General features: G+C 35.3%; 3 protein-coding genes across 5 annotated transcripts; 1 reads left to right on the top strand and 2 right to left on the bottom strand.

The window, feature by feature from the left end:
- Positions 1-7,494: 7,494 nt before the first annotated feature.
- Positions 7,495-33,910, bottom strand: LOC149796979 (uncharacterized). The gene is made up of 8 exons (XM_089960316.1): positions 33,704-33,910; positions 21,914-22,103; positions 19,935-20,038; positions 18,743-18,877; positions 15,620-15,799; positions 10,527-10,633; positions 8,624-8,753; positions 7,495-7,784 (listed from the first exon to the last, which is right to left on the bottom strand). Exons 1-8 carry the CDS (start codon positions 33,759-33,761, stop codon positions 7,744-7,746), a joined length of 945 nt encoding a protein of 314 aa, XP_089816442.1. The 5' UTR covers positions 33,762-33,910; the 3' UTR covers positions 7,495-7,743.
- A 4,241-nt stretch (positions 33,911-38,151) lies between these two features.
- On the bottom strand, positions 38,152-114,718 carry LOC149796978 (protein mono-ADP-ribosyltransferase PARP15-like). Of its 3 annotated transcripts, none has more exons than XM_089961665.1 (12): positions 114,597-114,718; positions 94,260-94,416; positions 91,383-91,459; positions 87,881-88,108; positions 86,592-86,813; positions 80,273-80,318; positions 78,702-78,776; positions 75,276-75,358; positions 73,046-73,297; positions 68,379-68,609; positions 56,748-57,420; positions 38,152-52,401 (listed from the first exon to the last, which is right to left on the bottom strand). In XM_089961665.1, the coding sequence occupies exons 2-12, from the start codon at positions 94,384-94,386 to the stop codon at positions 52,142-52,144; spliced, it is 2,274 nt and encodes a 757-aa protein (XP_089817791.1). In that variant the 5' UTR covers positions 94,387-94,416; positions 114,597-114,718; the 3' UTR covers positions 38,152-52,141. The 3 variants fall into 3 exon arrangements, with proteins under 3 accessions (XP_089817791.1, XP_089817790.1, XP_089817792.1); XM_089961664.1 differs by lacking the exon at positions 114,597-114,718 and adding an exon at positions 100,624-100,686; XM_089961666.1 differs by lacking the exons at positions 78,702-78,776; positions 114,597-114,718 and adding an exon at positions 100,624-100,686.
- Positions 114,719-133,699: 18,981 nt separating this feature from the next.
- On the top strand, positions 133,700-137,560 carry LOC149796977 (uncharacterized). The gene is made up of 2 exons (XM_089960315.1): positions 133,700-133,772; positions 136,940-137,560. The coding sequence occupies exon 2, from the start codon at positions 137,026-137,028 to the stop codon at positions 137,548-137,550; it is 525 nt and encodes a 174-aa protein (XP_089816441.1). The 5' UTR covers positions 133,700-133,772; positions 136,940-137,025; the 3' UTR covers positions 137,551-137,560.
- The last annotated feature ends 5,276 nt before the right edge of the window (positions 137,561-142,836 follow it).

Raw genomic sequence — 142,836 nt, 5'->3', positions numbered from 1 at the left:
GTGAAATTAGTTTTATCGGTATAGACAGAACAACTAAATGCATTTTTTTATAAATTCATAAATTTGGTGCTTTTATTGATAATAGAAAGTGTACCATTTAAATATTACGTTCAATTTCATTTTGTTTATATCATTCATTAACCTGTTATATTCTGCATGTGGGGGCTCTTGTTGTTCTATTTTATATCTCTGCTCAGGTCTCTGTTATTCATTCCATTAATTTCATGTTTTAATTTATTGTTTAATCTGACAATAACATACTTGTCGATCATCCTCTAGACAACGATACCAATCCAACACGTAACAATTACACTGTGATGAAAAAAAAATTATTTATAATTTATGCCGCGTTTACAAGATAACATGTTACGATAATTGGTCTCAGACCGATCAGTCTGTAAGAAACTTCATTATGACTTTCCTAAACATTATATTTCAAATTCTGTTAAATGGAGAATAGTACTGAAATATTGTTCTGTCTTTTACATTAAGATAAAAATCACCTGTCTTCCATGTTCCTAAGGCCATTTTGAAATTCTGACAGACTTATTTCTGGACGGTAGATTTATATCTGAAATCTGGGGATATGACTATGCCCCGGAAATTTAGAAAGGAGAAAATAGTTTTTTGCACAACAATTTTTAAACTTCTGCCAAATACTACTTCATTTCTGGTCAGATGAGAATATGGAGGATACCTGATTTTGTGAACTATTCCCTAAGTTCTGTAAAAATTGGATTAAGGTGATAAGATTAAGACTGGATTAAGCTGATTGGGTTCGATATCCAGCTCAATATTATGTCATGCTGAAAAAGTAAGATCATGCATGAATGTCAAATTTGGTTTCTAAGGTTAAATTGTTGTTGTTGTTATTGTAGGTTTTAACACCATTTTTCAGCACACGATAGGCTATACATGGCGGCCAGTATTAATGGTGGAGGAAGAACCCGGGAAATCCCCGGAAAGAACCACCGACCCTCGAGAAGCTACTGGCAAGCTTTCTCAGTACCCACATTGGCCGAATCCGAGACTCGAACCTACGCAGACAGAGGTGAGATGGCAGTGATCCGTAACGGACAGCGCTTTAGACCACTCGGCCATTCTGGGCCCCAACTCTAAGGTTAAAGGTTTCATATGGAGAGATCGACGTGTATGTTTGTACTCCCAGGATGTTTAGATATTGTATCATTTGATGCCACGTTGAGTAACCTAGCAGTCTTTTTACACACACACACAAACACACTCACACGCGCAAAGATACATACATGCATGCTTACATACATACATACATACATACATACATACATACATACATACATACATACATACATATTGTCATAGACTCAGGATTAGCCAGCTGTGCACCATAATAGGGTTGGGGTGGATTGTTACTACTGTATGTGAATTCTCCATATATAGAGATGTTTCTTTTAAGATATTAGTGTTGCATGTTTAGCTCATTGGACCTTGGGCAGTGCAGGAGCATGTAGTTGTGGCAAATTAGTTGCTTTTTGGTTACATGAATTTTTGCGTATAACCTCTCCCTATTTTTGGTAATGCGCCACTTCATAGGCATGTTCTCAAACTTCCTGCGGTCCACGGAGTCAAATTATACTGAATTACTAGTTGGGTAATCCCATATTTATTATGCCTGTAGGAAATCTCTGTCAATAAGTTTTAGCTATTATATTACACTTGGCTTGTCACGGTTTGACATTTTACTGTCTGCACCGTTTCTTGCACAAATTACATACTTGTGCTAACTCATTTAATACCAAATGTGTTTCTCCATCATGTGGTTGCTTCATGGGAACATCACGACACGTGTATTCAACATGAAGTTTCAGGTTGTTCGTGTTTCGCGGTAAACGAACTTTTCAAGATCGAGTCAAGTTCTTATAGACGCCATTTTTGTTCGTTCGTGACCCATGACCTCGATGGTTCGATATTACTGGTATGTCATTCATATACATTTACACTGAGATGAAGTCACGGTGAACTTAATGCCAAAAGTAATATCTGAAATATATGGACTTTATATAAAAACTGTTCGATTTATTGAGTAATGTAATTTGTTTTGTACATAGTTGCAAACTCCGTGGTAACCGCAATTATTTTAGTATCATTATACCCACAGGTGCTCGACGCAAGCTTGATGATGAGAAAAAAGCACAACAATCTGAGGGAAAAATCATACAGAGTGACGAAAATACCTTTGATTACCCCCATGACCCGTTATTTCTCAACATCAAGCTCGCGTCGAGCACCTGTGATTATACCCGGTCATTGGTTTGCCAGTTTATCCATTCGAGAACTTTTGTTCTGTTACTGAAAACTATATAGACAAATTAGGAAATAGAGTTTTTGTCTCAGAGTTTTGTACATACTAAGATATAAGATGTGAGAATGTTTTATATGTTTGAATATACTGAACCTTATTTATATGTGGTTGATATCGCAAGATTTGCGCTAGACTGAGGTTTGCCAGTTTACCACATCTGATTCGTTGACGGATTTGGAATGCCAATTCTGATTGTTTCAGTACTGTCACGTGGTATAAAACCGACGGTTATATATTGGAGTGGAAGATGGCGCTTGTTAGATAATTGCAGAGCGAGGTCAAATTCAAAACCAGAACTAATACATGTGAAGTCCAACACCCCTTTTAGCTAATAACATACATAAATTGCTAAATAATAATAATAATAATAATAATAATAATAATATAAGACTGACAAAGTGATAATAATACTCTGAATTATTTGGACATTAATTAGGTGGAAAGCTAGTAAAATACGCAATACTTTGAACCTTTGAACGTCCATGTTTTTAAAAATATGTAGAGGCAAGCATTTTGGAAAATTACGTAAGAAATGCTTGAGTAACTAAATTAATCTTCCATATTATCGTGCAATTATCTCCCACCACATTGGTAACCTGGGTTAAACGAATGCAAAGCAAATCTTCAACTCTCGTCTGTTGAGGTCATTCTATGATTTCCAATCATTATTTAATTTATTTAACATTGAAACAGACTGTTATGTGTTGAGACATTTTATTGAAATGATCCAGGAACAAGACATCAAAACTTAACGTCAGTATCTAGTTGTTACAATAGAAGAGTGCAAGCAACGAGTGTTTCCTTGCAGGAGTATATTTGTCTTATTCCAATGAATAGTATGTACTGGTGACAGATTTTCAGTTTTATAGTTGTGTTACTCTCATTATACATTTTTGTTGACTTTACTGATGATTGGAACTTCTTCAATGAACCCTCCCTAACAGACAGGAATTACAGTTCGCTTAATATATATATATATATATATATATATATATATATATATATATATATATATATATATATATATATATATATATATATATATATATAGTTATGTATATTTGATTTAATTATATCTTATTTAATTGTTTGTAAGTTTTAAAATCTTTTTATTTTATTTTTTAAACTTCATTATGTGTCAAAATAATGTTTGCTAGGAACTCATACTTTTCCCAGAAAATAGTTTGACCTTGACTGTTCATTTTAATAAACACCAAATGTTGACCGAGATCCTGACCTTGATTCAAAATTAGCAGCAGGCACGTAAATAAGTTCTACTTTTATTTTAAAATGATTGGTTATTGTCGTGGTCATGATTGGACTACATTGTTTATGATGTAAATAATATTATTTTTATTTCTTAGAATAAAATGATTTGTTTTCGTCAGGGTCATGTTAGGTGTACGTGATATAAACAGGATCAAGTGACCCCTGACTGAGATAGAGAAATATGTCCTAACGGATTTTTATGGTAGAAAGCCTTCCATCATTACAATATGAGTTATGCCTATGAATGACATGTCATCTAACCCTTAATATTTAGATATACGCTCTTGAACTATACAATCTTGCAAAATAATGTACTATTGAATCTGTTTACTTGTCTATTTAAATCATATAAATGTACATTTGTATGATCATTTTAATTCATCAGGGTTGACACCTGTAGATTCCAAATTCAGTCAGGTTGCTAAGACGCATACAAGTAAAAGAAACTATATGCAGCACTATTTTTGTAATCTCTCTCTCTCTCTCTCTCTCTCTCTCTCTCTCTCTCTGGAGTAGATTGACCATCCTTGTTTACGAATTTTTAAAAAAATTAGAATTTATTTCGAAAAATTCATGAAGGAAGGCACTTTTCTCTTTATACTTGGAGATCTTCTCTTTATCACCCAGTAAATAATGACCACAGTTATAACAACTGCAGAAAGGATTCCAATAGTAACGCCAATCGCCACAATCGCTCCTGCTGAAATCCCGCCTTCTGCACTCAATGTGGCCTTATCTGTATTCTCCTGGCTGTTGGAAGACTTGATGGTGTCTACATTCGTGGCTGTGGGGCTACTCGGTAGCTCAGTAGGTAGCGGTATCTGGGTAACCTTCAGAGGTAACGACTGGACGGTTACATTAGATGTATCATGAGGTAACGACTGGACGGTTACATTAGTTGTATCATGAGGTAAAGGCGGGACGGTTACATTTGTTTTATCATGCACATTTCCTGACATCGTGGTCTGGCCTCTTGTAGTCCAAACAGTCTCGTAGTTCGAATTGTCTTGGAAAAATAAAATTGGTAAAATGAATCATTCGCTCGCACACTTGTGTGTCGGAGTCCTTAGTCAAAAGCAAACTTTAGAAGATCTAATTTTGGTATCTTTAATGAATTAACGATGGTGTAATTAATCTGGCATTATTTGAATGACAAAGACTTGAAATAGACAAACCAAATTTTTGAACAAATTTGAAATAACAAACGACATTTCATTCTCGAACGTCTTAAATGAAAAAGTCAGTGAATGTTTCACTCTTTATTATTAGATACGGAAATTGCAAATGAAGTTCAGAAAAATTACTTAGGTTAAATTGTTGAAAATCTAGCGCATATGCAGTGTGTTAGGCACCACCAGATGGCGAAGGTATATGAACAACTCATGAAAGCATTAGACGATTGCTGAATATTCTGATGCGTGACTAGGTCGGTTTGTGTTCTCCATTGTACAGCTAAATATGTTTCTTGAGTAAACGATTTTATAAAATCAAACATCTGAACACTCAACCTACAATTACGTCTGCTTTGAACTGAATTACGCATTTCTTTCACAAAGATAATTTACGTGTGTGTCGATTTTCTATCAAATGGTCGCGGGTTCGATACCTGCCCAGGCAAACCCTAGGTCGGCTTCCTCCGAGTTCCCTTGGGAAAGGCACTTAATTTTCATATCCTAATCAATATATAGTCAATCATATGTTAAACGTGCCTTTAAAACCAAGAGCAGCAACAACAGTCGCAGTAGCTCCCAGCACTGGTTCCTAGTTTAGCTACAGCATGAGGAATATCTCACTAGCAAGTAAGTAGTTTGTCATAAATCAGCATGGAGAATCTCTAATCATGAATATATATGCTGTGATGTTGTTTACAGACCTTGTGACGTCAAGGACAGCCTCTAATGGCGATCAGTGATGATAGTTATAAGACGGTATTTTGCAGCGATTTAGTTTGTGGAGATATAAATTTGAAACATGCACAGTGGAGTGTGTGTGTGTGTGTGTGTGTGTGTGTGTGTGTGTGTGTGATTTAGATTTTAGCGTAGCTTTAACAATTGTTCAGTCATATCGCTACGATGTCTGCAGTGTGGCAGAAATGTAGCATGATGTCCCACCCAGTCACATTATCCTGGCACCAGGCCGACCAGTCCTAACACTAACCTCTTAATGCTGATAAGCGTCAAGCGAGGCTGCTGCTAGTACCATTTTTGCAAGTCTTTGGTATGACTCGGACGTGATCGAACCCACGACCTCCCGCATCCGAGGCGGACGCTCTAACCACTAGGCCACCGGAGCGGTGCACAGTGGAGAGAATGTTGGTTTACCTCTATGCTACTTTCATGTAATGTGGCTGACATTTCTTAGGATATTGTACTTATGGAAATTGTACATGATCTAAGCACACTGCTAACTAAAATGACTGCTCCCTTTTGCTCAAAAAATCACCCTGAATTAGTCTAAAGTACACTATCTTTAGCACCTGCTGGGCAATGCCAGTTTCTGAAAGTGCAATGAATGAATTATCAAATATATAAAATGTAAAAAATATTATCGGCTATTTTTTTATACTATTTACCTCTGAAGTTCTGGAAGTGAAAATGACCAAGTGGAGCTAGCAGGTTTTTTTTTTGAAGGACATTCTATATCTATATTACACACATCAATCATGCACCAAAATAAAAGGAATTAAAGGTTCCTTGAACAATACCGAAGATATTCAAAGTCTTTTTCAAATAGCTAGTATAACCAGTGAGGAATCGCGCGGAAATTCTTTTTGTTAAAAATTCTAACTGTGCAAAATACGAAACTGTAGAGCACCACCATACTTAACAAATTCCGGTGTTTTTCTAACCCGATCACTTGTATTTAGGCATTATGGGGTTGCGAACTGCAAGCAAGATTTACTTACCCCCGAAACTGAGGAGCTTTACAACCTGCAAAACTACGCACCTCCTAAAATAAAAATTTGACAACAAAAGTGCTCCAATAAGCATCGGAAATTTTACGCTTTGAAAAAAACAACCACATATTAACACACTGTTTTGAAATAATTACATTTAATTTAAAATTACTTCCAAGAGTCATATTAGACTGACTTCAGGAGTCATGAAAATTAACGAAGTAACGTGTTTGGGTTAATTTTTGTACTGTTAACAGATATACGTGACCTCAGAGTTGGTCGGCGTAGGGATAATATCCAAAATTGGATAGTAAATCGCCAGATAGCAGTTTCGCTTATTAAGCGGTTTGGATGCAGAGTGGACTGTATGTTGCGAATTTTTGTTTAACAAAATTAGTTTGATCATTTGTAACAAGTATTCCGAATGGCAGCTATCGATAAACATTTGAAGATTGACCTAGACGCTGAGAATGATATCATTCGGAACGTCTTAGTTCAGTCCATATTTTGTAAATAACCGAAGCGATCCTGATGGCATATATCTACATGCATTATAAGTATAAACCGTAGGGTTGATCACAGAGTTGGGAAAAGTAATATCGGTTCTTCCTTTAACTCCTTGTCCACTGGAGACGTTTTTCATTTTTGCCTGAAATGCGGGTAGGAAACGCATTTTCGGGGCTTACTTCTGAACGCATCCAAACACATCTGTTTCCGAGAGAATTTTATTTATCCATATGCTTACGTGCATATAATACATTGTTTCCAAAAGGTTACTTCACGCGCGAATGTGCTGAAGGGTAAAAATATTACCCTTTTCGCACTGGACCCACGATTTTCGACTCATATGCCCTTTCTACTCCTAATCTTATTCTACTTTTTTAAAGATGCACCTGTCCGTGAAGATTTATGACCTGGTCTGTTTTAGAGCTGAAGTCTAAAACTCTCAAATCCAGTTCCGAAACTGGTTATTTTCGGTTTTTCAAAATCGGGTCTCAAAATTTATATTTTTTCGGCTAGATTTAAACGTGGGGGTTTTTTTTGGCAGTATTTTTTAATATCAGCAGAAAGTCGACATTATTTGGTATCACTGTAAAACTACATATTTTTCTTTTCTTTTCTATGCAATACCGCCCGCTTTGGTATATTGTTAAAGACGTTGGCGTCACAGAGCTCCGAATTATGGTACAATATCATGGTGCGCGAAGGTGGCACCCGGGGCAAATGAGTTAACATGTCATCGCTTGTCTACTGCTGGCAGATACTTACAACAGGTAGCTGAAAATAGAAATTAAAAATGGTGTCAACAAATAATCTAAAACTATCAGACAAACAAAAACTATAAATATGTGGAGAGGATGACCAAGTTGAGAGGGAAGGGATGAGGAATGAAACAGGCAACGGAACTGAGGAGCAGTCTAAAAGTAGGTTTTTATAAACTGCTACCTGTCCGAGTGAGATTATTTTATGGAAAAGCCGTGATAAAGAAATTTTGATTGAATTCTCTACAGACAATAGGATATATTTGGCAACACAATAAATACAGCATAGAAATGGCTACAGGTAACTGATGAAATCATTCATGGGCTTAAATGAAAAATTGAATTTCACTGTTATCTAGCCAGAAGTACTAGAAGTCAATACCAACAAGGATTATATTGTCTTGCATCAGAACTGGAATACAAAAGTTTGCTTGTAACTAGTAGCACGATTTTAATGATTACAGAATGTAGTCAGTAGTTATTACAATTAAGCTTATTCCAGAGGCCATCCAAGACACAATTTAGTCAGAAATAACCACTGCCACTGCATCGACTTAAGGATTGCGAAGTAGCTGTAGAAGGCAAATATTTACAAGAAAGGCAATGACCGACTGATATGCTCACCTCGTGTTTATACGCAATGTAATTAGAAAGTGAGCAGCAAATAATTTAGATTAAATATACACTAAAATCAATTAACTCCTGCAATCTCTCTCTCTCTCTCTCTCTCTCTCTCTCTCTCTCTCTCTCTCTCTCTCTCTCTCTCATGTAATGAATGTTTACAAACATCTCAGCTTACTTCCATTTTGTTACTGAAATGAAACATCCTATAAGACATTATAAAGTTATAATGACCATTGATTTTCAGAGACAATTTTCCTCCGGTAGAATTGCCGTCCGAAGCTAGTGAGAATGTATCTGGTGATTGATTGGGTGAACAGTTTTTGTACACATAGGACGCACTTGTTCCATCAGATGATACAACCTAGGAACGAAACATAAATTTGTGATAGAACTTGAAGATTCTCCTGAAAATATCTCAATATATAGCCACTAAATGTTGTATCCCCAAATGTTTGAAGCTACAAGGTTACAATATAAATTGCATGCAAGCCAATAGTCATTAATTAATAATTATTAAAGTAAGAGCTTATATTGTTACTCAAACAAAAAACAAAGATACATTTTCTAGTAAAATTTGTCTGTGGTGAAACATTTTTTTATAACAAGATAGAAGAAAATGGTTTAAAAGAAAAGGAATGTCTAAGCAAGGTATAGCCGGTTCATTTCAAACATTCACATCGATTATTTGAGGTTACAAAAGTAACCAGTGTGTGTGTGTGTGTGTGTGTGTGTGTGTGTGTGTGTGTGTGTTACGTAACTAAATCATATTTAGTCTATCTATCGTCGTTATACACTCGTCTACCGACTTGTTAATGTCACAAAGTTCATTTTGGAACTGTTAAACGAAAATCACACAGAACAACGATTTTAAACTGTATAGTAAATAATGAAGATGAATTCAGAGTTTTGAGATACACGAGGAATCATTTTATAAGACTGTCAGATTTGTCCAACTCCACAGAGAACCTACAGTTTTTCACCGTTTTGTTTTGCTTTAAACGTATTTGACTGTCCTTTTATCAAACAATCTGGGATTGGACACGAATTCATCTTGGTGATTTCACAGAAAATTCAAAAAATTATCTGAAGTAATCATTAATATTAACAAAATAAGAAAACAAAAATAAAAGGAAATGAAACATCCGAGGACACCGAAATAACAAATACTTTTCTATGTTAACAAAAACCTGTATCAGGATATTTAGATATACTGATAAGACGTGTAATTTTTCATATGAAATCAAATTATATCCAAATTAAAATCCAGACTTTCTAGCAACTATTAAACTGACTTACTTTAAACCGACTATCACCTGGTCGGATAACCGGAACGGATTAAATAACGTTACAAGTACAAACAACACTGCTGTCACAAGTGAGAAGCTTACACGAATAATCACATCATGTGTATCACGAAAGTCGTCAATTGTGAAAAAGAAATCGCCAAACTACAAGAGTTAAAGAAAACAAAACTTCCCTAAATACCTAATTTTCTACATATGTTACAGTTAAAAAGTGTATATCACACACAGTTCGTTTTCCCTTTATATGGAACACGAACAGTTTTTTCAAGAAATCACATTTGATATCATCCACCCAAAATAAGTATACGTCCTTAATATCACATTTTGAAATCAACCACCCAAAATAAACACCTGTCCTTTATATCACATTTGAAATCATCCACTCAAAATAAGTACATGTCCTTTATATCACATTTTGAAATCAACCACCCAAAATAAACACCTGTCCGTTATATCAAATTTTGAAATCATCCACCCAAAATAAACACCTGTCCTTTATATAACATTGTGAAACCATCCACCCAAAATAAACACCTGTTCGTTAGAACACGATATGAATTCTTTTTGAGGCCGCTTAAGTTAGGGCTGTGATCAGTTTAAATCTATAATACTAATTCTCCCAATATATTTCTCCAGGGTTCTGATGAGTTTAATGATACTAGTGTATTTGTTTCTGGTGCTTTTCTTCACTTGATAAATGTTCTTCTATGAAACCCAGAATTCAGTTCGTGACGGGTTCTGAAACAGTATATTATTTTATAAACCACATTTTAAATGACACGATAGGTCTGAAAATAGCAAAATTTCTTTAATACACATAAAATACTTACAAAGCAGGCAAACCTGTAAGATGGTTCAGCAGGGTCAGGGTTGTACGTCATGACGTATATGTGTGACGCTTTTTGTAAGGTAGCCACGCAGCTTAGGTTTCCGGAAGCTGAAAATGAAAATCTGTGTGAACAGTATATATTTTGACATGAGTCGAGGAAAGATATCCTTCAAGGAAACTTAATTTAGTTCATAATAAAGGAATAACCCTTTTATGATTTATCCAAATGAAACGTTGTTTAGTTTTTTTTGCCTTGATCGCACAGAAAAGAAAGAGAAAACAGAGATGAAGAAAAAAATTAATAATAATAGAGCTTTTTAATCAAAGTCCCATCAAATCTGATTCTAATGCTAAAAGTCATATATGATATGATAATAGATAAAATTAAAGAAATGAAACTTTTATATAAATTAATTAAGTTGTAGACATTATTTATCTCAGTCGTGTTTTGTAATTGAGGTCCGATGATACAAACATCCACACACAGGTATGTATGTATGTATGTACGTATGTATGTATGTATGTATGTATGTATGTATGTATGTATGCATGCATGCATGCATGCATGTATGTATGTATGTATGTACGTGTGTGTGTTGGTCGACCATCGGGCTCGATGTAGTCAATCCTGCTCTGCTCTTCGCTGATGGATCCTCATGTGATGTGGCTGATGAGTCCGATACAAGATGCGCATGTCCTGGAGCAATGTGTGCACTGGAGGCATGGGTTGGTTCTTGACAATGAGGCCTTCCTGCTTTCCTTGGCGTCGGCGACTTTCATTTTGAGGTCACCCTCGAAGGTTTTGCACCCATTACTAACAGCTGCACGCCAGCCAGGTCTGTCATTCGCGCGGGACTCGAGGTTTGTCACAGATATCGAGCATCATCTCAGGCTGTCCTTGATGGAGTCTTTGAATATTTTCTTCGGGCGACCAATTTCTCTGTGTCCACTAGATAGAGCTCGATACAAAATATGACGTGACATTCGAGACTACTCCATACGGATGACATGACCCGTCCACCGGAGTTTGGCTCTCAAGACCATTGCTTCGATACTGGTTAAGCCTGTTCTATCCAGCACCTTAAGGTTTGTCACTGTCTTGCCATCTGACACCCATAATCCAGCGCAGGACTCTCGTGTGGAAGCGCTCAAGTTGATTTATGTGCTTCTTGTATGTTATCCAGGTCTCACATCTATATAGGAAGCTAGTTATCTCAACTACTTTAAATATCTGTATTTTGGTGGACAGTTTAATATTCCTGTGACTCAACACGCGAAAGCGGAGATGTCCTAATAATTGACTGACGCTGCTAATGCGCGCCGTTATCTCTTTGTCTAGCGATCCATCGGAAGATTTGATGCTTCCAAGGTACTTGAAGTGATCGACAGCAATCAGTTGGATGTCTTCGATAGACCAATCGGGGGGCGAGTTATGGTGCCTGGGTCAGGTTGGTGATAGTGAGTCCGAAGAGTCTCGAGGGTTCCGCGAAGCGAGTAACGTTGATATGGAGATCTGCTTCCGTGTGTGCCATGAGAGCACAGTCATCCGCTAAAAGAGATTAAAGAATAGGTTTTTACGTTGTTTTGGACAGGACATCAGTCGGCGAAAGTCGAAGAGAGCGCCATCCAGTCTGTACTTTATGTACACTCCTTTCTGGAGATCACGTGTAGCATGGTTGCAGGACACATGTACAAAATAAGTTGAATAATCCTGGGGCAAGAACGCAACCCTGCTTCATGCCGTTAGAAACGTTGAATGGGTTGGAGAGAACGAGTCCAGTCATGCTGTCGTGTTAAAGTCGAATCATCTTAATGAACACTCTAAGGATCATCTTAATGAACACTCTAGGGCAACCGCCTCGTGCTAAGATGACCCATAGTGCATCCCTGTTGACCGTATCGAATGCCTGTGTGAGGTCTAAGAAGACATCGTAGAAGTTAACGTTTTGTTCAATGCCCTTTTCCTGTATTTGTCTCACTGTGAAGATCATGTCGATCGCGCTCTGATCTGGTCTGAGGCCACATTGGGCCTCAGGCAGTATGGCTTCCGAGACATTACCGACCAGACGGTTGAGAAATACGCGCGCCATAATCATGCCTGCAATCGACAGGAGCAATATGCCTCGATAGTTTTCGTTGTCAGCTTTGTTCCATTGTTTTTGTATACGGTGACAATCATTGCGTCTTTGAACTCCTGTGGCATGGACTCCTCCTCCCAATTGCTGATCAGGATGATGTACAGTGCCTCAAGTACCTTAGGACCAGCTGCTTTGAAGTGTTCAACGGAGATTCCATCTGCGCCTGGTGCCTTGCCAGAGCTGATCTTTTTGATGACTAGCTCGACTTCTTCCGTGGTAGGGGGCAAGTCCAGGTCCGAGATAGTTGTCTTCGGGACAATTGCGTCTGACGCTGAATAATCTACGATGGAGGGCATTTTCAGTAGGTTGTAGAAGTGTTCCTTCCACATTTCGGTGATACTCTCTTTGTCCTCGAGCAGTGTGATCTCGTCAGAAGAGATTAGCGGGGTGCTGAAGGCTTTCGACAGTCCATAGACATCTTTCAAGGACCTGAAAAACTATGTCAAGTTGTTGGTGTATGCGTAATGATGGACTTCATCTGCTTTGCGGACCCACCAGCTATTTTGCATAATGCGGAGTTCTCTCTGGGCATTGCTAAGCAGATGTTTGAAGGGATCACGTTTTGAGACTGAGTCAACCTCGTTCTGCCATTCTATATAGGTCTCTCGCATTTGATGAAGAATGATGCTTATCACTTCTTTATTTTCGTCAAACCAGTCTTCGTGGACTTTTCTTTTGGGTCCTAGGATGACCTTCGCAGACTCACTCAACAAGTCCTTGAGCTGATTCCACTTTGAGGTTGGGTCATCAGTTGGAGGTCCGTGCGCAGTCAGTAGGTTTTCAATGTGAGCTCGATATTGCTCTCTCACCTGCGATTGGTTTAGCCCTGCAGTGTTGAACTTGATTCGCGTAAGCTTCGTCTTTTTGCGCTGTGGCGGAACAATGTTGAGATCAAAGATAGCCCTGACTAATCGGTGGTCCGTCCAGCACTCGGATCCCCTCAAGGCTCTTGTTATCCGTACATCGCGGACATCTCTGTTACGGACTATGATATAGTCGACCAGATGCCATATTTTTGGATCTGGGATGCATCCAAGTCGCCTTATACTTGCTTTTCTGACGGAAGAGTGTGTTCGAGATAGTCAGATTATTCTCTGCACACGTCGACAGTAGATGCAGTCTATTTGTGTTCATTTTTCCGATTGCATGCTGTCCCAATACTCCATTCCAGCTTTCGTAGTTGTGGCCCACTCTGACGTTAAATTCGCCAGGTACGGCGAGTTTGTAGCAAGCTGGGGTAGCTTTTACGAGGGTGTCATGCAATTATATAAATCCGTTTATTTATTTATTAAATACATGTACCCTTGCCTTTTTTGTGTACAAAGATAACCGAGGATGATTTATGTATATTGTACAATATTTCGAAATAGTGAGTTCGGTTCATCCTCTGAGAAATTCTTTCAATGGGAAAAACCGAATGCTTTCAGCGCAGGAACAATGTATGACGACTTCGTCCGAGTATAAATTCCGCAGCGTAAGATTAAATCTTCACATTACGTAACGTCTTGTCAGTGAGCAGTCTTCTTTAAGGAATTGCACGTCTTCAGCTGTAGAAGTATGTGAATTATTAATTTAATGTGTATAAGTTATAGCTATTATACTACCACGTTTATTTTTGTATGTTTGCTATGTAGCTTCGGTTTAACTAATGTAATTCAAATATTTTATATTCTTGTTTGTGACTTAACAAGGGATTTATATCAGCAATATAAAGCTGCATTTTTTAAGAAATGTTTAGTGCCATGGGATTCTTGTCGGGCACGGTTATGTTTACTTCTGAACCTGTTTGTTGTTTTGTAATTGTGCCGATAATGTAATCTGTATAACTTACCGTATATAACGTCATTACATTTTATCGTATATGCCTGGGGCATGCATAATACACGGTGTTAGATGTATTTTCAGCTGATCCGAGTGATCACAGAATAACCAGAGTGATCGGAGTGGTCGGACTGACCCGAGATACTGGAGCGATCCGAGTTTTTGGAGTGATCGGAGTCGACGTGATGCCAGCTACAGAGCTAACTATAGAAGGCGACCATAGCAGCTGAATCATAGCAGCCGTAGAGATGAATAAACAGTGTTGCTGGTCGAATAGCAGGTGATCGGGCGTTGCTGACCGAAATTGGTGGGCGCTGTTAATTGATCCAATATTTGAATCATATACACGCACATATTAATCATAATTAATTGCTCATTCAAGTCGTTCGTTATTAAACATTGTATTTGTATCACCATCAAAAGTGTTATGTTGTAGATCCGCAATCCCACCCGATTATCTTGTTACAGAGGGCATCGAGACTTTTGTAGAAGGACTCATTGTCTTCTTCGCTGCTGGTCAACGTGGGGGCATACGAACTGATGATGGTGATAAACTATGATTTGGAGAGGGGGACACGGAGTTGCATCAAGCGTTCGTTCACATGCGTAGGAACCACTGGGAATTGACGCAAAAGTGCACTACGAATGACAAAACCGACTCCGTGGATTCTTTATTCGTTTTCTGTTTTCCCCTTCCAGAAGAAGGTGTAGCCACCCTCGGGTTCGCAGACAGATCATACATCGTCTAGACTTGTCTCGCTAAGAGCAGCAATATCAATCTTATATAACCCAGCCCTCTGGCTATGAGAGCTGTTCTTCTCTGTGGCCTGGGTGTATTTTCTTTGTCCATGAGTGTGCGTACGTTCCATGTACCGAGAATGAGTTTGACTTGTTTATGCTTATGGTATCAACCGCATTTAGGGTTAACTGCCAACTGCGGTTATCCGGCTAGTTAGTCTATACGACAGGTAATTTTTTGGACACCGTTTCTAGTCTCTACCCTTACTAGGTTGAGCCGTGCTGACCTAAACTTGGCTGCTCAGTCGCCTGGGATGCTGCCGGACTTCTTTGCGACGTATGTATGTATGTATGTATGTATGTATGTATGCATGTATGTAATTTAACAATTACTTACTTGAATAAGCTATTTCTCTATTGCACTTTGTGTAGTTGAAGACCATAGTTTTCTTGTCACCACAAGTTTCCATCTGTCCCGCGGGACTACTGCAATAACTTCCACTTGTGTCGATAAAGGTGTATTCAAAGTTTCCTAGCAACTGGTCTGGCAATTCCTGCTTCGCGTCAGATTCACTGCCTGTGAAATAAAAATGGCTTCTTATTAAAAGATACAATTGTCAAGTATTTTTTCCTCTAGTTTTGTTTCAATTCATGAAAAATTGTCATAATGCGCTACACACATATATAAAACCGCGCTTCAACTTTCGTTGGCATAGGTCATGAACGTATAATTGTGTGAAATATAATTCAGACATTGGCATGCTTTATATTTCTTAAATGAAATCGTTTAACATCTAATATACTTCGTGCTTTAAATGTAATAACGGAAAAATACGCAAATAGATTTGTGATGATGTGATGTGTGATATTATCAGATTAAGCTGAGGTTTTCACGTGCAGCAAGGGAACGAATCGTAGGGAGCCTAAATTATTGAATGGAGGCATGAGAGTACCGCTAACTAAAATAAATTCTTTATGTTTTTGACTTTCATTCTTAGTCCAAATCTTTACTATATAAATGCAAAAACTTTCTCGACCGCATAAACAATATTTATTACAAATTATTAACAAGAGCGTGCACCGTTTGTGACTTCAAATTCAACTTTCTGACAATCTAATAGATGATACATTAAAAGCTTACTTTGTGGTAAATACTGATGATATTTATTTTAGTGGTTTATGCACGATTTTTCATAGAGGGAAGAGTAATGTTGTTGTTTAACTTGTATTATTGTTCTAAATTTAATGCGATTTAGATCATGAACAATGGCGGTATCGAAAGAGCAAGCGTGAACGAACGTGTCACAACCCTGGATCTCACCTTACTGGAAATCTGAACTTTCCCTTGGAAAAATTTGAGCCTGTCCCAAATACAATATCCCAAAATGGATATATATATATATATATATATATATATATATATATATATAGAGAGAGAGAGAGAGAGAGAGAGAGAGAGAGAGAGAGAGAGAGAGACAGACAGACAGACAGACAGACAGACAGATTTAAAAGAGTTAAAATGCAGATGTAGATGTAAGAGCAAAGAAGATATGTACATGTATATAGACAGATAAAAGGTTATGCAGAATATGCAGAAATTATTTTGGAAATAGAAAGACCTTAAGAGAGATAGAGAAAATTAAGGCAAGAATGTTTGTAATGATTTAATTATACCCAAAACTCAAAGGTTGAGTGAACATTTATCTTATCCGTTCACTTAACAATTATCATTTATTCACCTTCAAATTGGTGAGACATGTATGCATACAAATATTTGAGAATCCTACTATAGAAAATAATTTGAGAACACTTACTTTTGTCCATGTAATTGTTTGCTGAGCAGTATATATTGAGTCTCCTGTAATTATCTTTTAAACAGTATATCAGAAAAGCCACCGGTAAGAGCTATAATTTTCCTAAAATCAATCACGTTGTGAACGAAATCTTCCTGGTTGTTAATCGTTGGTGACGAATACCTGTTGTTTCCAAACACATATATGTCAAAGAACTCTCACGATTTGTATTTTTAGCAATTAACGCATACACCCCATAAAATCAGCAACATGACAACATATCAATCTTTAAAAAGCAATTGTTCAGAATCGGCAATCTGACAAACTGTCTAATTTAGGACTGGAAAGACAGCGAATCATTGAGCGTACAAATATCAATGTTTGCAATGTAGCTGATAGGTTAAAATATAAATATTTCGTCCTTATTTGTCACAACTTGCTTTAAATAGTAAATATTCACATTATCACGCCTGCGCTAGAAAATGTGAGACTGGCACAGACATTGACTACATGATGGAAATGACACGTACAGTAGATGAAAGAAACTGTAGCCAGGTATGAATAAGAGTGATGTGCCATAAATGATAAATACAGGTGTTGATATATGTACTGTAGTGAGTTCCAAGATATAAAACTTGCAGAACATTACTATTATGAACTAAACCCGAACTCTTGTCGATAAATAAGTTCACACAGAATTACTGTGTTTTACCAAGACTATCGACGTTAAATAAAATTTCCCTCATCTTGGATCCGTCTCTCAGCTTTATGAACTTTGAAAACTTCAGCTTGCCGCAATCGAATTTGAACTTGTATCGGAAGACGGATAAGTAGATTTGAAAATATATGAGTGAGAGAGACAGAAAGAAGGAGTAAAGAGTTAAATACTTTTACTTGACTGTACGATTAATTGTGAATGATTATAAAATGCTACCCTATAGTTGGTGGCGTATCACGAACATGCAGTATTTTTGTTAATATTACTAATCTTTTATGAGTTTCCTTTTACATTTGATATGATCCAGCCATTCTGCATGAATTCTTAGCGTCGCCTTTGTAAAGCTGAACGCCTACTTAATATGATGGCATTGAATGCATCCAGGACAGTAGACAAGCCGACAAAGAAATAAGTAAATGGGCCTTCTGTTTTATGGAACGCGGATTTCTTTTTAAGCAATTAAAATGCACCATATGTAGTTCATTGCCCCTCTGTAAAAAGAACAAGATCCGACTGTTCAACACAAATGTGAAGTCTGTCCTGCTCGGGGACCAAGGGGGTGATTAAAACAACCTCCAAGAAAGTGGAATCCCTTATGAACAGCTGCATTTTCCCCTTCGTCGACATATTCAATGGCCACAGACGATCTGCAAAGATCATTAAAACCGTGTGTGAAACCACCCTCCAGAGGCCTATTCACCAAGAGCACTCCAAAAGGAAATGGGGAAGCCGTGGATCGCGCATACCCTGCGAAAGCCGCCAAATAGTAACTATGCATGCCCTAGAATGGAACCCCCAACGCAAGAGAAAGGCAGACAGACCAAAGAAGACCTGACACAGTTAGGCAGAGGAATAGATCTAGGCTGCCAGAACAACGTGGGTTGAACTAACGGGAACAGCCCAGGACCAGGTCCGCTGGCAAGGTAGAGTCAAGGACCTAATCCCCCAAGGTGGCAGAGAAACATAAGAAAAAAACTATATCATATATTTTCATAGAAATATATCTTACCTTCTTTCAACAGAAGCTTAAACTCAGCAGCAAACCCAGGATCTACCTGCGTCTTGCAAATATCACCCTTTGTTAGCTTGTCCTCATTAGCGTCGGTTACAAAAATTCGCTCGTTGTTAGCATTGGTCTGGCGGCCTAGAAGTAAAAAATATATTGTACTATCTAATCTAATTTAAGCAGCCTACTCTCATTAGAAAGCCAATATTTGTCCACATACAAATATGGCGTTATAACGAGATTTGTCGGTACACGAGATTGAAATGAGATTTGATGATATACGAGGTTTAAACGAGATTTGCAATATAAGAGATTTAAAACTCATCCATCATTAACAACCTGGACATACAAACTGAAGATGGATGCATATATAGTCATTGTAAACAATGATAAATACAGAATACAAATCATTTCGTGTTAACAAGTTAAAAGCCAATAATAGCCAGTAACATTCAATCACTGACAGTTGCAAAAATGCAAAATATAAATAACGTGGAACATATTTTTTATTGAGGTAAATCGACATATGAACCCAGGCATTAAACAACATACTTATTCTAATCGTATTTCTTGTATATTTTATAAAGAATTTACATTATTCACAAAGTTGTTTTAGTGTACTAATATTTATATTTAAATCGTGTCTCAACAAAATTTACGTCGCTTGGCGGAGAGTCAAATTCCCAAATAAATTTTTGAAGACGCATACATTTGTATGGAAAAAATTAAATTTAACACACCTGAAATAACCTATGTTTTTTATCAGGCATGTGCAAGCGGCATCCAGATGGGCATCTGGTCTTGAAACTGTTTTATATACATGTAGTTACATTTACATCATACTGGCACATGTAAAATTTGGTCTGCCCCCCACCCCCTTGAAGGAAGTTGCACATACCTGGTGTAGATTATCAAGGCGTTTGCTCTTGATATTTAAAATGGTGATCTTTATAAGAAAATCAATAAAGTATAGCCAGAACCATTTTAAACAAAAGACAGATGAATGGTTGTACAAAATTAATGGATTAGCGAACAGTTAGGTACGTAGATTAAAGGGAAAAGTATGAAACTTGTGCAGATTCTGACAGTTACCAAAACTGTATCGATTTGGGTACTTTTTCAGTAAAGATTTGTGAACCTTACAGATTATCATCATCATGATCCTGTAACTTATATGCACGAAATCAACACTCACCGTACATCTGGTAGTAATAAAACGAATAATCAGAAATCCTGGTCAGGTTTAAACATAGGTAGACGTAGAAGTTTACGCCGAAGGCAATTATGAAATCCCTGGCTCTAAAATAAAGAATAATTTGAAAACATTAGTACAGGCCACACATAGAGACACATTAATGACCTGTTCATGTGCATATTAATATGTTATGGTTTTACGATTTTACATCAACATTTCTCAATCATTGATATAAATATGAAATTATACGATTTCTAAAAGAAATAATGGAGGAATATAGGTTTATTTAGTATATATATCAATAAATATTTCGCGTTTGAAGTGGAAACAATATATTGTCACGAGTTGCGAGACCACTCGTGACAATACTAACGTTTCTACTTCAGTCGTTAAATATTTCCTTATTTCTACTCAGAAAACGTAATTTTATTTTTGTTATATGTGGGGGGGGGGCTAAAATCTCCGATTTGAAAAGAGGTTGTTTCTCCATTCTGTGTAAATGAGATTAACGGCTATCGGTAAAAAGAAGTTCTAAATTTATACAATAATTTTATCCACCGACCTTTTACAAACTTAAATTGTATGTATAGTGCTTCAAATTGTATATTTTGTCAATGTAATTAATGTTTTCATGTAAAATTGAGGACCTTTATATTTTTTACCAACACAGTTCTAACGCTTACTGATACAGTGAACATGGCGAACAACGTTGCTGATGTGGAACGCTGCGACAGGCTTCAGGGTGTAACGCCATTTGAAGAACATATTCTAATGATTGTGAGCTTACTTGTAAGGATTTTGTCTACTGTTTTGGTTTATTTCTGCATTCAGGTGTGAAATTTTGTGTAATGGTTGGCTTGCATTTTTTTCAAAGACTCTGAGCCATAATTTCGTTTGTTACTTAATTTCAGTTTGCAATCGGCACTAATCAATGCCTGATTTCTCCATTGTTTTCAGACATGATTGTGATTGCGATGTTAAACATAATATTACAATGAGTTTGAGTTTGCTTGTGATTACTTTCGTTCGTTATTTATTTTTTATATTTTTTTTTTTTTTGGGGGGGGTCTTTTGTGGAGGGGTGTTTTTTTCTACATTCAAATGTAAACGTAAACATTTTGTGACCTTAGCAAGCTTGCAGTCTGACTCTGAAGCAGATCCTGTATCTGTATCCAGTTTTCGGTGGTTACTTAATTTCGGCTTGCGATCAACACTAATCAACGTTCGATTTATAAATCGTTTTCAAGCATGATTGTTAGCTGAGTTAAAGCTGCTACCTAAGAATTGTTTTAGTATATTTAATCACGACTGTTTCTAGAAATAAAAATATGTTCCATGTGTCGTATAGTAATGCAGGCACATGATAATGTATGGGTGACACATAGCAACAGGTCATGTAAGTTCAGTCACAGACAGTTTCTATTATTCACGCAGAAAATAATTATTTTAAAAAGTTGATACTGAGTCTACCATTTTGCTGTTTGGAGTTCGTTTCTAGACCGTTCTTGATGGCAGCTCATTGACTGCAAAAATATATACTAGAAGTTCTACAGCTGACACATTTTAAGATAATTGCATCAAAATTTTGGAAAAGGTAGGAGATAAGGAACAGAAGAAAACTGAAATAGGCTTAAATATGGAAATACATGGACATGTTTGAATAACAAACATACGGGCAGAAAAACGTAGTTCCAAAAGTGATATAATCACTGGCGATAAAGGTGATTTCACCAATATATTTTTTCTCCATGTGATATATTTCAATATCTAACAGTGAAATGTATATTAAAAGTGGTTATAATAACGTTTTATATGTACAGCTCTCAGTGTATTTTGAATACTGACCAAAAATTTGCATAATGAAAGTCCACTGTCGTATTGTTTGCTTCACATTTCAGAGCTATGTATTCCTTTATTTCATGAATAATATGTCACATGGATGAAGTATTTATAACACCATAACCAGAAATTGCACTCACTTTATGATGACTGTGCCCCCGTCATTTTTTCCCTGGAACCCGTCAACCAGCCAACAGTCCCAATTCTGCAGATCGGTGCCGTAAATGGTCAAGGACAGTCCACTTATATTTTCGGGACCGAAGGTCAGCAAACCCCGGTTACTATCCCACCATGTTCCAGAAAATATGCTTGGAAACGTGCATACCGAATCTGAAAATGTTTGTACACCATATAAAGCAAATAAATGCATATAAATGAAGAAACCATTTGATTATTTATTCTATGTTTAGGTGTATATACACTACTGCATAACGGGCCATTTTCGCGTTGATAGAATTTCGAACTTCCGACTCTACGTCGTTACTGTAGTTGTATAATTTCGCGACGCTCTCTCTCTCTCTCTCTCTCAACATTGTGGCTGCTTGTTTAGCTTTCAGAATTAACGACAATTAACTCTCTCTCTCTCTCCATTGGCTGTTTATTTAGCACTCAGAATTAAAGACAATCAACTCTCTCTCTCTCTCTCTCTCTCTCTCAACATTGTGGCTGCTTGTTTAGCTTTCAGAATTAACGACAATTAACTCTCTCTCTCTCCATTGGCTGTTTATTTAGCACTCAGAATTAAAGACAATCAACTCTCTCTCTCTCTCTCTCTCTCTCTCTCTCAACATTGTGGCTGTTTATTTAGCACTCAGAAATAAAGACAATTAACTCTCTCTCTCAACATTGTGGCTGTTTATTTAGCACTCAGAATTAAAGACATTATCTCTCTCTCTCTCTCTCTCTCTCTCTCTCTCTCTCTCTCTCTCTCTCTCAACATTGTGGCTGTTTATTTAGCACTCAGAATTAAAGACAATTAACTCTCTCTCTCTCTCTCTCTCTCTCTCTCTCTCTCTCTCTCTCTCAACATTGTGGCTGTTTATTTAGAACTCAGAATTAAAGACAATTAACTCTCTCTCTCTCTCTCTCTCTCAATCAATCAACATTGTGGCTGTTTATTTAGCACTCAGAATTAAAGACAATTAACCATCATTTGGAAAACACATTAACAGGGCTTTTTTACACACCAACTGATCAATATCCTTGATTCAGACAACAGCTGAAAACTTACTTAATTATAGATATCGGGAACGATAACAAAATAAAATGCAAAAAATTTAAAGAAAAAAAAATTGACCCACTAAATATACAGAATTTACAAATTAAAAACACATTCTTCGTTTTCTTAGTACGAGTCTCTTTCTTTACAAGTAAGTATAGCGAGATATACCATCGGCAAATATCCCGCAGAAAAATGGCGAAAGTTTGCTTAAAGAAACATTTTGACTTAAAAGAAGATCTCCAAATCTGAATTTAATCAGATTGCTGAAAGAATGGTTGGCTATTATTTTATAGTGATATTTACCTTCCCCCCCCCCCAAAAAAAAAAAAAAAAATTGATCTATTATGTTTCCAGTATTTTCTTCTGAAAGAAGTGTTTCTAACAATTTTTTTTCATAAAGTACTGTTTTATTCAGTGTACTGAAATTTTTTCTGTGACTAACAACATCTTTTTTAGAACCTACACTCAATATACTTGAGCTGGTTATGATGCTCTACGTCGAATTATCAGCATTTTTCACGACAATCCGCATTATTCAATTTGTATGTTTATATCTTCGTTAATATTTGCTCTTCAGTGGACATGGCTATGGACATTATGCGGTAGAGTTATTTCAAATTTCCATTAAAATACTCATTATGTTTTAATCTTTGACTGATCTCTAACACTACTATCGTAACGAGTTAATCGTTCGACATGTGTCACTTTCGTATGCTTAAGGAGCAGGAGTAATGCTCGAACTTTAGTGACGCTAACCCGTGTACATAAATAATCTGCGAACTACGCGACAGAAATTTATAGGAACAGCGGATATGGGGCTTAGGCTAATTTAAGCTTTAAGAAAAACAGGGTCTTTTGTGGTCAAGTGGCCTTTACAAATCCTTTACACTCTTTGTTGAGAAGTACAGTCAGTTATAGCAATGGCGCGTACAAAGCAAGCAAGGACAAAGTAGACTGAAAATCCTTGAAGCGAGGTAGAAAGGGACATTAGGTTTGTTCATACTAACATATATTTATAATTTAGATATTTGCATTTACCAAAACATTTCAATTACTCTGCACCGCTGCACATTATTAATCCCGGCTGGGTTTATATGTGACAGTGCAGAGTGAGTTGAATTCACTTAGTATTTGGAGCAACATTTTTGTTTGCACCTTATGTTAAATGTATTTTGCTTTATTGTAGTTTCACTATAAGATTTAGAGAAAAAGAAATAGGGGTTGACAGGCTCTAAATCACACAATCAAATAGAGAAGATTTTGATATCGCACTAATAGTATCGTGTAACCCACGCACATATTTCAAAACAAACAAAATGAAAAAAAAAGGAAAACAAAATGGATCCAGAAGGTCAAACTGAACCAGTCAGATCTAAGATCAGGCAGTATTTTCATACTGAGTATGAAGATAACAGGATGATAGTGAACCACCCGGCTGGGTGTCAAACCATAGACTTTGAAGGCGCCACCAACCCGCCACGACAAAGCGAAGTTTTGATGGCACTTCATCATATGGGGATGGACATAGGGAAGATTGACGCCCTACAAAACGGAGGACTCAATAAATTCGTGATCTATCCAAAAGGAGGAATACCGTTATTACAAGAGGGAGAAATAAGTGTAAAGGGGATGACAGCCCAAGTTTACAAAGCAGCCCCCTTTATAAGAACCATGGAGCCACGATTGACGGAAATCAACGTGATGGGACTTCCCATGGAGGTGGATAGCCAAGAATTGGTGGATAAAATCAAAAAGAAGACGGGAGTGAGCGTGGTCACACACAAAATGGCGACTGTGTGGGGCTTCGCCCCAATCAAGTCAGGAAATAGACTTCTGTATGTCAGCAGAGAAGATGCCAAGAAGATCCCGATCTTCTTCTATGTTTTGGGCTTCAGATTGAAAACATGGTACAGGGGGAGCGAACAAGATCGAGTATGCCCCCTGTGCCACCAAAAAGGTCATGGACCTAGAGATTGTCAAGGGGGAATGGAGAGACCCAAAAATCAAGAAGAAACCTATGCCAGTAAAGCATCAGAACAAGGGCAGAAAACCGCACCCCTGCAGCCAAAACAACAACAACAACAACAACAAATACAAAAGCAACAGGAAGAGATCCTCAATCTGATAAGACAGGTTAGAGAGGAAAAAGAAAAAGAAAGAGAAGAGGAAATACAAGTACTACCCGAGCTAGAGATCACAAAAATAGAGGGGCACAAGACTTTGGAGTGGGAGAACTACCTGAGCCCAAACAAAACGGCAAAAGCGAGTGTACAAATTGAAGAAGAGATAACGACACAAAATAGATTTAGTGTCCTAGAGAACATACAACTAGGAGATAGCCCACAGACAGACACCCCTTTGACATCGACGCCCATGCCCAAGAGAAAGAGGGCGAAAAGGAACTCGGAAGCTATATCACCACAGGAGAAGGCAATACAACGTAAGAAAAATAAACAGGGAAAGAAAACTATAGAGGCCGAAATAGAGAAAATACAAGAAGAAGAAGACTCAGAACTGGAAAGCGAGGGAGATGATATGGGACGAAATGAATCGGAACTGGAAACGGAAAATGACACGGAAATGGAGAAAGAGAACGTAATTACAACAACAACAACAGAATCGATACAAACCATGAATACAGAGTCAGAGAGTACAATCCAAACAACAGTGACAAGTGCAGGGGAAACTCAAAATAGTACAAATACATCAGAGGGGGGTGGGGAAACCAGTGCCCCTCCTACAGACATTTCACAAACAAGTTTATAACACAAGAATTATAATAATTTGTTAAATAATTTAGAATAATAAGGAAAAAGCGACACCCTGGAAGAGACAAGAATGGAAGGAAAAAACTTACAATTCTTGTCTATAAATATAAATGGTATAAATAGGGAAAAAATTTTTAAATTCCCTAAAGATCTAAATTATGATGTATTGTTAATACAAGAGACGCATAACGGTTTTAAAGACAATATAAAAATAATAATGGAAAGTTACCTAAATGGGATCATATTAATTAGTGATTACGAACACACAGATATTAAAGGAGGGGTGGCAGTTCTAATCAAAAATAAAAAAGGTTTGACATGGGAAAGAATAGAAGTAGATAAGATTTTTAACGGTAGGATGATACATATTACAATAGAGGATGTGCATATAATTAATGTATACATGCCAGCAAATAGGGAACAAAAAAAATATTCTTAGAGAATTTAAATAAATATATAGAGAAATATGCAACAGGGAATATAATTATAGGGGGCGATTTTAACTGGGTGGGAGAAAATATAGATAGGGAGGGGGATCTAGCGCCAAACGATATTAGGATCAAACCGGATATGGACTTTTTTATCAAAAAATATAAATTAACGGATGTGTACCGAGTACAAAATTTATTAAGGAAAGAATATACTTATAATTATAAAATAAATAAAGGAAGCCGCTTAGACAAATTTTACTGTAACAACTATGATGAAAATGTATACAAAGAATCGAGTATCACAAATTTTAAAATATCAGATCATAAACTTATTAATATGACTGTAATCTTTAAAAATAGAATAAAATGGGGGCACGGAAGATGGATGATAAATAATTCAATTTTAAAAGATACAGATTTTATACAAAGAGTAAAGAAAGAGATAGAAGATTTTAAGAATAAGGAATATGGTGATATAATATTAGAGTGGGAAAAACTTAAAGTCAAACTAAAAAAACTAGCGATTGAACACTGTAATTTAAAAAATAGGAAACTGAAAACAGAAAGAGAAGCGATCAGATACCAGCTACAAAAAACAAATGCTAAGGATATAGAGACCAATTTAAAAAACAGATTGGAAGAAATAAATAAAATAGAAAGTAGGGGTAGAGAAATTAGGGCAGGGAAATTTACGGGGATATATAAAAAAGCAGAGGGATTATATAAAAGAGAAGAGAAAAGAATGGGGGGAGATAAATTTATGGAGAGGGTAAAAATCAACACAACAACAACAACAACAATAATAGAAAAACAGAAAGTTATGGATCATATTAAAAACTATTATGCAACACTGTATACGTCTCAAAAAATATCAGAGAATGAAATTGATGATTACTTACAAGATATACCATGTGAAAAAATTAATGATAATTTTAAACAAATATGTGATGACTTTATATCACAAGAAGAAATTTTAGAAAGTATAAATGCAATGAATAAGGGAAAATCTCCAGGGGGAGATGGACTCTCTGCTGAATTCTATATGACATTTTGCAGAGAGCTGTTGCCCATTCTTGAATGGTTATATAACAATATATTTTTAAGAAATAATGAAATGTCGGAAACGATGAAAGAAGGGATCATCATTTTAATATATAAAGGCAAAGGGGATAGGGAAGAACTAAAAAATTGGAGGCCCATCTCCCTCCTTAATACAGATTACAAAATATTAAGTAGAATCCTAAGCAATAGGCTAAAAAAGGGGATAGGTGGAATAATAAATGTAAATCAAACATGTGGGCCCAAAAATAGGGACATACAAAATAACATATTAAGCATAACTGCAATTATAGAACATGTACAAAATAAGGGACAGAAAGCTGCTATGGTACTTTTTGATCAAGAAAAAGCTTTTGATAGAATAGAGCATAACTATATACAAAAAGTCCTGGAAAAATTTGGCTTCGGAGAACCTTTCCGGAAATGGACAAAAATTCTATATAATAACATTACTTCAAGAGTTCAAAATAACGGAGCCATGACAGAACAATTTGACATTAAAAGATCGGTGCGGCAAGGATGCCCACTATCAATGCTATTATACGTGATAGCAATTGAAATGCTCAGTATCAGTGTAAAACTAAACAAAGGAATTAAAGGTATAAATGTTCCAAATATCAAAGAGGAAGTGAAAATGTTACAACATGCAGATGATTGCACTAACTTTTTAGAGGACCCGAAATCCTTTGAGAACCTTATAAAGGAATATGAAAAATTTGGAAGAGCATCGGGGTCAAAAATAAATCATGATAAAACAGAAATTTTAGAGATAGGCAACTGGCGCGGTAGGCTTTCCAGCATACCAGCCCATATGTTTAAAGATACCGTTAAAGCACTTGGTGTGTACTTTGGCAAAAATGAAGAAAAGGAAAACTGTAAAAAAATGGAATGTGAGATAAAAAGAAATATCGATATCTGGGCACTTCTGCCGTTATGTTTAATGGAACGGGCACAGGTGGCCAAAACATATATGTATACAAATTTGAACTATATTATGAAGTCTACTAACATAAGTAACATAATTTTAAATAATATAGATAAACTTATAATTAAATATATATGGGATTTTAAATTACATTATGTTATAAAAGAAACATTATACAAGGCAAAAGAATCAGGGGGAATAGGGTTACCAAGCCCCATAATTTTAAAAGTTACCAATATATTAAATAGATTTAAACGACTGAGTGACGAACCTAAATTACCATGGGAGGGGATTTATATATATTGGTTTGGTTTTGTTTTGCGGAACAGGGAGGGAATATATAAAAATAACAAATTAATGAAACTTTTAGAAACACCTAGAAAATTTAAGAGTATAAGAGATCTATTAATGAAATATAGGGACACAAAAGAATTTTGGGACCAGGACGAAAAACTCTCATATAAATGGATTCGGAATGACATAACCAAAAATATACTAAGTAAAGTTGAACGAGAAAATTTATATGTGAACTGGAAAAAGGCATGGGGGCACTGGTCACAATTAGGATCTTTAAAAATACAAAGCCTCGCCTTCAAATACATGCATGATGCGTGGTTGACGGGAGAGGTTGCAGCGAGACGGCACATGGTCGGAGTACCGCCTAAATGTCCGCTGTGTAAAATAGGAATATACAATAAAAAACACGTTATGTTACACTGTAAGGAAACAGAAGGTGATAGGAATAAAATAATTGATGAAATTAACTTAAAGAGTAAATTTAAACCACAATGTATACTATATCTTGATGGTGACTTTAGTAAAGCAACTATATATAAAATTTCAAGTTTTATTGTTAATAATATTAAGAAATGTGGCCCAATTAAATTTTAACATAGGGAATACCTCAAGAGGGAAAGTACAGATAATGATGCCATGGGGCTATGTCACATGGCGCTACGCGAAGTGAACAGGCCCATGGCAGAATCTGGAAAGGAACCCCTCTTGTAAATAAATATATAAAAACTGAATCTCTATCCTTTCTATCACTAATATCTATAAAATTTTTTGGAATTGAAATTGAGTTTTTAAACTTAAATTTAAATTTTAAAAACTTACCTGAAAATTTTTTTTTTTTTTTTTTTTTTTTTTTTTTTTTTCCACTACGATTGAAACAATTTTGAGATATTTCTAATTAAAAGATAGACCTGCTCCACGGGGGAAAAGCATAATAATTAAAAAAAATGTGAACCCTTCATGGAGCTCAGTCTAATCTAACCAAGAAAGGTGATTTATCACATACATAAGAATCAATAAGATTCAAAAAATAAGGGGATATCACCTTTCTTCAAAATTCAAAACATATAAAAAGAACTTCCGTTATATAATATTACGGAATATAATAGGAAAACTCATGCACTACAAGAATCTGATCCAACAAGCTATCCCAACAAAAACATATTATAGCATACATAACCCATAGCACAAACATATAGCAAACATGGGATGTAGGAGACCCTAGCAAGGTCACAGAGGAAACGAAAAAGAGGAAGTTTAACCGAGAAGGATAATCAAAATCACTCTCGGAGATACTCCTCTATAGAAACACTAGGGATTGAAAAAATACCCGAACTCCTAATTTCACGTCACAAAAACGATGAAATAATACACAACAACATATCTGGGGGAATACAAAAACACATAAATAATTTATGTAATTAGGAATGGGGGGGCATCTGTCTGGTGCCCCAGAAAAAAAAAATTACAAATCCTTTACAGATCACTGACATCTCACACTGTCCGCGTAGGTACGAGTCTCTGCTCGGCCAAAAGGGGTGTGATAGAAAGATTGCCAGTAGCTTCCACGAAATATACTGGCCACCATGTATCATATGCTGAAAAATGTTGTTAAACCCACACAAATTTAACAAAATCCTCCACACTATCTTTATAGTCTACATAAATTCATAGTTTCCGTATAAAAACGCTCATAAATAGAGTCCAACTACAAACAACATAGACTCTAATCTGCCATCGCATAATGAGTCGGCAGATCAAAGTGTATGAAGTTTATTCTACCGATTACTACTAACATAGTTGGTTCTGCGCAGTTTGCAGTGGGACTCAACTTATACGCGACTATACACGGTACATGTACATGCCAGATTGTTCAATTTGATTACTGTATACCATCTGAACTTGAACATATGTATTGTCTTCTGTTTCTCTATACATGCTTTGCTTTAATTTATTTAAACTGTAAAGACCAATAATGATCCATTTTTAAGTTAATTCACCATCCTGACAAATTATTACAAAGGAAGGGTCAGTACCATTACAACGACATGGGCTCAATATGTCTTTCTTGGTAATCAGAATAGAAAACGTTTTATTTATTTCCTTTTGCTGTTTCTGTACATTACTCAATCAATAGCAGTGCTTAGTCAGAGCCTTTAAAACAGCGATCATTCGAGACAAAAGTGTTTCAAAAGAAAACGTTTCACCGATAAAGCATTTTTCACGTAAATACAATAGAACTGTCCACAATCAAAAGCTTGTGTTGAATGAATAAATACAATCAGTGAAATCTAATGCGTCAAAGGGAGCAGTATTTTTAACGAAAATCTTACTATAGAATATACATCTCAATCTCTTTTCGAGTCAACCTTAAAAAAAAAATTTTTAAAATCATCTAATACACATTATCCTGATTCAAGCAATCAACTTAACTTTATGGAACATTCCCCGGCTGATATTTCTTTCCATATAAAGTCATACACTTTGTCAAATGGGTAACTGGGTACTTTCTTTAACAGTCCAAAGTACATTTAGCAATATAAGTTTTAATAAAATCAATACAGGCATAACAAACGAACACAGGGTTTTAGAATGGCAACAACAAAGCTGCATTAAATAAATATTAGATTTAAAATAAATATTTGAAATTTAAAAGGACAGTTCTTCGGTTCATTATGTGAGTAAAGAATTATTTTGTAGAGCAAAATCAATAATCGGAGCTTTTCGTTTGATAAATATGTACTTTTTTAAATGTTGGTATCTTACATATAGACCTATCGTTGTATGAGATAAGTAATAGTGGCTAACTTGGACTAAAATAAACAAATCAACCTTATTTTCGAAATGAACGGGTTCACATTTAATAACAAAACAATAAATTTGAAATGTATGTCATTTCTTTTTATGAGCTACCAAACTGCGGCTCTTTGCCAACATTACAACAAAGTAATAATGTAGCGTATTAACGATGCCCTAATAGATTTGTATCTGATACTGTGTAAAATCTTAAAGAAATTCTCCTGTGCTTGAATCATTGGCCGTAACCTCTTGTCTCACATAATTTAATAATTAGACCATAACCTCGTGTCTCAAACCACCAATTAATTAGACCATAACCTCATATCTCACACCACTAATTAATTAGACCATAACCTCATATCTCACACCACTAATTAATTAGACCATAACCTCATGTCTCAGACCACTAATTAATTAGACCATGACCTCATGTCTCAGACCACTAATTAATTAGACCATAACCTCGGGTATCACACCATTTAATTAGACCAGGGGTCTCAAACTCAAACCTCTCCGAGGGCCGCATGAGGTCATTTTCGATGGCCCAAGGGCCGCACCACTTTTGAAATCCCTCTGACACCGTCATTTTGCGGGACACTGGAGAAGGCTTGGCGGGCCGCATGTTTGAGACCTCTGAATTAGACCATAGCCTCGTGTATCACACCATTTGTTAATCAGACCATAACCTTGACTTAATCTTGGTTAAGTATGCAAGGTTCCAATCTACTGGGATAGCGAAGAATAAGGTATCAACTTGACCATTGTAAGAATATTAAGTCTCCCAAGCAAACTTCAGTCTTTCAGCATATCATCGTCTTGAGGCATATCATCATCTTGAGACTTATTTACGGTCTCTATTTCATGTCTTTGCTAATCGACTGTATAAAACACTTCATGCATAACCCCTGCCCATCCTCCCACCCCATCATGAGAGTAGGGGGAGGAAGATATAACACTGTGTACGTTATAAAAGACTTTAGGAATTTTAGACTCAGATAAATATTGTCGGGGAATGGGGAGGTGAGATCAACGCCATTACCCGTGTGATCCGGTGTAAATCGTTTCCACATGAACACTGTTTGACCATCCATGGTACTCTTGCCACCAGTCCTTCCATACCTAACTCAATGGTGCCCACGCATAGGGGATTTCAGTTCCAAGCATGATTTTAGACTACATCTGTAAAACTGAAATGCTGCCCACTACTTGTTGGCCACCCCGTCCCGAAAATAATGCTGCGAGTGCCCCTGCATAACTCGAGAATCCCGTGGTCGACTTGGGAGAGGGAATACTAGTTTTATTACAAAGAAGAAAAAAAACATTTTTTATATTACAGGGACAGGATTTCTAAATACCCTGCCCAGACATTGAATCAATAAAGATCAGTTGCGCAGCAAAGATAAAAAGTACTACAAGCGCAATTGTCTCGAGTAAGATATTTTTGTAACCTTTTTTATTTAAAGATAAAATTTTAACTCTTTGTTGAAAGAAATACAATAGCAGTCTACTAACCTCTATCTTCTGTCCTAGTTTTACTTTAATATATATGTAGAGAGAGAGAGAGAGAGAGAGAGAGAGAGAGACAGACAGACAGACAGAGAGAGGTAAAGCAACCACAGCAGGTTGTCAAATTTGCAATCCAAGGATCGCAGGTTCGGTTCTATAACCTCCCAGGCTAGCCGGTGTCGGCTGCCTCTGTGTCCTTATGAAACGCTACTATCTCTCATTTTCTTAGCATGAAACAGTTAGGTCTTGGGAATCACTACTGTCTCCCATTTTCGTAGCTTGGTTTAGCAAATAATGTGTTAAAGGTGCCGTTAATATCAAACAATCAACGCAATAACAGTTAATGAACCCAGTTTGCAATATTACCAATATCACCCCACCCCACAAACATGGGTGTCTGCAATGGAGGGCGGAGAAGCCAGTTTCACCCATATAGGCCATATTTAGGCAAATTATATTGTCTAGTATATAAATAGCCCCATCGATTTTTGGTTTGCACCCACCCACCCACCCACTCTTTGGAATAATGGCTTTTCCATACCCTGAAGAAATTTCTGCGGACGCCTGTGCAATCTCTCTCTCTCTCTGTCTCTCTCTCATCGCACAAGCCAGAGGCCTTTGAAGTTATATTACTGTACTAAAATAATGTCAAAATATTTGGGGGGAAAAAAGGCTGTCACACGCGAAAGCATGATAGTACTAACATTTGGGTTTTTTTTGGTACAATTTACTCGAAGTTTTAAAAAAAAAAATCAATATTGAAGTAATTAGAAAAATCTCTAACTGATAGCACTATGGAATTATCAACGGACAGGTATCTGCAATGGTTGTAAAAATGTACCACGAACATGCGGGAGAAAAAAATTAAAGAAAATTAATTCAAAGTTTTATATTTTACAAATAATATGTAACGCAAAAACGTTTACCTGAATAAGGTAGCAAGGAAGATAAGATGAACATCGCACACAACCAATTCCAGCCCATGTCAATTTTATTTAACTTGAAATGTGTCACGTCTGTGCCTTGGTTTGTTTTGAAGAAACAGTTCCACTATCTCATTGAATACCGCTATGAATGATATACTTTTACTGTTAACGGATCAAAGAGCAATCATTTAGAGACATTATTCAAAGCCAGTCACGGTGAGAAACCCTGACGTGGATCAGGAGTAAGAGCGGTCAGCTGACCGTGATATCCAATATCACGGGAAATCGAGGCCAACTATTGTCGCTAGGGATTTTCGTTACTCTTATTTCTTAGTGAAGACTTTTCAAAACTACAGCACAACGATAGCAATAGTAACGAACACTAACACTACTAATGCTACTCTATACCAACAACAACGACAGAGAAGAAGGTTATGATCTATGACAAGGGTCGGCATCCTATTTTACACAGCGTGCCACTTTTTCTGTATTAATTACAAAATGAACGAGCGCGTGCCACAGTTAGAGAGTAACACTGTTAAAATCGAGATTTTTGGCTGCCATTTGCATGCCACACAAAACCTGATGGCGTGCCATTTTGTGTCACGTGTGCCGTAGGTTGTCTACCGCTGATCAATGATATCCTGATAGATTTTGTCTAGAACGAGCGGGTAAAGGTGGGACGATGAAAAAATTTAATAAAGGGTAAAATCATAAATCGTCATTGATATCTACACATATGTTGGCAAAGACTGCAGCAAAACAGGGTTCAGGGAAAAATCCCCGTGGCAAGTGAGTTACAAGAAATACTGACCCCTGTCATCACTCAACACTGTAAACTTATCTATTACACTTCATAACACACACACACACACACACACACACACACACACAAAAAAAAACACGTCACCCGATGCAAGCTTGATTCTTAAAAATGGGCCCAAACCATGGATGTATTAAGTTCCGAGTGAAGGCTGCTAGTTTAAAGCCATTCTAATATATAATTCCTTAGATAAATGTATAATAAGAGATAAGATTTGGAATTCAAGAAAATATATTTTTAACCCTATCCCACCATTTCTCAGTGTCTTTTTATATACTATTTTTATTAATCTTGGTGTTATAGTAATGTGGAGAAGTTACACATACCCAACAGTTTTTTAATATTAATTAATATTGGTGTCATTTTAATGTGTGGAAGTCACTCCAAACCAACATATTTTTTAATAGTAATTTTGTTGTCAATTTAATGTGGAGAAGTTACTCCTAACCATCAAAGTTTTTGTAATCTTTGTGTCCTTTTGATGTGCAGAGGTTACTCCTAACCAATGGACTTTTTAAAATTAATCTTGGTGTAATTTTAATGTGGAGAAGCTACTCCTAACAACATATTTTTTTTTAGCAATCTTGGTGTCATTTTAATGTGGTGAAGTTACACTTAACCAGTCAATTTATTAGTAATCTTGGTGCATTTTAAACTTGTGAAGTTACTCCTAACCAATAAATCTTTTTAGTAATTCTGGTGTCATTTTAATGAGACGTTTTCCTGTTTAGTGATCGCTCACACATCTTGTACAGTGTAGGATATAATATGGGGGTGGGGGATACATATGTGTAAAGTTAAGAACCAGAAAATGTAAAAATGGTGTGATTTTTCCATCTTGTCAAACGTTGTTACATTAATCACCGATCACAGGTATTTTTCAAACCTGTGCAGTTTAATGTATACGTCATCATGCCAGCAGAGTTTTTTTTTTACTTTTATCAGTAAGTAATTACTTTTCACATGAAAAGTATTTTTAATTTAACATTTTTAAAAGATTAATTCCAAGCATTCCTGCAAGTTTCATTAACGTTTGTAATCAGTAAGTAATTTTAGTCAATCCAATTTCTCACGGAACCTATGAAGCTCAAGATTCATGACTGGCCAACAGTTTTTGGAAGGTTGTTACATCATGGCACCGTAGGGCCCCCGAGTGGTCTAAAGCGCTTACCGTTACGGATCACTGCAATCTCACCTCTGTCTGCGTAGGTTCGTATTCTCGGGCTCAGCCAACGTGGATATATGAGAATGCTTGCCGGTAGCTTCTCATGGGTCGATGGTTCTTTCCCGGTTTCTTCCTCCACCATTAATACTGGCCGCCATGTACAGCGTATCTTGTGTTGAAAAGTGGCGTTAAACGCTATAACAACAACAAAAACAACAACATCATGGCACGAGTAAAATTAAGACCCAAAGCTTATGTCTCAATGTTATGTGCTTTCTTACTTCCTCTAATTTTTTTGTATGTAAAAATTAGAGGTGACTGGCAGATACACTTAAAATGCTTCTTTTGAATGTAAGTTTGCGCATTTTGCTTGTGAAAAGTAATTACATTTTTAAAGACATATCTGCTTTGTCTTTACTTTGCTTCACAACGTCTCAGTAAATCTGTGGTATTGAAAATTCAGGTAACCAGGAGTAAGCGTAGCACCGTCTGATGAGACAAAGTATCACAAAATGTGGACATTCTCAGTCTCTTAACATATCACAGGTCTCACTTATTAAGGGCCAACAAGTAGTAAAGTTTTTCTCTGCACAATTTTGACCTGGTTGGGAACAGAGGATGAGTAATTGTCCTGTGTAATGCGACATGAATCAAACCAACATGCATCAACAGCATTGAAGATGCTGGATGCTGCTGATGCAAGGGAGGAAAGTTCCTTGGTGTAGTTTTTGAATCACTGAACCATACAGAAAATCGTTAAAGAAATAAAATACCATGAAACAAAAACTGTCCGTTTGCCTGGCATGTGTGCATGTTCATGCGTGTGCGTTTATATTATGCTGTGTTGGCATAGAAGAAGAAAAGAAAGAATGAAAGAAAGAAAAACAGAAGGAAGAGAGACAAATGCTCTACACCATATCATGAATTCTGGTTGATGGACTCATTTATATTGGTTCTTGACACTGCTGTGCAAAGCACTTGCTAACAAAGAAGTCAGTTGAAGTTTCATCTAAATTGTTGTCAGGTGAGAAATAGCTTAGGCTATTCACTTTATATTCTCCTTGGGGGCAACGAATCACTAAATAATTATGGATAAATAATGGGGGCGGGGACAAAGAACAAACTTTGTTAAACATTTTCTATTCTGATTTTAATTCTTTTTTTCATCTGTACCATCACAGTCATATAAACTGAATTTGTATGCAATCTGAATGAAATAAAAAGCCTACTGTTTGCATGCAATAATTTTAATACAGTTCAAACCTAATAAGTGATGTCCTAATGCAAAAAGAGTCAGCTGAAAATCAGGAATTAAGAAGTTGCATCATTAATTACTGACTTTTGATTTAAACTGATACAACCATAAAAAGATTAGATATACCTAATACCTCTCCCATTAGCCTCACTTAATATCGCTTTTATGTAGTTAATAATACCTTGTATCAATAAGGTAAACAGATTTTGCACAAAACCCAATGTTTAGGTAAAAAGAATTACCGTTATTTTTATTGTATTTTCCCTGTTTACAAAATGCATGCCTCCACTTGCAATGATTCTATAAGCAGAGATATTTTAAACAGAACTTTAATAAATAGATGCAGAAATCCCCGCACCCCCAAGATATCAGTCTTTAATGCCAACCATGAAAAAAATCTACACTTTTTTTTTTATATCAATCTGTATATCCTCAGCAATCGTGTAAAACTGTAAACTGTAGTCAAATCAGTTCACTGGCTGAGTATGTATCAAGTTCGTGACAAGTTAGGAATTATACAATCTTCGCTGTGATTAACCCCATGAAGTCCTTGATATAATTATAAACCTATACTGGACCCCAGAAAACATGATTACATAAATAAAACGCTTTATTATAATGAATACCTCAGTTATAATGAACAATGTGTATGGATCCAACATTTATAATTTCCACAAAGTTTAAAGACATCATAATACTCGTTAAGTTCCTTATATATTTCCTTTGTTTTATACATTGTTTTAATGAAATCCAGTTCATTAGTTATATATTTACCTACCGAATTAACTTGCCTATGTTCCGAATTAAGCTGGACAAAAAATATTAAAAATAATAAGCATAGGTTATGTTGCATTTTCTGGAAATATTTCAAAATTTCATTGTTTCCAAGACATTTCCTGAAAATTGGTTACATCACAATGGCCTGGTTTGCCGTCCGACACAAAAGCCATGAGACTAAATGCAGTAAGCATTATATTTTCTGTTTAGGCTGCTTTCTAGTGAATACAAGTAATATTCATAAGTGATCGGCAGATCGGGAAAGATTAGATAAAAAAATATAAACTAATTCTGTATGGATGCAATATCAGCTAATTGATTAATTAGTGCAATGAAACATTATAATATGAGCCATTTCATATCCACTAGCAAGCACTGTCTTAGGATAAATCGATATAAGTGTAAACAAACATAGTGAATGAAAACTCTGAAAGTAAACTTTTTATTAACTATACAAAATTAAATTAACAGAATCAATAACAAATTTTATCCTCTCAATCAAACAGGATCAATATTTTCAATATTTAATCACAGAAAAGGATTGGTCCCCATTTAAAAAGCAATGAAATACAAAATTATAAAAAACTTTATCCATTCCATTAAACAGCATTAAAATGTACAATATCTAATCAAAGATTATGAATGTACCGGCATTTCAAAAAGAACTATAAAATATATGAACAAGAAAACATATCTGACAATAATTTTAAGAACTATTTTATTGAAAGTTGAAATGAATTTGTCAGATAGAGGATCGCAAAGGGGTAAGGATTTAATGTTGAATTTATGAAACAAGTTGAATCATGTCCAGTGTGTGCGAGCCTTGGCAATCAAAAGCTGGACATTATTTAACTTGTTTAAAAAATTTAATATTAAATCATTACCCATTTGAGAGTCTTGTATCACAGTTTTTGTTTCAGCAGAAATTATTAAGACAGAATGAACAAATAATTTTGTTCATTCTGACAGACACTGTACATTTCATTTGTTGTGCATAAAAAATAGTCCCAAAAAAGTTGAAATAGTAAAAGTAGATCATACATTTTCGCTAACTATAAATCAAAGAATAGGCATCCATCCAAATAAACAAAACATTTTACAAAAGACAAAATCATTTTTCAACAGAAAATGTCCAATACGTGTGAAGTCTAATTGTTTGATATGGTGTACAGTACTGGTCTGAGTTGGCCTACACAACACAGTGCCAGTGTTTAGCTTGAAATTTCACATCACAACTAAACATTACATTGTTGCAAATATTTTTTGTGGAAAGAAGATTACTGGATGCAGAAATACACATATTTACAGAAATGTATTTGTGACCAGATATTTGCAGTATTTGATTTGGAACATTAGACTGTATATTTTGAGCCGGACTTGCATCACATGTTTGCCATGTAAATATGAATAATGTGGTTGGATAAAGTTCTGTCAGTTGGGGAGACCGGTTTATGTCTACATTCTTCTGTGAACAAAGGTGAGTTTATTTACTTCAGTAAGTTCACATTTAAACCATTCTTGTAAACAGGATGGATTCAATGCTCCAGATATACCGCCCCTCCACCCCACCCCACCCACCGCTATCAACTGTAGTTTTACTTGTTGTTATTGTTCTCGTTTTGGGGTTATGATATGTTATACATGACGTAACAAACCCCTGTGATGGTAAATTTGCCATATTGAAACAGACGAGACCATTTTCTCAAATTCACTTTCATGAGTCCAGTTGATAAATGGTAGGCAAAAGTGTTCACTGAAAACAAAAAACTCCAGAAGGCAGGATTAAAAAGTATCAGCAAAGAGGATACTACATAATAATTTCATGGTCTTATTTGGACCAATCAGAATCTCATAAGTTATATGTTAACGTGTGGTATTATAAAAAATATGAAACTGCATATACTATAAGAAAAGTATACCGACTATATGATAAAATCTATTACTTATTACAGAATTTGACTTGACATTATCAAGATTCAACAAGAAACATCAAAGGATCTGTCACAAGTTTGTTTATTCTGATATGTTCTGTGCTTCTTCAAACAAAAGAATACACAAGTACATTTTTGTCTATATAGGAGTCCCTCATTATAATGAGTGAGCTGGTGCTGATATGAACGTTCATTATAATATGGCTTCTATACATGTCCCTCATTATAATGAATTATCTGGTGTTGATATGAACATTCATTATAATATGGCTTTTATACATGTCCCTCATTATAATGAATTATCTGGTGCTGATATGAATTGTTCATTATAAGGCTTTTATATGTCTCATTATAATGAGTGATCTGGTGCTGATATGAATTGTTCATTATAAGGCTTTTATATATGTCCCTCATTATAATGAATTATCTGGTGTTGATATGAATGTTCATTTTATTATGGCTTTCATATATGTACACCTTGAGGTTCAATGTGGCTGTTGATTATAGTAAGGAATTTGTAACATTCATGGTTTACTGTAATGTGTAAGTGCTGAAATAATTAACAAGGCTGGGACCTGAATTTCATTATCACTATCAAAACATTTCTGAAAAAATTTAACATAAACTGTATCAAACTACTGATAACAACCGCAATGGAAAAGTGACTTTGATATCTTGCTTCCCATTAAAATCACTTGACAAAAAACCTAGCAAAATCCTGAACTGGTGGTATATTCTGACTGTGACACGTTTTTTAATGTAAGACACTTTAAAATGAGGTACTACCATTGCTTTGAAAGTCAAGGGCGTCAACAAATGTTTCCTAAAAGTCTATGCAAATATTTCTGATTAGTATTGATACAGGTAATAGGTCAACATATAACTGGAAATACTGAATGACACACAACAATTATTTTGTGCCAAAGCTGCTGTGAAAGCAAAAATATATAATTAGAGGACTCAGTAAAGAAAATGTGATAAAATATTGCTTTATTCTTTTGACACACAAGAACACAAACATTGCTTTGTTCTATGGATACACAGAGCACACAAACATTACTTTATTCTATGGATACACAGAGCACACAAACATTACTTTATTCTATGAATACATAGAGCACACAAACATTGCTTCATTCTATGGATACATAGAGCATGCAGATAATGTGACAATGCTTTTGGAAAGCAAACTGCTGAACCATGACTGTCCAATCTCTCCTTTACCACTTTATGCAGACATTCTTTTTGTAAATCATTAAATTTCAAGGATATTCATAATGCAAAATAAGTACAAAAGATTCACAAAACAGACTAAGTATACAAAATGTTATCTCATAAGCTAAAAAAGTTCAAGACCCATTTATTTATTCTCATCATGTAAGTTTACTGATAATTACCATGGTAATTATATCTCACTTGGAAGACCATTCAGCTTGTTCAAGTTTGTTTTTCCTCATGCATTAAGCAGGTAAAATGTGTTTAATATCAAATAAGAAATACAAACATTACACAAATGATGTTTATAAGAATGATAAGCCATTCATAAACTGGATGCCAATCATCCAAACCATGTCATCATTCATAATTAAGGAATATTTTCTCAAGTCTAATATAATGCAGTAAAACCTTTCTCAATATTCTCTGACAAAAAGAACACTTGCTCACAACTGAGAGCCATTTATTAATCTGTTTTTAAATTTTACATACAAATTTACTTGTATATAAAAAAAACTGTCTATTTATGATAAAAGGAGACAAAGAGAGTATGATTTTTTGAAGCTTTGTTACCTGAAATTTGTCAAACTTCTGTAAGATAGGATATGGACTTACACAGGAGTGCTATTCCTACCATGTCATTCTTTATACAAAATTGGAATTGCTATTTTAAATGGAGACAAGCTAGAGGTTAAAATATGCATTTATATTCTTAATTATACTACAGTTTTTTATTTAATAAAAGGAGTTGTGGAAGTCAGACAATTAAAAGAAACACTCAACTAACACTCGATTCCTTTGATAAAAATCCCTAAGACTGTCTTGAAAGAAACTTGTAGTCTTCTTTTAGTGAGATTTATATTCTTAATACAACTGGTTCCTATATAGTGTTTTATAATCAAGATAAATTAGTGTCAGTGACCTTGATAATCTGTCTGCTTAAGATAAGAGACTGCTTAATGCAGGTAACCTTTAAGTAAGGGGTTTAATGGCACATCAGTACAATCCTGGCTATACAGTCCCAATTAAAGGCAAAGTTCCAAAAATTCAAAGGCAGATATTGCAAAAATCCTCAGGACTACTAACCCTTGAGAATAAACACTAACATGTGACCCGACAACAAAACATGACCTTGAATGGCCAATGTAAGTGCCAAGAGTTTGATTTTAATTTATACATCATATGATGAATGTTTGGTTCAAACTTAGTTATTATTAAAATGGCAACAAGACATACTGCAACAAAATCTGTATCAGGAAGAAAGACTTGACATGTATAATATAACTAGAACCAGGTCATGAATACTACACTTTAATTTCTATGAATTAAACTGATACATTATCAACACACAAAAGATTATAAGGGTATAAAATAATCATTACTAAAATAAGTAAAATATCCAAAATTAATTACTCAAATCTAGCAATTTACAGTTTTCTAAAGATGGTACACACACAACCATTAACATGACACATTAGATAACAATATTACAAGAAGAATCAGACTGCATATCTATTATAAGAAACATAATAATGAAAAAAAACATACAAAGTATATCAACATATATGTAAAATATTTATCACAGATGACACAGTAATTGTTTGAACAAGAGTCCCTCAAACAGACTGATGCTCTACTGAATCAAAAGAAAATAATCCAAAGCAAGTCCATCTCTTCTGTCCTTTGATTCTTTTTATCTGCTGAGTATTGAAACCATCTCTGATATTGTTTAGAAAAGACATCATACCAAATTAGGTAAAAGAGCTATTTTCTTACATGTCCTAGTTTACATGTTCACAATGTACCTTGAGCGCAGTACTAGTTCTGTCATGGCTTTTGACTCTGAACCTGATATTATGGATAGACCATCACTGAATTTGTCTCAGTGTCAAGGTATACCGACATATTTCGTTAAATCTATTACTGAACATATTTTTGGGGAAAAGACTGAAGTCATTAAAGTGGCATCATTCTGGGTTTTCTTCTTATACATCACAAATTTACTGGGTTTCATAAAAGTCCATTTATACTTGTTTGCCTTATCATGCTCACAAGCCAGTACAGCTGATAAACCTTTGACCTTATAATCAATATCAGAGCACTGACTCTCAATTTGTTTATTGAAAAAAAATCAAATACAAAGTCTGGTCAAAATTCACTGTGTTCATAAGCATAATGAAGTAAAACAAGGAAAAAAGGCCCTCTGACTAAACCCACAGTTCAATTATGTTTGTTTTTCAAATGTTCTTCATGTGTCAGATGACAAGCATCATTTTCATTCAGAACTAGTTACATACTGCAAGAAGTGTTTTCATGAAAACCCACATGAATACCATCATTCATGCAAGAGACAACAAGATTTTTAAGATGGACACTGTGGTGCCATGTTAAAGTTAAGATGAACACCATTTCGATCAGAACCAGCTACATATTTCTATGGTGTTGTAGTGAAACCTCCATGTTGATAAAACCATCTGCTTGGGAGAAGTAGCCACATAAAGGCCATCAAAGCTGCCATTTTGAAAGTTGGATCAGCATCATTTTCATATAGGAACAACCATATATCACAAGAAAGATGTGGCTTCCTTTCATTTTATTTTACATGCCAGTTAAGCTATCAATTAAGGAGAGTTAGCTGTTACAAGATTTTCAAATGTTGGGAGGTAACAAATGGCATCATTTTCATTTCAGACCTATATGCATTGAGAAGTGTTGTACCATAAACCCCATGCTGATACAACCTCCCCTTCAAGAGCAGTAGTAATAAGAGTTTTGAGATCACCACCATTGACTAGGACCAATTTTATATAGGGCCAACAAGATATATAAAGAAATGTTTTAATGAAAACCAGTGTCTATATGACCATCCTTTTAGGAGATACACATATAAAAAAATGTACAAGATGGCTACAATAGTGGTCATATTGGACATTAGATCAGCACCATTTTCCTCTATGGCCAAAAACACACCATAAACCTTTTTGTGAAAACTCTATGTCACTATAGCTATAAATTAAGGGATGTAGCAATATCAATGACAGCCATGGTGGTTATATCAGTTGTCTGATAAGTACCATTTTTATTTAGGATGAACTAGACATAGTAAGAAATCTTGTAGCAAAAAATCCAGTGGCAATATGAGCATCCTTTCTGATAGAGTAATGATAATAAAATTTTCTTACTGTATGTCAGATAGCACTATTTTGGACAAAGCAGACATCGTGAGAATTGTTTCAGTGAAAACCCCATTTGATATTATAGTCCATTCAGGAGGAGTACCAAATAATATTTTAAACATGGTTGCCATAATGACCACACCCAATATTTGAGGGGCACCATTTTCATTTAGGACCAACTAGACCTTGCAGTGAATGTGCATGCAATGTTTCATGGTAGTTTAGAAAGAGTAGTGATAACAAATGTGTGTGATGCTATGATGAGCACTGGACAACAGTCAATGAGACCATTACACACTGGACAACAGACAAGAGACCATTACACACTGGACAACAGTCAAAGAGACTATTACACACTGGACAACAGACAAGAGACCATTACACACTGGACAACAGTCAAAGAGACCATTACATATTGGACAACAGACAAGAGGCCATTACACAATTGACAACAGTCAAAGAGACCATCACACACTGGACAACAGTCAAAGAGACCATTACACACTGGACAACAGACAAGAGACCATTACACACTGGACAACAGTCAAAGAGACTATTACACACTGGACAACAGACAAGAGACCATTACACGCTGGACAACAGTCAAAGAGACCATTACACACTGGACAACAGACAAGAGACCATTACACACTGGACAACAGTCAAAGAGACCATTACACACTGGACAACAGTCAAAGAGACCATTACACACTGGACAACAGTCAAAGAGACCATTACACACTGGACAACAGTCAAAGAGACCATTACACACTGGTCAACTGTCAAAGAGACCATTACACACTGGACAACAGTCAAAGAGACCATTACACACTGGACAACAGACAAGAGACCATTACACACTGGACAACAGACAAGAGACCATTACACACTGGACAACAGACAAGAGGCCATTACACACTGGACAACAGACAAGAGACCATTACACACTGGACAACAGACAAGAGATCATTACACACTGGACAACAGACAAGAAGCCATTACACACTGGACAACAGACAAGAGACCATTACACACTGGACAACAGACAAGAGGCCATTACACACTGGACAATAGGCAAGAGACCATTACACAAGCTCTTCTGATATGACAAGAGTTTAACATTACCTCAGTTTACCAGCAAATCCAACCTTTAGTGAGGTAAATATTATTCACTGAAACTTTAACATTAAAAAAAATTCAATTTATATAAAAAGGAATACATGAAATGGTAATGAATTTGAAATATTTTGTACAAATACATTTCAGATAATTACACTCAGACAGCTATCAAGGATTTTTCTTAACAGGTTGAGAGACAATCAGTGGGATTTTAAAAATAAGTTTTCCCATTTAATTAACATCATGTATTATATATAATTTTTATAATGACCTGGCTAATATTTCTGAACAATCCACAATGCAGACAAAATAAGGAGACACTATAAAATAACAAAAAATATTTAAATATTTAATTTCATTACAAATACCATATATACTTGAGTCAAACTGCAAACAACACACTCTATTCTGCCATCACACAATGTGCCAGCAGACCAGGGTCTATGTTGTTTGCTTTACTACTAACAAATTGCACAGACCCATGTCTGTGAATACATTAAACAATGGTAGATCTGCAGAGGTTAAGCTAGACTTGATTTTTAGGGTGAAGTGACTTCTTCTTTTGGACAGAACAGCGAGAAATGAGAGTGAAACAGGGAGCAGTGGGAGCAAAGCAAGACACTATATATATATATATATATATATATATATATATATATATATATATATACACACACATATACATATATATACATACATACATGTTGTTTTCATTCTCTTATTTGAATATTTGAATTATGCCATCTATTTCCCAGAATGCATATTTGCATATAGCACTGGTCTTAAGCATTACTTTATTTTCAAGTAGAAAATTTTCTGATTTCTGTATATTATAAACACATTTGTTGCATGTTTAAAAACTATCATATTCATATTCAGTGTATTTTGGCAACATGACTTGAAAAGAGAACAACAGAAGCTATACACTGTAATGAATTTGAACTGATTAACTAGATTACAGTATTGTAATTGTATGTTAGTATAAATGCGTAATCAACTACCCTTAATCAAGAATATGTCCTTTTACTTTCTAAAAGTTATATGAATGGCAGTTTAAAAACCCTGTGCCATGTACATGAGAGCAAATGCACACGTCTTTCAGATGATACTATTCATCCTAATTTCTTTCTTGCCGATAAAACTTTATGGTAACTTTTCATAGATGACACAATGATATCAATAGAATAAACCCTTTTTATTCCAACCATATTGACACAGATAACATGCAAGTGCATGTATCTTTAGACAGAGGGGTTTTCTTACCGTAACCACTGAGGTTACAAAAGTCCATTGATAGCAATGCAAATATAAGGTTTTGTTATTTGTCTACGTACTTGGTGGAAGGTTATGTATTGATTAAAAAGTATTTGATTTGCTTTTTGTCTGATTTTCTTAGGTTTTAGTTGTTGTTTTTTTCCGTCATATTTTCACAAAAATGAGTAAACTCAGAATTCAACCTCGACTTTACAGCATCTCTCAAATTCCAAAACATAGCATTGTCCTGTATGTTTCTGATCTACATAATAGTATTTAAAGCTAAATCTTTAATAACGTAATTTAAGACTCTGTTTTCTATGAACTGTATAATTTCCTGAATATATTTGCCAAGAGGTTTATGAAAAGAGACAGTCTAATAAAGCGGTACCTCCCAGACATGGCATTGTCTGCCATTATTTTCCAATGACAGTATCACTTACAGTTCCAAACTGACTTTTATGAAGAATATAATGTACAAACAGAAGTTAAAATATTCACAAAACCAATTTTATTCTTAAAACACAAATTGCTATTTACATAAGTTTAAGTTTCGAAACACAAGTTTATATGTTTTTATCATCAAAGGATAAGCTCACTTGTGGAAATCGGACAGTAATAGTTGCTAACTTACTCGGGGAAAGGGTTAATGGTCAATCAGCTATCAAAATACATGCCTATGAATGTGCAAGAGTTTGTCAGCATAAATGATATCAACACCAACTATTTATGGCTTGAAGCCTACATTTCGATTTGATAAAAACTTTACCCTGGAACTAACTTAAACGAAGCGAGGGAGCATCTCAAAAAGGTTGGTCTTTCAATGTTCCTCTACAAAAAATTACAGGGCGAAGTCATTTTCACTTTCCTAGCAGAAGAAGGTGAAGTTTACATTTTTTAAGCAACTTAGTCGCCCACTTCACCTTGTAGCGTGACCCCTGATCTGGATCTGTGCAGTCTGTTGTTGTTGCTTTTGGGTTTAACGCCATTTCTCAGCAAAATAGGTTATACATGGCAGCCAGTATAACTGGTGAAGGAAGAACATGGGAAAAATCCTGGTGAAAACCACCAACCCATGGGAACTACTTGCAAGCTTTCTCACATAGCCACACTGGCCAAGCTTGAGACTCCAACTCATGCAGATAGAGGTGAGATGGCAGTGATCAGTAGAGGTTAGTGCTTTTTCAACTCAGCCAGCTGGGTCTCCCTCTGTTTGCAGTTGTACTCAACTACAAGCAAGTACATACAGTACACACCTTATGACTTCTTGTTATGATTGTGATCATTTATCCTTCAGGATATCTGGAGTTTCATTTTAAAGTTTGTTTTCTCTGGCTATGTTCAACACGATACTTGATTCATGTAACACATGATGCAAATACCAACTTGCTAAACTGAATTGGATCTCCTCAAGAAATCATAAACAAAATTCATGATAATAAAGTATAGTTGTAAATGAGCAGGAACTTGCATGACACCCTGCTTCTGTGGCATGAATCAGTGTCTTAAAAACAATCTTCAATAACCCTCAGAACTAGGTCATGGTGATTCATTTTTGGTAAATAATATACCTTTATTCCAAGCTGCACACATGGTGCATGTTTGGTGGTGAGTGGTGAAAAATGGACCAGATTTTGCAGCAAAGTTCAATAAATATTAAAAAGTAGGTCACAGTGATCCAGTTTTGTTATACAACATACCTGAATTCAAATTGCATCCATGCAATTTAAGTAAATCTTGGAAAGTAGACCATAGCAAACCACATTTGGTACATAACACATTAAACACAAGATGCACTCTCAGAGTAGGTTTGGTGGCAGACGGTGAACAATACAAACCCAGACATGACATATATTAATTCTGAAATGATCCTTGTAAAGTAGATCAATGCAAGCCAGTATTGGTGCACTCAAGTTCATCTTGAGATGCATCCATAGTACAAGTTTAATGTCTGTGTGTCACACAATAGTTACAGCCTGAACTGGGAGGAAACAAAATGCAAAGTTGGAGCTACAGACAACATCAATCCTATATATTACCCTATTCTCTAAGTACCAGATACACTTGCTTTTAAGTCAACTCCAACTGCTAACAACACATACCCTGTTTTGCTGGCATGTAAGGGTTTATATTATTTGTTTTACTGATTACTTCTAGCAAACTGTATATCGAATGTGGTTGCAAAAATAAATTAATCCTCCTTAATTTCTCTACAATCTTATTAAATGCTTTTAATTTCAATTATCACTTTTAAACTTTAAACTTGTCAAATTATAGTTTTACAGTCAGACATAAAAGAATCGTTACCAAGAACATTTGTGTCTTCCAAGAGACATGTTTCAAAACAACCAAAAGTAAGCTCATGATGACTGTTATGTTAGCACAAATGTCAAATGATGCAAGGGACATAACTCATTTTATTTGTGACACAAATGAAAATTACCCAGACCAAAGCAGAAGACCTATGTTTTTGATCCAGAAAATACCCAAGTGATAAGAGGTAGATTGTTTTCCCCAATTTGCGGAAAAAAAAAAAAAAAAACAGCACAACAAAATAGCATGCAACCAAAAATCCATTTCCTAAATATACCAAAGATTCTTGCTTATAAGTCAAACTGAAAACAACAAAGATCATGATACTTTTTCACTGTACTGGTATTTTGCTATTTAAGGAATGTATCAAAATTCATGAGTAATTTTGTTAAGAATTTAATCATATTAACAGCATGTTTTCATTTTTTAAGACACAATAATTAATAGAGTGGCTAGTAAATTGTAGGTTTCAGTGTCAACTCTTCTTACATTGATCAACAAGCTGTCTGATGTCAGCTCATTGTCTTTTCACAAGGTGTCAGTTATAGTGTAAGCTTAATAGTTTTCAATTACAACTTATGCAATAATTATGATACACCACATTGCAAATTCATCAACAATAAGGTACTAACCATTTAATTGGGGGGTGGGGGGTGGAAGTTATTTTCTTTTCTTGAATCTCAAGATAATTCCTTTCTTTCACAGACATAATGAATGTAATATATTGTTATCTGGCTGTAAATCAGAGCAAGATATTTTCTCCATCTACTGATATATAGAAATTTAAAAACCAGAATGTGTCAGGCATCTGCCCCATCACATCAAATTGTTGGTAATATCCTCTAAACTGAAATATTTGTTCGCTCCTTAATTTTTACTTCTTTAATTACCATAATATCATAATTTTCTTTTCTTCAGTAAAGTGAAACACCTCAACTCCGATAGCAAAAAAACAAAATGTGGGTTCTAAACTGCCATTAGCAAATACTGTTACAGGTTTATCAGTGAGGCAAAATGTCCCATGGTTACACAAGGTAGAAATAATATTTGAAATGCACTTACACAGATTATGGTCAACAATAGGCTAATTCAAAGTATTTTCACCTTAAAGAAAGGACAGATTTTAATTGCCAACTTTTAATAACTAAATGCTTATTGATAAGCCAATTAAGAAAAAATGTACTTATTTTCTAATATTCTGTAGAACATATTTTTTCTTTAAAATTTAATAACCAGGCTTCAATAAACCTGCAGCTTTAATTCTGATGATATGTTGCCATAGCAGACTGACAAAACAGTCTTCAAAAAGTCTGGTTCATTCAAATAATTTTCAAAGACAAATCGTTAAATATCTGTGTTTAAGTAGTCATGACTGTCATTTGTCTTCACTCAATTGTAGAATGACCAGCTAAGTGAACTATATTTACAGGATGAAATGTAGCCTGATTAGAAAGTCTGAATCTGTGCCAAAACCTGTATTGTAGAAGCTAGGGGAAACATTTAATATCTACTTGTACATCCACTTTTATTTAAAAATACATTTACATTTGCTATACCATCAGTAAACTGAAAATTAAAGTTCTTCCCACAGGTACTTGGTTTTAAGGGTTTCACTGTGTGTATGTATATATATATAGTGAGAGAGAAAGTGACAGACAGACGGACAGAGAAGATTAATGCCAGTCATCAAATGTATATGTATCTTATACTTTAGAAAACATTAATATTTTTTTAAAACTTCCCTTTATATATTTATCTTCTTTTATTCAATTGGAGGACAAAGGAATGTAAAAATATCATCATTCCTTATGACAACATTAACAAATACAAATTTCTGGTAAAGTATGTAAACATTTTTTTTAAAGGATGATCAGGTGATTATTCTGCTTTTATGAAAAATCATGAACATTTTTCATGTTACCCATTCTTTTCAAAAACATATATACAATACCATAAGATCTTTAAAACAATTTCTTTTTTCTTCTTAAGATGGTCTTCAAAGGCTTATATGACTAATATTTTAATTATTGTATATTCAAGTGCCTTTTTGGCTGCAATGAACTCTGAATTGTCTCCCTTGTCCATTATGCTGACAGCATCATGTTTTTACGTTCTAAACAATACTTGGAGAGTAAATGGTTGAGACAGAAGTAACTCTGTAGACTATTTACTCAACTGATTTGGTTAGTTTGAAGCATACATGTTTCATCATTTTACTCACTTTCATGTTATAGGAATATTTTAAGTTTAATAACATGCATATAATTCTATATCTCTCGTTCTTGTCTGTACGCACAAAAAATACAGCTATATACTGGTATATAATGAATGCAACTTATACCAGTATGTAATGAATATATGCTGGAAAATTAGGAATGTTATTTTCAAGACCATCTTTGTGTGACACTGTGATTGCTTACTACAATAAAGCAACTTTTGAAAAGTAGTATTACATGTTTATATTTAACTTATCAGTTACATTTTAATTGTAATATATTGGATTCACTGACTTTCTAGTCTTAAAGCAGCCCAAACAGTTGATAAATAGGCCCCTCCCTAAATTAATGCTGGCCAATGAAACTCTCTGCCCTTTTCAAGTCCAACTCAATTTGATGAGCTTGCAGACTAATCGCAAAAGTTAGGTTGTCAAAGATTGTGTTGAAGCATGTTGCTGTATCAGAATAAATAGGTGACAACTTTTCAGTTCAAAGTTATTTCCCTTGTCAACATTCTCTCTCCATTCATTCATGTACAATTACATGCCCTATCAACAAATTACACTGTGCATAGGTATTTACAAAATTAATGATAATAAAACTTCCTAAAAATCTACCTGTTATATAATTTCCCAAACTCTTATGTCACTCTTTACTGTTTTATCTGTCCATTCTATTTTCCATTGATCAATTCAAACCCTTCATATTTCCTCATCTGCATGCCTACATGTACTACCAGATAAATCTTTTTCAATAATGATCCTTACTGTCAAAAGTTCTTAATATTCTCAAGTATATAAAAAGAAAGTAAATGTACAATTTATTTGTAAAATAACTTTTATAAAATTTCAAGACAACATCCTGTTTTATTCTAGCTTATATTTTAACTCTTGCAGTGACATTATTTTGTCATATTTTAGACAACCCAAATATTCCATGGGAAAATTCAATTTTACAATCCACTTTGTTTAGCCTGTCAGGAATATCATAAAAATAATTCTACATTTTATAAGTCCATTTTGTAATATCTTGAAAAACAAAAATGTAAACTAATTTTTTTAAAGCATCATTACCTTACCATGATGCTCATTTTCATGCTATCGATGCAAAATTGGAGACTCCACACAACAGTGTATATGGTAACATCTAAAATTTAAATACAGGTAAATTCTTAGGATCACTAGTATGTCACTACTAACACCTTTGGTAAGTGACAACATACTCAGGGTAAGACTGATATCTCTCATAAATCAGGAACTCTCGAAAGATCCATATTCCATCACCAACAACACTGTCATATCGGTTCTCATGTCCACACTTGTCACTTTCACAGCCTGATTGCATACATGGAGCCTTTTTCAGCTTCGTAGCTTTGTTATATACGCCAATTTCACCCATGCTCACCCTGCACAGAAACATATGTTTTTCCTTTGTGTCCCTTTGCTGTCTTGGATCTGAAATATGAGGCATTCAAAACATCATCCAAATGTCTGGCACATTTTTCAAAAAAAACTATACTGAGATATGAACAGAACTAAGAACCTCAAACAGACCTCATTGGTAAATTTGTCAAAATGTCTGTGTAAGTTTGACCAATTTTCAATTAGGTGCAATGAAATATCATTACTGCCATTGTTAACTTGGAAAACTTGTATTTTGCACTTGAAAACTTTATTAAGTTGTGATCTGATGCAGTGAAGGCACCATTATGTTCAGCTAAACATTTGTAAAGTGCACTTAGACCTTATAAGCTTCAGTTTAGTTTTAAATATTCCAAGTTCCAAACCCCACTGAGATCTGTGACTATGATAAATATCTCAAACTGATGTAATCTTTGTTCTTTTTTTTTTAGATTTCACATGGCAGCAACAAATATACCATCCACTGTGTGCAAATATTCAATCAAGACAACCTGTCCATGAAACTTTTTCCTTTCCAGCTTTTTTTGAAAGCAATGTTGAAAGTCTGTATTTTTAGTGTATACAATTTACATTGGGATTAAAGTTTGTTTCTGATTTCAGAGTGGAGGGATTTTACTGCAAAAAGCTATGATATTAAAGAAGAAAAATATTTGGAATATCCCTCCCCCATCTGATCTTGTGGGGATACTGGAATAGTATGGAGTACGAGTACGAGTCTGGTTTTGAGTGCTCTCTCTCTCTCTCTCTCTCTCTCTCTCTCTCTCTCTATATATATATATATATATATATATATATATATATATATATATATATATATATATATATATATATATATACGTACATACAGTAGAACTTTGTTTATCCAGCACCGGATTAACAGTTAGTCTCTTTTAACCGTCAGGGCATTGTACGTAAAATATTAAAAACAGGTACATGTACATATGTAGATATTATCATTTTTTGATGACCCGGTCTATTGTATAATACTTTTAATGTACATAGCCTTTTATCTGTCTATTCTCATATCCATCATGGTTGCATTCCCACACCCTGACAGATAATGAAAGTTCTACTGTATTGGTTAGAAAATTAGAATTCATCCACTATTAAGAATCAAACCAAAGTCATTACAGGTTGTGGCACACATTACCTGGCATGCACGCACCAACCGTAAGACCCTGATCAAGTGCTTATTTCCAATAAAGAACTGAACCTAGATGTAGGTACATGTATTTTGTGCACAGCAAATACACTCACATGGCTTCAGAAGGTTTCATCTAGCCACCAGATAGACTTGAAAAAGCCATCAGTGTATATTACAGGAAGATGAATGATAATATGATACCAAAGATAGCATTGAAAAAGCCATCAGTGTATATTACAGGAAGATGAATGATAATATGATACCAAAGATAGCATTGAAAAAGCCATCAGTGTATATTACAGGAAGATGAATGATTATATGATACCAAAGATAGCATTGAAAAAGCCATCAGTGTATATTACAGGAAGATGAATGATTATATGATACCAAAGATAGCATTGAAAAAGCCATCAGTGTATATTACAGGAAGATGAATGATAATATGATACCAAAGGACATTCTTGTTTAGTGAAAACCCCTTCTATAGGACCATCTGATCAGGAAAGGTAACTATAATATTTTCAATATGGCTATTACATATAGCAGATCTGCTCAGCACCATTTTTATTTAGAACTAATGACATATCATTTTCATTTAGAACTAATGATATACCATTTTCATTTAGAACTTAACTGACATATCATTTTCATTTAGAACTAATGACATATCATTTTCATTTAGAACTAATGACATACCATTTTCATTTAGAACTTAAATGACATATCATTTTCATTTAGAACTAATGACATATCATTTTCATTTAGAACTAATGACATATCATAAGAAGTCTTTATGTGATAGCTCCATATTCATATGTATGTCAAGTCTGAAGAAGCAGCAATAACATGGGTATAAAATTGGAGCTCTGATAAGCACCATTTTCATCCAGGACCAACTAGATATGATTAGATGTCTTATTGAATATCTCAGCTGCAAACTTTTAAATTAGATTTAACTAGATAAGACCAAAAAATATTTTAGGGAAAAGCTCATGTTGATAGTCATCAATATACACCGCTCCCTCGATAACTTTTGCCCTGATAACTCGCGAAACTGCTTATAACATGGGGTCAAGCATGGATCCCACTTATTTTAAACCAGAAAACACCCCGAAAATTGATCCCTATTTGTTGAACTTGAAGAAAATTGCAATCAAAATCGGTATCGCTCATTTTATCATCAAAAAATGGTAGATAGAACCTGGAAATTTTAATCAGCACTATGAAATATCAAATTTAAAAATAGGTCATACAATTGTTTTTACATTTTCTTTCCAAATGACATTCCTAGTACACCACAATTAACGATATGTAAGGAAATTTTGATCAATGATAATGTAACTTACGCCGAGTGGAGGCAATACTTTAATAAATCAATACAAAATTAAATATAACAAAATTATCAATTGAAATTTGTGTTCTAGTTCTATCTTTTAGTTCCTTTTAAGTGTAATCGTCATAAATGCAATGTGTCATCTTGTAATTATATGTAAAATGCATCAATCTACCGTAACAGCTATGTTCGCAAGTGTTTCTCTGAGAACCTAATTAAGTGCCAACTGAGTTTTGATAACTGACTTGCAGAAGTATTTGTTGTATTGTTGCACTGAATTAAAAGCTGGCCTCCTTGTATTATCACATTAAGTATGTCTTCTGAATCAAAAAAAGAGGTGGAATTAAAAAAAAAGGTTAAAAGGCACGAAAACCCTACAAACTTAAAATCTAGTGGCCCTGGTCATATGTCGGGTGAACTCAATTCATTTGATTAATCGAACACTTATAAATGTTATTGTGTATGTAACATAAACTACCTTAAATTAACCGACTCTTTCATAACTGTAATCAAGGATAACAAGGCAGCCAAGCAAAATGAATACTTTGCAAAATAAACAGCTTGATTTCACAGATACGGACCACTGTGGGCAAGCGAGTTTCAGAGAATTCTTGAACTGGCACTTATATATCCTCAAGGATGATAAGAAGTTTTATTATTACTTCCAATGAAATCACAACATCGATGTTGTACTAACTGAACAATATAAAAATTGAGTTTTGACATAAATGATTGTGTCACGAAATAAATGTCGTGTGTTTTTCTAAACAAAGGAATCTTGTTTAGTGGTGTATCAACAGTTAGTCTAGTTCCCTGCTATGGGGACTCCCGATTTGGCAGGATACTATTAAACACCACTACAGGAACCAGACTCATAAAGAAAACAAAAAGCAGTGATGTAATACACAGATGTTTTTGAATACACGTGATGGTTGTTTACACCAGTTGGAACGAGCTTTCATATGTTGGACATTTTGAAAATAAATATTATTTAAACAGAATAAGAAACAACTTCATTAGAAAAAGCGCATTATTAGAAATTATTATCAATGTGATTGTAAAATGAGGATTCAGTCATTAAACAGCACAGTTGTCTAACGCCGCTCTCTCCCGGTTTCTCTATGTCAAAGCAATTATTTTTAAATTTTTGGAGGTCACTTGGTAACTTGTGCCTTGCTTATAGTGTAGTCTATGTTTGTGGACCCTGTTGTGCATGAGTTATCAAGGGAGAGGTGTAGTATGAATAGCAATAACAAGATTTTCAAGATACTGCCTTCGTGGCCATACTGGATTTCAGAACAGCACTGATTAGACACCATAATAGGTCTTACAGTGAAAACCCTGTGTCGATATGATCATCTGCCCAGAAGGAGTACTTAACAATAAGATTTTCAAGATGACACTATGGTGGCCACATTGGATACACAGGAGTTCAAATCCTTGCTTACAATTTACCCATCAGTCATTCATGTGCTATAAGAAAAATACAAGGACACTTCTCACTCTTCTTTCATAACATATTTTATAATCAACATTGATGTTTCAAGCTACACTTTGTTTAGTATAATTAATTTGGTACCAATGTTTATCTCAGGCATTCGACATTGTATGCCTTGATGAAGTCTTCTGATGAAAATCCAATGTTGATATGAGTAGTAATAACATTTTTAAGATGGCCACCATGGTGGCCATATTGGATGTCTGTGTATCACCATTTTCATCTAAAACCAACTAGACCATACAATGAAACTGTGGATAAATGTTTAAAGGAATCCTCCAAGTGATTTAGGTTGATTAGAGATAATACACTTGAAAAAATAATGTCAGATGGAAAAAAAAGTAGACAAAAGACTTTCCAAAAACAAACAGATTTCACTATACTTCTATCAAGGTATGAATTACCAGTGTATTGGTCAGCTTTGGTAGAACTCTCCGCAAAGTAGACACCTTGTCCAAACATAGCCTTATCACTGGCCATTCTGAAGTCTAGTCCTTGCTTGACGATAGCTTCAACATTTTCTGGCTTGGTACCATGAAACAGGTAAAACTCATTGATTTCTGGGTACAATTCCTTTTGTAGCATACTGGCGATCCCAATGGATGTTTGCACCTGTCCAGATTTGGCATTTGGGTGTTTCTCTAGAGGTTCAAACAGTCCTTTGACTCCAGCTTTGTGGAAGAGGGTCTGCTGGTATTGTGCATATTTTTCATATAGGTCAAGATTTTCCAGTCTTTGTACCTTTGTAACTTTAAGAGAGTTGTAATTAATAGCATCTAGACCGGCTGCATCTCGACCATGACCAATCTTTTTTGCATCCCATGTCTTCTGAATAACGTTCTCTACAACTTTGAAGGTGGCTGTGTCCACAGTAACCAGTTTATATGCTGGCTTGTCACCCTGTTTGATTCGCCAAGCTTTGACTGTCTTGCCTGATTTGAATTTTGTCCAATTGGTCGGAGTTGAGATCTCCTCTGTGTATTTCATCATGCAAAATTCCTGGGTGTTTCTGGCTGCTGGGGCAGCAGCAGGGATGGACACCTTATCTTCATGTGCTTTTGCCACCAACTCAAATGTCTGCATACAATACAAAGAAAAAAATATGAAATTTTTAAAGAAAAATTTGAAATTTGTTAATGTGCAATACTGCCTTATGGTGATAGTAATAACCTTTGCTGTTTTTAACTATTTTTTATGAACTTATTATTAAATATTCCATGAAATTCCAGTTAAGGCAGGGTGAGCCACAGTTGTGCTGTGGATAGCATGCCAAACTTGCAACTGAAAGGTACAGGTTTGAATCCTACCATTGGAACAGACTGTGTCAGATACTATGGTGTGTCCCTGGACAAGGCACCTTACTCCAATTGCTGTGTAACCTTGTGTTACTGTGTCATAAATCACCAAAACAAAACAAAACCAGTCAAACAACAAAAGAGATAAAGTACTCCTTAATTATAGTGCTATCCATGGGAGCCACAGAATATATTTACATTATAGTGAGACTGCCTTGTAATGAAGATGAAATACAAGATAAAAATAATATTATTATAATGTACATGTAATGTACAGAAATGGGCTCCATGACCATACCAAGTGTATAACAAAAATGGGGTTAAAATGAAGGACCTCACAGTGGAGTAGTGATGTATATCCATCTGACACTTAGCAACGTCACTCAATAAAGAATCAGTAATGCAAAGTTTTGTGATAAACACCAGCTTAAAGTCATATTCAACAAATTTATTAAACTCGCTGAATAATGTTATGACAAGTGTATTGTTCTATGGTATATTATATTATTTACTTTCTTGTACAGTTTATATCTAACAAACAATCAGACATGATCTTCTATTTATTACACTCGGGTTCTTCCTCCACCATTAATACTGGCCGCCATGCATAGCCTATTGTGTGCTTTAAACCCTACAACAACAACAACAACTATTTATTACACTTAAAAACAGAATGATTAGAAGAAAAAATAATAGAAACATTCCTTTTTGTGTTCTCTTGAAAGATTTTATTTTAAGTTATCCTTAGGTGACCCTAAAATAAAATGATACATGAACAATGTATGAGATGCTACTGTTATTAATGTTATATCTGCATCTTTACTGAGAACTCGTCTATCCTCTAACCCCACACAAAAATTACAAATAATCACATTGTAGGGAGTTACATCTTTTCTTACCAACTGTTTGTATACCCAGAATCTATATATTTGTCATGTCACATTGTAGTGAGTTACTTCTTGCTTACCAATTGTTTGTCTCTGTCTCATTGTAGTGACTTTATTTATTGCTTACCACTTGTTTATTTGTCTCTGTCACATTGTAGTGAGTTACTCATTACTTACAAATTGTTTGTCTTTGTCACACTGTAGTGAGTTACTTCTTGCTTACTAATTGTTTATTTGTCTGTCACATTGTAGTCACTTCTTGCTTACCAATTGTTTTTTGTCTGTCATATTGTAGTGAGTTACTTCTTGCTTACCATTTTATAATTTATACAGTGGTAGTAATCGACAACAATTACCATGTCCTAGTTAGAGACAGCTAAACTAATACAGTAGTAGCAATTAACAACAATTACCATGTCATAGTTAGTAGTAAGGGACAGCTTTACTAATACAGTGCAAGCTTACGATTGGCAAATATGTAAATAAAAACACTGACTTTCAGACATATATACATCTATTTCGTGTTCTTTGCTCTGATTTAAAATTCATTTAATTTCTACTTTAAATCAGATGACCATGGGAAACAATGGATAAGCAGACACCATGTAGATTCCAGAACATGCAAGGGGAGTTACTCTGATATATCATGATAATATTGAGGGAAAAAAACAATTTACAATGGCATATAATTGTTGTAATGTTGGGAAACTATATGCATATTTTGCACAAGGTATACATGAACTTGGAAAAAATAGATGCTACTTCCATGGCACTCATTCTGCCACCTGTACTGTCCAAAACAATCTTATCCATTCAAGAAATACATCTGTGACCACATGTGACAGGGAAAGTATCACCAGGATTGTCATTGAGCATGAAAGTACATATCGACCTCTGACTGTTTAAACAACAATTACCATTTCATAGTTATGGAAAACTATACTAATACTGTGGTAGTAATGGACAATGACCATGTCGTAGTGTTACAACTCAACGGGCACAAACCAAGTAAATGACAAAAAATGCAAAACCAAAATGTTTTGTAAAACGTAACAAACAATTTAATTATCAAGCTTATACATGAAAATGTGAGAGGAACTTACAATATTATGAAGTGAATTGAAACTAATCCTTATAAAGGTCTATGAAAGTCCTAAATGAATGAAAAGTTATGTATAAATTTCAAAACTGAAAATGTAATGGTCCTCTAAGAACCGTGATATCAAGATGGCCTTGTCCAGAATTCCTTTAAATAATTGAAAATGGTTCCAGAATAGTATTATAGTCCAAATGATGAGCACTTTCTGTTCCCACTGAACAGTCGAAAATGTTTTTCCTCTCAAAGAATATCTAAGTACAACATAAAAGAATTACAACATGAATACAGGAAACAAGAATGACTCCAAATTCAGAATGAAACTGATTGCTTAAATCTCTCCTTTAATACCCTGTCTGTAACTGAATTTCGCATTAAACCTGAGGTGAATCATTAAATTACTCATTTTGCATCAAATTGGCCTATCCGTGTAACCTAGCCCAACCAATGGGAAGTTACATAATTATTCTAGAAATGTCCAAACCCCAACCACCACTGAGAAATTAAGACATAGGTGCCAGTAAGTCTTATTATTAAGATCATTATTAATGATTATCAATATATATGTAAGCATCTATTTATAGATCCTATGAAACTACTGTGCTTTTAAGACACTCAGGTCATGTATGCAAAATTTAACCAAAGATATTCTGTACGATTTACAGCCATGAATAAAAATAATAAAATTTAGATATAATCATGTACCAGGAGTTACAAAAATATAGAAATATATAACGATAGTTAGAGAGAGCTTAATACTAATACAATGGTAGTAATGAAATGACAATTACCAAGTCATAAATATAGAGATCGATACTAATACAGTAGTAGTAAATGACAACAGTATCCATGTCACAGTTAAAGACAGCTATACTAATATAGTGGTAGTAATGAACTACAATTACCATGTCAGAGTATGTGAGGACTATACTATTACAGTGGTAGTAAACAACAGCAATTTACATGGTATAGTCCAAGATGGCTATACTAATATAGTGGTAATAATGGACTACAATTACCATGTCATAGGAGTTAGGGACAGTTATATTAAATCAGTGATAGTAATGGACTACAATTACCATGTCATAGGAGTTAGGGACAGTTATACTAAACCAGTGATAGTAATGGACTACAATTAGCATGTCATAGGAGTTTGGGACAGCTATACTAAATCAGTGATAGTAATGGACTACAATTACCATGTAATAGAGAAAGATATACTAATAATATGTCCCCCCCCCTTATAATGTCACCTCTTCTGCACTGAAAAACTGGCCTTATACATGCAGTAACCTCTCTTGAAGGGACAAAATGCTAACGATATATTATTTTGGTCTCCACAGACAAGGTTTAACAGTGCTAGAAAACATTTCTTTCCAATATTTAACACTTGTTCAGAAATAGGGCACATTAATTTTTAGCACTTGTTGAGTATTTACTCAAGATGCACACATTCTTCCAATTCTTGATTATGTGTTTAATAATATAGATATCAAAACTGTAATCATTAATTGATCACTAATCCACCCACCAGTCAATCAAACAAACAAATCACAAATCTCAATGGACAACCATTTAATTCACTGGAAAGGTGTGAACTATTATGTCACAACTGCACTTGAAGCTTGCTCCAGCTCTTGGGCCAAGTGGTTCAATTTTTAGGTGATAGTCACTGTATAACATATCTGAAAAATTCCGATGTAAAATAATCCTAACATTAACATTTCTTTTCAAATTTTCACCAGTTACCTTTCCATTTCCCCACTGGGTGCCTACCCATATGCTGGATGTTTTCCATATTAAGCTGATGGATACAGTCATACTCACATTCACGGGTAGGTGATTTATGGCGTGACAGTAACATGATTGGATATGTATTCTTGGAGAAGCATTATTTATCCAAACATTAAAAATCTCAATTAAATACTTTTGTTCCCAAATCACATTATGATTAGAAGAATTAGTAATAGGGGTATGGAATGTGTGGTGAGCATCAAATCTTTACCATGGTTACCCTTCAAGGTTGGCTGGATTCCATATATAAATGATAATGGTTACCCTTCAAGGGAGATAATCTGGCTAGAGTCATGATGGATGCCATAACAAGAAGCTAATACAACTAATGGTAAGTCACACCTAATTTCAATACACAGGTAATGAAAAATAAATTACATTTTCTTACCAAGATAAAAACCAAGCAATTCCAGTGAAAGCCCATGCCCATAAGGAGTTTGCATTCTTCTTAACTTGGTCTGGTTGTCAACCAGCCATTGAACCCACCAGGTCGTCATCTGATTTGCAGCAAATGAACTCCCCAGGCCAGTTCACATCTGTGATTCTTTATCTCAGATACAGAAGTTCAAGATTGACTGCGCATACCAGTCAAGGGCTTCAATGATATCTCAATCAAAAAGTTGCATTCAAAATGCATTCAACAAGGTTCCCATGCTTTTCTAAAGATAAATTTCCAGGTAATTTCCAGAGTTTTTCCAGGATGAAATTAATTTTTTCAAGGTTCACATATGACCATTACTGAATGGAATTAAAGTATATTTTAGATTACAAAACATGCATTTTATACATCTAAACATGTTTCTCTTTCAAGACTATCCAAAACATCTAAGTCCGAAAAGATGATCATGTACAAAACCACAAAATGTATCACACGAAACAAGTTTGATTATATTCCTATAAATCGGCATGTAAAGTCATTTAAATGTACAGAATAAAAATTCTAATTTTATTTTGCCGACTTGTTGCTAAGTGGGAACAACATAATGAACATAAATTAGTTTTGTTTCCTTTCAAACCTTTAATACTAAAGAATTGTATAGCAATATATATATGCATCTTATAGAAAGTAAACACTTCCTATTAAAGTATAAAAAAACAATAAACACAAATAATTAGAATCTTGTCTTGTAACAAAAAGAGTTGACCCTGAATTTATCTGTGCCAATAAAATCCCAAACAAGATTTTTCAAGCAACCTAATCTCCTTAAGATGATCTGGTTAAAAATCATCATTTAAATAAATTTTTCGAAAGGATTGATTTAACTTTTGACAAAAGACCTTCATAATTATATACTGTTGTATTAACAAGGACTGACTTTTCTGTAAAATCAACTTGTCTTGTTTTAATTCATTAAACCAGTCCCCAAACCTGTATTGATACAGATGCTCATATCGTTTTTAATATATAATACAAGAGACAACAATTTCTCATTTCAGTTCCAAGATTCAACAATTTGGACTACAAATTTGGCTTAAAATGAATAGCAGTCTGTTTTCTAATCCAGGTTTCCTCCAAATATTCCCACCCCATTTTTCATATTTGGACATTCTGGTTGGGGTGTGGGGTCATTGCAATTGCATATTGAAAATTTGGAATTTGCAGCCACTGTGCAGTAGCGACATATTGTAGTCACTTAACAGCAGGCCTAGAAAATTTAAACTTATGTTATATCGACTTATACCTGCATGAAATTGACAGGAAAATGATTATTTTCTCTGAAATGGCAAGTATTATAATTGTTATGTCCTTAATCCACTGACAGACTAGACAAAATTACAGCATAGATGAAACATGACCCAGTATGTGCCTTTTGCATTACTAGTCACATGACTTCACAAATCTCAAACAATGACATCGGAAGTCCAATAGTCATGTGATATAACAACAAACTCCTTTTTAATGTTGTTGTACAGAAATTCAATTATATTAAATGAAAGTCTGATACTTTTTGTAAAATACCAGCAATCTGGCCAATCTGATTTACCAAGCAGAGAGCACATGTCAACAGGGTAGTCACATGATACAAATATGGAGAAAAAAAATTGTTCTTTCGTTTTTTTATTTTTTATTACAACTAGTATATGACTTTCACTTTTTAAAAAATAAAACTTCTCTACAACACTGGAAAATGTGGGTTGTTAGATTTGTGTACTCATGCGACTAGCAATGCAAATCATGAGTACCAGGTCACATTTCGTCAACGCTGTAGTTTTATCTTGTCTTTCAGCAGATTAAAGACATAATGATTTTAATACTCACAATTTCTGAGAAAATAAGTGATTTTCATATCGATTTCATGCACGTATCACTCGATCTAACAATGTTTAAAGTTTGCTAGGCCATCTGATAAGCAGCTATGCTTTGCCACCACCATGTTAGCCTCTTGTGATGCTAGGCTGGTTTTCATACCTTCCATGTAAGGAAAGATACGGATATCGAGCTGACTTTGAAAATAAAAGTCTCTTACACAAATCTAATCCACTGAGCATTTGGATTGACTCAGCATATATGTTTATTGTAAGCACCCAAATGATCCGTACTGCACCCTCTGAATATTCTGGTTAGAATAAGTTAAATTTAACTCATGATCAGTTTAGTTACAATTCAATTATGTGATTGTTTCAGGCATCATCTGGTGACAGAAAATTCCTGGGTTTTTCTTGACTTTCATCAAATTCAAGGACTTTTCATGGTCAGGACAAAAATTATCATTTCTCCTCACTTTTTCCCAATTTCCTGGTGGTGTGGGAACCCTGATTTAAAAAAATGCAAGCTTCACAGAAATTATTTGAATATCATGCAAAGAAAGTATATGGGTCTGAAAGACTTCGAAGTATGCTAAGCATATCACCCTCTTGATGCCAAGATGCCAAAGCTTGATGAGTTATGCCTCCATATTAAATAACCTACTTGAATTGCCTCAGTAAAGCATGTAACAATACCTAATAAGTCCAAGTCTGCTAAAAATGAAGAAATCTGGCATCTAGACACAAGTTGTTCTCAGGCAATAGGGTGGCCAGTCACTGGTGATAATCAGGAGATCTGGAGAAGAAAATCTTTGTATCCTATCCCCTTTATTATACTACCTCTAAAACTGAGGGGTCTCCTGTCACCATCAAAACTGCACCTGTCGAATGGCATTCAACTACATCTCCTTTTGCCTATGATCAGTTCACCATTGTGGCTAAGATTGATGTGGCTGAATAGAAGATGGTGAGGAAATCTAGAGAGGCAGTTCTTGTGCTACCTGCATCCAAAAATCTTCACCTAATAAAAATTGCAAGAAGCCATCTGGGTGATGAACAGACCTGTTAATCACCTTGGCAACTTGAGCAGTAGACTCCCACTCATGTGCATAGCCCACTTTTTCATCAACTGAAAACATGTCTTGAGAGACATGATGAATGTAGAAATAGAAACTCCAGCAAAGCCAGCAAGTGTGACATTGTCTCCTGCATCAGTTTTGTCACAAAGCAACTCTATTATTGACTGACATGAGTGAAACATAGACATCTCTGATTTACAATGGTCCTCTGTACCGGGGTGGCATGACATAACTTTCACTGTGAGCATGATATAAGATGGGGATGGTCCATCATCACAACCCCCACCACCAACTAGTAACCAACAATGTCTTGGGATGAAGACTCAGTGTCAGCGTACTTTGACTTTGCCTGTACCTCCTTGCTTTTCAAACTTTTGCACATTACTATGGATGGCATTCCCTCCTACAACTTAGCAAATAATGAATAGCAAAACTGAAGAACCCTTACCATCTATACTTGCTAATAAGTCAAGCCAAACTGCAAGTAACAAAGATTCTGATCTGCCCTAGCATAGTGTACTTGCAGATCAGAATCTATGTTGTTTGTTATACTTATTACTTCTAACAAACTGCACAGATCATGATCTGCTGACACATTATGCAACAGCAGATCTGGGTCTGTGCAACTGCAGTCTGACTCAGCTTATAAGAGAGTATATATGGTACTACAAGCAAGGTACATGCAATGTGTCCTCACTGGGCTTAATTTTCTTGCACTTTGAGTATTTGGTTGACATTCTCTAACTCAAATTTAAAAAAATGGGAAATAACAACCTATAAGTGTTCACCAAAACAATAATATACGGATTAATAAACATTAGGGTGAAAACATTATTTGGTATGTGACACTTCCACTTAACTTAGCTGAAACACATATGCATCTCACCAATGAATCTTACACATTATATATGGTGCCACCATATGAAAGGAGAGAAAGAATGTACTGCCTAATCAGAGCTCACAATATCAACAAAGCTAACTTTTCTAGTATTTATATACATGAGATGACAAAACTGTTATGACATCATTATGATGAGTTCTCAATTATCATCCCAAAAAGTTATTAAGTGCACAATGTGAGTACTGCATAGGTGTCAACCCCTTGAGATGATAACCTGTAAGCCAGACCAATAAAAACCATTACAAAGACTATAAAAACCTTACACAAAAAAGTGTATTCATATATTATACAAGATCAACAGTTTGAAAATAACAAATGCTATACACAAAGTATTTTTTACATATATTTACATAATTATTTACATTTCTGAAACTTTATTTCATTCTTTTTACTTATAACACTATCATTTCACTACTTTGGCTGAGCAAAGAAGCTTTTCATGGATGCTCCCTTCTTCATTTCAAAATTTCTTTTATGCAGTTTTGTCCTGAACTGTTCCTCCAGATCATATATGTCCGACACCACAACTTTAATGTCTGTACTGCACATTTTACAAAAAGCATGGGAAGATTCTAACTTGGATACATCTACAATGCCAGGGAAGACTTTAATCCAATCAGCCCAAAACCTGCCACAACCTTGGTCAGTGTCTTCAAGCTTCTGTTTCTCTGAGTTAGGCTCAGCCATTTGATGGATGGAATATTTCAACTATATGAAATATATATATATATATAAAATTAACAAATTTAGATTTTACATGTGATAGAGGAAGATCTCCTAATTACAAGTGTGTTATGAATTTATATTTTCCCCCATAAACCACAAGATATTACGCCAGGAGTTATCCAAAAACTGAAATCTAAAAATTAAAAAAATCGACAAAGTAGCAGTCCAGAAGTTTATACCTCGCAAGCTGTTGATCATTTCTATTAAAATTGCGTATCTGGTGTTTGAAAAGTTATGAATTTGTTACATGGTGTGCCAATTTTGGTCAAAAACTTGATATAAATTGACAGTGTTACATATCTTCAAGCCAAAAGAATGACGTCCTCAGTATCTGTACTATGGCAATGCATCTTCCTGTTTGCATTACATATCTGACAAACTTAATTCAAAACTATGACAGCACGATAAAATGACGGTGCTAAATTCAGCAGACTATTTAATTTTAATTAGTATATTGTTCAAAATTTTAATAAATTGACTTTCTCTCCAAAGAAAAAAGTTGGACAAATTACGATTACACCAACATGACTGCCACACTAAGTAAATTATGAAAATTGATGTCAACTTTATGCATTTGATAGTAATAAGTATAAATAATAAAATAATAATGTATAAAATAAGAAAACATACTTACTACACAGGTGGTTAGTCAATATTAGAAATCCGAGTGAGCGTCTAATTTCAGAGCGATAAATGACAATATCTTCAACACAGGAGCTCAACCATGAATGAAACTTGTTTCATTATCAAAGGAAAAGCACGATTTTGAGTATGATTTGATTGGTTGTGTCCGGCCACCCTGATCTCATTGAATTCTTGTTCTAAAAAAATTATGCCCAGAGTCCCGGATGCACACAAACTGAGAAAAAAACGTTAATTCAATTTTGTATGAGTAAACTGTACAAAATGGTCGTAAGGCCATATACTGACAAAAATGGAAAAAAAAACATACAAATTACAGGTAAGCTGTACAAGTTGACACCTATGGTATTAAAACTGAATACAGGACATTAATCTATACAGAGGTTAAAATCAATAGAAAAACTTAAATTCTATTTTAATCATTGGGGCAGTGAGTACAGACACAGATCCACTCTGGTAATGAGACAGTTTTGGTGGATACATGCACCTAGAATAGTTACTGAACACTGTCATATCTGTGTGAATAGTCACAGCAACCTACTTTAGGTACTGCAGTATAGTTCTCCTCTGACTGCAAGACAATATCAAATTTTAACATAGGAAGAGACTTAAGAAGCAAATGCTAAAATCTATTAACAATGGCGACAAAGATTAGAATGTTTCCATAGCACATGGATGCCCCTGCCAATATGATGCAACTGAAGGGCAAAGTTTTGCAACAAAATAGGTAAATAACTAAATGAAATCTATGCGTGTGTGTGTGATTTGGATTTTTAATGTAGCTTTAACAAGTTTTTAGTCATATCGCTATGATGTCTGCAGTGTGACAGTTTATAGTGATGTCGAGCACTGGGGTATCATGACGCAGACATGTAGCATGATGTCCCACCCAGTCACATTATGCTGACACCAGGCCGACCAGTCCTAGCACTAACTTCTTAATGCTGAGCGCCAAGTGAGGCAGCTGTTAGTACCATTTTTGTAAGTCTTTGGTATGACTCAGCCAGGGATCAAACCCACAACCTCCTGCATCTGAGGTGGACACTCTAACCACTAGGCCAAGAAAAGAATGGAAATCAAACTTAACCTTTCTTAATGTGAAGCCTTGGGCCAAATGTGGCATTAATCCATTAAGTCTTTCAAAAGTTCCTCAGGAAACAAAATTCACAACAGTTGTGACATTACAAAACTAACATTTGATAATACCATAAGCCCCCTCAACTGATCTGGTACAGGCATAATATTTACTATAATGCAAGGTTACTTCAAAAGCTAAAGTGCATTTTACTGTAGAGACTAAGAGAAAAATCTCTGAGGTGGAACTATTATTTATAAAAATACGCAATTACTTGAAAGAATGGTACATACCTCTATGGTTGATTTTAGATTTGGATCCAGGTTATAAATGACAATTTTAACTTCTTTCACACTGCAACTTGGGTTTTTCTCACCAAACTCTTTAATACATCTGTACAGTGCCTGTGCAGATTGGATGGCACCAAAGCGAAGGTGACCCATTCCCAGGGTTGGAAAAGCAACAGAATTCATCCCAAGCTTACTTGCTTCTGTCAATGACTTTGTAATCACTCTACAAAGCAGCTGAAAGTAGGGCATAAACTAAAATTAACAATACACAAACCTACACTAGTGCGTTGCTCTGAGTTAACAGAAAGAATGAGTTTGATACATCCAAAGATTATGTTGAGGCAATCAGACACATATTGTGAGGCTGCATTAAGATGGGGCTTCCCCTCAACTTGGAACAAAGTACTAATCTCATCTTGTATTTATTATATGTCTTCTTTTTATTCACACATTTATAAAGAAAAAGTTCATTTATCCTTTGTAAAAATTTAATAAAGGCATTTAGAAATTTATGAAAGACCAAGTTGAAACCCACTGAAAAAAACTGACATGAGACATTTAACAACTGATACTATACATTGATGTCACTGATCTGTCTTGCATCACTGACATGGAGATTTATTCTTAAGCATTTGATTTTTACTATACTTGACTTAGGAATGGATTTCAAATGCAGTCAAAAGCGAGTGGATTCTTCTTTATTTCTTAAATGGAACATAGGCTTTGGTTTTCTAAGTGACCCTTTTCTTATCACATGCACTCCAAACAAATTTCAGGACAAATATACTAGACTAACATACCATAATGAAATATATTCAACTATACAAAAAAGTTCATTATTTTACACTACATTCAAAATCTGAACTTTTTTATGTCTTTGTTACAAAAATTACTGACACACTGAACTGTAAGGCAAATTTTTTTAAAGTTTTAAACTTTTTTGTTTTTTTAAAAAGAAAATTGAAACTTTGAGACAAGATGTTTTTTTAATCATTTGGAGATTTTTAAACAAGAACATTCTACACTCTAGTTTGCACCCCAGTTATGGAAAAGTCACAACATTATCAGAAGATGTAATTCTTCTAAATTTCATCCTGAGTCAATGAAGCTCTGCTCCCAATGATCCGTCTATAGTTATGTTGCAATGTTTATAAATATGATCCTCTGATATACTCAACGAATTTGGATTCCCAGTAATATTAAAAGACGGACTGAAAAGTCTTCAACTTATTCTCCCTCCATACAAAGTTGTGGAGGTTATATTTTGAAAGTCTAAAGTTTGAAGTGGATTTCTAGTTGTTGTTGGAATTTTTGATTATTTATATTGTGGAATGTCTGTTCCCTGTGTCTCATCAGTGCTACAGCTGGGAATGGGATCATCAGGTACACAGTTCAGAATTTTACAATGTTTCTGTTTTTAAATCAAAGCAGCTGCATAGTTATCATGGACTGTTCCAATTAAAAGTACCTGGTAATCAGGACTGTTCCATTTAAACATGTATGGTACTCATGGAAGGTTGTTTTATAAAAATTTATCACAAGGTACTCTGATTACCAAATTCATATGAAATATTTTTAAAAATTCTAAACTGTGCCATGGGTGACTGTTTCACATTGAAAGTGCCTTCCTTGAGTCCCAAGTATTTACTGGAACCATCTGTTCACATTTTAGGTTCATATAATTGAATACTTGTAGCAGGGTCAACACCTTCAATTAGAAATGCCCTATGTTTCGCTTTTCAGATTATGTGGTTTGTTTTTCTTCAACTGGTACCCAAGTTTTCACACACAGTTTTCATTCATGATTTCAATTTATTCACACTAGCAGGTTGGCATGTTAACCATAGACAATCATTAGTTCTGTTTTGACAAATTCCAAGGTACTAAAGTGGACAGGGATGCTCACAGATAAAAGCATTTGATTAGCACGAATTTTGTAAGCATAAAGACCTTTAATTAGCATGAGTGTTGTAACCATATAGGCCTTTGATTAGCATGAGTTTTGTAAGCATAGTCCAAGAACTTTAAGTAGAGTATTTTAAGCATAAAGGCTTTTGATTAGTATGAGTTTTGTAAGCACAGATAAAGGCCTTTAATTAGCACGAGTATTGCAAGCATAGAAAAAGACCTGTGACAAGCATGAGTTTTGTATGCATAGATAAAGACCTTTTATAAGCATGAGTCTTGTAACCATAAAATCCTTTGATTAACATGAGTTTTGTAACCATATATACAGGCCGTTGATTGGGCATTCCTCTGGACATTCTTTATCTGGAATTGCCTTTGATTAAAATGCCATATATGAATGCTGTAACTGTCCTTTGTTTTTACTGATCTTTCATTGAATTCTAAACAGAATGATAGGCATATATTTTATGATAACATCTCATTCTTTTGAGGTAAAATCTTACAGAATGCTTTTACATCTCTTTATCACTAAATAATTGGCATGGAAATCAAAAACTCTTGAGCCTAAGATATATTATCAACCAATGGCAAGACATGGCTTTTGTAATGCATTTTGTGATTGGCTGATGATAAATGTCCAGCTCAGACTCAAGGTATTGTGGTTAATTGATTGAAATTCAGTATGGAAATCAATTTAACAACTAATGACTGCACTTTGCAATAATGTCGGTCAATTGAATACCTAATGACTGCACTTTGCAAATAATGTCGGTCAATTGAATACCTAATGACTGCACTTTGCAAATAATGTTGGTCAATTGAATACCTGATGACTGCACTTTGCAAATAATGTCGGTCAATTGAATACCTAATGACTGCACTTTGCAAATAATGTCGGTCAATTGAATACCTAATGACTGCACTTTGCAAATAATGTCGGTCAATTGAATACCTAATGACTGCACTTTGCAAATAATGTCGGTCAACTGAATACCTAATGACTACACTTTGCAAATAATGTCGGTCAATTGAATACCTAATGACTGCACTTTGCAAATAATGTCGGTCAATTTAATACCTAATGACTGCACTTTGCAAATAATGTCGGTCAATTTAATACCTAATGACTGCACTTTGCAAATAATGTCAGTCAATTTAATACCTAATGACTGCACTTTGCATATAATGTCATATTTAGTCAAGATGTTGTTTGTCATATTTGGTTCATGCTGTATGTTATACTTTGTCAAGTTGCTGTATTGGGTCAAGATGTTGTTGTTAATTTTGATCAAGATGCTGTTGTCATATTTTGTCCAGACACTATGTGTTACGTGTGGTCAAGATCGTGCTTGTCATATCTGGTCAAGATGCTGTTGGTCATATTTTAATCTAAATTTCAGTCCTCTTTTATTCTGTGAAAATGTTGTTTAAAGGTTTCATAGCTTTTTCTATTGACAGCCATATTTATTGAAGAGTGAAATCATTCATGTAAACTTGAAGATTTGCAGCCAGAAATCTAGAAAATTTAGTTTTCAATATGTCTAGCAGTTTTTATGCAGTTTATAAAGAATTTTTATTTTATGTTAGTAAAAGTAGTCCATTCAATGGTCAATGGATATCTGTTGTACAAAACTGAAAGCTCTTGAAACATGGAGGATTTTTTAAAATGTCGTCAAAATTGTTTAGCAGATTTTGAGAAAAAGCTGTTGCAGGTTTTTGTAATATTTGCAGTAATGGCAGCCATATTGCTAGGATGCTCTGTGCATCCTAAATTTAAACTAAACTGGTTAATTGGTTTGGAGAAGTTATTTCTATGTTTCAATAAGATTTTTAATGCATGCTTACATTTGTGCTGGCCCATCAGCATACCTATGCGCACTTTTAAGATGAGTCAAACTGCAAACTGCACAGACCCAGATCTGTCATCACATAAAGCACCTGCAAATCTGAATCTATACAATTTGGTAGGATTAATCAGTAGAACAAACAAAAGAGACCCTGATCTGCTGAAGCATTATGTGATGGCAGATAAGGGACTATGTTGTTTGCAGTTAGACTTGACTTGTGAATGAGTACAGGTGGTATACATTTAAAGATAGCAGCACTAGGACGTATTTGGTCAAAACTGATCACAATTAGGAATGTGGTCCTTGAAGATAACTCTTTTAATGTTTGTCTATTTTTGTCCTAGTCATATTTACGGTAGCCATAACGACTGGAAGAACCATATCATTTGAACAAATCTGAAAAACCTCTGTGCCAGAAAACTGCCCTAGAATGTGTTCAAAACTGTTAGCAAAGTTTCTGAGAATAAGTTCTTTTAAGACTTTGCCTCTTTGAATTGCATCATTCCACTGGACCTGTTACCAAAATGTTCTTTGCTAACTTTTGCTGATATTGGTCAAGCAGTTTAAGATAATAAAATGGGATACTGGACAATAAATAGCAGGAATATGATGAAAAACTGAAGGGTTATAATAAAATAAACTCAAGGTAAGGGGAGCTAAAAGGCTACTGCTTCTATACAAGACTGCTTTAACTGTAAGTTTTTGTACTCTCCTAATCATGTCTGTAACACATTTGAAGACACATTCATTCAATACATACAATAACGAAGGCTAAATTTCATGTACAGTTACTGTAGCAATATCATGATTAATATATATATATATATATATATATATATAACGAAGTATACTTTTCAAATCATTTCTACAAAGTTAGCATGGATTGCAATGAAACAAGAAACAATTAATAATTACAGTTGCAGGCAATTCAGCTGCTGTGTTTGGTCTGTCACATCTTGGCACAGCTCCACAAATTATGTATTTTATGTTGTCACTGGCCAGGCTTCCTGGCCCACAGACAATCACATCTCCATGGTGTATCCCATTGGGACATTTTTTTGAGCATTCGGCTTGAAGTCCGGGTCCAGCTGCAGCTGCAACAGATTTACTCAGGCTTCCCTTGTTCAACTCTGTATTCCTGGTAATGGTAGTGACTACAACACTGCACTGCAAAATTAACAGGAATTTGATTTACACAGCTCAAAAACACACATTAAAAGTGTATCCCCAAATTATCATGTTTAAGGCCAGATAAAATAAAACATAAAAAGTGTTTGTGAAACACAGATACACCAATGCAATGTCTAACACTTACTTAAATGCAAAAGTATTAACCAGAGTGACAGACAAATGAATAAAAGGACTGATGTAAGAACAGATTAGGGTACACTGTATGCTCTACCACTGTTGGGCAGGGTACACTGTATGCCCTACCACTGTGGGGCAGGGTACACTCTATGCCCTACCACTGTGGGGCAGGGAACACTCTATGCTAAAATAGTCCTGATAAATTATTTTAATGATACGTGCTAACAAGGCATCATGTTTTATACTTTTCTATGTAATTATTCTAATCTTAGGACAGAGAATTTGCAGAGCTTGAACTCTCCGGTGGCCTGGTGGTTAAAGCATCCACCTCGAATGTGGAAGGTCGCAGGTTGAAACATAGCTGAGACATACTGCTTCTGATCTTAGGATAGAGATCTTGCAAGCTTAATGAGAGGCAATGCACACGAACCTATAACATTATGTTGCTATATTGTTTTTATTCTGAGTTAAGCAAACTCAATATTGTTTTACATTATTTACATAAATCACATGTAACAAAATTATTCTATATATAGTCATAAATGGAGTTACCACTCCTTACAAATAAGCAATTAAATGTGAAAGTGATTCAACAACTAAACAATAAACCCTGTGTGATAGAGATTTAAATGTAAGTCTGCTTTTAGAATAATGGATTAGGACAAAGCATTTCTCAAAATTAAAGAAATATGAATGCAAGTACTACTGAATCTTTTCTACCTGTCCACAATACAGCCATGTAAACAATAAATTCTACTAAGAAGGAATAAGCAAACAGGCAGATTTGAAATGTGAAACACGTTTTGTACCATTGGACACAGTAAAAGTCAGTTCATTTTCATTTGAGGAGAAATAGAGGAGTTATTGTCATTTGAAAAGGATATATTATAATTCAAAAATTTAAATGGACCAATAAACACTTTCATGAATTTGGTAGGACAGCAAAGTTTGATTCACATTATTCATGTTATTTTCAAATTACTGAACATCTATAGCCAATTAGAGAACCGCAAAAAATTTCATGTTGCCAATGTGTCATGTTGTTTTACTTACAACTGTATTAAAAGTAAAATATGAAAAAAAAAATCTAACATTTACTAAAAGTAATCTCATGAAGATTTGATCTTCCCACAATGCTCCCATTTCTTATTCCATAACATAATTGGACATATCCATTCGTGGATCATGTTCTGGTAAACTTTCAATCAAATTACAGGTTGCAGGTTTCTGAAGGTGACTCAACTGATTTCATACTCAGTGATTTAACAAAATACATGTGTATAAGATTTTCAACATTCATAATGGAAAGTGCTGTTCTACATAAGGCTGCCTCATGTTAGAAAAGGTGTACCTCCTTGGCTGCCTCAAGCTAGAAAAGGTGTACCTCATTGGCTGCCTCAAGTTAGAAAAGGTGTACCTCCTTGAAATTATACTGATTGCTTGCAGCAACATTATCTCTCTTATCAGCAAAACAGTTTTAATTAACTAAGTGCTCCCTGTTTAAATTTACTCAGGCCATGCTTAGGCAATACTTTTATTATTGTATTCTAGATCTAGAAGCTGCCATTATTAAAGCAGACCTAAACACTAAATGCAAAAATAAAATTGATCAGTTCAATAACTGTTTAAATCCTGTATTTCAATGGTGGCTAAGAGTTCAACAGCAGAGGTCACCAGAACATAATTTGTAATAGGATGCTGTCAAATCTTGCTATGGCATGGGAAACTGGAGAAGAATAATATTGCTCAAAAAAGACTTTACATGAAAGCCAGAATTACACATTGTTGTTAAAGTTTTTCTGCACAGAAGAAATCAGGGGGAGGGGGTCATGGTTACCTGGAACTTTGCCAGCCACCCAGTAGTCAGGGTAACAAGGATATTTCCTACGGTAACACTGGATATCTCTCTTGACGTGGTATCTGAAGACAGACATGTAAACAATTCTAGTGCTACACATCTTATTTTCATAAATTCTCCTGATGCAGTCTTCCTAAACTCTTTATCATACATTTGTAAATGTTCTTTATCACTTTATAGTTACAATGCTACAGGTGTTCTCAGGTTAACAAGCTTCATCTCACATAAATGTACACCCTACACTTTTATATAATTACAATGTTACCACTGTTCTTCTAATGCTTAAACAGGCTTCCTCATGACCTCAATGTACCCCCAATATATTTATACAATTACAAGGTTACCACTGTTCTTCTAAGGCTAACAGGCTTCCTCATGACTTCAATGTACCCCCAATATCTTTATACAATTATAAAGTTACCACTGTTCTCCTAATGCTAACACACCTCCTCAGGACCTCAATGTACCCCTAATATCTTTATACAATTACAACGTTACCAGTATTCTCATCATTCTAACAGCTCTCTGTCATCTCCTTGATGCATGCCGTAAATCTTTTCAGCCCCAATTAACCTTATTCATGTTGCCACTTCAAAGCTTTATTACAACTTTTATTGGTTCTACCTCACCACATGTCTAACTTTTTAAAGACTAATTTGACCATTTAAAATTAGGAATTGTAATTACACAAACATTTTCCCACATTTAATTCAGAACATACATTGTTTATGAATCCTACTGGAAAATTAAAATATTCAAAATTTGTTCTACATATAAATTTAAATTAAGAATAGGACTGTTTAATATCTATTTGGTAAGATATTTTGTCTTGCCCTATTCTCAGATACAAAACGTGAGACCTAGTAATGATGGTGGTGGTGGCATCTCAAGGTTACAGTTTTAGTACAAGCCCATAATGTTGAAAAAATGCAGGAGATAATATCTGTGTTCCATTCAACCTGTGTTTAGCATTATTCAGGTAGCAGGGTCTAGTTTCGTAAATTGGCCTCTGGCAAATTTCTTAACTTAAGGCTATGGTGTGACTTTTTCAGCTATTATTGTTTACTAATTAAAGATATGGATATATTTGTGAACTAGGTGTTTTGGGCTTGTGTTGTTCTTGAAATTGATGTCAGGCATGTACACCTTCCATAGCTACTCTGCATTATGCCAATAGTGAAATACCAATAGTCGGCTAGGAAGAAGAGCTAGCCTCCAATAGCAGTAAACACATGGGTTTGGGGCATGGAGAATATCTCAAAAATGGCTTGGATGACAACTATTTTCAGTTGCATCAGCCAGTTTAGTACACACTGTTTTGCACAACTGCCATCTAGGAAAAGGGCTTGTGTTTGCAATGTGAGCATCACATGGTGTCAAAAATGACCTTTGGACATGAAAATTGCAGGTAGAAATTTGGGGATGGGGTGCATAGATGTATGAAATAAACAATTATTTACCTTATGTATTCACACATAAGTTGAGTCCAACTGTAAACAATATAGTTCCTGATATGCCACTGCATAGTAAGCCAGCAGATGAGGGTCTATCTTGTTGTTCCACTCATTAACAAACTGCATAGATTCAGATATTCCAGAACAATATGAAATGACAGATCTGGATCTAAGCAGCTGACTCAACATGCAGGCAAGATTATATGGTAATCTCTGAGAGAAACACTGACACATTGCTGATGTCATTATGTCTAGGAGCTAATATATGTCAAAGGAAATTCTGCCTTTTTAAAAACAGCAATCCTTGTTTACAACAAATTTTCTGCTCTCAAATAAACTTTCAATGCTGTTTCACAACATAGCAATTCTGCTCTCATATCCTGACCTTGAGTCACACCAGTGCAACTGACGCACTGTTAGTCTCACTTCAGATATACCATATGTACTCACTTATAAGTCTAGTCATACTGCTAACAACACATATTCTTTTCTGCTGTAGCATAATGTGCCTGCAGATCAGGGTCTATGTTGATTTTGTTAATGCTGATTACACCTACCAACACACAGATCAGATCTTCTGGTGCATTATGTGACAGCAGATATGGGTCTGTGCAGTTTGCAGTTGGACTTGACTTATAAGTGAGTGGTAGCTGAAAATGAACCTCCCACACAAGTGCAAAGCATAGGCTCTGTTAGTCTCACTTCATATATGGGTGATAATGGATGTCATCTTGAATCTTGGATCGCATTTCTCTATCCCACACTGCTCATGTGATGGATTACATTGGTCTAACTTTGTATGTAGATGAAAATGGAAGTCACTGTGGTGTTATTTTTAGTGCCATGCCATATAAAAAAGATTTGCTCTAATTAAATAATAGTAAATGAATTCGGTAAGAAGTGTCTGATGTACAGTTTGTCTTATAAATACAATCTCTAGCTCTGTAGCCAAATATTACAAACTTGACACAGCTCAATAATATTTGCTAAGGATCAAGACCATGATACAAGTTTTATTTCATTATAGAAAAACCTGTCTTGAAAGACTTCTGCTTTGAGAGAGCACCTGTGATGAGAGACAAGAATGATTCTAAATGCATGGATTGATTTTTTTTGGACAGAACAGGTGGTCTTTCAAGATGGACTATATTTACTAATTGATAATTAATCAAATAATTAGATCATAAAATCTATAAAACGAACTGTATCCATATAACAGGTATGCCCCTGCAAGTGTGCAACAATATAAAGGGAAAAAGATTTAAATCAAATATGGACATAATTTGGTAAAAGACTGCCAGAAAATGGTTACAACTCAGAATGTCCAAGGTTTTTTTTAATTCTTTTAATACAAAGCTTCATATCAGATTCATTTTCAATGCATGAAGTCATTCAAATATTACTGAGCTAACAACACAAGGTGTGATGAATGGGATGGGATGGGACAGACAGATATGGGTAAGATAACAATATGTGAATGGGGTGGGACAGACAGATATGGGTAAGATAACAATATGTGAATGGGGTGGGACAGACAGATATGGGTAAGATAACAATATGTGAATGGGGTGGGACAGACAGATATGGGCAAGATAACAATATGTGAATGGGGTGGGACAGACAGATATGGGTAAGATAACAATATGTGAATGGGATGGGACAGACAGATGTGAGTAACAGTATGTAGATGGGATGGGACAGACAGATATGGGTAACAGTATGTAGATGGGATGGGACAGACAGATATGGGTAAGATAACAATATGTGAATGGGGTGGGACAGACAGATGTGTGTAACAGTATGGTTTTGTTTAAATTGCCATGGTAAAAGTGAGGCAAGGATAATAATACAGTGCAGGTTTTATCATGGGAAAATTACAGTAGGATGTAATGAACTGTTTTTGCCAGGTTGAGTTTGGACTGCAATATGGGAAAAATACAAGACCATGCACCTGCTTTTGACGACAAATTCTTCCGCATAGTTGATGCAAATTTATCATAGGTCCGAGTGAAATGTGTGTCTGTATCTACGCAAAAAAGGAAATAGCTCAAGTTTGATATATTTGCTTTCTTCATATTTTTCTCAAATCTTAGTAAGCATTATGTTTGTACAAAAGCTCATCAAAGTTGCCAAAGGCCATCAAATATTTCTACTGGTGATTCGATTAAATTAGAAGTACAAACTTGGCAATTAAATATTTTAAGATTTTGCTATCTGCAACATATTTTTGTCATGGGAAGTCACATAATGATGTATTTTGTATGTTTAAGTAATGATGAAAGGGACTTCATTTCTTACAAACATAAGGTGCAAATATGTACAACTTAGTATATAATAAATACAGTATATTTAGCATGGAATAAATACAGTATATTTAGCATGGAATAAATACAGTATATTTAGTCTGGAATAAACACAGTATATTTAATGTGGAATAAATACAGTATATTTAGTGTGGAATAAATACAGTATATTTGTGTGGAATAAATACAGTATATTTAGTCTGGAATAAACACAGTATATTTAATGTGGAATAAATACAGTATATTTAGTATGGAATAAATACAGTATATTTAGTGTGGACTAAATACAGTATATTTAGTATGGAAAACAAAATATTATATAATTTTTAAAGGAAAATTGCTGGAAAAAAAGAGGTATAATTACAGAAAACATAAGAGGCTAAAGCTTAAATAGGATAATTTTTGGAATGGAAAAATATCAAGAACAGAAACATATGTTCAAGAACACACTGAATAATCAAACATTCAGAAGCAATGTTTGATAACTACTTAGTAAATCAGAGAAATAACTAACAAGTACAGGTCCTTGAAATTAATGTCTTAGTTAATTTTACTTATCATTTGACATGCAACCTATTTTAAATACATATAATTTGATCTGCTTTGTGTACAAAATAAAAATCAGTATATAAATTCATTAAAAATTTGGCAATCATTTGGTCAATCTCAATCTTTCTGAGGCAATGTGACAGTTAAAATTGGTAGGTTAAATTGACTACTATGAAAACAACATGTCAGTTATCTTCGTGACCATGTACTGTAATATTACCTGTAATTTCTCACCCCAATTTTATCAAGAAGGCCTTGGAGAATGGGGATGAGGGTAGCACTGAATAATGGACAGTATTTAGAAACCAAAATTGTTGAGAATCACAGAGTGAGAAGGTCAAGCGTACATAATCATATCATCGATGTTAAAAAATATTGTTTTTGCACATCATTTAAGAATCATTAATAAAATGCAAAATATTCCAAATATGCACAAGAATCATTTCCATCTACTATACTGTTAATCATAACATTTTCCCAAAATCAAACAAAAACAATAACATTTTTTTATTTTTGTTCATCAAGGATCATATGCAAAACGGTAAATATTCAGTCAATTATGAAATATTTTTTTCTTCTAAATTTGCAAATAAGGATGCTGTATGTACACATTTTACACAATGTGCCAAGATATTCTACTTTATGACATGGAGAACATAAAGAGTCTTACCAAAGGCAATACGTGTGGGAGTCCTCATGCTGTAGAAAGCAAAGGCCTGAAAACAGAAAGTTATTTATTTAATATAAATAAATACAATCATGCAATCATGAACTAAAGCTTCAAAGTTAGAAACAAACTAAGCTGAAAAGAACAAAACTTTCCTTGAAAAACATCAGAGAGATATTTAAAGTCTAAAATTACTAAATTATACAGAATTAATTAAGAAATATTAAATATGTGTACAAACTTAATTTACATGACAATGACAAAACAAATAGAAAAAGGTATAATAAAGGTTTCATTAGAATGAATGCTAATGATTTAGAATAAATAGATATGTCATGAGAAAATATTCTAATGTTCTATATTATATAATGTCCATTTATTTATTTTTGTGAATACTAATTTTCATAGTTTTGGGAAAAATTATATTACCATTAGTACCTAATTTCATGGATTATGGAGAGGGTTCCCATCATCTATTGTAGCCAGTGTCAAAATGCATATTTTGCCAACACACTGTGGTTGCAAGTCGCATTCAGTAGGTGGTCACTCACAACAGTGAGTTTAAATAATAAAATCAATCTATGCATTATCAAAGTGAACGTAAATGACAGGTGGTCACTCATAGCATAGGTCGCTCAAGACAAGTTTTACTACTGTGTACTTGGATGTGTTATATCCTATATATAAAGAACACATACAGGATAATATTTTGCAGTTCTGATATTAAGTTTTCTTTTGTTTGTGTAGATATTTTGTATTTGGAGATAAGTATTCAAAAAGTTCTAATTGTGTTTGATGCTTTTTCCAAATGAGTTATCTTGTCTGGTAAGAATGACACCCTGCTTTTCTTTCATGTGCCCATATAGTCAAAACAAAACTGATATCAGACCCAAATTTGATGGCCTATGCACAGGAAAGGAATAACAGTTTTTGTTTCATAATGAAGCATGTACTGAAAGTGAATTAGCACACTCTACTTTCTAGTTCACAACTAGACATTTTGTAGACATTACCAGTGGCATGATAAAAGTGATCAATCAGTGAAATCTAAATCTCAGCCAGTAGAAATTAGATAAAAAATGCAGCAAGGGGCAGAGGAACTCAGTCTATAATTTTCATAATCAAAGCAGTTTCAAAGTCTGCTGGTCATCTATTCAATCTGTTTTTGAGTATGGATAAAACATACATTAGTTTACATTTCAACTTGAAATTATTTTTTTTGTGCTTAAAAAAGTAATTCAAAAATTCTATGTACACGAAAAAATGTTGACAATTTTTAAACTAATATGGTTTCAGAAAACAGTAGGGTCCAGATATTTCTTTTTTTGTTGGTAACTTCCTTGTTTCTAGCAGCCTTGAAATTCATAAAAATTAGGTAAGCTATGAAACAAGCAAATATTTTAGAAAATTATGTTTTCTCCAATAATACTTACCTTATCACATTACATTTGGATTACTTAATTTGCTACCTCCAAATCAAGCCCTCCTGGAAAGAGGGCAAAACCTCTTTCTGCCTTCATATTATACTGACAAAGTGAAGGAACTCTTACAGTTTAACTCTCCTTTCTAACAGCTAGGTGGCAAACATCATGCCCAGTTTAAAGCATTTTTTTTTCTTCTTCAGCAACACCTTAAAGCATACTTGCATTGTGGGAAACGGTGGGAGGGATTATTTCTAATGTGATCAGGTAAGTATTATCAGAGAAACATAATTGACAAATTTGCTTTCTCAATCAAATACGTTACCTGATCAAAATACATTACGAGAATAGGTACAAGAAGGAGGAAGAGCTTAACACCCTTGTGACCTCTCTCTGTGTCACCCAGTATGTGCATGATTGCTCTACTAAAAGGATAAACCTCTCCTAATGTAGGTTTAGCACGACATGATACAGTTTGTTTATACATGCGCACAGGAGACCTGTGGGATTCCCAATTGATTACTGCCTCATTATAGAAGTTTCATTGGTGAATCCAGTGAAAGTGGTAAATTAATGTCTGAGTCAAAGGATGTGCTTTTGTCTATGGGGAGTGGTCATTTTCTGCGCACCTACAACTAACCCAATGAGATTCAGTTCTGTGCTTAGCAAGGCCATGTCATGCAGATGGAAACTAGGAAAGCAGATTGGTTGTGCTAGTCAGCTGACTCTGCTATGTTCTGAACTGAGACATTACATTCAAAGCCAGACTTACTTACCACTCTGGCGGCCTAGTAGTTACAGCGTCCGCTCTGGATGCGGGAGGTCGTGGGTTCGAACCCCAGCTGAATCATACCAAAGACTTGCAAAAATGGCACTACCAGCTGCCTCTCCAGGCGCTCAGCATTAAGAGGTTAGTGTTAGGACTGGTTGGCCTGATGTCAGGACAATGTGACTAGGTGGGACATCATGCTACATGTCTGCAGCATGATGCCCCAGTGCTAGACATCACTTTAAACTGCCACACTGCAGACATCGTAGCGATATGACTGGAAAATTGTTAAAGCTACATTAAAAATCTAAATCACTCACTCAAAGCCAGACTCATTTGCGCACCTGACCCTGTGAGAGTTCAGATTACATTGATTTGTATAACTCCATTTAATCAATCAGTTGGTACATACAGTGTCATGCATTCCTGCCTTCAGCAGTAGGAAGTCTTTTCACATATGATGCAGATATTGTCTATTAATCTCACTGTAACATCTAAGGGTTTGTACAGGGTCCTGCATCTCTTAGCAGGCTGACAAAGGAGAGGGAATGAATAGTTGACTAGTGGCAGCAAGCTGTTCTTAGAATCTGTGGATATTGTATGTAGCTCACTTACTCTACAGGCTGAAATCAGCATTAACATAAACGAAAATTCATATATGATAGCTGCTTCAGTGTGAGGGGTGGAGAAGACAATGGTTCAAACTTAGATGAGTCTGACCATGTTAAGCCCCAAGAGATTCCAATATGAATAATGTTAGTGAGTATGTTTGGATATATCAGAATTAGACCGCAAGCAGAGACTGCCTTGTTGCAGCCAAAATGATCTCTCCCATGAATTCTGAAGTTGTCTGAGATTAAGGGGTAGTGTATCCCTTGAATGTGATAGGGGTGAACCTCTTGTCTTTAATAAGAGAAAGAAGTTAGCCATTAGTGAATGGTTGGTGAGAGTTCTGTGATTTCAGTGATGTGACACTAGTCACTTACAATGCACAATTTCCCCAGGTATGTCCTCAAAGTTAAGGATCTTCAGTTGATGTGATCCTCTCTAGAACTGAAGCTCTGAACTCCTTTTAAATAAGTACATTCCTAAAAGGAGCCAGGAGTGAAAGAGAAGTTTTTTTTGGACATGGATGGATTTGTAGCAATCTCAACTGCTTGAGAAGAATGAAGGTTGTTATAACTCGTCTGGGCGCATCTGCTGCTAAACATTGGTACTCACTGATCCAGGATGTTTCATCTCACTGATCCAGGGTGTTTCATCTCACTGATCCCAGTTGTTTCATCTCACTGATCTAGGGTGTTTCATCTTTGTTAGGCAATCAGGACTATTGCAGCCTGTGCCCCTCATTTATTAACAGTATTCACAATCAAAGCTGATGGAGGGATGATGTATGCCCTTCTTAACTCTCAGCTGATTAAACAGTATTTACAGCCAATGCCTCTGAGGTCATGCAAAAATGAAGAAAAATGTCAAGCAATGGATCACCCCAAAGGGCAGGGACCCAATGGAAGACTCTGGGAGGAACAACTCTGTATTAAGCAGTTGACCTCCCTTGACAATGAACTAGCCAATGCAGTGAACCAGACAGGAATGTGTAGGACTTGAAAATTAACTGATACTGGGAGTGCCCATGAAAGTATACCACAACTATGAGGCAATAGTCTTGGTGACTGTTCAGCCCCTTGCAGAGGTCTTCAACACAAATGAATTGTCAGACATTATATGGACTGTTTTATGGATATGTTCCATCTGCACTTTGAAAGCAATAATAATGGCCCTCCTTTCCATGAGGTTGATATGAAGAGCTTTCTCTTGAAGAATCCATATGCCACTGACCATTGCAAATCCAGTAATAAACTGGCCTTGTAACTTGACCACCCAGCACAAATTATGTAGACCAAGGAGTCATGAGACATTTCCTTGCCTAAACAAGGTCTTGTTTGATGATTTCTCTGATGCAAGGAGTTATTCTTTCAATGTGTTTGGGAGAATGATGCCATGTAAATGTGTTAAGAGTTCCATACCTGGATGGAAAAATTTTTCAGAATGGTTGAGGTTTGAATTCTCTGCATTGATTATCCAGCTGAAACTGCAAATGATGGGAGAAAGGTTGCTCTTGTCATGAACCCAAACAAATATTTTTTGAATGGTTCTGTAGTGTGCAATCCAAGAAAGCCATCTTCTTTGTGAAGGATGTCCTGAAATTGGATATGACTTGGTTTAACATGTTACTAAAGGTCCACCATCAACACTGATCGATGCATTCTCCAATGCATGAACAATTCTTTCAATATGTTTGGGAGTAAGATGCCAAGTGTTAAGGGTTCGAAACCCTTAGTGAAGGCCCAAGGCTGTAGATTGGGGCCATATAAATTGGTATATGGAAGTATGTGTCAGACATGTCAAGACAGCTCAAGTATGAGCATCACATCTCTTTTGCAGGTCTACATTGCCACTGGACTTTGTAGTTTGAAATGTTCTAAAGGAGGAGCCATGTTTGACTGGTTTTCAGACTATCTATACTATCCTTTCCTGTGTAAAATCATCCCCTTCATGAGATCATCTGGGAGTCCATTCACGAAGGAAGATAACAGTAGAAGGGTTTGGAAAACAAATGTTGGACCAAGTATTTTCATACTAAATTATATACACATTACATTTAAGTGCCAATGAGCAGTTATATGAGACATCTTGTTTCTATACTCTACAGCCTTAAATCATTTACACTTCTTGCCCTTGCCTGACAACTCTGTATCAAAGAAGAGGAACAAACATGGGCATACAACAAATATACTATTGAAATGATTCAGAAGTGTAACCATTGATAAACACAGTGCTCACAAAATCATGCAGCAATGCAAAAATATGAATAAATTCGCCTGATTTCACAAATATGTTGCATGCTGCATGTAAAACAGTATTCTGACTTAATGTACCACTGAAAAAGAATAGTGGTTGATTTAAGCTAGGTTTTAGAAGTTATAAAATTTAACTGGATTGTCTGGAGAATATCTAACATATGGCAGCAAAACTAAAAACTGGCTAAACTGGGTATAATAGTAGCCACATAGAGGGTAGAAAGGGGAGTTAACATGTAAGAGCTGCTTCCCTTTGTTCTATATCCTGTATAAACAGACAGGTTTCTTGGAGTAGGGGGAAAGCTGGATTTGGAGTTACCGAAGAAAGTTACCCTAATGTAATACAATATTGTAATGCATCTGACTGAGTATATCAGCACACGCTAGCTGATTAATTTACTAATCATCAACAACAAAAGACAAAAATTGTAAAGAGAATTGGAATTTCCTTAATCAGATGTTGGCTTATTTTTTTGTAGTTCATTTTATCATTGGATTATTAATCATTAGAATCACTAGCAAACTCTTCAAAACAAACATGGAAGTCATTTCACAAGTACAGCAATGGATTTTCATATCGCCAGATGTAGATGAAGAAATGTGGGTGACATATGCTGGCTTATTATAATTTAAAAAATACAGGTATATGAAGTTCATTCAAATAATCAATTTAAAGTTACAGATTATAAAAGATGCAATGTGTTTGTGTTTATTTTCATAGGATAAGAACTTGCTGAGATCTAAACTTTTTATTGGGTTGCATGAATTAAACTTTTGACAAATTATCAGTAACATTGGTAAATAAATAAATGAGTCGCTATCCAGTCTATTTTAAATTTTTTCAATTACTTACTATAGCCTATTTGCAGATTTTAAAATGCGCAAATAGTTTAACAGAATGTTGAAAAACAAACAAACATAATTACACTGGCAACAACTATTGGCAATTTTACGTCAATAAGGACCTTACTTTTCATCCCACTGTTTCAATTCAAGGTAAAAATTTATTTTAAAGATAGATTTGGTAGTGACGCACAGTTATGAAACAAGCTAGATTGTGTGAAAACTAATAAACCTTCACTAACTGGATGGTCAAATCCTCAGCAGCATTATTATCTACCTCAGTATCAATACAGTGTACATGATTATCACTCATATTTTATAAAAGGTTTGATGTAAGGATTCAAGGACACTGTGAACTTCAGCAAGAAATATAAGAACCAAAAATGCAAATGTTGCAGCTTTAAGAGAGACATATAAAATAAGTTTACCATGTTTGTTTTTTTATCTTTAGCATAGAGAACAACCCTGATGTCTGTGAGCGAGGACGAAGGGTATTTCATGGAGAATCTCTTGAAGCATGCCAGGAATGTCTGTACCACTTCATCTTTTGGAAATGCCAGGAAGCCTGTACCCAGTGCTGGAAATGCTATGGAGGACATACCTGCTGTGTCTGCCTCTTGCAGACATTTCCTTATAGCATTCTCAAAGATCTATATAATTCAAGAACAAGAACTTAAATAAAAATAAAACATTCAGACATGCTGTCTTTTGATTTATAGGTCTATTTTTATAAGTTGTATTTCATAGATATAACAGATTTAAGAGAATTTTACTATACTGAGAGATAGTAAGATATCAATATCAAAACTATAAATGATTCTTGGAATACAGATGCTGCACCACAGTGCTGTAAATGCAAAACCTGACTGACGGACAGAGAGACAGACAGAAAAAGGTATGCCATATACTCCTTCCACATTAATGTCTGGAAGTAAATGTATGCTTCTTGTCCTTGATTATTAAAGGTACTTTAAATATGGTGCTCTACATTCCCATGTTTAAATAAGAAAGATGACTGAATTATCATCAGAAAAACTAGATTTATGCTTCCTGCTTATTTGATTTGTATAAACCTGTGCCTATTAAGATTGTGTGGTATACCATATAAACTTGCTAATAAGTCAAGCCCAACTGCAAACAACAATGATCCTGAACTGTCATTACATAATCTGCTGGCAGATCAGGGTCTAATTTAATTGCATTGCTGATTACTTATAGCAAACTGCATATACCCAGATCTGATGGCACATTATGCAAAGACAGATCTGGTCTTACAGTCTGCAGTTGGATTCAACTTTTACGTGACTATATTCTGTAACTATAAAATGGCTGCAGTAAAACCAAGAACCATGAAGGAGCTGGGGTAAACAATTCTGAAAATGGAATCAATAACTGAATGAATTTGCACCACAGAAACCCATAACTTATTTCTTCATTTTCTTTATAAAAATCTGTACAAGTAACAACCATTGTTAACAGCCTAGGCATATTTTTAGAGCTGGACTGCCAGATATGACTTTTTTTCACCCACATTACATGTAGGCCAAATGTTTCTCCCACAAAATGAATTTCTAAATGTACAAAATGGAGAACCAATCATGAAATACACACTGGACTAACAGCAAGAAAGTGAAATCTTCATGCTGTATATTTAAACAGTGCATGTAATTTTCCTCTTTCTTACAAACAATCTTTCCTCAAACATTAAAAAATATACCTTTGTTGCATTTCTGGACCTCCAATTTTTGAGAAATGTATGAAAGACATGTTTGCAATCAAGTGCACCCCCACTGGTAATTGCGACATCTCCAGCATGTATGCCATCTGGATATTTTGTATTACATTCCTGCTGCAGAACTGCCCCAGCTCCCTGTAGCAAACTCTTGGACAGTGCTCCTTGCGTTAGGTCAAGCTTCTGGCCGGTACTGTTGACTATGACATCCACCTGGACAGAAGATGAACGGGTACCAAAGATTATTATGTAAATTGCTTTCTGTAAAACTACAGGTAGAGGATAGTTTTGTTTTCAGAGTTATTACTGGATATATTTCAGTATCAGCAGTATATGTTATTTTTCACAAGTGAACGAAGCACTTAGAAATCTGATATTTCTGCGTCAAAAAATATATTGAAATATATTTGTACCAATTTCTATTCTACTGAATATCCAAAATACTCTCCATTATTTTTGTGTATTCTCTATAAATTACTTTTAAGCTAAATGTTTTCCCATGTAATGAAGCTTAACTGTAGGTATATCATTATCGATTCTGCTCTTCAAGTGTTCCTATTTAAATCTGGGAAATACTTTTAGCTTTCTGGGGTCTGAGATTACAAGTACTGTTGTTGTTTACAAGTGTCCTTCAGAAATTGTAAAACACCAAAGTTCATACAGAACATCTAGTACAAGACAGTGTGCAGAACATCTATCACAAGAGAGTATACGAAATATCTATTTTAAGACAGACAGGACTGATTAAATCATAATGCCTGATGTACCAGACTAATAATGTTTGAAGGCAAACAACTACAATTTATCAAGGTATCAATCCAGGGCACATGCTTTTTCCAGAATGTTTAAAACAAGTCAGGGAAGTGCTAATTTTCATTTTTAATTACTGTCTACCTTAATGTGGGTATTCATGCCCTCTGGGCTTACTGAATGCCTGAACTGACCTCCCTCCCTTTATTCACTCACGTCATGAGATATACCTCACCTACCCTAAGAGGTCTTTGGTAACTGTCACGTGCACATTTTTTATTATTGCCTGACTGCATATTGAGAAATGTGATCAAATTTATGACCAATCAGAACACTTAAAACAAAAATCTAGTATGAATAATTTGCAGTGTTTTAAGCAGCTTCAATATATTGTATTTTCTCAATCCAGACACTCACAAGTGGATCACCCTTTGATTTACTCAATCCAGACACTCACAAGTGGATCACCCTTTGATTTTCTCAATCCAGACACTCACAAGTGGATCACCCTTTGATTTATTCAATCCAGACACAAGTGTATCACCCTGTAAAGTGGATCACCCTTTGATTCACTCAATCCAGACACTTGCAACAGGATCACCCTTTGATTTCAATCCAAAAAAGTTAATGCAACTAAAATAATAAAGTTAAAGGCATTGGATCAATATAACTGTCATTTTCCCTTTTCAACTTAAAGAAATTATTTGTTCATTACATATACACGATGTTGTTTTGTGTGTTTTTCATGCAGATACAATATTATCTTTTATCAGTCGATGTTTGTCAAGTGGATTTTCATCAAGTACTGCGCTGAAGCTGATTACATGACAAATGAAGTAATGAATCTTAAACTTTCTTAAATCAATTATGCAGGGAATCAACTTTCACAAGTGATATTGTGTCTGAAGTGAAACTGTTGTGCCAATTTATGAACTGTCAGTGTCTGCATTTAAATAACTAAACGAATGTCATGATCACTTTAGAAGTAGTTCTTATTTATTACTTGGGTAAAATGAGCTTACAAAATTATTTTCGAAAGGGAGGTAATAATGAAGATTCAGAGAAAATAAATGCACATTAATGTGAAGGGATAAAACATAAGGCTGATACTGAGTCTGAGGTTCCAAATGAGACAAACGTCATCCTCTGTAATGACAAGAACATAAACTATGACACAAGAGACAAAGAAAATCCAGCCATACTGGGTTGATAATTATCCATGACTTCAATTTACTGCCTCTGAAGGAATGATGTTTTGCAGATGTTAATGACGTTTCAATAATCAAATGATTAAAATTTCCCAAGTACTCTCCTTCCGCTCTACCGATGATAGCCTATTGCATCATTTGATTAGTAGTGTGAGATAGCTTTCTACCTGTCCTTATATTCTACTCATCTGTGTATTCTCTCCTATTCATCCAATTCCTTCTCCTCTTCCTCCCAATTTGCTCCAAATTCCTTCCCCTTGACTTCTCGATACTCCTCCTTCTCCACTTTCTCCTCGACTCCTTTTCCTCCTCCTCCTCAACTCTCTCCACCAACTAGACTTGTCGACTCCAACTGCTCTGCTAGTCTCACTTCCGTCTCCCCTCTTAGAGACTCGGAACTCAACTGAACCAGAAGTTCTGTCCCCCAAAAAGCTTCCTTTACAAAGTTTTGTCCTTCCTTACAATCTCCTCTCTAAATTTTACCAAGAAATTACGAGTGGCTTTCTCGTAGTAACCCTATATTGCTCATCAATCTTCCTAGGCAAGACTAAATTTTCACTTGCTAGTTAGAAGTTATAATTCGGATTGAAATTGTTATCACAATTCCGATTGAGTGTCGCTGACCCGAACCAATCAAACTTAGCGGACAATGTCCTTCTCTGTGTCTGTCCATGTGGGGATGGATTTAGAACATGCCCCGGTCCTCGCGTGTTCCTCTGATCTTAGGACTAAGCTGTAACACATAAGTGGAAAGTCACTTGATCTAACACCTGTGCCAATCCAAGATGTCAAGTCTTCTCTCTGGTCACGGTATAAGTGTTTAACTCTAGCCTGCAGCAATATTTAGACATCAAACCATGGCTTGTAATAATACCTTAGTTTACACATGACTTGCGCACTGGGGCTGAGCAAACATGACATCGTTGTTACTGTTTGGTCAAAATCTGAGCAGAAGCTTAGGTAAATAGGTAAATATTTTGTTTCATAATTTTTTACAACATGACAAGCAGTCTGAATAATTATACAAAATACTTATTTTCAGACTTAATTAGGATGACTTTATGTTTCCAATGAATATCTTTAATGAAGACAACACACAGCTACAGGTTACCAGTTCCAGCATCCAAGGTAATTAGTCATGCGTAAACAGAATTGTTTTTTGTTCAAATGGTTATGTCAACATTTGCAATTTATTATACAAGCAACAAGCCTTAACAGGGGTCATTATACAATTATTTTCTGGAATTGACTATATTATACATGCATGTTAATAATCATCTGTGACTGTATGAAGTGAAAAGATCAATGTGTTACATGAACAGCAAGGAACCAACTTTAATATTCAAGCAAAATGAAATAATTCAATGCCAGTTGGGTAATGATATTTCCAGCTGTTAGATTTAGGTCTCAAGGAATTCATTTTTTTCATTGCTGCCACTAACTTATGAATGTAAAAATACTCACATTTTAACTAACTTAAGTGAGGTTAAATAAACAAAATAAAGTGACTAACATGGCTTGAATGTTACCTTTTCTTTGTCCAGTTCTCCAATTTTCACAAGTACTGTCACTCTGCCAAACGATTTTGTATAAGGCAAGTCTCTACCTGAAATAATTTTAAAACAGAAACATCAAAATTTGTCCATATGAAAAGCATGCATAAATAAGATGTCAGCTATTATTGCAACCAGCAAACATCATTTAGCATCGTTATATATAATTATTTCTTCTATATAAGCAGCAAAATATTATAAATATTGCCATGTAGGTAACATAATTAAAGTATCTAACATTAATCAGTGGTTTATCCGATTAATTTGCAAATCTGATCAATGAGAGCAAGAGAAGCAAAGCAAAATGAGTAAAGTTTGTGAAAAGCTTTGTTTCATAGATACAGTTCATTATGTAGAAGCGAGTTCCAAAGTTTGCAAAGAACTCAGAATTCCAGAATGGACACTCAGGGTTTGCTCAAGGATGAGCTGGAATTCACTATTACCTGCATAAATATTTTACTAATAGATCAACAATTGTAAAAAAACTTAATTTTGACAGTAGTTTCATGAATTAAAACATCCCTACAGGTAGTTTTTGGAAAAATAAAATCTTGTCTTGTTGTGAAACAACAATAACACTTGAATATATTCATATTGACTTGCAAAAGCACAATGTTTTCTGACATAATACACACTGTTTCCGGAGATAAACAAGATATGTCTCACTCTTGGAAAAATGTTTTTAACGATCTTTTACAGGTTGGTTATCTTAAAAATAAAGGTAATTTATACAGAAAAGTAACCAACTTCATTTGGAAAAGCATTTTACGGACAATTATTCCCCAATGCAACTATAAAGTAAGTATTAAACCACTTAACAGCCCCCACTCCCTCATTCTATATGTCCAGCCCCCACTCCCTCTCCTTCTATATGTCCAGTAAGGATGGCATACCCTTCTTTTAGAGGTCCCTCAGTAACTCGCATCCTCACTTACACTGCAGTCTGTTTTGTACCCATTATGCATGTGTTAACAAGGGGGAGGTGTATGATGTTACACAATATGAACTTTACTTGATCACAATGTTACACCATGTGGACTTTATTATATTCCTGATGTTACACAATATGGACTTTACTTGATCACAATGTTACACCATGTGGACTTTATTCTATTCCTGATGCTACACCATGTGGACTTTACTTAATCATGATGTTAAACAATATGGACTTTATTCTATACTGATCATTATTTTCATGTGTTTATAACAATAAATCAAGTAATTTTAGTCTTTATTCTATTTCTACTCAGAGTATTTCTTGATGTATACCAACACCACACAATCTCTTGATGAAGGTACATGTCTGCTTTTGAAAAAAACCGACTAAATATGCTGCTTGAAGACACATGACTATTATGTAATGACATCATCCATACCATGTGTCAATTTTTACTTAGGTGCATTGCAGCACTATGAACAGTGGGGGTGACTGGACATGGAATGAAACACTGGGATTGATTGGACGCTGAATGAAACACTGTGATTGATTGGACACTGAATGAAACACTGTGATTGATTGGACATTGAATGATATTGATGCATATTCAGTCTCTATTAATAATTAAAAATAAAACTTCTTGCACAGTTTTAACAATTAAATGGTAAAGTCAACTTAATGTATACAAGACCTTTGGAATTTCAAGTTAATCATAACCTTTATTTTGTTGTGGGATTTTGGATTATCTATGAAATCCCAAAGAAGTCAACTCAAATGACATTATTGATGATGTACATCCATGACTAGATTAGTTATAGAATTTAACTGTATTGTCTGGAGAACATCTAGCGCATGACAGCAAAAGTAAAATCCAGTTTAAACCTGGTATAATGGTAGCCACATGGCAGGTAGAAAGGGGAGTTAACATGTATGAGTTGCTTCCCTTTGTCTACATAAATATACATGTATAGACAGAAAGACATTTCTTTCTTGGGGATTGGATTTGGAGGTGTCAAAGAAAGTTATCCTAATGTAATGTGATCAGGTAATGTATCTCAGTAAATTATTACAAGCTAGCTGGTTGGACTGTTGTGCTTTGTTCAGAATATCTTATGCTGTGCTATTTGGTTGGACTATTGTGATGAATTATGTGTATGGAAGAAATTAACCTTCTCTAGTTAATGAAAATATTATTTGATATGAGATCTAATCAGTTATTATTAACCATTTTATTACTGATTTAACACAAGACAAAAATGTAAAGATGTCATGATGACTGTATTCATTTCTGTAGTTATTTTATCATTGGATTATTTATCATTAGAATCAGTGACACTGGCAAACTCTTCAGATCAAACACTGAAGTCATTTTGACGTACAGCAGTGTAATTTCATGTTTAAAGATGTAGCTGAAGAAATTCATGGTCAAATGTTGGTTTATTTTAACGAAAAACTGAACAATGATGTACAGGATGGTACAAAGGAATCTGAATATGCTATAAAATGAAGACAAACGACATGGTGAGTTTCTACGGAATATAATGTGTTCAGTTTATAATGGGCATTTGTTATGTTTTAATTGTATGATGTCTGTAAATAAATATGTCATGAATTATAATGGATAAATAATACAGGAAAGCACTCTCTCACCATCTGATAATATATTAAAACCCATTTTATGGGACTGATTTAACATGTAGAAACAAAAGGCATGCATGGTGGTAGCTTGAAAGAAAATCATTATTTTCAGGGCATATTTTAGTAGCTGCTTCCCTTCCATTAGTTGCATGGGGTGGAGTCTAACACACTTAAAATCTATAATATTTTTTTAGATTTTACCAAAAGAGGGTGTATGCATTGGAATTACATTGAATATAGTAAGCAAAATGAAAATGAACTACTTTTACATTCTGTACCTAAATCAATGTCCTCTTCATCATACTTTCTTTCTGCTGCTGCCTCTGATAATAAAGAAAAATCATCTACCAGATCATCATCATCAGAAGAAGATTCAGCAGTCAACTCATCATCAGAGTCAGACATGATGGCCAATTCATGTGACAAAGACAGTTGCTGAAAATAAGAAAAACAACTCATAAACTATTTTATTTAAACTACTAGACAGCAAAAATCTTTCCCCAAGATTACACAAACATTCAGATGTATAAAATGAAGCTTAACTCAAAATCTGCTGATTTGATGGTCTTTGCTTTGATGTTAGCCAATCAAAGATCTTACATCAACCAATCAGATGTTAGAGTTTTTGTTTAAGTTTAAGAATGATAATGGTTTTAAAATCTAGAAGCCTGGTAGGAATCCATTTTCAAAGACACATACTGAAGAACATTCATTGCATATATTCTCACATTTCATCAAACCACGTAAGAGTATTTTGATAGCAAAACTACAATGCATTTTCATTGATCAATCATTCAGCAAATTCTTTTTCACACTCATGAATAATTAGTTCTGCTCTATTAATGACAAGTTTTTGAAGAGTTGCAGATCTCTGGTTGACCAGCTTTAAGGACTGATGACTTTATCGGATACCATTTTGGTCAATTTGACTAACTTGTATGAGTATTTTCATCCAAAATACTGTGAAATCTCTTCCCAAATTGTAGATAATTAGTAATTAGTAAAACTGATTTTAATTATGCAATACTTACATGCCACTACTGCATAGCTAAACTATTTTTCATGCCAAAAACACTATCCAATGAGACTACATCCCCACCTAGTGGAGAAGAGTAAGAATGATATTTTGCACATCACTCTGTATGTTGCATGGACATGCACAGAAGGAAGATAATTACCTGTCATCTTTTCACAGATGATGATTACACAAGACATCAAAAATGGGTGGAACAAGGGCATTCAGAATAGTGGCAGGAAAGTATAACTATTTGCTTAACCAGAATTAGTTAGTGGCAGGAAAGTATAACTATTTGCTTAACCAGAATTAGTGGCAGGAAAGTATAACTATTTGCTTAACCAGAATTAGTTTTACCCTGCAGCAATTACTTATCCAGCCACTATTGCATAACTGCATTTGACAGTTAGGTGGGTAGGCTGATGCTCTCATCAAACTGATCAAAAGCAGAGAAATTGAGTTGTACTCACCATGGAGGGAGAGGTCCATCTATGAATGTGGAGAATGTGTGGGCTGTTGTGCAGGAGGGATCTCCAGCATTGTGACAGGACAGGAGATTCGTCCTGTGAGGTAGACACCTGGATCAATCAATCGATCAACATCAATAAACCATGATTGCTGGGGCCACAGTGGAGCAATGAAGATTATCTGAGCAGTGGAAGTTCTGACTCTTTGCAAAACCACTGGAAGCTGAATGCATCTAGTGCCCATGCTCTCTGATGTGGGACATGGGACATGTAAATGGGAAGTAAGTTGTTGAGCATGATTGCAAAAAAGGTTCACAAGGGATATTTTCAGAGGGAGAACAGGGACTCTGTTACTGATTGGTAAGAAACCATTCTGTGAGGAGGGCTCAGGCTGTTCTTGACAGGTTGTCTGTGAATAGATTCATCTTGCCTAAAATCTGGCTGCACAGATGATGATGTTCCAGACCATGCAAAAGAAGGGGCATGTGTGCCTCTGTGGCACTGTATAATATGGTAAAACAAAAGTGTTGTCAGTCAAGGCCATAACACTCTGCCCCTTATATTATCAATGCACCCTTGCAACAATAGAAATGCTGCTTTCATTTCTAGGGGCACTGAAGTGGATTAACAATTTTAGCCTGAGCCCACTGCTTTCTAAGAACCATGGAGAATTATGCCCTCTGGCTCTAATTGAGCACCGCAACTGCATTCTGACACATCAGCGAACAGATAGAAGTGGGGATCGGGTGCATGCATTTGAACCCCCACCAGGAAGCTGTCTCGATTCAGTCACCAAAGCAAATGGTTGTGAAAAACCAATCTTGGAGAGATGGGTGGAATGGTAAAGGTGGGGAAAGGGGAAAGCTCTGTCCTTGCCCTGTCCCCACACAGTGAGGTTGTTCATCATGGTGCTCTGCCTACTTAACGGAGGGCACAACCCACTATTGTGGTGCCCTATCTTCCTAATGGGAGGGCGCAACCCACTATTGTGGTGCCTTATCTTCCTAATGGGAGGGCACAACCCACTGTCGCAGTACTCTACCTGCTCAATGGGTGGGAGCAACGTACTATCTGAGGTGTGCACAAGTTAGAGATGTGAGAAGTGTTAACTGTCTCCCTACATGGGGAAGTCAATTGATGTCTAGACCCTAGTTCTGGAGGGCTTCACTGCTACCAAAGATATTTGTCCAACCAAATGAGACCCAGAAGATATTCTGGAAAATTCTGAAGGGGATGGACTGTTCCTCCAGTCCTGATATAAGACAATAATTTGCAAAAGGGGCAATGATAATTCCATATACACTTTAAGCACTTTAAAGGCAGTCTGTGTGAGTATCCCTAGGGCCCTTTTTGTGGCCACATGCCCCAAAGACTGTTCTGACATTATCCTGAAATAAATAAATAATTAATGTCATCTAAATCACTTGTTGTTTTCTTGAAACTCACCTGGTTATATGCAGTGTCATACCATGTGTACCCCTATGTATGCACATGAGACGCTGTCATGTTGCTGCAAAACTCACCAGGTTGTAAGTAGTGTCATACCGCATACACACCTGTGTATGCATTAAGAACACTATGCATGAAGTAAACAATAGAGTAGACATCATGAAAATTACCTGTAGTTTTTCCAATTGAAAAATAAGATAATTCAACTGTTCATTTTGTTTATTAAAGCAACATTCAAATACACATGCAATGTCAATGCATAGCATGGGCCAACAAAAAGTGTACAGCATGAAATTGAAGACTGAGCAAATGATGTCCTCAGAGTTAGGCAGGGCCTATTATTATTTTCCTCAGAACACAAGGACTTACCTGTACCACAGTCTTTTATGTATGTAAGGAACATGTGTTGAACTAAAAGATGGAACATGAGGTAGCATCGTAAGCCCTTTAATGAGCTAAATTCTCAAGGGGACACGATATGATAGTTTCTTACAATACAGAACAGAGACTAACTAAAAACTGCAGTAGACTGCTTATTTATGGTAAGTTGCTACAGGCATAATTTCACTGGCGATAGTTTTGGCGGATGTCTACACATTATGGCATCCATGAAAAAAGATGACATGTAATTTCTGCTTTCTGCAATATCCATAAGAAATACAGAGGGGTGTGCAAAAAGTCATTCTGAAGGATGATGTATTCACACAATGGACAGTGAGATTTTGGCACAAAAAATAGGTTAGTCATGCAATTGCGGCTGGATAAATAATTGCAATTAAATTTTAAGCAAGAGGAACAATCCATTTTTTTTTCTTTCTGTACCCAACAGTTAATGTGACTTTTGTATGAATACCAAATTATTTCTCTGATATGCATCTCTGGTATCTTGATTTAAAGTATTTGTTAAGTATTTAAATGTATCGCAAACAACCTCCTTCACATATATGACCAATGGCTTATACAAGGTGTGTTAAATGATTTTTCTTTATCTATGCATGCTTCCATTTACCATATACTTAACGTACTGCCAGCTTCCTCTTAGGTGATTATCTATAAGAGCCTGTTATATGCAGCATTGTGTACATTTAAAAGACTGACGGTGGGAAGAAAAGATGGAAGTAGAGAATAGGAAAAATTGGAATCAAATTCTCTGCCAAATCTTTAGACTGTTTACGGGATTCACTTTGCCATCTCAGATATTTAAGAAATAACATGACAAATATCTGCCTTTACAACAAGTTTCTTCAGTGTCCTCATTTGACTTTAAGTTTCATGCAATGATAATAACAACTGCATACTTTTAACTTTTACCTGTGATAATTTTCTGAGTTGTTTATCAGTAAGGGAGAAAATGTGGACATTTTTAAGTTTGTTAATTACAGAGCACAATCTTGACTGCATTCTGTCTTAGACTCCATTGTGTTGCAAATATAGAAACATTACTCAACCACTATTTTGTGAACAGGTCATTAAAGCAAAGCCATATCTGCCAATAAGATAAATAAAAGATTAAGGTCTATAGTGCAAATAGCATGGAGGGCAGAGCAGTGGCGTCACTAGGGGGGTGCGGGCCGCACCGGGTGACACCATCTCAGAGGGGTGACACCAAAATGAAAAATTGCAAATTTTACAGAGCACACACTGCTCGGTCTAGTCGGATTTCATAAGCGGATAACCGATCATAGTTAAATACATGACTAGCAGGCATAGCAGTGGCATCGCTAGGGGGATGCGGGGGTGCGGACTGCACCGGGTGACACCATCAGAGGGGGTGACACCAAAATGACATTACTAAGGATTCTGTATGGTCTGTTACAGAAGGAGGACCATGGGGGTGACACCATGAGCTACCGCACTGGGTGACACCAACCTGAGTGACGCCACTGGGGCAGAGTGTATTCAAGAATTTGCAACTGCAGGATTCATTCTATTTGTATCAAGCAGTGCAGAAAAAACAACCAGATGTGTACAAATTATGCATTTTATTTTAATGAGTGAAGTTTTAGTAATTAAAATTTTGCAGGTGGGGAATCCCATCCTCCAATTTGAAGAAAGAGATTAGTTCTCTGAATTTTAGGAGGGATTTAATGAAGAAATAAAGGTCATTATTTCTTCATTAAATCCCTCCTATACTTCAGAGAACTCTTCCCTTTCTGTCAAATTGGAGGATGGGGATTCCCCACCTGCAAAATTTTAATTACTAAAACTTCACTCATTACATAAAAAATAAAAGAACTGTGCAACCATTCATTATAATTCAATGACCGTGAAATCAGTTAGTTATATGCACAAGCTAAAGCATTCATTTCACATTCACCTGAACCAATGACAAATAGGTTTTGATCTATCTTTGCATTGTATATGTGTATGCAATAAAGATTTCTTAAGATTTGCTATCAAAATTTACTGCCTAATTAAGGATTGTAAAGGCACCTGCATCTTTTTTCAATTAGCAAATAAAATATAATGAAAGTAATTTAAAAAAACAACAGTATCTACTTTTATAGTGTGTGAAGGAGGTAACTGCTGAAATAGATCAGAACAAACTGTATCTGTAACAATTAAAGAATGAAATGGATCGGAACAGACTGTATCTGTAATAATTAAAGAATGACATGGATCGGAACAGACTGTATCTGTAATAATTAAAGAATGACATGGATCGGAACAGACAGTATCTGTAATAATTAAAGAATGACATGGATCGGAACAGACTGTACCTGTAATAGTTAAAGAATGAAACGGATCGGAACAGACTGTATCTGTAATAGCTAAAGAATGAAAATGATTGGAACAGACTGTATCTGTAATAGTTAAAGAATGAAACAGATCGGAACAGACTGTATCTGTAATAGTTAAAGAATGAAACGGATCGGAACAGACTGTATCTGTAATAGTTAAAGAATGAAACAGATCGGAACAGACTGTATCTGTAACAATTAAAGAATGAAATGGATCGGAACAGGCTGTCTCTGTAATAATTAAAGAATGAAATGGATCAGAACAGACTGTATCTGTAATAGTTCAAGAATGAAACAGATCGGAACAGACTGTATCTATAATAGTTAAAGAATGAAACGGATCGGAACAGACTGTATCTGTAATAATTAAAGCAGGCTTTATTCATCTTAAAAATAAATAAAGCCCATTTCAACCGCTCGATGTTTCCAATCCATTGCAGCAGTAATTGTCTCCCTTTTTTGGTTGTTTGTATCAGCACGCACTTACATCAATTCTACAAATTATCTTAGAATTACATCTGATAAGTCTCTGATATCACTAAGCATGAGGAACGGCTGTACGGTAACTGGTTCAGCACGGCAGCTATTAATATGCCAGTCCTACAATATTAGACGCCCACCCCGATATTTATGATGTGGGGGTGCGACCACCATCTCGTAAATATCAGGGCAGACGTCTTACATTGTGTAACTAGTGCTAACCTTCTGCGTTCAGAAAACGACACAACAAATACAACTATCTATTTTTCAGATATATCTACAGCCTAAAATCTAAATGTCCGTCGCTTGATCCATGCAATTTTGTCAAAACGAAAGTAGAAATTAACAGGGCACTGAACTCAGAGACACTTTAAACTGTTGTCGACTTCAAATGGTATCTTTTGCTGAATACCACCTTTTAATTAATATATATTTCATTTATACCAAAGTCTTTGGTAAAATAAAAAATTATTTTAAAAAATATACATACTTCTCTTTCTCGTTATTAATAAGCAAGACCTTCAACAGCTTTTGCGGGCTTTTTGTTGTCTATGATAGTCTAGTTCCCTGATTCGTATAATTTCACCTAACACAGAGCGGACTTCTTTGTACGGTCAGGGAACCAGACTATGAATTACCGTGTCAACATTTGTGTTCTGCTCATTTGGCAGAGGACAGTATCGTAAATTTGTCCCTGTCAGATTTCTTAACTTAAGGCTATACTGTAACTTGTTCAGATATTATTGTTTAATAACTGAAGGTATGGATATATTTGTGAATTAAGTGTTTCGGGCTTTTGTTGTCCTTGAAACTTATGTGAGGCATGTACACATCAAAGAGTTGGCCACCCATAGCAGTAGGCATGTGCAGGGCCGGTGTAGTGTTAAATTTTGACCCTCGTTGAATTCTGACCCGCCGGGTCATTTTTTGCAACGACCATGATCAAAATTGTACGTTAGAATCTGACCCTTTTTTTAAACGTCCTGTTAAATAACGACCCAGCTGTAGTATCACATTTTAACCCTCGTTGAATTCTGACCCGGTCGGTAATTTTTCAACGTGATCAAAATTTCACGTTAAAAACTGACCCTTTTTTAATGTCCTGTTAAATAACGACCTGTTCAGGTGAAATTATGACCTTAGGGTAAAATGTTCTGTTATCAAAACTCAACGTTGATTTTTGAACCACTTCTAAAGTGAAATCAACTTATTACTCACTGAGCTGTGTCTTTCTTAATTTTTTTTTCTTTTAAGGAAACAATTGTGTGCAATAGAATGTTGTTAATCTGTCACTATCGTAATTCTCTCCGTTATACTTTTTTTTTAAATGTCCCAAAATGCAGAACATTTTCAAAAAGCTGAACTTTGCTTTGGACAAATTAGACAAACTGATAAATGAATGACTATGTTTCACTTCGGTAAAGTCGCAAGGTTCAACAGGGCAGGTAAACAACTGTACATCATATTAGCGATGATCAGGAGCGTAGCTGCCTACAAGGCAGTTGCCTACATAGAATTTTGACGATTTTTTCAATGGTTTAAGTTTCACTCACGAAACCGATATGAAATCTATATTTATATAATACAATACATACGGAAAAGAGGATCCATTAGAAGCAAAAAAACGAAAAAGATAGTAGCAAACTCGATTTTATTGAGTCTGTTAATAAGAATTTGAAGTTTTCTTTTTATTTTTACAGTATTAAAACAGTACCAAGGTTCAGAAAGTCTCCACAAGATGCATGAAATGCTATCTCAGAGACTCTAGATTGTAACAATGTTGCCCCGTACCCACACACACCCCACTCCTCTAGCAGTTCGAGGCTTTGCAGTTCAACATGCCTAATCATAAATCATATACTAGCTACGTCCCTGGAGATAATTATAACAGTAAATAAGAACCCGTGAATAATGAATAAACGTTCTACAGTCGGTTTAAAGATGCATACTAATGAACAACTTTGTCTATTTGTTACTGTAGGTAAATCGGGTAAAATTAGGATTTTATTAAATGAAAATGCAGGTTATATATATATTGTTACACGCACACGGGTATTTACTTGACCGAGCGGTTGTCAAACCCTGGCGCGATTCTCGCTAGAAGTCATAAGTTTCCCCGACTTTCCAAAAACTTCCATACAACCTCAGTTGTAAATCAGAAAGCCCGACGTGTCCATTCTATACCTAAATTTTCCTCTAATTAATGCAAGACCACAGATAAACCAAACTGTCAACTATCTACATCTGCGTGTTTTGGCTTCATTATGTTTCCGTACCACCAACCGTTCACGCCTTAAAACATATAAGAGTACTCCCTAACAATGGGAACTATTTTAACTCCGCCACCTTAGGCCAGTCAATGTATGCTTTCCAGGCACATTTCGCCGATATAACTGCACCATATTCGCCCGCATGGCGACATAAACGGTCTCTGCCAAGCCCCTTTTTATTTATGCCCTTGTGTAATTTACCGGTTTAATACCGTAAGTGCTGTCCTTGCAGTCACGCTACCAATGTATACCACTAGATTTTAATATGTACTATTTTACGACAGGGACATTCATTCGGTTTTGGTCGGAATTCACTACTAGTGAACCAGGATATCATGGAAACACACTAACACTTCACTCCGTGACGTTTGCTCCTATTAATTAGCTCATTAGTTCGGGCCAGGAATATTTCCATGGCGCCGAATTCCAATAATCAAACAAGTAATCACACAAATCTAAGAATTGCTTAAAACGGGGCACTACAACCACGTGCACATACTCTAAATTTACTACTATATATATATATATATATATATATATATATATATATATATATAAGAATTAACGTTCAGTTTAAAGTTTGTGATGGATCAATTGTCTAGGCGGTTCAGCGTATTATTTAAGAATTTAAGAAAACCATATATATATATATATATATATATATATATATATATATATATATATATATATATATATATATATATATGTGTGTGTGTGTGTGTGTGTGTGTGTGTGTGTGTGTTTAGTATGTGTACAAGCGTTCGAATCCCAGTGAGGGCACTCTTTTATTAATTTATTTCAAATTGAATTTTGAAGTATTGATATGCAATTTGTTCTAACGTTTTCTAGTTTATAATGTATTTTTGAAATTATTTTTGGGAAATGCATATTATTTTATTTTCATAAACATTCGGCATTTTAAATTACAAAATAATATTCAAGCGATACGACAAAAAAGGCGTGGCGATGTAACTCTTGTTAGACCTAATATGCCGCGTATGTTTCTGAAGTGACCGCGCCTTCGCTTGCGGTTTATATATACGTGCATTTAAGACATTTTGATACGATCTTAAAATTGCACACCGGTACTCTTAAAATCGATAATGCTAACTGTTTTGTCATGATATTACATCAAATAAAAATCTCAGATATGCATCGGCATGTATTATGCATTATATATTATTTGTTTTAAAAATCATATCGATTGGGAATAGAACCAATGACCCTTTCTTGATTGACAAGATTTTAAAAAGCTTACAATGGCATGCATTTTAATGCGAATCATTTCAACTGTTATCAATATACATGGGTATAACTTATCTCCCTATAAATACACCAATGTTTATAACGGTTATCATGTAACTATCGGCCGACAATACAGAGAAGCAGAGATCAATTGACAATGTTTACGTTTAGACCAAATGTAAACAATATATATATATATATATATATATATATATATATATATATATATATATATATATATATATATAAATTTTAAAAATACATTTCTTAATTTTATTGCAAGAAAAACGTAAAACCCGCGGCCGTAAAATTTCGCTAATTTAGTACGATTTACCTGTATTAAAAGATTTTCAAAAATGGCTTCCTTCACTTGGAATTAAATTATATTGTGCTTGGGTAGCGAACATTCCATTAATCTTTTAAATTCTGACGAATACAATTGAATAGTTGGGAGCAATCAAGTTTCCAAAAAGCAAGCAAAATCTCTTAAGTTTTTGCTACATTTAAACTAGTATTATGTATTATTTGTTCAAAATCCCTCAACATGTAAGGGTGATATGGAGCGGAAACCAAATATATAGTCTAATGGACCTTTGATCACAAAATATCACATTTAGCATGAACCGACAAGACTGGAATCGGCTCTCTGAGCATAATCTCAACCACAGCCACAGACTCTTCCACCAGTAGTACAGTTACATGTGGTTCGCCCAACTGAAAGCTGGGAAGAAGAAATAAGGAGGCCACAACATCCTAGACTGCGACATAGAAGAAGAGAGAGGGAAGTTTATATTATCCCAGAGACAGAAGATTGGGGTGCTGAGGCTAATCATCAAGCCTCTGCACTCCCATTTACTACAGTCAACTGGGATAATTACTGGAGCAGAAGATGTGTTTGTGGAGCAAGACCAGGAAGGTGCCATCACTAACAGGTGTATGTGGAGTTCCAAAAAACAGCCCTTTTCAGGGCTAACCAAAAACTCTAGAAAAGAAACACTATTCAATTTGCCAATGTGAGAATGTGGAGTAGAGTTTATATAAACACTCCCTCCTTTCCTGATGTAATTGTGTGTGTGTGTGTCTGTGTGTGTGTTTATGTGTTTGTAAGCGCTCACGTACGTTTGTGTGGATGATAGATTATTGGGTTTTGTAAGCGCTGAAGTACGTTTGTGTAGATAGTAGAGAGTATAGTTTTTTAAACCTTCACGTGTATGGATAGTATATTATGGTTATGTTTCTGCTTTTCCGTGTGTGGATAGTAGATTGTGGTTATGTTTGTAGCTTCTCCCGTGTGTGGATGGTAGATTTTGGGGTTTGATTTGGCATCTCTGCGTGTGTGGGTAGTAAATGGTGGGTTTGTTTCTGCTTCTTGGCGTGTGTGGATGGTAGATTGTATGGTTTGATTTGACATCTCTGCGTGTGTGGATAGTAAATTGTGGGTTTGTTTCTGCTTCTTGACGTGTGTGAATGGTACATTTTGGGTTTGATTTGCCTTCTTCTCGTGTGTGGATAGTAGATTGTGGTTATGTTTTGGCTTTTCGGCGTGTGTGGATAGTAGATTGTGGTTATGTTTTGGCTTCTCAGCGTGTGTGGATAGTATATTATGGTCATGTTTCTGCTTCTCCGTGTGTGGATAGTAGATTATTGGGGTTTGTAAGCGCTCGAGTAGGTTTGTGTGGATAGTAGAGTGTGTGGTTGTTTAACTTTCCTTCTGTGTTAATAGTATAATTGGGTTTTGTTTTTGCTTCCCGGTGCGTGTGAATAGCATAGTTAGGGTTTAATTTGGCTTCTCCCCGTGTGTGGATAATATAGTTTGGGTTTGATTTGACTTCTCCGCGTGTGTGGATAGTAGATTTTGTGTTTAATTTGGCATCTGTGTGTGTGTGGATAGTAAATGGTGTGTTTGTTTCTGCTTCTTGACGTGTGTGAATGGTAAATTTTGGGTTTGATTTGGCTTCTCAGCGTGTGTGGACAGTATATTATGGTTATGTTTCTGCTTCTCAGCGTGTGTAGATAGTAGATTGTGGTTATGTTGTTAGCTTCTCTCGTGTGTGGATGGTAAATTTTGGGGTTTGATTTGGCATCTCTGCGTGTATGGATAGTAAATGGTGGGTTTGTTTCTGCTTCTTGGCGTGTGTGGATGGTAGATTTTGGGGTTTGATTTAGCATCTCTGTGTGTGTGGATAGTATATAATGTGGTTAGTTTTTTGTCTCATTACCTTTGTGTGAATAGTAGATAACATGAGAAGACAAAAGTAGGGGATGTTTTCCTTCACGTCCGAGCTTTAGATATAAATGTAAAAAGGGCCCGTCGTTCGCGCCATTCTACGGAATAAGCGAAAAGAAGATGGTAGCAGTATCTGACTTGTTTAACCAGTTGAAGGAGAGTTGGTATTGGATGATAGATCCGGGGTATGTAGTGGAAAGACTTGAAAGAGAATGGAAGTTCCCAGGCGGTTTGGACTTTGCAAACAATCTGAAAATAGCCAGGGAGAACACTGAAGGGATGATAGAAGAAGAGGTAAAGAAGCTGAGAGGTTTCATCTCGCCTGAATATGTAAGAGTCGGAACATTGAAGCAGTCTCTTGAAATTGTTATCAAAGTCAGGTGTTTTTTTTATGATATCTTCAATTTGACAGAGTGGGCTTTTGTTAAAAGGGGACGGGACCAAGTCCATAAAGCAGAAGAAATTATGAAAAGGGTCTTGGAAGAAGAAGTCAAGAACGTTAAAGACACATGGGCAAAAGATAGGAAAGAACAAGATAATAGAAGGAAAAAAGAAGCATTTGAGAGAATGAACAAAAACTGGATGAATGTCCAGGAGAAATGTAGAGCGATAGGTCATCCAGACTGGATTCCTGAGTCGGAACACAAAAAGAAAGGAATATTGGGAAAATTTAGGAGATGGATAAAGAAATGGAGAAAGTAGAAGAAGAAAAAGCAGAAGAACCAAATGACTTTCATGCCTAACCCTCCAAAAAAATTATTTTTTAATTGTGGTATCAGTGTTTATAATCCACGATATATTCCCATGTTTATTTCCCCTTGACGCTAGGCAGGCCCATGATATATTCCTATGTTAATTTTCCCTTGACGCTATACGGGCCCAGGTTGTACTTCAAAGTACTTGTCGCTATATCGTCCCACTGGACCTTGTAATGGTAATTCCCATTGTCGCTATAACTCTTGTCGCCATATCGTCCCAGGGTGGTTTGTAATGCTAATTCCCATTGTCGCTATAAATCTTGTCGCCATATCATCCCAGGGTGGTTTGTAATACTAATTCCCAGTATCGCCCTATCGTCCCACTATACTACTCTGATGTCTTTCTTTAAATGTTGGTCTACATCTGAAAGTGCTCTACAGGCGTAGGCAATAATCTTTCCATTATTAGTTAATAATGTGCCTAGACCGACAGGAATTGCATGTACAAGTAATTGCGTTTCCTTATTAGGATCGAATTACGCTATTATTGCGTTATTTTATTAAATTCTGTTTGAGTTTTTCAAACGCTTTATTGTTTTTCACTCCATTCCCATGGTTGATTTTTTTGGTTAAGGCTCGAAGAGGGTCATTGATTGTTTGGTGGAATGCAGCAGGCGAAGTACAAACAAAATTACATTATATCCATTTCAGATATGGAAGATAACTATATTCATAATTTCATTACTACATGTACTGCATTACATTGCTTTTGTTGATTTTATACATACTAAGCATTTCCTTATTCACGATTCATAAACCCATGTATGCATAACTTAAAACAATATCCGTTAAAAAATGACCAGGAAATCTGATCAAAATTCAACGCTGCGATCAGTTTTCAACGACTGTGAAAATCAAAATTCAACGTTAAGAACTGACCTTGGGTCAACTTTCAACGTTAAAAGCAGACCCTGAGGGTCAGAATTCAACGAGGGTCAAAATTTAACACTACACCGGGGCTACCATATAGGCAAAGTAGGCAGCCGCCTAGGGCTCTGATTTCAGGGGGCGCATTTTTTAAATTTTTTTATTGTTTATAAATTTTGAAATTGATATTTACCTTGGGGGAGGGGGCGCCATAATCAAACCTTGCCTAGGGCGCCAGATAGTCTGGCCGGGTCTGGCGCCTGCCCTGGGCATGTGGGTTCAAAGCAATTTAATTATCTCAAAAACGGACTCGTTTGCAACTATTTTGAATTTCCACCAAGCTGTTTATATATTTGAAAAAATCAGAATTATCTTATGCTTACACTGCGGGCATCACATGGTATCAAAACTGACCTTCCAACGTGAAAAATGTACTGCATTATGCAGGTATAAATTTGAGGTTGGGGTAAATAAACTTCTTCGGCACTAAAACGCCCTTGATATCTCATGTTAAGTGACTATTATTCTCTTGGACCTTTTTGACCTCATTTGTGTATTTTATTTCTTATGATTTTTTTTCTTTTATATAAGGAAGTGATGCGACATTAAATTTGCCCATAAAAACTACAGTCCTTTGCACCCTCAGAAGTTTTATCTCCCTTCCTGTCGAAAATACTAGAGTTGGTATTTTAGTACTACAATGCGAACGTGGGTTGAGGCTGAAAGCGAGAAACCGCACTCGGCGTCATTTTGGTACTTTCAGTCACCCACCAGCCTATTTGACTAGATCAAAGTGTATATGCAAATAGGGATTATTGCATGTACCTCGAACACATTTTATTGTACAAGATTGTCTTCAGTATTGGCAGATTACAGTGGATGTGCATTATTATGTGTTGTGTGTGTGTGTGTGTATATATATATATATATATATATATATATATATATATATATATATGCAGCCTCACAGACCCAAACTTAACACTAATTTTTTACATTTTACTAGTCTACTGAACTGGAATATGATTAGAGGACAAAGGGATTTTCAGTGGACCAGTGCCCCAGAACCCCTAAAGGGACAATGGGAATTTAACATAGGAACATCACTTGTGGGACAATGTAAATTTAACATGGGCGAAGTCATGTTACTGGATACTGGGGGTGGGGGATGGGAATAGTGTTATAAGTGGTTGACCTCAATCGAGCGGGAACTTAGCAACATTGTTCAAGTTGACCTCAATGAGCTCTACTCTAGGTAGGTATGGAAAATGTGAGATGTTTATAGGGACACAAGGGTTTATGGTGACGAACGGGTTTTATTGGAACAAAAGGCTTACAGGGACAGAAAACGGGGTTTGTGGGGACAAATAAAGCATATACAAACAAGCAAATACAACACAAAGACAAATTTTTAGCAATAGTGAAAGAGTATATCTTTTCAAGGCAAGTGAGTGACCCAGAAAGGGGCCGTTTGTGGTTCTTTCTCTTGTGGGAAAATCCTATGGGGAAAAAAAACTGGTATATATTTATAGCCTCAACTTGTGGGAAATTCCTTTGAAAAAGCCTTGGTATATATAGATAGCCTCAACTTGTGAGGAAATCATATGGAAAAACCTGAGTATATATTTATATCCTCAAAACGTAGCAGTGTTACAAGTGGCTGGCCACATTTGGACGTTGACTTGGTAACAGTGTTCAAGTTGACGTCAGTACGCGCTAGTCAAGGTAAGTATGGGAAATGCTATGTTAAACGGGCCATCGAGTTAATATGTGAGGTGATCTGTCATCAGAAAGGATTATAGGGCGAGGGGTGGGTAACCATAACATATGAAGATATAGCCAATAGACAAACACGGCGTTTGATCCAGGGCCGGATTCATGAATATGGTTTGTGGGGGAGGTGTTTAAAATATATGCTAGGTATATGAGTATATAACCCCTTGGTAAGGGTCCAGGGGGACTAAGCGCCCGGATGATACTGCATTTTAAGTATTAACATTGCATAATTTTACCCATCTGACTGTGATGAAAGCTTTCTCTAGGGAACATTTCAGTTGTTTCTCTCTCATTCTTTTTGTTGGGGCTGTGAGGATGTCCAGTTAAACAGAGAAAACTACGTATTATTCTCAGCTACGATGTGTAAGAAAGATGACTACCTGTCAGCGTACATTGTATCTAAGATGTCAAATATGGTGGCAGGATCTAACATTTTTTTGTAACTGCAAGATACGTCAATATTTTAAAAACATTGTCCTATGTAATAATACTTAGGAAGCATTTCAGATGGGTCAGTATCTTACATTTAATAGTGTACAATGATTTGTAGTCTTGAAAGAGGTTTCAGTAGGATTATGTCTGTATTTATTATGTACGAATTTAATAGCATTTAAACAGAGAGAAAGTAAATCTGTACATTATGTTGTATATGGTGTATAATTGATATATGTTTTATACTTGCAACTAATGTATCTATTACAGTAGTTATTCTATACAGCATAGGCAAATAACATGTAATAAAACATAGGAAACTAATAAGCTTGTCATTCTACTACTTGGTCATCTACCGCATCGTTTCTGACCTCTTTCAAGATCGAATTGACTCTCGTCTGTGTATGTAATGTCTATTGTAGGTATCATCATTGGACCGGTAAGGCTGAGGATAGTCGTGACAACTTCGATGTTAACTATGCAGGACTCAACTTATGTGTTATCGATGGGATATCGGTAACTGTCGAGTAGCGGCATCACACAGTTATTAACGAAAGAAACCTTGTCCGCCTTAGTGTAATTGGCCCCGTCTTTGTGAGTTTGCCGACAACCTCGATTATAGCTTGACAGGGAGAAATAAGGGCAGGGGTCCTGCATCTGCAGCTTTACAAGGCCTTTTTGATTGCGATTGTGGGCTGTACCTACAGTGACAACAGTTTAGCACAACATATGCTACATAACGTTGACATTGATTGCGCTGCGGAAGCCACTACCGGATTCATCATCATCATCATCAGCTCCTTTGTCTGGTAAACCGTTGGGGCACAACACAAGACTGAACAACCAGCTTCCTCCATTCATCTCGATTTTACATCTTTCTCAATGTGTCGCTCAATGTCAAGCCTGTCCACTCTTGAATGTTATCTTTCCACCTCTTTCTTTGCCTACTTCTCTTTTTTCTTGCTTGTACAGTGTCTTGCAGGATTTTCTTGGCAAGTACTGATGATCTTGAGACATTACCATACCACTGCAGTTGACGTTCACTGTGACCAGGAATTCATCTTGAGGCCCGGTGGCTTGTTTTATCCTTTGCCGTATTTCTTCATTGTTGGCATGGTCTTTGTATGTGACGCTGATGATCTTTCGGAAACATCTCATCTCTGTTGCCTGTATCCTTTTTTCTAAGTCAGCTGTTATCGTCCATGCTTAGCAGGCGTAGAGAAATATGGAGATCACGAGTGAGTGTATCAGTCTGACCTTTGAACTGAGTGCGATGTTCTTGTCCTTCCAGATGGGTTTCAGCTTTGCAAGTGCTGCTGTTGTCTGTGCAATCCTGGAGAGTACTTCATGCTTCGATCCTTCATCTGTTACAGTTGCCCCCAAATACTTAAAGTTGTGGACTGTTTCTAGCATCGTACTTTGGACCCTGGTGTCAGTGCTGATGCCGTTGGTGTTGTTGGTCATCGTTTTGGTCTTCTCTGCACTGATATCCATACCATAGGCTGCATAGGTTTTGTCGAATCTCCCTACTAAGCTAGCTTATTCTTGCTCATTTCCTTCTAGTCCATCAATGTCGGCAAAACGTAAATTGGTAATGGTTCTGCCTCTGATGCTGATTGTCCCATTATGCTTTTCAAGCGCGTCTGCCATGATTCTCTCCAAAAAGATGTTGAATAGTGTGGGGGAGGGCAGACAGCCATGTCTGACTCCGACTGTCGTTCTGAACCAGTCCCATATTCTGCCGTTGAATTATACTGCACTGGTGGCCTTGTCATAGAGGTGCTCTATTACTGTGATGAGGCTGGCATTGATGTTGTACAGTATCAAGGTCACCCACAAGGCTGCATGCCCTACCCTGTAAAATGCCTTCTTGAAATCCACGACGACGTGGTACAGATCTTGCTGGTGTTGGAGGTACTTCTCACACAATATCCTGAGGTTAAAGATCTGCTTAGTTGTGCTGCGCCATGCTCTGAACCCTGCCTGCTCCTCGGCAATGGTCTTTTCAGCCTGTGGCTTTAGTATGTTCAGCAGTATGCTTAGCAAGACTTTGCTTGGATGGCTTATAATACTGATTGTACGGTGGTTTTGACACTGTTACAAGTTGCCTTTCTTGCGGAGGGTGATGGTCAGTGATTGGGTCCACGGCGATGGCCATACTCCTGTTTACCAGATCTTGTTGCAGATGTTTGTGAGGGCGGCAGTCATTGCTTCTACCACATCTTGGATCAGTTTTACTGGGATGTTGTCCACTCCTGCTGACTTACTCTTTTTCAACGATCCCACTGCGGCTTCTACTTCTACACGTATGATAGGGCGGTTGTCGTTGTTAGTTGCTGGAGGGACGTTCAGTACCTCTGGATCTATTGTGGATTGGTATTTGTAATGTTCTGCGCAGTACTCTGTCCATCTTTCCAGAATATACTTTTCGTCTGTGACCACGTTCCCGGCTTTGTCCTGTAAGGAGTTAACCCGCCGTTGTTTTGTGCCTGTTAGAACATGAAACAGTTGGTATGCTTTCTGCTGTTGTTCCTTTTCAAATTTCCCTCAATGTCCTTGGACTGTACTTCTATCCAGTTCTCTTTTGCTTTTTTCATGCTTTCCTTGACTTCCCGGTTGACTGCCTTGTGCTGACCTGCCCTTCTTATCGTTTTGTCTTCTTCTTCAGTTCCCTCCACTTGTCACACAGATTCAAGACCACAGCTATGACCAAGGGCTTCTTGACTGGATAATTTCTACCAAGGATCTCGCTGGCTGTTTCGGTTGGTGATCAACGTATCCATGTCGGTATTGTCAGCATCGAGGGTGGTGAGCGGTACAAATTTCCCACTAATCATCGCCCGGAAGGCTTTTGGTACTTCGGTATTCTTCAGTTTCTCAAGATCAAATTTTATTCTTGTGTGGATTTCTTTCTTGACCTTCTTTAGATGTAGCCTGAATGTTATCACCACGAGATCATAGTCACGTCTTATATCCGCTCCGGGTAAGCTTCTAGTTTTGACGATGTTTACACTTGACTGTAGGCGCCTTTTCACCATGATGCATTCGATCTGACTGTGATGGTCTCCGCTTGGGCTGTGCCATGTCCATCTTCTGGATAACTGGTGTTGGCCGATGGTGTCTGCCAGCATAAGGTCGTTGTAACTAGCAACTTCCATGAGCCCCAGTCCTCTCTCGTTCATCTGTGCCTTGCATCAGCGCCCACATGATCCTTTCCAGTTCATGCAAGAGTCCTCGCCTATCTAAGCATTCCATTCGCCTTGGACAGCCAAAATGTCTTTCTTCGGTGTTTTATCCACAACTTTTTGTAGCTGGTCGTAGAAGTCTTCCACATCCGCGTCATCATAGATTGAAGTTGCTGTGAGGCGGATGGTGAAGAGCCGACTGGAGACTGGCCGACATTTCATGACATTACTCACGCAGTTCCTATAGGAGCCCAACTCCCTGTTCATGTTTGTCTTCTCTGCTACTGAAGTATAGCTTGTGACCTTCCAAAGTAGTTGTTTCTCCAATGTTCTTTCATTGTATTTCACATAGTCCTGGGATGTTCATTTCATATGTAAGCTCCTCACGCTTTCCTGTTGCTTTCAGTGTTCTCACATTCCAGGTGCCAATGATGATGTTGATCCTGACAAGAATATTGCTGCTCTGAGCACCAGTCATACACTTTCCACCTCCGCCCTAGTTCACGATGGAAGGTGCGGCCCTTAATGAACCGGGAGACCACAGAGCCGGTATGGGACGAGTAATGGTTGTCATTTTGTGTGTGGTGAGTCTAGAGCAGCTGCGACATGGCGGAGCCCAACCTTCTCCAGGCCTGACTACAGCCGATTTCCTCCAACTTGATGGCTCGCTTTGGTCACGAAAACGTAGCCGTTGAGCTCTTTGGGAGCCTTCCGCTTGGCCGCTGACCTCGTCTCGGAAGTTCTTCCACCCAGTGATGCCGTGTTAACATCACATTATTTATCCATATCTGAAAGACTCGTGGAGGGTGGGAGTGTCTACCTTCCCGTGCAAGTCTGGATGACTTGGCCAATGACCAGTACCGGATTAGTGATACTCATGTCGCAAAATGTAGTTGGGACAAAAAAAATATACTGCGCGACACCTTTGACGAGTTATCATCATAAATCACTTGCAACAAAATAAAAGGTTTAAAACGATCCATCAAAGCGTGAAACTAAGACTGGAAAAATACAACTAATGGACTGAAGCATTTATCTGCAACACTTGAGAATGTGGTAAGAGACTGAGTCATCCTGATGCATGATCAATTAATAACTATTGCAGTTTAATATTAGCACTTTAATTAGGTCGCCGTATTTTCAAATTTATTTAGACTTATTTGGGAAATCCAATTGTATAAGACGGATGACATATGTTGGCATTAACACGATCTTTCGTCAACTTAATCCTGTTGTTAACTCGACATAGACATGACGTTATTTCGTCTCAATTTTTAGATTAGTCGACTTCTTTTGCGTTTAAAAATGACTTACCTGTTGTTATGTCGACACATTTGAATGATTAATGTGGCTTATTTAAGTGGATAACTAGCATAAATATGCCACTACATGTGGCATTAGTGGGAATTAACACAGCATTTGGTCAAACATTATTAAATCGACATAAACACATGGATATGTCGACTTGATTTCAGACATTTGACAGATTTCTCACCTTAAGACAAGTTATTGATAATTATGGCAACCTATTCGAAGGAATATCTTGGCTTATTTAAGTGGATAAGTGGCAAATGGTTGGCAGAAATCCACTACCATTGTCAACGTAGGCGAATAATACATATGCCGACTTGTTGGTAGTGTTGTTTGAAACTGACTATAGATTACTTTTCTGAAATGCTGTCCCATAAACTTGAGTAACTCACCTTGTAAATGATTCACAATGGATAAACTCTGACTCGGTCACCGCTTGCTTCGTTGGTTCATAAGGCACAATATATTTCTTAAAAATTCCTCGATAATATAGATCACCTTTACAACAAGCCAGAAGGAATATCGACTTCCTGGTTGAACTCCTTCCTGATCAATGTTTTTAAGAGATGTACATGTGAAGGTCATCTGTCACATTTAAGAGGTCGAACTCTTATTGGCAATTTTTTATCGTGCGCTAAGCTTTTTGTGGTAAATAAAATATCGTGCTATATATAATAGAAAGTAAAAGTCTGATGATTTTTTAAATCGAGGGTGAACAGACATTTGGCTAAATAGTTATTTTGAAAACTAAAAATAAGGTAAAAAACGCTAAACCAATTTGAGAAGCTCTCGGTTTTTAGATATAATCCGCGCTATAGAGGTTGAACAGACCTTTTGCCGAAACGTCATTTTTAAAAAATAAAGATTCCTACGAAGACGAAAAATATAAGCATAATTAGGCAAAACCGAAGCATCTAACTACCGAGAGTTTCTCTAATAGGGTTAGTTTATTTTTATCGTTAGTGTTTTCTATTGTATGCGCGTTTTATTTACCCACCAGAAATTTCACTGAGGTCTCACCCTCTCTGCTGCTATAATTAAATCATTATTATATCAGCCAAATATTTTTTCAAGACCTACACGATATCTTGTTCTGAGATCGTGTAAATTTATTGTTATGAACCCGTGTCGAGTAGATTGTGCTTTTGAAAATAAATTTTTAAATTTAACCATGTCAATATTCCCGCTACACCAAGTCTGATGAATGGTTCTCAAGGTATACTTATCAACACCATTAAATACAACTAAAATATTACAATTATCTCTGATCACTTTAAGAATTTGTGTATATCGCTGAGTAACATAAATCACATCAGTATTTTTATGCCTACCTCAAGAAAATATCCGAGCTAGATTTGTTTGTTTGTCCAGCATTACGTCGTCGTATACTACATGATTATTAATAAATCCATCTAATTCATCTACGGACGGTGCTTCATCTTGTTTTCGTGTCTCTCAGAAATCAATGACATCCATTTTGTAGAAATATAATAAATAAAATGGATCTATTTTGAGTTCGATGTAGAGCATCCACATCCACGCATGAATTAACAACAGTAATAACAGAAAATAAAAAAACATGCACTAACAGGTAACTTTTGGAAGTTGCAGTTGGGCGGCGCCTTTTTGATAATTCTTGATTATTTTAATAATACTAAACAACATTTTGATACTGATGAATAATCTTTAATTATAAGAAGTCATTACATAATGTCAACTTTTCTACTTGAGAGGCCTCGCTATTAATATAACAAATATAATTTAATATAGACAATTATGCTCACACTTCCTACGGCTGTGATGATGATGAGGAGGAATTAAAAATACTTGTAACGGCGTACTTAATTTTCTTGGCGGTATTTAGATGTCCCGAACTTATCCTTGTTGTTGCTATAGATGAAAGATCAAAGCTACAACATCATATACGTACCACAGAGTTAAAAGGCTCTTACACTTTTAACAAATTTATGTTTGAACTCAGCTTTAGCATCTTTGATCTTTTCATTTTGTTATATGCCATCGCTTTAATAACTCAACTTTGCAGACTTAATAAACACCGACAAATCTGATCTTTCCCCGTATCCCTCTGTGGGTAATTTCAGTTGGGTGGCTTAGACCAATCAGAATATCACTAACAAGGTACGAATGATGCTCCGATCAAAATGGCCGTCACTGGCATTTTTCCCGAAGAAATGAGCGGGTGACTGAAAGACTCGAGCTATATTCTGCTTAGCATTGACGGTATAACAACTGGAAAATAATGGATCTGCAGCATTGCTTTAAAAGTAAAAGATGGATTCCACAGTATTCAAATGACAATACGGAACTTTGTCCTTCATAAGAAATAACCCAAAGCAATATACAAACCAAAAGATTAGAATAGAAATTTTGAACGAAAAGGCAGTAAAGTCTATGTTCAAAACAGTATCCTAGTGTTTCGCGCCCATTTTGGTTAGGCCGTAACCTTGATTAATTCTTGGTTAAGAATGTTAGGTGCCTAATCTATTGCGATAGCGGAGAGCAGGGTATCAAATTGACTATTATGTAAAATATAAAGCCTCCAAGGCAAGCTTAAACATCTCAGATATTTTCGTCTCGGGAATAGTTGCATTTCACAAGGACACACCAGGGAATATGAAAAAGGCTGGCTTGATCGAGTAAAAACAAGATCGCTTGATCCAGAAGTGTGACATTCAACTGATGAGATACTTCAGTTCACATATAATTTAATCATATTCAAAGTAAAACAATGAAAGTAGATAGAGGTCAGTGGATTCCTGTTGAATTTCACCATTGGATTCACACAGGCCTGGACGAGAGAGTGAGGGTGACTGCACTAGATACCTTCATGTTGTGTTGCGATGGGTGAGCAGCAAAGCAGTATGTGTTGGTTTACTGGAAGCTGATGCTGAAGACCTGCACACAGGAGGCTCAAACAAAGGGTAACTTTGCACTAGGCTGAAGCAGCAGTTGAAATAGGCAGCCATCTGGGTGAATGAGCAGCCCTATTAAAAATAACACTGCTCGTCCCCAAACCACGAGGAAGGGGCTAGGAAAGGTTCCCTAAACATTGCCTTCTTGACCTTAAATCAGTTCGAATGCTCATAGACTCCATGCTTATTATCTGTTTAGCAGACGACGAGGCAAAAACATTTCCAAAAGGATCGATGTCTCCAAAATGAAATAGGAGAATGTGAAACGTGTATTTGTTGAAGAACTGTGCAGCCAACTAGATGCAACCGATGCGAACCCCAAGGCATCCTTAAGAGATTATGTGTATTCGTCTGCATCTTATATCATCAGTCCAATCAAACGTATTGCAACTTACTCACCCCGGTTTAATGTTCAGCACAAGCTCGCTTACATTAAGAGAATTACTTACTGTTTCTGGTCTTAAGCAATCCTTAAATTGAGACCTTGAATTAGTTTCAATATTAAAATTTACCGTTAGTATATAGAAAGTTGTCTGATAAAAAACGAAATCTCCATAAAAAAATATGGCTTCTTACACGTGCTACTTGCATGTGAGGAAACTATTTATCACTGTATATTGACAATATGAAATTTTAATGAGAATTTTTTTCCAATCTTCAAATGTCAATAAATAAATAAACATAACAGAATTTTCATACTCTCTTCTGTCAGTAAATAAATTAATATAACAGAACACGTAATCTTCTAATGTTCCCTCTATTTCCATTACATGTAATTACAACCAACAGCCTCAACAATTTGTGTTAAATAATAATACTGATCACATATAATTTACTATTAAGATTTAAGAATATTCACAGAGATAACATTAAAATCACAAATGGATACAAATAGATAGATTTAACTTGCAAAACAGATCACTATTTATGTTACGATAAAAGTATAAAGTCATAAAAATGTACTGAAGTAGTGTTATGGAGGCCCTATTTCCTTACGTAAAAGTACTATGCAATATATCTTTGGCTTTTATTTTCTTTAATATTAAAAATTACTAAATATTTATAATGCAGACAAGAATGTATATATTCTAATATAATTACTTTCAATTCATTTCCATTTAGAGAATGTTAACATTCTCTATCACTTTTGGAAGCCGATTATAGAGTATATATTGCATTTGCATACGAACCCGATGCCAGTTGAAGAAAAACTGACTGGTGAGCACAACACTTCAGTTGCACTATACAATGTAACACTGGACCAAAATAGCAAATATTACTAACATGTATTTAAGACACAATAAATACTTAATATCGTTAACATATTTAGATTCAAGACAACTGGTGAATGCTAATTATATTATTATTTTTAATTACAAATGTACGACCAAGCACTAAAATCATTGTGTTGTTGTTGTTGTTGTTTTGGGGCTTTTTCAGCACACAATAGGCTATACATGGCGGCCAGTATTAATGGTGGAGGAAGAACCCGGGAAAACCCCGGAAAGAACCACCGACCCACGAGAAGCTACTGGCAAGCTTTCTCACATACCCACATTGGCTGAATCCTAGACTCGAACCGCCGCAGACAGAGGTGAGATGGCAGTGCTTTAGACCACTCGGCCACTCGGGGCCCCCAAAATCATTGTGTCAGACGTATAAAAGTAAACATTGGCAACTGATCTGTTGTTGTGTTTCTCCAGTAAATCGAAACACCTCTTCTCTGATAGCCAAGACAAACTTTTGGTCATAGATTTCAACCTTACTATATTTTTTTAAAATCCCCATAAAACTTAAACTAAAACTTGGACATATATTTTAGCTGCTGAATTCGATAAAACATTAATAATTATGTTCCACAAAATAGAATCTAGTCGTGAGTTAAGTAGTAGAAACACCTGTCACACACGGAGCTAAATTATTTCCTTAGGCAAATACTTTAATAGGCTTGTCAAAGAGCACACAAGGTTGAGACAATGTTCAACATGTGCACTGACATAAATTAGGGAGAACAATATACTCGTCTAAAGTCTTTGCACCATATAGAAAGGCCAATTTGTAATGGCAACTATTCATAACTAAACGGTTCTAGATGAGCCAATTAAGAAAGAGTGTGTTTATCAACTTATTGTCTGATCATTATTAATGATATTCATTTGTCTAACAATCCACTGAACTTTTGTTTAAAGAATATTAAATACCAAGATTTAATAACCTGGCAGACCTCACTTTGATACTTTGCCAACAGAAACAATCAGTATTTTAAAAGTCAGATACACTCACCGGAATTTCAGAGGTGACAAATCATTAAGTACCTGTCCTTAAGTAACCAAATCTGTCAATTGTCTTCACTCACTTGTCAAGCTGCTGGGAACTGTGTGGCCAAGAGGTCTGAGGCACTCGCTTTTACAGATCACTCACGTCTTACATGTCCTTGTGTGTTCAAGTCTCGGCTTGACCAGGGTGAACGTGAGTATGTGAGAAAGCCTCACAGTAGCTTCACTGGATCTTTGGTTCTTCCCGAGGTCTCCCCATGGTCATCTTTCATAATGCACAGCCTATCATGTTCTGAAGAATAGTATCAAGCCATATAAAACCCAACCCAGTCATCAAGATCAAGTAAGTAAAACCAGTTAACCATCGTAGCACATAACTTTAGATATTAGCCTCACCAGAAGAAACATACGCTGCTGAAACTAGTGAATATATTTGCTGGCATTTGCTTTTATATTGACTTTTGTGGGATAATTTTCTGACTGCATAAATAGGCAACTCTTCGAAGATTATATTCTTTCTGCATTCTTTGGTTAAAAAAAAAAACAACTAGGAAATGTGGTCATTATTTCGAGTCTGAATATCAGTCAGTAAAATGTATTATTACTTAATGGGGTTTTTTTTTTTGCATGCAATGTTGTCAAGATTATCTTTACACTGCGAATTTGATCAATATTCAAAATGTTTATATCATAGGTGGCACAATCGATGTAACAGTGCATAAAGTTCATCATGATGGAACTCTGCGAGAACTCCACAGGGCCAGTGGAGGAGACTGGGGTGGAACGATGGTTGACAAGGAATTTTATGATTTACTGGTGAATATTGTCGGACAAGCTATCATGAGGGAAGTTGCCTTGAATGACAAATCGGATTACCTGGATCTCTTCAGGGAGTTTGAAGTGGAGAAGAGAAAATTTAATCCTGGAATGACAGATAATATTACGATGAAAGTTCCCCTTGGCATTTGCGAAATCTATGAGAAAGAGCGAGGGAGATCAATTAAAGAAGTTATTGCTGAGGAAATTGCCTACAAGGGTAGAATCAACTTTGTTCGGCTCGTGATAAAATGCGAATTGAAGCAGATATTGCCAAAGTTTCTTCTCTGAGTCATGCAAGAAAATCGGTGAACATCTGGAAAAAAATGTTTACTTTTCCAGTGGTTAAGGATGTTTCTAAGATTTTGATGGTTGGAGGCTACTCTGAATAATCAATTCTTCAAGATTTTATCGAAAAGATATTTGGCGAAAAGAAGGTCATAATCCCATCGGAACCAAGCCTTGCTGTTCTAAAATGATCCGTTATGTTTGGATTCAAGCCCCACGTCATTGTCGAAAGGATCTGCAAATTCACGTATGGATGCAGCAAAAGTGTCCCATTCATCCGTGGCGTGCATCCACCAGACAAGATATACATCACTGATCACGGTACTGAAAACTGTGTGGATGTATTTGAAAAATTCGCCGAGATTGGAGAGCCCATTAGAACATAGAACAGGTGAAACCCAATATGAAACTGCACGTGTTCCAGCGGACCAAAAACAAAAGGAAATTACTACACGAATCTTCGCTTCCATTGAGGAGGATCCGAAGTACGTAACTGACAAGTCATGTGTGTATCTGGGAACGATACATTTCTTTTAAAGGAAACCGAAGGCTTAGATCGTCGTGTCTCTCTCAAGAATTTTATCAGTGGCGCCAAAAATTAAAGTTGAAGCTGAAGAGGAAAGAACAGGAGAAAGAATGCATACAAAATTGGATTTTGTAGGGTAAATAAAATACCTGCTTTTGTGTAATAAAATGTTCATTAATCTTAATTTGTTCTCAAAAAGACTTTTAAAATAAATTATTGTAAGATACTTGCATCGTCTTTTTTAACTTGGAAACATTTTTCTACTGTTTGCAGACAAACGAAGTTTCAATTTCAATAGCTCTGAAATCTAGGGTTTATCACTTTACGATTATACATTGTTAAGGATTTGGTTTCTGTAAATAGTGGGAAACTATATGGAGTGTCAAAGTTGTCATTTTCATTTACGAACTGTTAAAGGGGGAAGAACAGAAGACTATAGAAATTTTGGAATATTGGTATTGAAATGATCAATGCGAGTTCTGAGAGAAGAAAATGAAATGCAACGGTCGTTATAAATCCCACGATCCAAGCTGCAGGCTTATGAATGTATGGAAGGGACTATATACACGTCGTTCACAAAACAATTGTATTGTTTAGTTTTTGGTTACTTATTTTACAAAAGTATTGAAGATTCCATTAGCACTGACGATTCCATTAGTATTGACGATTCCATTAGCAAAAAAGCATATCGTAAATCTTTTGTGGCCAGCCAATCGTATTGCTGTTTTTTCATATGCAGAGCCCAATGCTATATGGTTTCCTCAAAACATTTAAATAATTGTCTTCATTTTCACGAGTGCTTGTTATTCTAAAGAAGAATGATATACTAATGCGATTAACGTATGTATATATTCTAAACCATTACATAAATGTTATAAATAGTTTGGATTCGTTTAGTCCATTACATACAACTTATCACTTCCATGTATAAATAATGCACCTTTTCTTTTTTGTGTATCATTATCTGTGTGTAAATAATAGTTGGTTGATAAAATTTCCATAACAGTTTCTTGTTTCTTTTATGATGTATAATGGATTTCAGATGAGAGTATATCCAAATAATATTATCATTCATTATTTAAACGTAATTGTACATAGCTCCAAATTAAATTTGTACAGTTTGACATCTATATTTCATCCTAGCGTTTTTCGATGCCTTACCACCACACTTCGAAAAATCAAATCTCTTCCATAATATTACACGAATGAATCCTAAACAAAGTTAACATTAGCAATAGAATGAAACACCTGTACCGTTCAACCTATTATGCATAGTTTCAAACATCTTTTCACTGATTCAAGTCCAACAATCTTATCGGCAATATTTAAAGACTTTACAATAACCCACCAATTGCCACTTGAGAAAGTTTACCATCAATGCATTTCCTATCGTCTTCATCCAGTTTCAGTAGGTGAACAAACACTGCTGAATTACAATATCACTGTCAACCACATGTATCAAGGAAATTCTCCAAAGCAAACTGCAAAATTGGGCTGGTAAAGGTATGTGGTATGTGCTTGAGAATTATTGACAATAACCAATAAATTTAACGTCAACACATTTATGTTGTATAACCAGACATTAAGGGGCGCATCTTCAGCCATAACCTCATACTTTATAAAAAGTAATTCTAGAAATTGTTATCTTTTATTTTTTTAAAATCTTTATTTAGAAAAATTTCATCAAAGCATAACCGGTCTAGTATCTTTGTCGGGAAAATTATATCATCTATCACATGTATATACATGAGCGGATCACACTCAACAGTCTCGCTTTTCATTGGAATTGTTGATATTACATACATATACACGGTATTGCTGAACAGTTTTCTCAATCAATAAACTATAATAAGCATAATGTTTTTCTCTATTGACATCACTTGCAACTATATTATTCACATTTGTAAGTTAATAAATATCAATACGTTTTTGTTCAATGATTAAAAAAGAAAAATTAATTTGTCAATTAAATTAAATATTTTGACATTGGTTTGTTTCTTATACAAAGTGAATATAAAACAATATTACATACGCACTTATCCAATGTATAAGTTGAACGTTTTATTTTGGCTTAAGCGTTTATCCCACATAAGCAAACGATATATTATAACTGCTTGAATGTATTGATATTCCTTTCTCCCCTCACAACGACAAAATTACATAAACATGTTTAATTGCTCTGATATGAATGATATTAATAACCACGTGGCATTATGATCGAATATAAATGATAACTTCTTTGACAACATGAAGTTTACACTATCTGTTGGTTGCATGAAAAACGAAATCTAATAACAGTAAAGATACTTAGCACAACCTTTTAATGCCGACATCAGTCATCGTGTCATACATTTTCATTGCGGACATCAGTCATCGTGTCATAAATTTTCATTGCGGACATCAGTCATCGTGTCATAAATTTTCTTATCTGTGCTTTGTCTGTTTCAGCATTTCCATGAATGTTAATAATCCATACATTTTACAAGAAATTCTTTGATCTAGGAAAGCAACACTGTAAAGTATGCATAGCTTTTGACACAGCGGAAAGGGAAGGTTTGATTGTATGTTATTGGGTGTTTTTCTTTTCCATGTCAATTTCCGATGGAGACTAAATATTTTATATATGTCCATAAAATAGTCAGGCCATTCAAGATTATGTTTTGTACTTTTTTATTGTTTTGAATTAAAATGTTTCTCGTTTTTAATTTCACATGTATCACGTTTGAACACATGAAAAACAAAGTTGAAAAACAATTTAATTGCACGAATTTATTTTGTCTTGAAGAATTGGTTAGGTCTTGCTTCAGCAGTGATGGGTCATCGTTATGGTATATTACTTGATGGGCCATTGTTATGGTATATTACTTGATGGGCCATTGTTATGGTATATTACTTGATGGGCCATTGTTATGGTATATTACTTGATGGGCCATTGTTATGGTATATTGCTTGATGGGCCATTGTTATGGTATATTACTTGATGGGCCATTGTTATGGTATATTACTTGATGGGCCATTGTTATGGTATATTACTTGATGGGCCATTGTTATGGTATATTGCTTAATGGGCCATTGTTATGGTATATTACTTGATGGGCCATTGTTATGGTATATTACTTGATGGGCCATTGTTATGGTATATTACTTGATGGGCCATTGTTATGGTATATTACTTGATGGGCCATTGTTATGGTATATTACTCTTAGTCTCATCTAATTGCCGTTTGTGTATCAAAGAATGCTAAGGCCGATAATCATTAAGTCTTATCAACTTACCCATTATTGCTGACCGGCCTTAATTTATATTTGCTTTCGTGATATTTGCCTTAACATAAATCGTATTATTATATATTTTTTTATATTTTTATGTGTTTTGGTACTCTTCAATTTACTTGCCTATGTATGTGTCATGTATACTAAGATATGTAGGTTGGACAGGCTCAACGCAAAAAGAAAGATGCAAGTTAAGAATTATGTATAATATATAAATAAATCTGATATAACTCCATAGATAATTAATTGTTTGCTTTTTATTATCTCAGCTTACTCGTCTTTGTAGTTTGCTGCTTTCGAAATAAATTATCCAAATTTATTCATGGTAAAATTTTCAAACATTTTATAATAGTTGTATATATGCACAATTCGGCTCAAGTGTATTTCTGAATTCAGTAAAATCTTACGAAAAAGGCGGTATTATTCCGTTGCAGAAAGATAAATTTTGACTTTTTTTTCCTTGTCTTTAATAGCTTTCCTTGATTATTAAACAATATTCAAATGGATTGCGAAGATTACGAACTATTTCTATTAAACGTGTGAGAAAATATGATGTTGCAAGACCAATTGTTGGGACCAATTAATAAACAATAAGAATATGTATGCTTAATGAGATTACTTACAACAAAGAAAAGATCACGAGTCAATACCGGTATGCTATCCATTCATAAACTTATTGTTTATACCAAAAGCTGTTAATCCACGTGAAATTCTCTCTCTCTCTCTCTCTCTCTCTCTCTCTCTGACTTTTAACAAATGCAGTTATGAATGCTTCTCGTAACGTGGCAAGAGGGTGATTATGTCTCATACTGCATACGAGGCAGCTCTAATAAACTTGCACAACCTGACGAGAGTTATGTCGCTTTAATAAGTTCAAAAATCACCTTTTTCATTTTTTAAGCAGCGAATTTATGCAATAAAGAACATATGTTTGAAAGCAGAATTATTAATGCATGAAAGTCATTTGAGGAATCAGTCATTTGTAACATTTTCTACTTACACAGATTATAATGCAGGATAAAGCAACCAAAAAAGCACAAACCGATCAAATAAGAAATTTGCCGGTACCCAAATTCTCAATAACTTGTATACATACATAGATACTCATGCATATTCATTAATATACGTCTATGCACACAAACATACACATACACGCATGTATATAAAGATTCAAGCCTGCATAAACATGGAATCACACACACACACACACACACACACACACAGAGATAGATAGATAGACATATGTATATTGTTTACTTAGGTGATGAGTTGGAAGGAGAGAAAACCAATGAAATCCCTAGTGGAAAATAATAATAATAATAATAATAATAATAATAATAACTTAAAAACGACGATTTAAGAAAAACACATTTGGATTTAACTTTCTTCAACTCTAACTAGATCTATAGGCTCAGAACTGGTTAGTACGTCTGAAACAAAGGTGAACCTGCTCGAAATCTTCTTATTATTATCGTTGCCAAACAAAAGCATTTATTGGTCAATGTGAAATGGCAGTTTGAGTTGGTTATTCCTCAGGAGTATTAGAGGAATATTGTATAGTTTACTTTCAAATATATAGTGGTAGGCTATTCCGTTTGATTCGGTGCAACTTCGCACTGGATTAGCAATAATGTAGTTTTAATACAGATCCGCCTTAAGCACTGAATAGTTATTCCTCAGTGTAGCAATTTATGGTAAACATTTTTTCTCTTTTATATTAGAACAGTCGGATGAAAAACTTGCATGTTTTAATTGGTTTCTAAAGAAAGCAATATAATTGGAATTTCGTATATTTTGGATGTAGATTGTTTCATAATTTGATAGCTGAATATGTTTTTAAAAAAACTGGTTTCATAGCTGTAAATAACTAAATGGTACTTAAGAGATACTGTTTCTCAATGCCGCCATAGAACATTGAAACCAAGCCTTAATCAAGAAGACTACAAAAAACACAAACAAAATCATCATTTTTGTTTTTTACAGCCAGCACACTAACATTTAAATTTATAATTTTTAATTTCCCCATAGTCACTCACCGCCTATAATTACTATTACAACAATGAAATATCAGGGTTATAATTTATCCTATTTGTATTAAAATAATGATATAGCTTATCCATTTGTATGAAGGTCAAAAACAATAGATACACAGCATCATCAATCAATCTGAAGCTTTCATTCCAGTAGAATAGTTATGTAAACCTTTCTAATTATAACGCTTTTTGTGTTGTTTGTTTGTCGTGTCTTTATTGTTGTACTTGCCTTTGCAAAAGATTCAGAGTTAAAAGCGCTCAGGCTAGTGAGAAATAGTTCTGCACTTTTAGTTTGTCATTTTCTTGAATGAATTATATAATTATAAACATACACCAGAAATAACGGAAAGTGCTATCCCTGGATTCCTGAAAAGAATGCTTGATAATAGTTGACAGAATTAATATTTTAATACAAATAATGCTATCATACAGGATAGATAATTTTTAATTCGTACTCTACGGAGATTCGAACCCAGGTCCGCGGGTAAAAGGCACCCATCGCCTTGCCTGCACACACGAGCCCATATTACCTCACGACTAAGCACAGATCACCAAAAATTATGTTACTCAATCAGTGGTATATGCACTCGTATGTAGCAGAAACACTCGCATGATAACCTAGTAATTAATTCTCATGTATCTACACAGTCATTCCGGATTCCTATGAAAGAAATCAAGGTATATAGCAAATGGACATGATCATTGATGATTAAATATCTACAGGCTTATAGCAATAAACTGTATAAAATCTTCAAATCTTTAAAATCTGGAGTGAGAGAGAAAAACATATTGCGCAGGACGAAAACATTAAAAATGAACTTGTACCAAGTAACCTACAATAATCTGGTTCGTCGTAACGGTATGTTTACCTTTTCCTTCGGATCTGTCTACAGTGTTCATAATATCAATTATACACAGTTGCAGTAGCCAGTCGACTAGGCCTATATGTTAAATTTGACGGTTACGAGGCACACATAATGTAGGGTTTTAAATGCTTTGTTGTTATTGTTTTTTAAGCCTATTATAATGTTCTAAAAATCGTTTTTTAAGTATTTAATATAAAAATGTCCAAATAGTGCCACCCACCCACCCATCTTTCTCTCTCTCTCTCTCTCTCTCTCTCTCTCTCTCTCTCTCTGGAATGTCGTAGCTAGATACGGGCAAAAATCCATGAAAATACGAGCCTTGGAAATTTTCGCTCGTGTCATATGACGATGTCTCTGGAACTATGAATGATGGTAAATTTTAGTCAGACCGTCCAAAGACGCTTTTTCTTTTGCAGCGTTCATGCTAGTCTCTTTTCTGCATTACTATATGTCATCGAGTCTGTGGCGTCAGTTTCTACTATGAACCACAGTCAAATCAACATTAACATATTAAGATTTTTTGGCATGTGCGTAAATGCATTTTGAGATTTACAAAAGTTCTAATTTCCCGCAATGTAATTTTGATAACTACTGAAAATACACTAGAGTTATAAATCTCTCACATATTTCTTTAAAATAAAAAGACACACGAGTCAAATTAGCCAGTGAAAAAGCTGACCCCTTTTCTGCGGGTCATGCTAATTACATTGTAGCTTGTTCTCGCAAAATATTTAAAGAGTTAATGAACTAACATATTAAAACTAACTTTTTCACTTATAAACCATAAACAATTGTAGACTGAACAATTGAAACCTTATCAGATAAGACTAAGCATCAGATAAAATGTGGATGGCAGCATCTGGATGTGGGATCTGATGGACAATAACGCACCTTCATTAGTCACATCAATACAAAAAGTTTCACCTTATTTCCAGACCTGAATAATGTTGTCAGAATTAAAGATACTTCTACCTGATGACGACAAATTTAAATCGAAAAACAATAGAATTTATATGAATTAGTTCAGTTTGATCATTATGACACTATTTAAAGGTGATGGAACTGTTGATTTCAGTAGAGCAAGTTTAGGGCACAGATTCAAGTGTTTTGGTAAATTTCCAACTGTACATTAAAATAATTCAATTGTGGAGTTGGACTATGTTGTTTATGGTGACTGTATATTTTTGTTGCCACAAGAAAAGGCAGAGGACAAATAGAAACTACGGGGTAAAATTATGTAGAAAAGAAGGATCCTGATGATTTTCTTAAGGTCATGACGACCGATCCTGTGTATAGCATATCCACCGCCGAGATTGTATGCTAGGCACACATCTTATACCTGTGCCTTCTGTGAACGTGATGTCTCACATAATGAAACAAACAAATAAAGAAGCGCGAAGTAATTCAATATTGACCAGGATTTAAACAAACAATCATTTAGTTAGATACTCAGTGTTTTGGGACCTTTAATGGTTTATATTCTTACATGGGTTACGCTCCCTTTACTCTTCTGGATGCTCTGTATACACCTTTTAAAACATTACAGTAGCAATCATCGTTATTCTATAACAAGTTAAATAACATATTCAGCAACAAAAACAACTTGTCCTGCACTTTAAGCAACCAAATTATCCCCCTAGCATTAATTCCAGGCAGTGATGATAGGATTTGCTTTTCGCTACCCCAATTCAATAAGTTACTATGTTTTCTTTGTTACTGAATAATGCATTATCTGTTGAACAAATACAACGTTAGAGCTCTTCCATGGATCGTTTTTAACTTATGTTGCATTTATCCCTAAAACAGCAATATCCGTTATGCGCCTGTCAACAATTATCATTAATAACACATTATTCATTATGTGAGTCCAGACATGAAGCGAATACCTATCCAGTGAAATCAAGCATAGGAGTGAGCTGAAACTTTTACTTTGGCGTGATGTTCAATTTTCAAGGATATTTAACCTTACTTTCAAATTTGGTCACTATCTGTTGCGCCACTTCTTCTTGCAATGGCAATATCAACCGAAATGGCATAAAGAAGTTATATCATGACAGATGTGTCTCTGGCGACATAATTGGAGAGGCGTATGGAATGTCCCTCTTGGACTGCGTGGAAAACTGCTTAATAACAAAAGATTGCTGCTCTATCCAGTATTCAAGGGCTCTTTTCAGATGCTTGAAAAGCAGCAAAAATATCACCACTGATATCCCAAATGAAGTCTGCCATGGAGAAGTGTCCAGTGCACGAGACCATTGGACGGAGGTGAGATCAATTTATAATGTAGTTTTGTTAAAAGTGAAATGGTCCAGTTTGTGTTTTCTAAATCTTAAACGGTAGATTGAATTAATTAATTTAATTAATAATAACCTATTAGTTATCTACAAGGCCTGACTAACGCTTAGGTATTGCAAACATTACAACATGATGTCTGTAAATGTAGGACTTCTAATTTAATAACTCTACTAACGTGAAGAGACTATAATGTATCATGTCTTTTTGGTCAGATTTTCTATTAGCCCATATTTATTCGATCAGACAAGCGTTATAACAGTCCTTTGTTTATTCTTAACTCTTTGCTAAACATGCATAGTATTACGACTCATGAATTCCATCCTTGTAAAACTTCTTGTGGATGGATTAAAATAAAAAGTATTCTGTTTGGAAGGGATGGGGTGGTTGTTTGATGGGTCGCCCAAGCCACAAACTAATAACTAAACATTTATTGTATTTGTTTCTTCCTAGTTAAGAAACAAAAATGTTCTTAATAAATTTCGGACAACTGATCTCTCGTGTCTTGTAATTTTGGAATATAACAACTCTCTCTCTCTCTCTCTCTCTCTCTCTCTCTCTCTCTCACACACACACACACACACCGCGGCCGAGTCATACCAAATACTTATAAAATGGTAGTAACAGTTGCCTCGCTTGGGGCTCAACATTAAGAGGCTAGTGTTAGGACCGGTGTTATATATATATATATATATATATATATATATATATATATATATATATATATATATATATATATATATATATATATATATATATATATATATATATATATATATATATATATATATATATATATATATATATATATATATATATATATATATATATATATATATATATACATATATATATACATATATACATATATATACATATATATATATATATATATATATATATATATATATATATATATATATATATATATACATATATATATACATATATATATACATATATATATATATATATATATATACATATATATATATATATATATATATATATATATATATATATATATATATATATATATATATATATATATATATATATATATATATATATATATATATATAATGCATACGAATAATATAATTACTCTATATCGAGGACTCTTTCGTAATCATTCCATCCCAACCAGCTAGCGCATATGGATTTATGGAAGGACGTTTTTACAGTCAAAAGATCGTATCTATTTGCAAGCAAAATGTAATGCAACGTGAAATTATCAATTCAGGGATGTTTAATTTTTCTGTAAAATTGGTGGAAGAAAATATATTATGGTGTCATAAATAATGTATTAATTGTTATTGCTTGTTTCTGTGGCATCAAGATATATATTGTTCGGTCCTTTAGATTAAATTGTTTGATTAGTATCGTACACACATTGAGACACCAGCGTTTATCCATGCCTATTTTGTTAACAATTGCACTGGATTGTAAATAGTAAAAGGCAATATTCTCTTAACGTTTTTTTTTAGCATCTAGCTCTTTATGCAGATCTGAATGCACGGAGAATAGGACGAGACATAGATGAATACATTGTATTAAGTCAGATTCAAGTAGTAATGCGATCTTTCCAACACACACACACACACACACACACACACACACACACATATATGTATATATATATAATGCTCTCGGGCATTTCTGCGAACCTAAGGTTTCCGTCTCCAGCATTGAAGCAAAACGCTTACCGAATTAGACGGATTGACGAAAATAAAATACCGCAATACTGCATTGCTTACTATTTGAAAAGAGGCAATTTTCACCAGATAATTTTGTTCAAAATAATATTAATTTCTGACACACAGGATACCACCCCTGTGTTTTCATGACTCGCGATATGTCCGCCTATTCTGCGCACAGTCTTGAAAAGATGTAATGTTTATCCTTCGGGCTATAAAAATGAAATACATTACTTTCGACTGTTTCTGCCAGCATTGCAGTCGAGTAATTAGGACAGATTTATAGCTAGTTTTACAAAATTCAGCGTAACAATGCCAATAAAAGGCAAGAGATAGTAAGCAAACTAAACCAATCTTGTAAAACGATTAGTAAAGTTCAACATAAAAAATAAGCTATTATGTGGAAGGGAAGCAACAATGCATAGGATGTAATGTATTTACAACGTCTTGTTTATGGAGAAGAATTACTAAAGAATTAAGAAACTGACTATATGCCAGGGAAAAACTTGAGAACGCCGTTCTAGCGGTAAGTTGACAACTTGGGTAGCAGACGATATTGTGCGTGTGGGAACAACTTCTTGCAAAACTGGAAACTTGGATTAAGATGCAGAATATTTTAAGGTACACATTTCCATCTTTGATATAATTATTTATTTGTATGATTCTAAAAGGTACATAGTAAATATGATTTTCTGGGTTACAGGTTTAAGAAGGTCATGGAGTGGGTCTTCATGTTGACATTTAGAAATCATATTTTCATATGTCTTTCGAGTCGAACTGGGGGATATTTTTGTACACTTTATGAATATTACTGTTTTTAATTAAAGTACGATCGTTTTTTCTTGACACAAAATGGATTTTTGACCCAGAATAGCACGTGATCTAAAGTTTACAGAAATGACGTATCGTTGCGCAGAATTACCCGACGTGCAGAACTGACCGACATGGTGGTATATATCAGTATAATTCTGTACACGTGTTGTTGTGTTTTTCTGTATAGAATTAATGTGTAAATCTTTCTGTTTGCTTTTATCTTTCTAATTTCTATGGTATAGCTATGTGTTAATGTGTTGTTCTGTTTTATTCTGGATTGTTTCCTTCTGTTTTGTTCCGTTTTGTTTTGTTTTCCCATCATGTCGCTAAATGCAACTAATTCATCGTTTTAAAACATAGCACATCATCGTTGTAAAATACAACACACTCTTGTAGTAGAATAAGACATTTTGTTCCATAGTATATGCTATTTTCCTATCATCTTTTTTAGTCTGGATTTTATCCGTCCCATTCTAGTCCAAGTCGTTGATACCAGTGCGCCTGTTACCGTTAAGATTGCAGGGGAAGCAGGGGAAACTTCCCTATGAACAAGTTGATATTTTGCCGCCTTTCATGCGGAAATGCGTGAAACCAATGCGTCGCCTTCTTCAAAAAATTGTTTTCTTCTCTTTTGCACTTATATCGATAATATCGAAGACATCAGTAGAAAACCGTTGAAAGGAAACTAAATGAGCAAGATAAAGCCTGATGTTGCCTTGACCTATCGGTAAATAACCAAGCTACCGATCAAGGCAAGTAAAGCAACTCCATGCAGCAAAGGTTACAAAAACTGAAGGTGACAAGTGGTCAGATTTTCCATAGTGAAATGGCTCTTGTAAAATGAAATATTATCAACAAAGTACATAGTGACATCATAGATATGGACTAGCAACCTTTCTTACTTCCTTGCAATATGGCTGTTGTAGAATAATTGTTTTCCATCAGATTCCCATTATACAAAATCAATAAATAGACAGTAGGATACCTTTCAATGGAATTACAGAAAGTTTGCATATTAAATATGTGGTCTATCCATAATGGCAACCCCTTCTAATGTTGTTGTTTGAATTATATATATATATATATATATATATATATATATATATATATATAGAAGGAAGTATGTCGGCCACGTATTGACATTGCGACTCAGTGTATTAGTCACTGGACTGGATGATCAAATCATACATTGTCTCGTAAGAATCAGCGATGTACAGACTTTCCAGTCATGGAGTTAGTTAGAAAGTTAAAGGACTGACATCACATAAATGGCTTCAAAATCAAACTGAAATCTGTAAATTACAGAGATCGGTTAGGGATTGTAAAAATCCTATAGTTTACAATATAAAATATCCAGGACAGATGCAAATAATAATAATAATAATAATAATAATAATAATGTAATGCTCTAAAAAAACGTTCAAAGTACCTTAAGTTCAGGAAACAATACAACATAAGGTTGCATATTCGAGTTGTTTCACACGTAAACAGTATTTTCATATGACATTTTATAATGGTTTATTTTGTATTGCATATGATAAATCTCTATACATATGACGCTCATCAACAGCATCGAAATTAAAGCAAACTTGCTTATATATATATATATATATATATATATATATATATATATATATATATATATATATATATCGTTTCAGGGTTTTCCCGACCCATGTCGATCAGCCGACTGTCTCACAGGTTCCCTTTGCAAATTTGATCTTTACAGGAATGTTTCAGCTTGTGAAGTTCCAGGTACGACATTTCAAATCGGCATCAGTTTTAGCTAATAAGTTTAAAGTGTGTATTTTCGCAAGCTGAATTACAAAATTCATTGAGTTAGAAATAAGAATCAATGTATTATGAATTCCTAGTCAATTCGATTTCTCTTGAATTTTTAACACCAGGATAACACGTTTTACGTCAATACGTGTCTCCTTTTTGCACTCAATTGGGGTAACCTCGGGCCTCTATATATGTTAAGTTAAAAAACGAAATTTCGAATGTACACTATGGATTGACTTCTTTCCATTTTTTTTCTTGAGCTTAGGATAAACAATGTATAACACAAAGTTCCTGAATAATAAAATAGTAGTTGACTAAAAATTATTTTTTCACATAGATGGACAGAAGAGCATATATTCAAGCCAAAAATTACATTTTCAACTGAAGATAGATTGCCAACATTGCTTTTGTTATATCAATAATTTTGTTATCATGAACATAGGAATGTTCTTTGTAGGCACGTAAGCTCAGCCCGTGATATGTTGGTCCTAGAAATAGAAATTTAAAATAGCTGCCTCTGTGAAACACTGAGGCACTGATTTCTTAAGAACAAGGTCGAGAATGTTCGATTGCACTATCATTAATACGATCTTCAAAAATGCCCAGATACATAGGTAGCATGCAAATATCTTTTTCCAGAACTCGACCACATTTAATTGCTCAAAATGAATGACTTTTGCAAGAACAAACAACAGCAATAATAATAACCACAATAATATAAGAATAAGAATAATATTTATTATTATTATTATTATTATTATTATTATTATTATTATTATTATTATTACTATTGAAAATGATAACGACGACAATGATTAAATTGATAAAGAGATTATAATAATGTTTGTTATCCTTGTACCACATTCTCGAAACATTTTGAGCACGAAGTACAGTCCAGATCTTTTTGTCTTTGTTGGATTATTGTTGGCGAAACATATTCGTTGGAAAATCTAACCGGGTGAAGTCAGCAAAATTCTACTTCCTCTTTGTAGCAACAATCCCTAAGTGCTTTTACACCTGGCGGTGAGGTCAAAAATCTGTTGGTTTAACGTGATAATGCAATGCTTCCAAGATGGATACGAGTTGTTATTGGTACATTAGAGTGGCTCAAGCTGGCTTCGAGCTGTTACTAGTACATTAGATTGGTCCAAACTGCTTATTTAGATCACAATTAGCAAGATTGTATCTCAGCGTATACAAGATTTGCACGCAGATAGGCATCAACAGTTGGAGAAAGAAAAAACAATGTTAATGTTATCCTCACTGGTCAGCTGATCCAACACTTTGTCGGCAAATTCCGCAGTCATCACATCAGCCGGATTTCATCTTTGATTCCCCTGACTTCTCTTACACAGCCAGGTTTTGTGCGTCCATATTAGAATTTTTGCGTTGTTCAGTCCGATCTTCAAAAATCATAAGATCATTCGGGTCAACATCAGCGACAAGAAGATAGTTTAACTCATGCAAATCCTCTGTAGTGGCAAACCTGCTCAGATCCGCATCGGAGCCGCGTCTCGTTGAGTAGCGTCGTAAATATTAATATACATTTGTATAGTGTATACACACACACACACACACACACACACACACACACAAACACACTAATGTAAAATAATTAGTGTTTCCTGATTTGGGTTTGAGGAAGCTTTGCTTCTCGCGAATGCATTCAACGCTTCAACAACCGCATATTGGCCCGTCCAGTCTAATTCGTAACGGTAGAGTGGTGATGCACGTCCATATGAGACAAAATACAAGATAAGATTGGGTGTTGTCACGTATGCAAACCAATGCATTCCAGATCATGTTGTTGAATCCGGGTTAACAATGCCAGTCTTCTGTAGTCTGTGACGTCATCCTTAACGTTAATATTGACACTTGTTGAAAGCCATTGTGCAAATTTTAGCAATGAGCAGACACTCGCAACCAATAATGTTTCAACTGTATATATAACGAGAACAATAGATGTAGACAAGTGATAGTACCCAGTGAGAATGTTTCAAATCTACTGATGACACGTGTATCTTTAAGTAAAACAGTTAAATAATATTTAGCATGAGACTTGTCGCAGATAACACTAATCAACTATTTAGTGTTCTGCACATTAAGCTGTATGAAATACACATAACAATATGACAAATGCCAGATATAACAGATTAAAACATGTACTTTTCCCTGTCCTCTATTTAGGGAGACATTAATATCTTGTAAGCATGTGCCCGAGGACGACTGAGTAGGACGATACTTATTTTATTGCTTGATCGATTAAAACACAAGATTCCATACTAAAGACTAGGAAGCGATATTACTGTGTTTTACTACAAACAAGTATAAATCACTCCCTGAATTAAAAGATCTGCTTGCAATGCTAAATAAGTAAAATTTATGTTTCGTCTTTTTTTTAACCTTATTGATTATCTGTTATCGTCTTTTTCTCATTCGTTTTTGCATTTATATGTTGGTAAATAATGGGCATTAATCCCATTTACCTCCTTGTTCAAAATATTATATTTATTTGTTTATTCTTTCAGTTGCATTTAAACCTTTAGATAATGATATATTTTGCTGACGTACTTATTCTTTGCTACATTCGTGGAATAAAAAGACTGAATGGTCATTCACTTTTCGGATCTATGACGCCAGTCCGAAGTATTAAAAGTAATTAAAAGTAATAGTAAGAAACTGATAATCATATCCAATATAAAACATATAAATCGTGATATAATTTTTAACTGATATCGATATCCAATAAAGGTATCAACCGTGATATAAATTTTAACTAGGACAGTTATGGAAATATAACTTCAGTCTTGGAAAATAAACATACATATATTATTATAACATGAACGCTCTTCTAGAAATTCACACAGCTGCGTTGTCTGAAGACGACAGTTCATAACGACGGCAATTTCCTTATAAAACGGAATTAAGCACCCTTAGGAACTGACATGGCTTTGAAGCATTAATTTAACTAAACTCGGGTCTTGGATGAAAGAAATGTCGTTTTAAGTCCAGAAACGTCTTTGTAGTGAGGTCTACTCAATAAAAACAGGGAACAATCGATTCTTTAAATTTGATGTCCTTTTATTACGGTTGTTTTAAAGGCTGTTAGTCGTCGAGTATATTTTTTTTAATTTTAGTGACATGCAATATTCCACTCCTCACCAGACTCAACTGGCAAAACATACTGGATGATTGTGATGCTTCTGGGCGTAGAGTTAGATTTATGTCCAAGAAAGCTCTCCAGAAACTGAAATCTCTCGACAATGTCTGTATTTCTAAAGATGAAATCGTGGTTCGTCTGAAAAGTGATGGCAAACAGAAAGAGGTGATACTGGCACAGCATTCCAGATACAGCAGGGATCACAACCTGACATTCTTTCTCAACAATCATACGAACTTCAGTACTCCAGAGACCGATATAATACCTTATTTCTACCTTGGCTTCTTACCAATTTCGACAGCTAGATCCAATACAACACAAGGCTATCGAGCAAATGGCATCGATTTTGAGTTTTCAAACTGTGATGCAAATCCAAACAGCTACATCGTCTTCTATACTGGGAACCAAACTGTACGTTCCACAGACCGAAAACAAAGCGAATTTATGATGGATTGGATAAACAACTCATATTTTGTAACAGTTGATCGGTACCTACCAGATGACTACTTCATGCAGTTTGAGATGCACATGGGTGGATGTGGCCGGAAGATGAGATCACCGGATAATGGTACTGACACTAGGGCTTAGTTGGGATGCATAATTGGTAAGTTTAAAAGAAATATCTGTTAAATGTTGTAACGTTACCTTAATAAATAACAGAGGATAAATTTATTCCGTTTACCTAAGACAACACAAAACAAGGAAGGTAAAAACAGACAAAAGTAGAATAGTTCTGCACCAATCAGAAAACCGGTCAGTCCTCATCTATGATAATCACTGGTCGACACAGACAGACGAGCAAAAACAGAGACAATTATCTCACATAGTATCACATGTACTAACTAAATTTAGACCGTTTTGTTCCCTTAACCCAAAATACTGTCTAAATTTTCAATCAGTGCAGCATAAATCCAAATGACTACGTATGTCCAACGATTGATTTGTGAATGCTTTAAGACTATAGCAGCTGAATATAGGTCAAAATGACGTCTCTAACAATAAATAAAATCTGACACATCTAACTTCACATTTATCGGCGCATCGTTATGCACATCCTCTTCCACCGCCTTATTCTCATACATTTGACTTGGTCCATGTACCTCTCTTCCAAGAAACACGTGCTCTCGTGCACCGGAGACCTGTATTCCATGAAGAGAAATGCCGTATGTGTATCCCAGTCATGTCCTAATCTTTTACGAATATGGATTGCGCATTGCACCTCACCACTATTCTTTCCGATTGTGATTTCTTGTACGTCCTACGTGTCTTTTTATACATAATAAGCTGCATATAACCTGAAAAACCTCATACTCAATATTCCTCGTTTACTCTGAATGTGGCTGGAGTGATATAATAGTCATATTTTGTTTGACATACGCATCAGTCCACTTAGTGATGTAATCGACCAGATTTAGAATGTATTTATTACTCGAAGTTGACACAGGCAAAACATATTGATTGTGATGCGTTAGATGAATGCACCGATGTCGTAGTTTATATCTGCAAGATAATGTTACTCCCATTATATAGACACCCAGTGTATGTACCATACGATGTTAATAAGCGAAAACGTATCCCATTATGACCAAAAAAGTTCTAAGTTCGCCACCCTCTGACAAAATCTACTACCGAACAGTAGGTCCATTGTTACGTAAAAAGCAAATTTCAGGTATGATTTCACAGAATAACAGTAAATAAATATGTTCAGTTTTATACAGAAAGTTCATTAATTTAAAATACTTTCAAAATCTCTATTTTTTATGTTTTTATCACAATAAATTATTGATGCGTTGAACTTAAAGTTTATAGTTCAAGCATATATTTTTTAATAAAATGACAAGTTGGTATCGTTCTAACATACTGACTAGATTCTTAATAATCATTTGGAAAAAGAAAACTCTAGACAATATTGTTCTATTTTTTAGTTTTTTTAACAGTCTTAAGAATTTTAAATGCAAACAAACGTTCAATTCTCTTTTTTGTGTCCGAGTTTCGAAAAAATCTCAACAATATTGTAACAAGATGTAATTCTTCTAAATTTGCTTCATACTCAAAACAACTACTTCCCTCTGTGATACGTGTACCTTTATGACGCATTTTTATGCTCAGATTTACTAAAAGAATTTGATTTCTAAATTAATAATAGACAAACTTGTATCTTGAAAAAAAATATTTAAAAACCAAGCAATTTCCCATATTTTGAACATCTGAAACTTAAGTGGTTATTTGTTGATTTGGTTAATTTGGATTTACATTGTGGGATGTCTCTTGTGCCATCCATGCTGTAGCTAGGAACGAGATCAACGGGTGCACAGTTCAGAAGTTTGTATTATTCCATTTCAGTACATTCTAGTGTCTAATTAAACAGAGGTAATGTTTTCTCCGAATCTTGTCATGATTCGCTAAGTCTTTATTACAGTGTCTGGATTTTTTCAAATTTAAATACAAGACCTCAGCGGCAAGGGACTTTTTCTCTCCCTCTTTGTCATGTCTGGTGTAACTTTGCACGCCAGCTTCATATAAGAACTCATCGTAAACATTCTGTCCAAAATATTGTTGTCAACCTCAGCTAACTCTAATTTCTCAGTGGTAGATACCGTGAAATGCTAATAAACTCCTCGTTACAACTTTACGGTGCTCACCCGTTATCCCCAACGACAACGCGAACATTTTCAGGAGACTATGACTGCATTTCTTGAAATTACTAACTTCTGTTAACATTCTTGAATAGTTTCAAATGTGAAGCAATAAATCCTTCCCGATATTGTATAAGTGGACATTTATTGAATATTTCAAATTGTTAAAATAGTTATAGACCGGGTGTGTGATAAGGGATATTGAACATCTATATAGATCAGCCATGCAAGATTAAATTTGATATGTAATAAAAGAAACTTATTGTGTATCAATGTTTAATACTTACTTTCTGTTGGTTGACTTTACACATGAACAATAAATAATCATTTGCTTTTTAAGTTGTCAAAACTTAAACCACTCATCGTATTTGCCATGCACATGTTTATATGAGAGAAAAAGTGAAATGGTGTGTTTTACTTATACTGACAGATGTATTTGAAGAGCAGGTCTGCATATACATTGATAACGTTAGCGAAGTGGACGGCCCAGATTTTAGTCATTGTTCCCTCTCGAAGTAAAATTTTACCAAGCAAAGTATATAACTTGGTATTCTGAGGAATGCAAGGAAACAAGATGTGCATCTTTGAACAAATCCGACATACAGAGAGGGAATCCAAGTGACAGAAATAGAATCGTATGGATGGGGCCAGGGGTATACCATTTTTAATTCTAACGTACGAAAATATAACAACAGTTATAATAAAGAGAAGAATAAAAAGCTAAAAGCTGTAAGTTTAATAAGCACAAGTACAAAAGACTGTTGGAAACTTTAAATCGTCTAATTTCCGTGAAGTTTTCTTAATACTTCAGACAGATTAATAACGCCATCGAGACGACTTTCCCTCATGATAAGGATCATGTTTTTATTTCTTTAATAAAGCTGTAAACGGGCTTCATACGGCAATTAATCAACTATGCGTTGAATATTACGGACCCATATAAAAAAAGTAAAAATAAATTTCATCCACATTAACAGTTGCTGATCCTAATCGATTTGTGTACTTTGTAATGATAGTTTCTACTCTGGCAATTCTTCGATCGGCTTGTTATAGGCTATATATCATTCCATTGCATAGTAGACTGCTAGCAATATTGATAATTATAGCAGACTTAATTATAACATATTGATAGAATGCATTGGGGAACATTTTGTCTATCTGGAAGCTCATGATGCATATGGGGACAATAACAATCATAAATTCTTTATTCCACTCCGGTTGTAATACACAACATACGAGGTAAAACAATTAACACCTCACTTTGAATGCGGCCAAATCTACTCGGACGATCAAATGTATACACCTCAAATGGTAACAGCAATATAATAATTCACACTAAAGGAATATGAAAAAGTTAAAAAATTGTACAGATCTCTACATAACATAATACATGTGTAGGTTGATTTGTTGGAAATAAAGAAAAATAATATATTACGATAAATCATCCATAATTGATTTGTATTAAACTAAATACTTTAGAATCACCATTATTAATAGTATTCCTTTCCCTTATAATATTAATAACAACGACAAAAAAAAATAACCATATAATAAAATTATGAAGTAATACGGTTTCGACTTTCTGTGAGTACATCGAAGAAATTTTAAAAATGCACGTAAAGATGGAAATAAAATACATGGTAACTAACTTTGTATGAACCTGTTTAAAGCAGGAATATGCATTATGGGTATTATATTTCTTTTTTGGGGTCTCTTATTGCCCTTTATATGAATATTGGTATGAGATTTATTTAGTAGTATCGTGACTTTAGAAAGCATTGATATGTTTCGTGAGAAAGAGTGTGTGTGTGTGTGTGTGTGTGTGTGTGTGTGTGTGAGTGTGTGTGTGTGTGTGTGTGTGAGTGTGTGTGTGTGTGTGTGTGTGTGTGTGATATGAAAAGGATAAATTAGACTCGATGCTAGTGGTAATAGACTTTTTCTAAGCTGTATTGCTCCACTGCTACAATGTCCTTTGTTGTTGAACAAACCGCCATCACGTGATACTCGAGAGTCAACCCGTTTATGCTATGATGGACCCTCATTAATTGCTTTAAATGACCAGTCCTTTGCTCTCCACACTACATTGTGCTCAAGACTAAACGAATTGGGACTACATTCATCAGTACTTAAATGGAAACAGAAGCGAAAAAGGAAACGTTGTTTCAACGCTGGCCGGCGTATAACAGGAAGAAAAATTCCAGTTATCTCCCTTATGCCCTTTCCGGCTCAACAATTTAAAAATTCGGCCGTTAATTTAGATAACCTAATTCAAATCCCTATTACATCGTCAACCTTTGAGTCAACTATCCAGGAGAAACCTCTTCGTATTGCATTATTCAACGCCCAATCAGTAGGACCACCGGAAAAGCGCACAGATATAGTTAATTTTATCAACGATCAGAATATCGACGTCTTTTTCCTGACAGAAACATGGCTAAAACCATCATGCGATGAGCCCAAGTGCACTGATTTAACACCTACCGGTTACTCCATCAAGTCGTTCCCCCGCCGCTCTCGCGGAGGTGGAATTGCTGTCATCACAAAGAACTCCATGATCAACCACACCACAACTTTCAATTTCTACCACACATCGTTTGAACTAGTCCAAACCACACTCACACTGGACCAAAGGTCAGTCCATTTTTTCTGCCTCTACCACCCTCCTCCTAGTAGAAAAAACAAGCTGACTAAATCTCTTTTTTTGGAGCAGTTTCCGCCTCTCCTGCAGTATGGAAATTCGGTAGGTGGCAACCTGATTATTCTTTGAGATTTTAACTTTCACTTTGACTGTCCCGAAAACCCAAACACATCAAAACTCCTAGATTTCATTAATGTTTTCAACTTCAAACAGTCAGTTAACCAACCCACCCATAAACATGGTGACATTTTAGACTCGATTCTTCATAGACCCTGGTATCCCATCAACTTGCATCAGATCACCTATGCATTGTATGCTATCTTGACGTATCAGTCCCTAACCCTCCACCTTTATTTGCTACTAAGAGAAACCTCCGTATGATAAATAGAACCAAACTAATGCATGACATCCAAACAAACCTAACAACTTGCTTACCTCCTACAGCAGAACAACTCGATAACAGCCTGCGTTCAATGCTCGACAAACATGCCCCAGCCACCAATCAATTCAAAAGTGTTCTCCATGGTATAGCAGTGTTAGGGACCAAATTCGCACTGCTAAAAGAGACCGCCGTAAAGCGGAGAGGCTGTGGCTTTATAC

This window comes from Sinohyriopsis cumingii, chromosome 6 (assembly GCF_028554795.1).
Source record: "Sinohyriopsis cumingii isolate HCF-2022 chromosome 6, ASM2855479v2, whole genome shotgun sequence".
NCBI lineage: Eukaryota > Metazoa > Mollusca > Bivalvia > Unionida > Unionidae > Sinohyriopsis > Sinohyriopsis cumingii.
This window is presented reverse-complemented; position numbering and strand designations above follow the sequence as displayed.

Bases quoted from the DNA above. Each gene is read 5' to 3' on its own strand.
- LOC149796979 (XM_089960316.1), bottom strand. From the start codon at position 33,761: ATGGGCTGGAATTGGTTGTGTGCGATGTTCATCTTATCTTCCTTGCTA. The intron at 10,634-15,619 runs GTAAGTAATTGT...TTTCATTTTCAG, and splicing joins TAGAGAAATAGCTTATTCAA to CTTCCGGAAACCTAAGCTGC. The intron at 7,785-8,623 runs GTCATTATAACT...TTCTATTTTCAG, and splicing joins ATTGTCTCTGAAAATCAATG to CTACCTGTTGTAAGTATCTG.
- LOC149796978 (XM_089961665.1), bottom strand. From the start codon at position 94,386: ATGTCTGACTCTGATGATGAGTTGACTGCTGAATCTTCTTCTGATGAT. The intron at 78,777-80,272 runs GTAAGACTCTTT...TTTTTTGCGTAG, and splicing joins TCCCACACGTATTGCCTTTG to ATACAGACACACATTTCACT. The intron at 57,421-68,378 runs GTATGTACCATT...TATTGTATGCAG, and splicing joins ATCTAAAATCAACCATAGAG to ACATTTGAGTTGGTGGCAAA.
- LOC149796977 (XM_089960315.1), top strand. From the start codon at position 137,026: ATGTCCAAGAAAGCTCTCCAGAAACTGAAATCTCTCGACAATGTCTGT.